At 37.9% G+C, this 144,179-nt stretch overlaps 1 protein-coding gene and 1 pseudogene across 3 annotated transcripts; one reads left to right on the top strand and one right to left on the bottom strand.

Annotated features, from left to right (window-relative positions):
• Positions 1-47,715: 47,715 nt before the first annotated feature.
• TNPO1 (transportin 1) lies at positions 47,716-137,739 on the top strand. 2 transcript variants are annotated; one of them, XM_079788035.1, is made up of 25 exons: positions 47,716-47,871; positions 84,170-84,283; positions 86,966-87,041; positions 91,426-91,575; positions 93,661-93,767; positions 95,808-95,941; positions 99,460-99,541; positions 104,621-104,743; positions 106,581-106,699; positions 109,063-109,123; positions 109,898-110,066; positions 114,437-114,589; positions 115,322-115,547; positions 116,007-116,178; positions 117,561-117,647; positions 119,431-119,538; positions 119,675-119,833; positions 119,914-120,001; positions 122,408-122,506; positions 122,707-122,802; positions 125,618-125,693; positions 126,554-126,653; positions 128,457-128,531; positions 129,351-129,493; positions 132,074-137,739. In XM_079788035.1, exons 1-24 carry the CDS (start codon positions 47,857-47,859, stop codon positions 129,456-129,458), a joined length of 2,697 nt encoding a protein of 898 aa, XP_079644161.1. In that variant the 5' UTR covers positions 47,716-47,856; the 3' UTR covers positions 129,459-129,493; positions 132,074-137,739. The 2 variants fall into 2 exon arrangements, with proteins under 2 accessions (XP_079644161.1, XP_079644162.1); XM_079788036.1 differs by lacking the exon at positions 47,716-47,871 and adding an exon at positions 83,699-84,033.
• Positions 137,740-142,684: 4,945 nt separating this feature from the next.
• Positions 142,685-143,243, bottom strand: LOC307105112 (small ribosomal subunit protein uS8-like; annotated as a pseudogene). Its single transcript has one exon. The product of its transcript is annotated as a small ribosomal subunit protein uS8-like (transcript).
• Between the last annotated feature and the right edge of the window lie 936 nt (positions 143,244-144,179).

Below are 144,179 nucleotides of genomic sequence, written 5' to 3'. Positions count from 1 at the left end.
GTCCAATTCCTCCTTTATTATTGTATAATAGGTGGAGATTTCTTAGAGGCCTTTCCTATTTTCTGAGTTTGCTGTCCTGAATCGGCTTCTTAAGTTTACTTCATCTTCCTGACCAGCATCTTGAATTCTCCTTAAAAGTATTTTCCATAGTCCTAACCAGTTTGGCTCAGTGGATAGAGCATTGGCCTGTGGACTGAAAGGTCCCAGGTTCAATTCCGGTCAAGTGCATGTACCTTGGTTGCGGGCACATCCCCAGTAGGAGGTGTGCAGGAGGCAGCTGATCGATGCTTCTCTCTCATTGATGTTTCTAACTCTCTATCCCTCTCCCTTCCTCTGTGTAAAAAAAAAAATCAATAAAAATATATTTTTTAAATGTTTTCCATAGATTTTTAAGGAGAAGAGCCTGTCATTTCTCTCTGTATCCCAGGTCAGCACTGTGCCTGGCACACAGATAGTGTTAGGCAAACAGTCCCTGAACAACTTCCAACTTTTAGAAGTAAAAGAAAAAACACTGCAGTAAAATAAAATAAGGGTCATGGAAACCTTAACAACATCAAAGAAAAATAAATTGTTTCCTGCTTCTTCCACAGACAGTCAGTTGATAAAGAGTCCTTGACTTTCACCCATAAAAGGGTCACAAATCAGAGAGCCACTAATTCTGTCTGAGTATTTAAGACTGCCAAAATATATGGGAGAGAAGTGATATATCAGGGTCCTGTTGTCTGACTCAGGTTCAGTTTTATTCCATTCATGAGCACTCCAATCTGGAGGAACTAAAGTCACAAGACAATGCCTAGGGTCCTAGAAGGTGAGTGAGTGCCGATCCAACAAAAATTGACACAGACCAGCATTCACCTCTGACCTGACCTCCAGACCTCAGGCAAGGCAGAGACCCTATTTCCCAAATGTCAGTAGCTCACATATTATCTTCAAGATTTTTTCATATCCTCATACTACTTTTTCATATTCATTACTTAATGTTTGTCTTTAAATGAATCACCCCTGGTTTTTTGCTTACACTTGTCTTAAATAATAACATCTAAGAAAGTATGGCTTTATTATAATGGTCATATTTTTTTCAAATGAAACTTAAACACCTAATTTTAAAAATAAAAATATGTATGAATGTGCTACCCAATATTAGGTTGGAAATTCTACCCAAGGTTACATTTCAAGCTATACCCTACCCACTCTCAATTTATTCCCACCAAGAAATACATAGATGCCATTCACTTGGCCAGTATATATATAAAATAATAAAGGCCTCACTTTATTATTTTCTCATTGGAGGAAGTATATCAGAATGCAAATGAGTGAACGTAATTGTAAAGATAACCATGAAATCACTACTTTAAGGATAATAATACCTTCCTCACAGAGCTGTTGAGAGGCTAAAATGAAACAATTCAGCATTTAGCATGATATTTAAGCACAGAGTGGGTACTCAATAATTTGCTGCTATTTTGTTTACATGAATCAATTACTCAACAACTTTAGTGGGGTTTTTTCCCCTTAATTAAAATAGCACAAGCTTATTACTGATGGTCACTGTGCCAGAGGACCCTGACCACCAACAGGAGCCGCTCCAGAAATATTGTGGTCAACTCGCTCAAAAAGCACTTTCTCCTGCCCTAGCCAGTTTGGATCAATGGCTAGAGCGTTGGCCTGTGGACCAAAGGGTCCCCGGTTTGATTATATTCAAGGGCACATACCTCGGTTGCAGGCTTAATCCGCAACCCTGGTTGGAGCGTGTGTGGGAGGCAACCAATCGATGCGCCTCTCTCACATTAATGTTTCTCTCTCTGTGTCTCTCTCCCTTCCTTCCACTCTCTCTAAAAATCAATGGAAATAAATAAATAAAAATTTAAAAAATCAATGGAAAAATATACATGGATGAGGATTAACAACAAAGACACTACAAAGAAAGAAAAGTACAGGCCAATATCCCTGATGAACATAGATGCCAAAGTCCTCAAGAAAATATTTTTTTGATCCATAGGAAATTATTTTTCTATTAATTCATGGGCATTTTGAGTTCATATTTATTTTCTATCTGCTGAGAAAACTGAGATTCTTATAGAACTCTTCCTTCTAGAATTTTATCTTATTTATTTACTAGAGGCCCGGTGCACTGATTTGTGCACCAGTGGGGTCCCTCCGCCTGGCCTGCAGGCATCAGCTGAAACCAGCTCTCTGACATTCCCCAAGGGGTCCCAGATTGCGAGAAGGTGGTTCTTGGGTGATGCACCCTGAAATTGGGCTCCCTCCTCTCTGGTTCCCAGTGCGTCACCTGAGAACCACAGCTGCCAAGTCACCACAGCTCGGCAGCTCCTGCGTAGAGCGTCTGCCCTCTGGTAGTCAGTGCATGTCATAGAAACTGGTCAGATGGTCAGATGGTTGGATGGTCGCTTAGGCTTTTATATATATATGTAAAATTACATAGACTCTTACATGCTAGTGGTTTCTAAAGAAATCAATAATCATTTCATTAAGAAAAATATGAGTTTATGTTGGAGATTTATAAGACATAAAATAGTTATCTAATTTTCTATTGCACCTCTGTAAAATAAAAAATAGGAAAAAGAAACCCCCAAATTTTATTGTAAATAAAACCACTGTTGGATATAAACAAAGTGTGACCATTTTACAATATTAAAATATTGATTCTGAACAGTCCAGAGATGGAAGACGTTGACCATACCTTGCCATACTAGCAGTCAGCAGATGTGCGTCACTGCAGATTGCCCAGGACCAAACCAGAGAGGGTCGGACCTGCATTACCACCATTTGTCCACCATCCAGAACTGAAATATCATTGCTGTTATGTACACATAAACAACTGTTGGACATAGAAATCGGGACTCAAAAGAACTGTTGGCCCAGAAAGAAACTCACTATAGACTGATTCATTTGCCTCTCAGCATAACCATTATTACTTGTCTCATTTTCAGTTCCTATAAGTGTATTCCTAGTATCACATGAGCTCACTCATCTAGGGGAAATGATGAACAACACAGACTGAAAAACAAGAACAGCATTGATCAGACTGTCAGACCTCAGAGGGAAGGTAGGGGAGGGTGGGGACAAGGGAGATAGATCAACCAAAGGACTTGTGTGCTTGCATATGAGCCTAACCAGTGACCACGGACAACAGGGGGATGGGGGCATGCGTATGGGGGCGTTTAGGATGGGAATGGGGGGGGGGTTGATGACAAATATGTGATACCTTAATCAATAAAGTAATTTAAAAAAAATAAAGTACACACACACAAAAAAAAATTGATTCTGGGGAAAAGGGCAAATGGGTTTTAGTTAATTGATGTTTTACTATAATACATAAACCAGAACTCAAAACAAACTTTGTTCTCTCTCTTGTCCCAATACATTTTCTATTTTCTGCTAAAGAACAACAGACTCATCAGAAACTTCATCAGGAATTGACAACCTTCTACTTTCTTTCCAGGCTAATCCTTTATTATGTTCTTAATGTGCTCAAAACTAATCTCTTGGGTCACTTGAGGACAATGACCCAGCTTTCAGATTAACCAAGGCAAGACACAGGCGATTCTGTCATGTGAGGGAGAGGCCTCTGAACTGGTGAGGTTAGGGCTGTCCACCTCAGGAATCCAGCAAAAGAAGGTAGACTAATATCAAAGAGAAATAACTTAGGCCAGTGAATTGTCAATAAATCGAGAAAGGAGAATAGGGGAAATTGTTTGTTTGTTTGTTTGTTTGTTTTACTCCCCCTCAAATGTGGAAGTGTAAGACAGGTGAGACTCCAAAGTAAAGTGGGTCCCAGCCTGACTTACCCTCCTTCACTGTCCCTCCTCAGTTTTTTCAGCTCTGTTCCTTGCTAACCACTGAAAGAACTTTTGGGCAAAGCTAGTCTCAATTTACATGCACAGAAACAAGTTTACATCAAAGTCTGCACCTCTTTATGTCTCTGTACCTGGAGTCCCGTGACCAGAGAGCATGGATCACCCTCAGGAGCCACTCTTGCCACCACCCATCTTCTCATCTACTTGCCTCTTATCACTACCCTCTTCCTCCTCTAACTCCCCTTCTTACTTCTCCCCTCCCTCTTAACTCTTTCCCTTACAACTCCCATTCCAGTGTGTGTGTGTTTTTCCAGGGAGTTTATAAAAACTCCCCAATACCTTCAAATATTTTGCTCTCTCTTAGCTCAACCAGTGACTTTCAACCCTGCCTGCATATTAAAAGAACTTAAAAAGAAAAAGTGCCTTAGCCATGCCCCTACAGAACCTAGGGTCTAGCCCTGTTGTGGTGAAAGACCCAGGAAAAGCAACAGCCAGCACCAGAGGAATCAGGAAAGTAAAACCTTTATTACGCAGCGCTGCTAATCCAGGGGACTTTGATCCCAAGCCTGAACGGCCAATGTGGGGAGGTTCTGATATATATCTTGTTGTGGCCGGCCCCTCGGGGTGGCCTTTGTAGCTCCGCCCAAGTCAGTTAGAATGGGGAAGTAAGATTGCTGTTTAACTAGATACTGAACTAGGCTGTAAGCCCCCTACTTCCTTCTCAGCCCTTGCATGGTTGGCTTGGCTGTTTTACTCTCCCTAAGTGACTTCAATGTGGGTCCAAGCTTGAGAACCACAGCCATAACTGAAACCCGGATTCCTCCCTGGCAAACACTCTTCCTTTGCCTCTTTCTGGAGATCACTGTCTTCCACACCTCAATACCACCAGACCAGAAAGGGCAATGAAGCTCAAGCTCTTCCAGACCAAATTATATATATTTCCCTGGAGGCACTTCATTGACATACCCATGTCTCCTCTACCCCCACCACCACCCTAATCTGCCTGAATAACTTCTATATTCATCAAAATTCCACTAAAACATTACCTCCTCCATAAAAATCTAAGACAGCTCTCCATTTTTAGTGTGTGTGTGTGGGGTGGGGGGGAGCAAATCATAAGAAAGTTTGCCCATACATAGAAAGTATTTTATATATATTTCTGGTCATCTACTAAGGATAGTATTATTTATCTCCAACTTCTATATGATTGGTGACCCAGATCTTGCCTGACAATCCCATTCTGTTCACAGTGGTTGAGGTAAGCAAAGTAATACACTCAAAGGTGTCCATATCCCAAACTCCTGTAGCTGTGACTGTTAACTTACATGGCAAAATGGAATTTGCAGGTGTGATTACGGTAAGGCTCTTGAGATGTGGAGGTTATCCTGAATCATCTAGGTGGACCCAATGTAATCACCGGGGTCCTTATAAGTGAAAGAAGCAGGCAGGAGACTCAGTGTCCGAGTGATGCAGCATGAGAAAGACCTGGCCATCGGTTACTGATGGAGGAAAAGCCAAGGAATACAGGCAATCCCTAGAAGTTGGAAAAGGCAAGATTCTCCCCTAAAGCTTCCAGAGGAATACAGCCCTGCTGACCCCTTGATTTTAGCCCAGTGAAGTCCACCAGGACTGTAAGATAATAAATTTGTACTGTTTTAAGTCACTTGTGGCGATTTGTTAAAGCAGCAACAAATCTGCTTAACCAGATACTGAACTAGGCTGTATCTAGGAAACTAATACAGGAAACTTATACAGTGGCTGTGAAAATGTTTCCAGAGTACACTCATAACTGTCAATACATGCTCTCAGTGTTGAGTTAATGTCACCTCTGCTGCAGTTATTGTAGAATAATCCCTGAGAGACTCGATGATGACCTTGAGTCATAACAAGACCCTCGATCATCAGTGAAAGAATAAGCAGTTAGAACCCCAGTACTATCCATATTTGATTACGAAAGACATATAACCCATGCCCCAAATAGACATAGTGTTGTCAAGCACAAAACAAAAGCCTGGAATGATGCATGGTTCTTAACTTTGGACCCCAGCTACACTTGAGCAGCTTGGAGATCCTGGGCTTCTGGTCCACTCATCATCAGTCCTTTCACTCTCTTGTGTCTCCTGCTGAAGGACACTAGGCTTTGTTCTAAGGCTAGGACCTTGAGGGTGAGAACAGATGGAAAAAGGAGAGAGGATAGAAGGCTTCCCAGTGTCCATTCTCAGGGTATGGTAGATGCAAAATCATGAGATTTGCTGCATTGCCCAGATTGCAGCCGGCATCTCCTGACGCTCATTATGTTAAAAGGTGTCTGTCCTTTGTTCCCGACTGTCTGGAGGAGGAGAAAGGGAGAAGAAAAAGAAAAACCAGCATATCAGTGGTGAACTCATACATATTTTAGAACGACTTATTAAATTTTAAAAGGGAATTCCGGTTAACCCTAAAGTAGCCAGACATTTTACAGAATCAGTATTCCTCACTTTCTGAACTTTCTGATCAATCAGTACTTTAGCATACAGCTAGTTTATCATTTCGGCTTTAAAGCCATTTTCTTTTCACTACTGCAAAATATTGTACCCTTCCTTCTCCCTACCCAAGCACGCAACCGATTGAGAGAGTCATAGCGATCAGAAAAATAGGTATCAAAATGTTAGCTTTATTACTGCAAACTGTTTAGAGAATAGTCCTTAGGTGTAGAGCAACAACAAGCTTCCTAATGCAGCAACTCAGTACTAAGCAGAATGACCTACTCACTTACTGTCATCTAGCAAAAGCGATCCAGCCCCGGGAGCAGAGCTGCCCATAGTCAGATCTCAATAAAACTCCCCAATAGGCATGCCTGCCATCTCCCCACCTCACCTGTCCCAGGGAGGACTGACACCTGAAAGCCTCTTCTAAGTGACAGTAAATGAAGCTTTGCTATTATTAAGCTAAATAATGATAGCTAGAGAAAGCTGAAGGCAAACTCAGCAAGAGCTAACTAGAGATCCGTCGCTCCAAAGCATGCCTGGAAGCAGTAGCCTCCGTCTCAGTGTGATGGCGCACTGTCCGAGGTGTGTTCCTGTCAATAAAGTGCGCACATTTATTACTGATAGCCGCCGTCTTTAGAAATTAGGGCTTGTTCAATGTTTTCACTATACCAGCATTATTCTTACTTCAGATTTACTTTCTTGAGTGGGAGATAAAGGGAAAGAATTACATACAGGATTTGAGAAATTACACATGGCCCCGTCCAGCAGCTCGCAATGAAGGACCTTCCGTGGTAGCATTAATAGTTGTGGCAATTGTGAATTATTGAAATGCTTGTGAGTTGTGATTTTTACAGTTGCTTTTATTTCTTTTTTATTTTCCTCAGGGATAAATTTGATTGAGAAGGCAAACGGAGATTTTTTAAATATCAGCATGACACATGAGCAAGAATTACTACACACTTTTAGTTAATCATGGTGAAGAACTACAGTGTCAAGGAAAAAACAGAGCATGTAATGAAATTTGTGATTTTTTTCAAGAATGATATTAATAGCATTATAAAAAGTTAATGAACATAGTCCATGTATCATAATTTAAACAGTAACATAGGGGAGTTTTTGTTTTATTCTGCAGTTATATATAGTGGTTCCTTAAGGAGTTGGGTTCCAGAAAAAAATTAGAATTCATTTTTTAAATAATAGTCACAATTTTTAAAAGCAATTTAGCTATACATATTTACTTTTATTATAACATAATCATTTTGAGATTTATTTAATGTGCTTATAAAATGAGTTTATGAATACTTTTATAAACAGAGATTCCCCCAGGCTAATGGCACTTTTTCTTGTATTTTCCCACCACTAACCTCCCAGTTTGATGGGGTTTGTTCAATTCTGAAACTATTGTATATTATGCTTGCAAATTGCTAAGAAATAAAATAGGAAACAAGAGCACTCTTTTCTACCGTGACGTCTTCTTAGGAAAGCTTTAAGAGGGAGGGGGTGGGGGAGGCAAGAACAAGATTTCCCCTGACCAACAAATCAGTGCCCTTGCTAGGTGATTGTGACATAGGAAGAGTAACCTCCAATCAAAGAGAAGCCCCAAGTCTGATTGTTAGTTGGCAGTATAAATGTGAGCGCTCCCCCCACTCCTGGACCCTTCTCCTCTCCACTCCTAACTGTTAAGGAGAACAACATCTACAATGGCCAGATCCACCACCAAAAAGACTAAGTGCTCCCGAGGACATCGAAACCGAAGCTCCAGAAAGAAATCACATTCCTGCACTGATTTTAACCGAAATTATTCACTCTACATCCGGAGGGTCCTGAAAGAAGTGGATCCCCAGAGGAGCATATCATCTGGCACCTTGGACATCATGAACTCCGTGATCAACGACATCTTTGAGCGCATTTCTACGCAAGCCTACAATTTGATGTGTTTCAGAAATCGTTGTACCCTCACCCATGAAGATATCCAGAAGGCAATGTATATGCTGTTTCCTGGGAAACGAGCTAAGTACGCAGTGACTTTTGGAAGTGAAGCTGTCCAAAGATATGTCCACTCCAAAAACAATTTACCAGCTTAATTAAATCTTGGGGAAAGTAAACCAAACTTACCCAAAAGATCACTTCAATATTGAATTCACTCTTTCTTCTTTTTTGTTTTTAGAACATAGTTGTAGTTCCTGGTATTTCCCCTATTTCTCTTCTCTCTAGAATACAATTACTCTCTTGCTGTTTTACTTTTTAACAATTTGACTATTTAGGTTTTCCTAACACTGCTCCCAACCAGAACTCTTGTGTTTCCTATGAATGTGTAGATCTTGTTGTGTGATTTCAATGCTTGTTCTATTGTTAAGGTATTGTTAACTATGTAAAGGATGATTTAGTCCAGCTAATTTGACCCTCAAGGCACACTGACTTTGTATTTATGAAGATAAATGTTTTAATCAGAAGTATACCAGCATTGGTAAATTTTCATCAAACTGCATTCAAACAATTTAGTTCCTTAATGAAGTCTATCGAGCACGTTAACTATTCCCTTTTTGTTTTAATTCTTATTTTCTGAATTTCAACAAGCTCAGTTCATATCCATGTAAATTTCTCTCCCATTCCTTTGCTTTTCATTGTACTTTTGCTATATATATATATATATATATATATATATATATATATACACACACACACACACATTATAGGTTTAATTTTGCTTATTTTATAACACCGAAGCCATACTACGCATGTTGTTCTGCGCCTGCCTTTTCATCAACATTATTTCTAAGATTATATAGCTCTAGTTCATTCTTTTCACTCCGATACTATGTAGTATTTTGTAATGTGAACATACCACAGCTTATTTATCCATCCTCTGTTGGTGGAGGTTTGGGTTGTTTTCAATCTTTTTGCTATTATGAACAATGCTGCTATAATAATGAGTTGTAACAAAAGCTAAGGTTTATATAGCATTTGCTATGTACCCAGGATTTTACATAAATTAATTTATTTAATTCCTGTAACAACCTTACAAGAATTACATAAGTATCCCCTCCTACAGATGAAAATGCGCACAGAGAAATAAGTGATTCGTCTGAGATCACACAGCTGTGTAAGTAGCAGAGCTGGGATTTGAGCTGGTTAACACAGCCCACTGTGGATACACATTACATGCTGTGAACATTCTTAGACATGTATTTTCTGGTATGAATGTACAAAAGATTTCTCTAGGTAAAATAGCTAATGGTAGGCTTGCTGGATCATTGATATGCCCATATTCAATTTTACTAGATACTACCAGACTGTCTTCCAAAGTGTTTGTAGCTCTTTACATTTGTAGTAGATGAGTAATTTAGACCCTTCTATTTACCAGGAACACATCACTTAAGTTTCCTCAAGAAAGGGGGGTTTCCCTAGGCAGTGTTGCTCAGCAGTTGAGCATCAGTCCATGAACCAGGAGGCCACGGTTCGATTCCCAGTCAGGGCACATGCCTGGGTTACACAGCTTGATCCCCAGTAGGAAGCTTGCAGGAGACAGCCAATCGATGTTTCCTTCTCATGGATGTTTTTATCTCTCTATTCTTCTCCATCTCTCTAAAATTAATAAAAGTATATTTAAAAAAGAAAAAAGAAAGGGTGTTTCTTGTATGTATATACTAGGATTGGATCTGAGACTATTCTAGGTGTCTCTCACTTAGGGCCTACACTCTAGTTTTCCTGGGGTTGCTCCCTTCTAAATCCCTCCTTCTCAGAGTCCCAAGAAATAGACCTGACAAACAGACCTATTGGAATCCACTTACATGAAAGACCACAATAAAATTTTACCACAACAAAACATGGTTAAAAGGTTTTTAGGTGGGTATTTTTATACACATGTATGTATTTAATCTGACGTGAAGCCATCCCATTTCAGTTAGGCCCAGGGATCAGCAAATTAGAACCCCTGGGCCAAATCTAGAAGCAGCCCTTTTTTTCTGTAGCCCCACAAGCTAAGAAGTTTTCTTACAATCTTACAGGGATATTTTAAAAGAAAATGAACACAAGAACATTCAACAAGCCTAGTGTGTCCCATAAAGCCTAAAATGTTTACTATCTGGCTTTTTACAGGAAAGTTTCCAAACTCTGGAGCATTCACAAAAAAAGTTTTATTATAAATAGAGGTATTAAAGTTGGGTGAAGGGAACTCTAGAGAAATCTTCATATGTTAGTCTCTTTACTTTTGTGTATGTTTTGAAATATTTTAATAGAATTTCAAAATAAGATCTAGATTCTTGGAAATAAAAACTCAAGTCTGATTATATAAATGCATGTGTGTAAAAATACCCACATCTATGATAATTTAGGCATATTAGTATGCTAAAATATATATAACATAAAACTTACCATTTTAACCATTTTAAGTGTACAGTTCAGTCATATGAAGTACATTCACATTGTTATGCAACCATCACCACCATCCATCTCTAGAAGTTTTTCATCTTCTCAAACTAAAACTCCATAAACAATAACTAGACATTTCCCCCCCTCTCTGCATATTAAGGATGGTAGAGCAGAAAAATGATTGAACTTCCATCCAGCCCAAGACTACCTATGTTTGCATAAGAGAGTAATATATTTCTAACTTGTGTAAGCCAGTTACTGTTATTTCGGGTTTCCATCATTCATAGTCAAATCTAATTCTAATGTAGACATCCAGAAGATTATTGACTGCTAAGAAATTCAGTTAGTCTGAAAATGATTGTATGCTTATTAAATAAAGACATATTAATCTAGAGATGGAGGATGATAAGTGTCTTGTATATTTACCAGATGTTGCTATAAAATGAAATCTCATGCCATTTAGCAACCCTTTCTCAGAGCTGTATTAATACAGATAGCAAGAGCTTGCCTGTTATTAGTCCAGTGGACAAATGATGTGATTTTGAAACACTACTTAAAATACAAATATATGTGAGAGATTCAAAGAAAACAAAAGAAAAGTTCCAACTAAGCCAACAATATGACCAACGTGGATTCTGTGATAATTTGAAAATAGAAGTATAAAGTAACATAAAAGATGTTTCACACCAACAAGAAAGAATAGTGCTGATTTTGTAATATAAATCACCCAAATAATAAAATTCTAGCAAACTTAGATTATTCTCTAAATTTAGAAATCTTGTTTTAGAAATGAATCATGTAATCTCACATAAATATATGCTATCACGTACCATAACTTTTTAAAGACTTGCTATGCACACTGTTAGCTTGTTCTTGTATGGACTGAATGCGTCAGAAAGTATTGGGTAATAGGAAAGTACCATTAAGTATATAATACCTTACATATGGTACTTATAGTTCATTTATGCATTCATAGAAATGCCTTCTTTGTGATAAGATGCTGAGAAAACAAAGACAAGGTCTATTCTTTTAAAAGCTTAGAATCTAATGGAACAAAAACTGAAAATAAAGTAAATTATTGGGAACAGCTGACATACACTGGGTCTAGGCTCTGAAGTAGGTATTATTCTAAGTGTTCCATTTATGTCAACTTAATATAAAGCCCAAGATAACACATGAGAAAAGGACTATTATCATTTTACAGTCAGGCACAAAAGGCTAAGAAACTTGCCAGAGGTCACAAAGTCGTAATAAAGGAAATGTGACTGAACCTACATACTCTGACCCCAGAGCCCATAACTTAAAGCACAGTGCATGCTGCATCTCCTAGAAAGAGAGAAATGTAGAATACATGGTGGAACATCTAACCCAGAAGGGAATTGTGTCTTATAGGAGATGACACTTCATCTATGTCTTGAAGGAAATGTAGATAGAAGAAATAATATTTGCAAAATCATAGGACAGTAAACAATATAAATATAAAATAATTCCAAGTTGAATGGCTGCCAACAAGCACAGGAAGAGGGAGGGTGGAAATGAGTTCAGAGAGGTAGGCAAAAATATGTGGGCCGTCTTATAACTTGAATTTGATCCCAGTACCTATGAGAGATCCATGCTGGGACTTTAAGCAGGAGAAAGTTGTGATTTCATTTGTATTTAGAAAGATTATTCCAGCAGCAGAAATGAGGATGAATTAAAACAGAAAGACACCAGTTTATATGTCATTAGAGTGATCCAGGAAAGACCTGATGAGGGCCTGAACCAAGTCATTTCCAGTGGAAATGAGGAGACAGAGATGGATGTGAAAGATACTTAGGAGGCAGAATCACCAGGAGACATGTGCAATGTGTACAGTACCCGAGAAACAGCCAACTAGGAATGCCCAGCTCTAGCTCGCGAGGCTTCATGGATAGAGTCAAGACATGAGGCTCAGATTATTTATCACTTCCACATAAAATATCTAGACAGTGTGCAAGAGACAACTGTAAATGGTGCCCTAAGTGGGCACCAGAGCACACATGAGTGCTCCAAGTGCAGAGGATCTGGCAAATGTCAAATGACCTGGGGGCAGATGATTAGCACTTATCTAAAGCTTAGACAGAAGAGGACTGCTTGAATTTTTAATACTTGAGATCAATCTTTATCACAACCTTGTGCTATGTCACACATCATGTGTTGGCAGATTTCCTTAGCTCTGACAGCTGATGGTTTTGGAAGACATTTGGCAATGTGGAGAGAAACCAAGAGCCTATGTAAATATATGGGAGAAAGTAGCTGCCTATAAATAGTATAGTATAGCCCTGGCGGGTTTTGCTCAGTGGATAGAGCATCAGCCTGCGGACCAAAGGGTCCCGGGTTCAATTCTGGTCAAGGGCACCTACCTCGGTTGTAGGCTCCTCCCCGCCCCGGGCCCTGGTTAGGGCTCATGCAGGAGGCAACCAATGGATGTGTTTCTCTCACATTGATGTTTCTGTCTTTCCCTCTCTCTTCCTCTCTCTCTAAAAATCAATGGAAAAATATCCTTGGGTGAGGATTAACAACAAAAAAATTTTCAAAAAAATAGTATAGTATAAGTCAAGATGGAAGGTTAGTCAGTTACATTCAAAAAGAGTCCTAAAAAATAAAATGCTGCTTGTCTGGATGCGTTCTTCATGGAGAGTTACTCAGAGGCAAAAATAAAAACAAAACCTGTTTTCATGAAAGACGTTGCAATGGTCTGGGCACAGGCTCTGCAGCTTCAGGGCCCTGGCAATGAAGTGAGACGTGAGAGTTGGAGAAAGGGCTGGTTTCCCACCAGAATCCCAAAGTGGAAGCTGCAGGGAGGGCTCCTGCAAAGCTGGTGGGAAGAGGGAGAAAAAAGCAGTGTCCTGTGATGATTGCTCCCAATAGACTGGTCATGGGCACGTGTGAAGCCAGATCCCCTTGAGAGAATCACAGAAACTTCTGTGGGAACTTTGCCAGAAAAGTGAGTTAAGGAAACTTTAAGTTACTAATATTTTAACTGAAAAGAACCTAAGGTTTAACCCTACCTTCAAAAGTCCCTTCCATGGGCATCTCATTTTTTGGTCCTCACTTCCTCTTGTGGTTTCTCCAAGCAGAGGAGCCAGAAAAATCACTTGACGTCAAATTAATTTCTACAGAGTTGCATGCTGACCCCCAATCAAGTCAGTCTTTTTAAATATTATTATTAAAACATCCCTTACCACCTGGCAGGCTGGCTCAATGGTTGAGCATCAACTTATGACCCAGGAGGTCACTGTTTGATCCGGGTCAGGGCACATGCCTGAGTTGTGGGCTTGATCCCCAGTGTGGGGTGTGCAGGAGGCAGCCGATTAATGATTCTCTCTCATCATTGATGTTTCTATCTCTCTCTCCCTCTCCCTTTCTCTCCAAAGTCAATAAAAATATATTTTAAAAAATTTTTTTAAAACATCCCTTATCCCAGATATATTTGTATTTGAGTTACTCCATAGTTAAAAGGCTTTCAAGAAAAGAAGAAAAAAAGTACTACTTAATGTGGTAGTCAGTCTCCAAGATGGTTCCCTAATGATTCTCTTCTCCAGTGTTCATGCCTCTGTGTAGACCCCTCCCACGATGTATCAGGGTCGGTCTGGATAGCCAGTAGAATCCAGTGGAGGGGACAGTGTGTAACTTTCAAGGCTAGGTAGTAAAAAAACACTGCCACTTCCTCATTTCTTCTTGGATTACTCACTCTGGGGAGATTAGCCACCCAGACAGGAGTATATCAAAGGAGCCCAAACAGTCAAGCAGTGAGGAACTCAGGTCTCCTGCCAATAGCCAGCATCAACTTGCCAGCCACAGGAGTGAGCCACAGTGGAAGTGGATCTTCCAGCCACAGGCAGGCCTTCTGAAGACAGCGGCCTGGCAACATCTTAACTGCAAACTCACGAGACTCCAAGCCAGAGCCGCCCAGCTCAGCTGTGCCTGAATTCCTGACCCTCAAAAATGTCATAAAATGATAAATTAGTGTTGTTGCAAAATTGGGGATAATTTGTTAAGCAGCAATATGTAACTCATATATTTAATTTATGTCCACATGAACAAGACAACTCACCAAAGTTATCCTCCCAAAACAAAGAAACTGCCCCCACATCAGGCTTTATCTTCCACCTTTGGTCAACTAAAGCAAATTTCTGGCACTTTTCAAATTGCCACATTTTTGTTCCCACTTACAGATAATAATGTTCAGAAATATTAAAGTCTAAGTCCAAAACATCCATTATAGTAGCATCTAGGTAGCTTGATAGGCCACAGAGCCTGTTGAAATAATTTCAAAAAGCAGGCCAAAAATTAATTTACACAGTATCTGTGTATAAACAACATCATTACATTCAATTATCTGACTGGAGAAAGTGGGGGGGGTGGGGGATGGAATATAACAGTAATTTGAGTTTAGAAAAAGAGACTATGATTAAAATGCTATTATTAAAGAAAAACTGAATAGTGCATTTTCCAAAGCAAAATGAACACATGAACACCATTAAAAATACCTTATTGAAACCACAAGGGAAATGTTGGCCTCTACATAAGGTAAGAACCTTGAATAAATTTCAGAGGACTAACTGCAATGTTAGAAGCAAATCAAGATATTTCAATGAACACTCAAAAAAATAAGCAGTACTAGAGATAACTACCCAAGTTTTGGAGGATCTCAAAGATGAAATTGTGAGTTATCATTGTGCATGGCTTTGTGCTGTGGTTCATGTTTCATGTATCTGTCTCTTGGTCTAAATTGTAAGCTCCTAGAAGGTGGGGACTCAGTACCTAGCTCTCAAATTCACTGCCAATAGCTAATGAGTTAGTTTGAGTTCCCGGAGGTGGCAGGGGCGGGGGGGGGGGGGGGGGGGGGGGGGCGAGGGGGGGCGGTTGGAAGCAGATATCCACATCAGGAAATTCTGATGCCATAAATAAACTGGCGCCATAGTATAATATTCTATTTACAAAAATTTTAAGTGAAGTCAATTTAGATACTTTTTCACAAGAATAATGGGAATAGGTTGACTATAAAGCCGAAAATGAGAAAACTTGAGTTTTATATCAGTATACTAAAATCACAATATTCCTCTAATCTGGTGGTTGGCTTTTGTCCGCAGGCTGTGGTGGCTGGAAGCATATGATAAGAAACTCTTTTACATTAAATGTCATCTGTATTTTCACATTGTTACACTGCAGGTTGCTTAACTTGAACCTGTAGCAAGCAGCCCTCTTTTCTACTTAACTATATTCATTTTTCAAGCAACCATTTCTCCCATTTCAAGGGAAAGCTTTTAAAATTCATATTTAACTCCTACATATTCAAAATATTGCATAGAAACTAAATGTTTACCTCTTTCTAAAGTTGCATAGCCCTGGCCACTGTAGCTCAGTTGCTTGCAGCATCGTCCTATGTTGCAGGTTCAATCCCTCGTTGGGGCACATAAGGAGGCAACTGATCAATGTTTCTCTCTCACATCGATATTCCTCTCTTTCCCTCTTTCTCTCTCCCTTCCTCTCTCTAAAAATCAATAAAAACATATCCTTGAGTGAGGATTAATTTTAAAAGTAAAATAAAAAACTAAATAAAATTGTATAAAAATTTTGCAAGGTAAAGGAATTTTGAAAAAAATTAAGGTATATGATGAATTCCTATGCAAAGATAAGTGTTCTTTTAAGTGTATTTTTATTTCCAATAATGATAATAAGAGCTGACAATTAGTGCATGATTATGTGCTGAGAGCAGAGCTGAGCACATTATTTCATTCATTCATAAACTGTAAGAAGGTCTTCAGTGTGTTTTCTTAAATATTTGCTCCTTAGGCTTTGTCATTCAATCATCCTTTCCATAAACATTTGCCAAACATTTATTTTGTACCCACCACTATGCTAAAAGATAGGAATACAGAGATAAAAAACAGATCGTATCTTTTTTGAAAATATATTTTTATTGATTTCAGAGAGGAAGGAAGAGAGAGGAGGGGAGAGAGAGAGAGAGAGAGAGAGAGAGAGAGAGAGAGAGAGAGAGAGAGAGAAACATCAATGATGAGAAGGAATCATTGATCAGCTGCCTCCTGCATGCCCCCTACTGGGAATTGAGCCCACAACCCGGGCATGTGCCCTTGACCAGAATCGAACCCTGACCTCCTGGTTCATAGGTCAATGCTCAACCACTGAGCCATGCTGGCCAGGCAAAAACAGATAGTATCTTAAAGGAACTCACAGGTTGTTGTTGCTGTTTTAAGTGAACAAATGGAGAAATAAAATGAGTACATTCTAATTCCTATGTGCATGGCTTCTAAGACAGACCATGGGGGTTCAAATCTTGACTCTGAGAATGCCTAGCAGTGGGACTTGAGGCAAATCATTCTCAGTTTCCTCATCTGAAAAATAGGGATACCAAGTACTGAATGAGATAAGCCGTATAAAGCACCTAATTCACTGTTTGTCACAATGTAAGCACTTAATAAATCGTATTATTATTCATTTGTATAAGTACTAGCAGTAAAACACCTGAGGATCGATGACCTGTTCCACAGATCCTCAGGCTCCCCTGCTGGGTGCTCTTGCTGGATTATTGCTCTACTTTGTGTGCAACATATGTGCTCCACCTAACCAGCTGCCCCATGCTTTCTGTTTTCCCAGGGTCAGGTGATGAATGTGGGCTCTTCTTTATCCAGCCCTCCTGGTTCTGTCTCAGCACTGAGACCACCCGAGCAGGATTTTTTACTATGTCAGTTCTGAATTACTTGCTTCAGCTTATGGATGATACCTGTTGGTTCCTGGCCAACTGTGCCCTTCCTTTCCCCCTCCCCAGGCAAGTCTCAATGGGCCTCATGGCCAAGCCCATGTGAGTTAGGGCAGGTTGAGGCTTTGCCTCACCATGAAGGCCCTGTAAGGGGTTCCATACATGAAAAGTGCCCAAACTGAAAACAGACCACCTGCTGCAAATACTCAGGAGTGGCACAATTTGTCAAGACATAGCTTGACTAGAGAGTCGCAGATTAGGATCCAGAAGTTTGAGAAGAAGGTATGAGAAACTTGTTCCTCTTACTAGTTCTTTGATATTTTTTTAATATATTTTTATTGATTTCAGAGAGGAAGGGAGAGGGATAGAGAGACAGAAACATCCATGATGAGACAAAATCATTGACCTTCTGCACACCCCCCACTGAGGATCGAACCTGCAACCCCAGCAAATACCCTGACAGGAATTGAACCACAACCTCCACCAGTGAGTCATGCCGGCTCAGTGGTTCTTAGCCAGTGTCTTTAGCTACACTCTGCCTCACTTTCCTCATCTGCAAATGTCACTAGGTTTTTATAAGAATTAATTGACATAATGTTTGTCACATCAGGAACAGAACTTGGTATATAGTATTTAGTATGTTTATATAGTATATAGTATATATACACAACAGAGCCATATATCGTCATTTCTAAAATACACATTCATTTTCACTTTTAACATTTCTAAAATTGGAATGAATCTTATATTGTGTCACAGTTTAATCAATAGGGTTTTTTATCCTTTCTTCATAGCACACAAAAAATAACTATATATCTTATAGTCAATGGCATCTTAAGTGCAATGAAATGCAGTAATATCTTTCTCCTACCATAGTATCCAAGAACATATTTCATTCCCTTCCAAACCTGACAGGTCACATAGCAAAAGTAAAGGCAGAACTATAATGGATGGTGCCCTTTAGCCATTTAGAACAACTGAGAACAATTTTTCCCCATTTCACCCAACAATTCCAATTTTAGGGCTGTGAAAGGAGCAACTGAGATTTTTGCGAAATAACAGAATCTTTAAAGAGGGCTCTTTTTTTTTTTTCCTTTTTCACAGACAGGACCTGTTTTTCCAAAAATAAATAATAGTTAGCAACTAGATATTGCAACTCTAGGAGAGAAAATATGTTCTCTTTGTTTCAAAATGTTCTACATAGAACATACTGATTGGTTCTACCAAATCATTAAACATTTCTAAACATGCTAAGTTGTTTTGGTCCAAGTCCAAGTCCTGGTTTTAGTAGTAAAACTGATTCATATGAGAAAAGCCATGAACAAATGAGTCCCACAGACACACCTACACTCTCACTGGTCACCTGTGCCTTTCTTTCGGGGATTACCCTTTCTCCTTGCCTCTCCATCTATTGAATTTTTACCCAAGAGCCATCTAATGACACAAGAAACCACAGGGCTTTAGAGCTGGACTGAAACATTCGTGATATCCCTAACTCAAAACCAACTTTTCTTCTACTGGGTATCCATGATCCTTTGACCTTTTTTCCATACTGGAACTTATTTGCCACAACTATATTTTTTAGAAAATTTGTCTATCTCTTTTCACTTCTCCTCATCATTTTTTTAATTTATTTAATTTATTGGGGTGACATTGGTTAATAAAATTTATAGGTTTCAAGTGTACAATTCTATAATACATCATCTATATATTTATTGTGTGATCACCACCCAAAGTCAAGTGTCCTTCTGATATAATTTATCCCCCTTTACCCTCTTAATTAAACTGTGACACACACACAGAGACACACACACCCTCCATTTCCCTTTGGTAATCACCATACCGTTGTCTGTGTCTATGAGAAGGCACTCATACTATACTCCCATTTCTTCAAGGTGGTCAGATATTTCTAGATAAAGGTCATTATAGCCTAGACAGAGTAAGTACACATTTAAGTCAACACAAACACATTCATCTCTACTTTTTACCCAAAAATGCACCTTTGGATAGATTTTGCTCCAAACACACTCATGCATTGTCACTTCTGGAAGATTCTCAGTCACCTATAATACTAATAATTATGTCGTTGGAACATCTTGGAAACAATTATGCTTATTCCCATGGGTCCCCTAACTCTGTAAGGTTTTTCATGGCCTCTGTAGCACTGTGTCTGGTCCCCTTGATGTTAGACTTACCAGTGTAAACAAGTCTCAACTACCAAGGCCCCTCACATTTGAGGCTGTAAACATTTCTTACATAATTTTATAAGGAAGATAAACAACCCTAGCTCCTTTTCTCCAGGATTTTCTCTTTTTTTTTCAAGGCCTTAGGCATACTAAAGTATTATATCTACCTAGCCACAGCTGCTGGGCAAGGGTCTAGGCCCACATTGGCAGCAGTGATGACAACAGCAGTGCAAAAGCAGCAGCCACTGCCGCAGTGGCCACCACCATGAGAGGAAGGAGTGCTTCTGCGGGTGGCACCACTGGGACCCACGTGGGTGCCCATCAGAACCTGGAGCCTGACTGTGGCATCTGCATAAATACTAACTCTGGCCAGGCCGGCACAGAAACTGCCAGGACACTGGAAGTAAACACTGTCAGTGAGTTATCCTATCTAATAATAGAGTAACATGTAAATTACCATCACTCCGCTACGCCCACGATTGGGCGGCGGGAGGCTGGGGGGCGGGACTCAGGGTGGCCTATCCAGCCATTGAGAGGCACGGATCCACTGCCAGTGAGGGGGGCTACCCTGCTGTTGAGAGGCGCAGGGGGCGGGATTCCCGCCCCCTGTGCCTCTCAACGGCCAGATCCACGGCCGCTGAGGGGGCCTGCTGCGGACACCCAGCTGTGCCGCTCAACAGCAGGGTAGCCAGGTGTCCGTGGCAGCCGCCCTCAGCGGCCGTTGAGAGGCGCAGGGGGCGGGAGTCCCACCCCCTGTGCCTCTCAACAGCAGGGTAGCCCCCCTCAGTGGCCGCAGACCATCAAAAGTGGGGAGCTGGGTGCCTGTCTGCTCCGGCACCAGCGGACAGGCACCCAGCTCCACCGCGAAAAGCGAAAGCGTGTAGGGGACCCTACACATGCATGATTCAATCATGCACTGGGCCTCTAGTTACAAAATAAAAGTGTACACATGGACACAGCAAAAAAGCGTGTCAGGGAGTGAGCATAATCCCTTAAAGAGTTTAGAAACTCAGGTTTTGAAAACTGCTTCAACATTGCAAAGCACATATCCACAGACTTAGAAATAAAAAATAAATTTAAAGATCGTGACCTTTGACAAAAAAATTACACTACTTTCATATGATGCTTTCAATAAACCAATTATTAATGAGGAAGATAATTTTAAAATTATTATTTTTCCTTGTAGTTAAAGATGCATTGACAGAATGCATAAACCAGCTTTTTGAATTTTATACAAATCATGAAGCCACATTTGGTCTCTTGTGCAACCTCCATAAGTTACAGGAAATGTCAAAGGAAGCATTAAAATGCCATTGTATAAATTTACATTTAAAATTAAATTTTGACTTACACAAAACTGATTTGTATGAAGAATGTTCCATGAGAACCATCAGCTCTATGTGTACTAAAATTTTTAGTTCAGAACAACTTATCAGAAATTTATCCCAAATGTTGTCACAGCCTATAAAGTACTTTTAACTGCTTCAATAACAATTGCATCAGCAGAATGATTCTGGTCACAATTTAAAATTATAAAAAGTTACGTGCAATCTTTCACTTCCCAAGAGCAACTATTGTCTCTTTCAATTATATCAATTGAAAAATGATTGCTAAAATTATATATTTATTTTAATGGTCTATTAAATAAATTTTCAGAAAAGCAAACCATGAAATTATGATTAATCAAGATATCACATTAATAAGTACTATATTATATAAAATAATGACACCAAAATATTTTTGCACTTTGTAAGTTATATTATTACTCACATTGCTATTACCTCAGTTATATTTTATAAGTAACAAAATATTTTTAAAGGAAAAATTTTGTTTGTAATATTTTTAATGGCACTTTTTTCCTGCTTTTGCAACAAGGGCCCTGCATTTGCATTTTGCACTGAGCCCCTCAAATTATGTAGTTTGCTCTGATTATAAAAAAGGGTGTTTTCATGTTTCATCGGGTTAAGAGAACAGCTATGTACAAGGCCTTTATGTAATGTAATCAAGAACTTGAATAACACTGTTACATGGGAGAAGGGAAAAGTTATCCTATATAATAAAGAGGTAAAATGCAAATTGACCCTCACACCCTCACATCACAAGAGGGCCGCACCCACGTTGTCACAAGATGGGCGCCCCCATGTCGTCACAAGATGGCCACCCCCACGTCATCACAAGATGGCCACCACAAGATGGCCACCCCTACATCGTCACAAGATGGCCGCCCCCACATTGTCACAAGATGGCCGGCAGGGGAGGGCAGTTGGGGGGGACCAGGCCTGCAGGGGAGGGCAGTTGGGGGTGATCGGGCTGGCAGGGGAGCCGTTAGGTGTCAATCATGCTGGCAGGGGAATGGTTAGGTGTCAATCAGGCTGGCAGAGGAACAGTTAGGGAGCTATCAGGCTGTCAGGCAGAGTGGTTGGGGGCAATCAGGCAGCCAGGCAGGCGAGTGGTTAGGAGCCAGCAGTCCCAGATTGTGAGAGGGATGTCCGACTGCTGGTTTAGAAATCTTCCGGCAGTTAGACATCTTCCGAGGGATCCCAGATTAGAGAGGGTGCAGGCTGGGCTGAGGGGACCCCCCCCCCCATGCATGAATTTCATGCACCGGGCCTCTAGTACCTCTTATAAATGTTCAACCAATTCTTCCAAGCCCAGTGTTATATAGAAGGTTCTAGTTGGGGGGAAAGGGAAAACCTTAAAGATCTTACAATCCTATTAAATAGACAGCAAAAGTGAGGCTCCAAATTGTGATTGTTTCCAGTTAACAAGTGATTTAGAAGCAGGCTTGGGACTATATCTCAAGTCTCTCAAGTCTGTCTGGTACAATTTCTACCACTGTTTCTTCATGATTGTATCAATAAGGGTCCAGGAAATCAGAAAGTGCTCTAGGTATTTCAAACAGAATAATATAAGTGATGACCACCAAGAAGGAAGGCGTGTTCAAAGGGGCTGGAATAAGGGAAGGAAACGTAACTATTGCCAGAGCCATCCCCAGAAGCAGAAAGGGGAAAGATACCCTGCCTTCTCCCTCCCTCCCTGCCTTTCATCTTTCACTACTAATTTCCACTAGCAGAAATGAGCTGGAAGCCAGCTGACAAAAGAGTGTAGAAACAGTCTGTAGGTGTCAGCCCCCCTGTGATACTGAGTGGATCAGGAAAAGGGTGAGAAGTGGATTTGAAAACAAACAAGCAAATAACTGGCACACTGTTAAGCCAGGGCTAATAACTTCTTCCGGTCTGAGTGCTACCTGAAAAATCTAAAAAGTCCTGGTGGCCAGATATTACTGATAGTCCTCAATTATTGAGATAATGCATTTAAAGCCCTTAGCACAGTGCACAGTATGGTAAATGGAGATTAAAATTATCATTATCATAATTACAATCACTATTAACACTATTAAACAAGAAGAGGTGAAAAATAATAAAATAATCAGTGGGGTTTGTCAAAGGATGATTAAACTACCACTCAGTGACATAGCTGAATTTGCTCCTTACTATAGTGTGGGAGAGTGGGGGTGGGATGGGAAGACTATGCAGAACAAACTATTGACCTAATATGGGGTCTTTGGGGGAAGCATGCAGTGCCAGGAGTTAGGGTTGTAAGTAGGTTGGCATCATCTGTAGTCCATGGTTACGCAGGTGAAACTGTTGTTGGTTAGCTGGTACTCAGAGGTGTGTAAATTGGAGTGAGTCTACCCCAGTTGGGTGACTTTCATGAGGAGCTTCCTGGGGCAAGTTATTCTTTATCAATTTGATGGGTTTAAAACTGGTTCTTATGGTTACTTGTTAACTTTGCTAAGCGAAAATCAGTCTTTTCCTAAGATTCCATGGATGTTGGCAGGTTGATTAGAACAGAGCTCTTGAAAGTCTTCCTGGATTATATAAACTTTTCTTTTTTGTGTGTGCAAACATGAGAAAGTTAGGCCGTGTTGGAAAGGTCTTAATTCATCAACATGGCACATAGTTAAGACCTACAGCCTATTAAAGCTGATCCTTTTATTCAGTAGCCAAAGCTTAGCTTTGTTGCCTCAGAACAATTATGTGTCTTAACTAAATAAGTTAAAACATCTTCAGATCTTGTACTATAATCACCTTTAAATCTGATTTTATCATATATAGTAACTACTTATTGTTAATGAAAAACACTCAGCACATTTTTACTAGTCATTTAACTAATTATAAAGTACTGATATTTTCTGCTCATATTATAATTCATTGGTGAAACACTCTTATTCCAGCAACTCTATTACCCTTACCCAATAGAGGAGACTATCTTGAATTAGAATTTTTTTTTGAGGCCTTAGCATATCAATTACATCAGCTGACTAATAGCTGAAATATCAATTGAAGAAGCTGCCAGGCTGGTGTTGCTCAGTGATTGAGCATCAACCTATGAAATAGGAGGTCAAGGTTCCATTCCCAGTCGGCACATGCCCTGGGTTGTGGGCTCGATCTCCAGTGGGGTTGCGGGGGGTGGGGGGGGGGAGGGTGCAGGAGGCAGCCGATCAATGATTCTCTCTCATCATTGATGTTTCTGTCTCTCTCTCCCTCTCCCTTCCTCTCTGAAATAAATTTTAAAATCTACATATGTAAAAGCATAATATGCAAATCAATCGGACAGCAGAACAACCAGTTGCTATGACACACACTGACGACCAGGGGGCAGATGCTCAACACAGGGAACGGGGAACTGGGGGTGGGTGGTGGCAGACTCGGGTGGTACCAGGGTTAGGGTTAGGGTTAGGGTTAGGGTTAGGGTTAGGGTTAGGGTTAGGGTTAGGGTTCGCCCCACATACAGAAGGCAACCAGTGGCGGGAGTAGGGGCTGGCGAGCAGGCGGGAATGGCCAACCTCTCAGTCCCTCTCCCCCAGCCAGTGGGCTCCAATCACCTGATGGGGAACAGGGAACTGGAGGTGGGTGGCAGCAGGGGGTGGGGCCAGCTGCCGGCAGCCAGGGAAGATGGCCCTGATCACAGGCCAGGCCTAGGGACTGTACCTGTGCATGAATTTCATGCGCTGGGCCTCTACTATAAATATAACAAAAGAAGCTGACTGTTCATGATTTGGTATTTTGTCTCTTGATATTTTTGGAGTTCCTCTAATGATAGTATTAACTTAAAGATTTGGACATTTCAAACATGACATTGTGAAAAAAATTATTTTGCCATTTATCACAAAAAGTGCAAAGGTTATTATGACGGTGCTTCTTAAAGGAAATGGAAGCTGTTCTAGGAGGAAGAGGAGGCTTTGGCATAGACAAACCCATAACACACAAGCATGAGAGGCCACTACAGTCAGTCTGTATATGGGATTTTGAAGGGATCTCTGTATTCCCCAACCAAGCAGAGACAAGAAAGGGGCCATACAGTCAACAACCTGGCAGTCCTTGACACTTGAGTATAGACAAAGAACAAAATGAGGTGTTTTTTTCACAAATTAACAAGAAAGAGGTTATCTTCATGAAGGTTTTATAGAGGACTTTATAAAAGACAAAGTTTGACAAACTTTTTTTTTTTTTCATAAACTAATTGCTGATCTAACAGACCTCCAGCCATTAGTCCTCAAGGCTGTCTTGCATTGAGTTGAAAATTTGTCAGGCTATGCTTTCATTTGTTCCCCACACAACACTCTCTTATATATTCAAAAGAAACAGAACAACCCCGGACAAAACAAAACTCATGAAATAGACTTTCAACATATAGACAAACAGCAGCAAAAGCAAGGCAAGCAGCAGGAGAATAAACAAGTTAATTGTAAAAAACATTTCTAAATGGCATACCTCCAAAACAAAAGGTCTAATGATCTTATACAAAGACATAAGTCTAATTATTTACCAACTGGTGCACCTCTCAACCGAAAGAAAATGGTCGCTCTAGACAAAGATCTAGGCCAAAACAAAGTCCTATTGGTTACAAATCCCAAAATAACAAAATAAATTCAGCAATATGAACTCAGTGAAACTAGTCAGAGATCAGATTATTGTTATGATCATCTCGATGACATATCAAAGGAGTAAATAGAATTTTGGCACAAGGTGCCCACTGAATGTACCTGTTGGTCTGAGGGTCCCCAGGAATGCTGCCAAATGAGGATCTTCAAAACACTCTCAGTGGAACTTCCAAAATTGTTCAATGAGACCATCATTCAACATCTGAAATAAAAAGACAAAACTAACTTGTTGCTTGTTATAGTAAGAGTTGCTGGTCAGACACAATCTTTTCAAGCAGAACAAATTGCCAATCTACACTAATAAAAGAGAAACATGCAAATTGACTGTCCCTCCGCTACACCCACCAGCCAATTCAAATTAACCCAACAAAGATGGCAGCGGCCACGGAGCTGGAACGAGCAGGAGGCTTGGGTTGTCCCCAGCGACAGAGGAGGCCAAGCTTCCCACCCGCCCTGGCCGCCACTCAAGGAGTGGCTAGAGAAAAAAAAAAAAAAGGAGGGGCTGGGAGCCTGGGTCTCCGGGGGTGTGGCCAGCCTGAAAATGGCCCTCAGCCCCTTACCCAGGCTGGCCAGGCACCCCAGCAGGGACCCCCACCCTGAAGGGTGTGTGGCCAGCCTGAAAACAGCCCTCAGCCCCTCACCCAGGCTGGCCACGCCCCCATGAGGTGAGGGTCCCCACTGGGGGGCTTGGCCCGCCTGCAAACATCCATCAGCCCCTCACCCAGGCTGGCCAGGCACCCCAGTGGGGACCCTCACCCCATGGGGACGTGGTCAGCCTGCAAACCACCACAGGCCTCTTGTCCAGGCTGCCCCACACCCCAAGGGAACCCCCACCCTGATCCAGGACACCCTTCAAACCAGCCGGCCCCCACCCATGCACCAGGCCTCTATCTATACTAATAAAAGGGTAATATGCTAATTAGACTGGGAGACCTTCCAGGAGACCTTCCAGGAGACCTTCCGGACGTTCTTCTGGACAAAGCCATGGTGGCGGGGCCAAGGTAGAGGCAGTTAGAGGCCAAGAGGGGAGGGTAGTTGTGGGTGATTAGGCTGGTGGGGGGGTGCTGTTGAGGGTGATCAGGCCGGCGGGGGGGGGGGGGGGCAGTTGGGGATGAGCAGACTGTCAGTGGAGGTCAGTTGGGGGTGATCAGGACAGCGGGGGGGGGGGGGGCAGTTTGGATTGATCAGGCCAGCAGGGGGGCAGTTGGGGGTGAGCAGACCAGTGGGGAGGGAAGGCGGGGGCAAGCAGGCCAGCAGGGGGGGCAGTTGGGGGTGAGCACACTGGCATGGGGGGCAGTTGGGGGTGATCAGGCTGGCGGGGGGGCATTTGGGGGCGAGCAGGCCAGCGGCGGGGGGCAGTTGGGGGCGAGTAGGCCGGCAGGCAGAGTGGTTAGGGGCAATCAGGCAGGCAGACAGGTGAGCAGTTAGGAGCCAGCAGTCTCGAATTGCGAGAGGGATGTCTGACTGCCAGTTTAGGCTCGTTCCCTGTAAACCGGCAGTAGGACATCCTTCGAGGGGTCCCAGATTGGAGAGGGTGCAGGCCAGGCTGAGGGACACCCCCCACCCCTGTGCATGAATTTCGTGCACCGGGCCACTAGTCTTATATAAGGTTTTGAGGAAGCATGAGGTTTAGAAACTGGTGGACTCTCAGAGGCATAGTGGGCCTACATCTTCTAGGGAAGCATGATCACTCAGGTGAGACTATTTTTGGTTGGATACCATTCAGAGGCATGATATTGGAGTGAGTCTAGCACTGATTGGTGACTTTCAGAAGTGAGAAACTAAAAGAGTAATTGGCTTGTAAAAGTGTTTACCAAGGCAAGTTACTGCTTGACAGAACAGGTTTAAAACCAGTTATGGAGGCTACTTGTTACATGGCTTCAGAATAATCATTTTCCTACATGTGTAAGAAACTTTTTTATTCTTAAGTTAAAAAATAATATTAGAAATGACAAAAAAGTAAGAGAAATATTGGAAGCTACTCATGGTATCAAAGAATATTAAATTTACCACTCCAGAACAGCCTTTGAGTTAGATGGCGAAGTCTTTGGTGTCAGTGAGATTTCTGTGTATACAGCTGTACTTTATATGTTGATCAATAGAAGAAAGAAAAAGGATGCTTCTGGAAGAAGAGCTGCAGTTGAAATCAGGACATATTTAGATCGTTTCAAATTTTCATTCCCTACTGGCATTTATACTTATTGTACACAACATTCCATTTTAGGAAATATATTTATAAAACATGTGTAAATTTGTGGCGAGGGTTTTCCAAATTCCATTTTTACATTTCCTTACTTGTTTTTTCTTCCTTATTGCATCAACAAAACAAGACTTTTTTCAAAGAACTTCATAACTTGACCTTTTTTCTTAGCCAATAGTGTAAGCCTTTTCTAGTTTTAAGATACTCCCTTCATTTCCAAGACAATTAGTCATAATGTTATTTGTAACTGCAGAGTTAGAACTTCATCATAGAACTAAACATTAGAGAAAGTAACTCTAAATGTATTTTTGGCAAAGATAGTATCAGTATGATTAATAGCTTGATTTCTGGGTTCAGACAAATCTGAGTTTAAGTCCTGACTCCTCCATTTATGAATTGTGTGACCTGAGGCAATTTACTCAACTTCTCCAAGCTTCTGTACTCTCATCTGTGAAATGGTAATAATAAATAATACCTACTTTGCATGGCTACTGAGATGATTAAAAGCAATAAATTATGCAGAGAGCTTAGCATATGTTCTTGGCACATAGTAGACATCTAATAAATTGGAATATTTTTTGTAATTAATAAAAGTATAAAAAGAAAAAAATAATAATATCACTCACTCATTGCAATCCAATATGCTTTCTTGTGTGGGAGAAAAGAAGGGAGTTATTGGTAGTTCATTGGAAATTGTTCATAATCCTGACTTAACCATGAAACTTTGACTTATAAGTGTATCCATCAGTCATGTGTGAGACATGGGGGGGGGGGGGGGGATCTCTTTTTTAGACATTAAATCCAATAAATTTTCATAGACTGAGGAAAAAAATAAATAAATAAAAAGTCTTCTTGTAAAAAAAAATAAATATGAAGAAACATGCCAAAATATATAATTTTTCTTATTTCAACTTGTTTATGCATAAATAAATATTGCTTTTTAAAAAATACATATTTTTATTGATTAGAGAAAGGGAGAGGGAGAGAGAGATAGAAATATCAATGATGAGAGAGAATCATTGATCAGCTGCCTCTTGCACGCCCCACACTGGGACCGAACCCACAACCTGGGCATGTGTCCTGACCAAGAATCAAACCTTGACCTCCTGGTTCATAGGCTGACGCTCAACCACTGAGCCATGCCGGCTGGGCAATGTTGCTTTCTTATATTTTGAAATTCTTTTCCTGACATTTACAACACAAAACTCTACTTAGATCTTAACAACTATTTAAAGTAAGACATATGTTGAAAACTATATTAACAAACTTATGATAAGAAACAGCTTTCCTTGGGTAAGGTAATAACAGTGAGAATATGAGGCCAGAGAAATATATGAGTTCATTAAATGTGGCTAAAGTATCCAGGAAAGGTGGTAATTTATACTAAAGACCTCTCACTCCAGCTCTACTCAGTCCACTTAATGACATAATATATGTATCTAGACTACTGCAGCAGAAAATAATGACGTGCCCAATTGGAACAGGGCACTCTGATCCTTACAAGTGGCTCAAAAGGAGAGAAGGCTTGCAAAAGGACAAGTAATATTTGTGAAGTTAGTGGCCCATACCATTGCACCCTGGGAAGACAAAAGTTCTGAACAACTCTGGATGAATAATTATTTATTGAATAAATGTACTATATTTAATCATTCCCTTTGTAGAACATGTCATTCCCACCCCCCACCCCCAATCTTTTATGTTACGAGTGATGATACTACAAGCATAATTGTATAATTTTCTTTCTTCCATTGAAGCAGCATGATGCAGAGATTATGAATCCAGACCCAGGAGCTTCAAATCTCAGCTCTGCCATTAGCTAACTATGTGATCTTAAGCAATTTATTTAACCTTGGTGTCCCTCAGTTTCCTCCTCTGTAAAATGGGGATAATAACAGTACCTACTTCATATAGCTGCTTAAATGAGTTAATTGTATGTAAAGCGCTTAGAAAAATGCCTGGCATGAGATAGGTATTCTAGGTGATAATTACTATTAATAGTGAAATATTGTCTTAGGATGAATCTTCAATTGTAAAAAGCATATATATATATATATATATATATATATAATTGTTTAAAGTATTACATATGTCTCCTTTTTCCCCAATTGAACCCCCCTCCCACCACTCCCGCCCTCCAGAACAAGCCCCCACCACCCAGTGTCTGTATCCATTGATTATGCTAATATGCATGCATACAAGTTCTTTGGTTGATCTCTTATCCCCCTCCCCTCCTCTGCCTTCTCTCTGAGGTTGGACAGTCTGATCAGTTTCTTAGCCTCTGGATCTATTTTTGTTCATCAGTTTATGTTGTTCATTATATACCACAAATGACTGAGATCATGTGATATTTATCTTTCTCTGATTGGCTTATTTCACTTAGCATAATGCTCTCCAGGTCCATCCATGCTGTTGCAAATGGTAAAAGTTCATTCTTTTTTATAGCAGTGTAGTATTCCATCGTGTAGATGTACCACAGTTTTCTAATCCACTCATCTGCTGATGGGCCCTTAGGCCATTTCCAAATCTTTGCTATTATAAATTGTGCTGCTGTGAACATAGGGGTGCATATGTCCTTTCTGACTGGTGTTTCTGGTTTCTTGGGATATACTAGTATTCCCAGAAGTGGGATTACTGGGGCAAATGGGAGTTCCATTTTTAATTTTTTGAGGAACCTCCATACTGTTCTCCACAATTGCTGTACCAGTCTGCATTCCCACCAGCAGTGCAGGAGGGTTCCTTTTTCTCCACATCCTCTCCAGCACTTGTCCTTTGTTGATTTGTTAATGATAGCCATTCTGACAGGTGTGAGATGGTACCTCACTGTTGTTTTGATTTGCATCTCTCAGATAGTGACTTTGAGCATGTTTTCATATGTCTCTCGGCCTTCTGTAGGTCCTCTTTCGAAAAGTGTCTACTAACTAGTAGGTCCTTTGCCCATTTTTTAAATTTATCTTCCTTTTGTTAAGTTGTATGAGTTTCCTGTAAATTTTGGAGATTAAACCCTTATCTAAAATATCATTGGCAAATATGTTCTCCCATGCAGTGGGCTTTCTTGTTGTTTTGTTGATGGTTTCTTTTGCTGTACAGAAGTTTTTTATTTTGATGTAGTACCATTTGTTTATTTTCTCCTTACTTTCCATTGCCCTAGGAGCTGTATCAGTAAAGATATTGCTACAACATATGTCGATATTTTGCTGCCTATTGAGTTTTCTAAGATTTTTATTGTTTCCCGTCTTATATTTAAGTCCTTTTTGAGTTTATTATGTGTATGTTGTAAGTTGGTGATCTAGTTTCATTTTTTTGCATGTATCTGACCAATTTTCCCAGCACCATTTATTGAAGAGACTGTCTTGACTCCATTGTATGCTCTTGTCTCCTTTGTCAAATATTAATTGAGGATAATGGCTTGGGTCGATATCTGGGTTCTCTGTTCTGTTCCACTGGTCTATATGTTCTTGTGCCAGTACCAGGCAGTTTTGAGAACAGTGGCTTTGTAATACAGCTTGATATCTGGTATTGTGATCCCTCCAACTTTGTTCTTCTTTCTCAGGATTGCTGTGGCTATTCGTGGTCTTTTTTTATTCCAGATGAATTTTTGGAGAGTTTGTCCTAGGTCTGTGAAATATGCTGTTGGTATGTTAATGGGGATTGCATTGAATCTATAAATTGCTTTGGGTAGTATGGACATTTTAATGATGTTGATTCTACCAATCCATGAACACGGTATGTTCTTCCATTTATGTCTTCCTCTATCTCTTTTTTCAATGTCCTGTAATTTTCCGAGTGGCATTTATATTTTTATGTTCTCAACAGTAAATGCTAAGTCACTTTTTAAAAGAATTATTCTATTCCATCAATTTATACCAACAAGAGTAACACTTATTTTTCAACAGCATTGTTTATAGTTTTATGATTTTTCTTATGCTTTTAAATTTATTAAGTGGAGAAGATTACCTCATTGTTTTTTTTTGTTTGTTTGTTTTTTCTTAACTATATATTTTTATTGATTTCAGAGAGGAAGGGAGAGGGAGAGATAGAAACATCAATGATGAGAGAGACTCATTGATTGGCTGCCTCCTGCATGCCCCACACTGGGGATCAAGCCCAAAACCCAGGCATGTGCCCCCGACTTGGAATCAAACCTGGGACCCCTCAGTCCGGAGGCCTACGCTCTATCTACTGAGCCAAACCAGCCAGGACTACGTTATTGTTTTAATGCAAATTTATTTGCTATTGAAAGGATATCTTTAAGTTTCCTCTTGTTTGAATGCTGTTAGTGTCCTTTTATTCTTTGTGGGTTTGGTGTTAGGCTTTAGCTTTGACTAAAGGCTGACGTTTTATAATTTTATTAGCTCATCTGTCATATATAGTACAGGTAAGTCCTTCAATCTGTTTTCTTTTTTCGCTTTGTTTATTGATTTTCATTTTATAGATATATAACATTTTATACCGTCATATATATCCATCTTCTATTTTTTTCCCATTTCTCTGTTTCCTCTTCTATTTTTCTGTGCCTTACAATTTGATTTGTTGATATTTAACTTACCAGAGTTCTCTCCTAAAAGGCAGAGTCTGTTAGTCATCATTGTATCTACATGCCTAGCCCAGTCCCAGTACATAGTGGACAACCAATAAATAGTTGTGGAATAGATGAAGAAACAAGTGAATTGGCCTCAGTAGTATACAGACCACACAAACCTAGAATTACATAATAAGGTCCCATTTCCTTTAGTAGCCAAATTAAGAAAACCATGAACCTGCATTCCACAGGCTGTAAGAAAGCCATTCTTCCTCAGAATTTCCCTCCCACAGACCTATTACACACTCCTGTAAATCATTCCTAATGATCATATACCACCACTATCAGAGTCCAGCTGGTCACTCCCATTATCTGCTAAACAGCTTTTCCAGATTACTACTCTACCCAACCAATTTCTTCCCAGCATAGACAATGATTTCTCCCTAATTCTCCAAGGCACAGAGAAGACAAGAATAAAAGAGTTAACAAAAATGTACTGCAGTTTTGAAGATGAAATAATAATACAGTGTAGGCTACAACTACTGTTAGAAGGATACTCAATGTTGCAGTGGCCAGCTTACCCCCACCAACAGAAAAATCTGCAGGCATCTCCACACTCTGGAATACTGGCCCTAATAACACTTAAGAGCCCCTGTGGTAAGAGTGGGAGTGAAAATGTGTATGTGCTCGTGTGTGTGTGTGTGTGTGTGTGTGTGTGTGTGTATTTAGATGCATACATAGGAGAAAGAGATGGAGAGAGGCAGAGACATTCAGAGAGAGATCTTTCCTCTCCAAGTCCATGCCCTGTCTCATATGGCTGTTGTGAAGATTGAGTTAAACAAATTAAACAAACAACTGACAGTGGGAATACCTACCCACACAGAATGTAACTAGCTCCCATGGCTCAATCAAGTCAATGATAAAGGTACATTTCCCAGGTATGAGTTATTCTGTGTTAAATAGCACCGTGTGAAAGGCACCAATGGTTCCACCCAGAGATTACTATACCAAGTCCAGTCCTACTGTTTCCTTTCACACTTATTTTTTTTCCCAATATATTTTATTGATCTTTTACAGAGAGGAAAGGAGAGGGATAGAGAGTTAGAAACATCAATGAGAGAGAAACATCGATCAGCCGCCTCCTGCACACTTCCTACTGAGGATGTGCCTGCAACCAAGGTACATGCCCTTGACCGGAATTGAACCTAGGACCTTTCAGTCCGCAGGCTGACACTCTATCCACTGAGCCAAACTGGTTAGGGCACCTTTCACACTTTTTATCTCCAGCATAAAGAGATCAGGCATATACAACCCTCTTGGCATGATTCAGTATGACAATCTCCCATAAGCAATTAGTTGGATAAAAACACACTCCCGCCCCCCCCCCCCCCAAAAAAAATATATAAATAAGCATGACTTTGCAAGGACAGTTCAGCCCAGCTCATATTTTCTGGCATGCTCCTGAAATTCCTGTGTTGAAATCCTGGTGCCCAATGTGATGCTGTGAGAAAGTGGGGCCTTTGAGAAGGTGCTTAAGCTATGAAGGTGGAGCCCTCGTGAATGGGATCAGTGCCTTACAAAAGAGGCTCTAAAGATATTGCCAGCCCCTTCCATTCTGAAGATACAGTGAGAAGTCTGGCACCCAGAACAGGGTCTTCACTGGGTCATGTTGGCACCCTGATCTTGGACTCCCAGCTTCCAGAACTGTGAGAAATTTTTGTTTATAAGCTATGCAGTCTGGCTGTTGTTTGTTATAAGAACCTGAACAAACCAAGACACAGGGACATATGCTAGACAATAAACCCAATTTACTAGAATACTTCTAAACCAAGCTTGTCAGCTTACTGGAGACTTCCACTTCCTCCAAAAGCAACAAGTGCAATTAAAAAGATCTATTCTGGTGATTTTCCCAAAACAAAAGGAAGTCTTCTCCAAAGATGAATTGATGACTTCACCTCTATAAAAAACAAACAGCTGGCAACGTTTAACTGATTTAATGCCAGCTTTCAAAAATAGTAAGTCTTGATGGTCAGCCTCTTGCAGAGGGATAACAATGTAATGTGAGGTGAAATTCAAAGCTGATTTTTCTTCATATTAGTATCTGGTTTTCTTATTATTTCTTACATCATGACTCTTTTCTCTGTCATTTGGGTGAACTGAGTTCATATATTAAAATTACATGTTAACTAGGTTTTCTATTCCTTTTGATTATCTTCATTTTTGAACTAAGGCCAGGTCATTTCTATTCATTTTTTTTAATTCTTTATGATTAAGGTATTACATATGTCTCCTTTTCCCCTCTCACCCGCCCCCCATGTCTGTGTTCATTGGTTATGCTTATATGCATGCATACAAGTCCTTTTGTTGATCTCTACCCCCTCCCACCACCCTCCGTGCCTTTCCTCTGAGATTTGACAGTCTGTTCAATGCTTCCCTGTCCCTGGATCTATTTTTGTTCATCAGTTTATGTTGTTCATTATATTCCACAAATGAGTGAGATCATGTGATATTTATCTTTCCCCGACAGGCTTATTTTGCTTAGCATAATGCTCTCCAGTTCCATCCATGCTGTTGCAAATGGTAGGAGTTCCTTCTTTTTTACAGCAGTGTAGTATTCCATTGTGTAGATGTACCACAGTTTTTAATCCACTCATCTGCTTGTTTTGATTTGCATCTCTCAGATGTTTAGAGACTTTGAGCATATTTTTATATGTATCTTAAAGACCCCAAATAGCCTCAGCAATCCTGAGAAAGAACAAAGTAGGAGGGATCTAAATACCAGATATCAAGCTATGTTACAAAGCCACTGTTCTCAAAACTAGTACTGACACAAGAACAGACATATTGACCAATGGAACAGAACAGAGAACTTAGAAATCTACCCAAGCCACTATGCTCAATTAATATTTGACAAAGGAGACAAGAGCATACAATGGAGTCAAGACAGTCTCTTCAATAAATGGTGTTGGGAAAATTGGACAGATACATGCAAAAAACTGAAACTAGACCACCAACTTATACCACACACAAAAATAAACTCAAAATGGTTAAAGGACTTAAATGTAAGACGGGAAACAATAAAAATCTTAGAGGAATCCACAGGCAGCAAAATATCAGACATATGTCATAGCAATAGCTTTACCGATACAGCTCCTAGGGCAATGGAAAGTAAGGAGAAAATAAACAAATGGGACTACATCAAAATAAAAAGCTTTTGCACAGCAAAAGAAACTATCAACAAAACAACAAAAAGCTCACTGCATGAGAGAATATATTTGCCAAAGATATTTCAGATAAGGGTTTCATCTCCAAAATTTACAGGAAACTCATACAACTTAACAAAAGGAAGATAAACAATCCAATCAAAAAAATGGGCAACGGACCTAAACACTTTCAAAAGAGGACAAACAGAAGGCCAAGAGACATATGAAAACATGCTCTATTCATTTCTTTAAAATTCTAGTATCTAGCAAAGATAGTTCCTCCTCACTGTTCTTTTTCTTTTCCATAGAGTACAATCGTATAATTATGCCAAAACAGTTTTTGAATCATTATTTTGAGCTCTATAAAGTATTCTCTGGTTTTCAATGGGAATATGCTAAAATTATATATTAATTTGGGAAATATCTTTACTATTCACAATCATACTACATCTCTGCATTCACTTTTACTAATTCTTTCATTAAAATTTCTTATAGTTTACTTTGTGTGCCTTGAACATTCCAAATTTCTATATATTTATTAATTTATTGACATTGTGAATAAGATCTTTTTAGTTAACTTTCCTAGCTGATTTTTACTGATATTTAGGAAAGCTTTGCATGTTCACAGATTTATCTTGTATTTTCTCATTTCACTGAATGCTTTTAACATCCCAAATAGGTTTGTTAAGAGTAGAAATTACTTAATTTGGGTCTTCTATTTCTCCAAATATTTAGTATTTAGTTCTCATTTTGGGAGAGAGTCTACTGAGATAAAAATAATTTTCAGCATTATATTGGAAAATAATGGTGACAAAGACCACATTTACTTTCTTCATTTTTTAAAGAGAAATGTTGTTAAATTAGTCCTACCACTTACAAAATCAACTTTCAACTTTAAATTCTAATTTTTCCATTTTTTATTGAATTTATTGGGCTAACATTGGATCACAAAACCATACAGGTTTCAAGTGTACAACTCAACAAAACATCATCTGCATACTACATGGAACAGACTGACAGGTGTCAGAGGGGAGGAAGGTTGGGGGATTGGATGAAAGAAGATGAAGGGATTAAGCAAACATACACATATGCACGCACGCGCACGCACACACACACATATATATTTATATATAAAAGGCTAAGTGTCCGTCCGTCTGACCAGTAGCTATGATGCGCACTGACCACCAGGGGGCAGACGGTCAATGCAGGAACTGCCATGACACGCACTGGCCATTTAAAAATAAATGACCTGGTGCTGACAAACCAACACTTGGCTTCCCCCAAGTGGGACACAGGCCTCGCCACCACCCCAGAGCGACACCCACCAAATTGCAGCCAACACTGCCAAGACCCAGTGGCATAAAATGTGGCCCACAGCCCAACCCAGCCCGGAAACGGTGGCTGTGGGCACCGGGTAATGATGTCATTAGCAGCACCCAGCTTCCTCTCCCTAGCGACAACTAGCCTTCTTGCAGTTTCTTCAGCCCAGGAACACAGCTTGCTTTATAGCCAGGTGCAAACATTTTTACAGTTCAACCAAATGTTTGTGAAGCATTTTCACATGCCTCATCTGCTTTAATCCTCACAGAAATCCTGGAGTAGGTAGATAGCAGACTTGGTAGAATTCTATTTTCTTTTCATTAGCCGGAAAACAGAGATTTAGAAAGTTTAGAAACTCTACCCGACTGGAAAGAAGTAAGAAATGGTGGAACTTGAAAATGACTTTAGGTTTTCTCACTGCACAGAATATAGTCAAACACTGCTGCAGTTAAATATTTTACCCTTTGTTCTCCCTGTATGATCTACAATAATAATCTGCTTTGTGTTGATATTTATTGTTGTGTTGCTAACAATTATCTGAAAGAGAAGTTGGGGTGCTTCACTGGGCTGGAAAAAGTTTAGCTAAATCAGAAAGCAGGTCTAATTAAGCAAGTTTATTCTATATATATAAAAGGCTAAGTTAACTTGCACATGTGCATTACATATAAAGCTCTTGCTGGCGCCAATAGCAAGCGTGTGTTTCGATCTGTCATTGTCGATCGTGAATTTGGTGGACACTTCTATTATAGAGAAAGGGCTAATAGTGATATTAAAATATTTCTTCTAATTAATTTCCTTTCAATGTGCACAAATCCGTGCACCAGGACACTAGTGTGTGTGTGTGTGTGTGTGTGTGTGTGTGTGTGTGTGTGTGTATATATATATATATATATATATATATATATATATATATATATATATAACATATAGACACAGACAACAGTGTGGTGAGAGCCCGAGAGAAAGGGGGTGTGGGGGTGAGGTGAAGATGGGCAAAGGGGTGATAAAATGGACAGAAAGAGACTTTGCTTTGGACAATGGGCATGCGATGCAGTGTGCAGATAATGTTTTTGTTGAGTTGTACACTTGAAACCAGTATGGTTTTGTGAACCAATGTCACCCCATTAAATTCAAGTTTAAATTCTTAGTTTTTCCTTTTAGATGTCAAGAGAGAGCAATCTTGCATCTCGCCTTTAAGGTATTTCAGATTGGATGCTCAATTTTATCAAATAAAATTTGGGGCTTTTATTGATATTACTATTTGGTTTTATTATTGAAGTTATTGATACGTGGTTATTTTATAGTTTTCCATTGATTATCAGAGAATTTCCTTGATTCCCAATCTTGAGTAGTTTCCCATCACCCTTTATCACATCTCTCATCTTATACTGTTCATGGCAGTTATCACTATCTGACATTTTCTTGTTTATTTGTTTACATGTTTATTGTCTGTCCCCTATGCATGGGGCTCTTGCTTGCTGCTTTGAAATCCTTACTGGTTGGATCATCATTGTGATATTAAATTGTGATCTAGAGTTACAGTACTATCTTGGAGCTGATGGAATCCAAAGTTGCATCCTAAATCCTGGCTTTTCCTACAGATCTATTTGCAAGTCATCTCTGTTGCAGAAGTGGCCTTTCACTAAGGAGAGTGCACTGTGTGGAACTGACATTTCTCAATTTCTGAGCTAAAGTTCTGGCCTGCTGTTAAGTATTGCCACTGGACACAGTGAGATCAGGGATTAATATATACTTGTATTAAGATACTGTACAAATAAAAACCCATAATCCTTAAACTGTTTTAGCAAAATATAAACTATTTCTAAGAAAATAATAAAATCAAGATATTAGCACTAGCTAAGAAGTAACACTTGGCCTCCAGCCCAGATGTTTTTCACTTATTTATACCATGTGACCTTGGTCAAGTTTTTACCCTCTTATGTTCCTCTTCAGTAAAATGAGGAAACTGCATTAGACTTATCAATGCTTTCTAGCTGCAATTCAAAATGAATAATTTATTAGAAAATATATATAAAATTTATGTTAATAAAGGACTCTTTTTATATCTAAGTAGTTAGAATAAACCTAGGTAAACATTCAGGTATGGCTATCATATGAGAATATAAGGGTAGCTTATGGGATTTTGCACTTGAACATCAAATAATCTCTTCTAATTAAATCCCAAGAATAAAATGAGTTAGAGATGAACAGTGGGAATCTCTGAGGTAGTCTCTCTAGCCTTCTGCTTATTCTAGAAATCGCTCCTCCCTCTCTCTTTCCTCCTCCCAATACCATGCACTCACAGCAGGCCAGTCCTATCCAAATGTGACCCTTCCTTCCAGCCACAGTTAACCACTTGTGTTCCAAGCTGGGCACCTCACTCAAGCAGGGCCAATAACATCCATTCCCAGGAATTTGGGTCTTAGATAGGAAAGAAGGTGGAGAGTTGGCCCCTAATGCTTGAAGGCATAAAATGTAAACCTTGGGTATACCTGATAGCCGTGTTCTCTATGGGAAAGATGGTCTATAGATACAAGAGGCAAGCAGATAATCTGACATTGCTGGTCCATAGATAGGCTGTTCTTTGAGAAATATGCCAGTCTACCTTCAATAAGTTATTATTATTATTTTTGCCTTAGCTGGTCAGGATCTGGTTTTCTTCCCTTCTTCTCCACCCACCACCCCCACCCCCACCCCCGACTCTGTAACCTCCTGCCCCTGCTGCAAAATTTAAAGTAACACAACTTTTGCCTAACTGGGATGGCTCAGTGGTTAAGCGCCAACCTATGCACTGGGAGGTCATGGTTCAATTCCCCATCAGGGCACGTGCCCGGATTGCAGGCTTAATCCCCAGTGTGGGATGTGCAGGAGGCGGCCGATCAATGATACTCTCTCATCATTGATGTTTCCGTCTCTCTATCCCTCTCCCTTCATCTCTGAAATCACTAAAAATATATATTTAAATAAATAAATAAATAAACACAACTTTTATCCAAATAAATTTAAATCTTTCATCTCTCTAGCTCTGTCCATCTCTATGGTTTCAATAATACAACTTTGAGTTATCTGCTCACTTACTCCTTTCTTTTAAATTGAAAATTTCCCATTAACTTAACTAGTAAAATATGTAGTTTCTTTAGCTAAAATTGACCTGTAAGGCTTAGAGATAGTTTCACCTTGTTTCTTTCACCCCATGCCCTTCTATTTTAAAGTCTGTTGCAAAGAGTATTATAGTTTCCTATAGAAGAAAATTCTATGGACACAGGTCAGTAAACTATATACCTATATCTATAACTATATCTATATATATTTCTGTTGCACTTGTAATATGGGCTTTTATTTCATCTACTCAAATCTTGAGGTGAGAGAAAAAAATAAAAGATGTGTGATACTTTATAAGAACTAATCCTTTGAACCAAAACAACTTAAGATATACCAGAATCATGGTAAATTATCAATATAGCAATGTGATGGCATCCTGCCCCTCAGCAATCCAAATTCCAGTATTATACCCATCTGTAACAATGTAATTATGCACTCCATATACTGCAACGTATTTCTAAGGAAGAAACACAAATTATTTGAGCAAAAATATTAACAACCAGCATAGGACAAATGGGTTAGTGATGAAATAATAAAGGTGTTAAGGGATAAAAATTAATAGTTCATCTACAGCTATTGCTGAAATTTTCCTTTGTATTGATTTTTTAGCTGTCTTTATTAACTTACATGTTCTTCATAATAAAATTCCCTAGTGTATTTTTTTTCTAATTTATATGAATATGCATCCTCTCAGAAAAATCCGATTCCAAGACTAGAAAGCTTCCCTTCTGTTTAGTCCTCAGGGACCATGAGCTGTTTTTCCCCACAAGCAACACAAGTCCTGTGAAATGGACACAGCGCTTTCATGCCTTAAAATTAACTTCTCTGACTGTACAATCATTACCAGTCTAGGCAAAGCAAACCCAATTTTCCACTTCCACTTCAGACCAACTAGAGGAGAGACAGCCCTCATTTTAGAATTCTTTACATCTTCCCTAACAGGAGTGCTAGGAAAAGCATAACATACAAAATCACAAATTGGTCTTTTGACAAACTGCCAACCTTGCGGCTCTTAAAGGAAGAACAACAATGAACACAAAGGACAAAATAAAGTAACAGCTGAGAAACAGTTGAAAATGGAACTAAAAATGCAAAGGAAGGGAGGGGAAAAAGGAGGTAGTCCAGCATACACGTAACTTCAGAGGCCCAAGGGAAAACTCCATAAGAAAATCTTTGCTTTAAAATTTATGGATAAATACCTTAATAGCAGAAAACCCTGTTGATTAAGTGGGATGCACTGGATACTTGAATATTATAATCCGAGAATTTCTGGTGTCAAAATTAAAAGTTAGAAAAACCTTTCGTACTTTCTGTCTCCAGGGATGATTTATTTTAAAAGATACATGTATATATTTAATCTGTAAGTTTTGCTGTTACAGAATGTGTTTAAAAATATAAATCTTTCTTAACACAATGTCTTTGTTCCATAAAAGCTGTGGATTCATTTGTAAATTAATTTTCTAAGGAATTTTCATGACATACAAAACATGAAAAATTATATGAAAGTTTACTTGAATCAATTTCATGTAATTCCCCATGGGTTACAATAAAATCAGAACACTGACTCCTAATAGGTAAGTGGAATGAAACCTAAATTTAATTTTTATTATTTTTCATTTTTATCAAAGGTATTGTGGTGACATTGGTTAGTAAAATTAAATAGTTTTGAGGTCTACAATTATATAATAAATCATCTGTATATTATATTATGTGTTCACCACTCCAAGTCAAATCTTCCATCACCATTTATCACCTCTATACCTTTTTACCTCCCCCCAGCCCCCTTCCCTCTTGTTAATCACCAAACTGTTGTCTCTGTCTATGAATTGTTGTTTGCTTGTGTTTTTTTCTGCTTAATCCCTTCACCATTTTTACCGTCCAGCAACCCCCTACCCTCTGACAGCTGTCTGCCTCCTCTCTTTTCTATGACTCTATTTTGTTTGTTAGTTTATCTTATTCAGTAAATTGCACATATGAGTGAAATCATATGGTACTTGTCTTTCTCTGACTGGCTTATTTCACATAGCATAATGCTTTTTAGGTCCATACATGTGACAAAGGGTAAGATTTCCTTCCTTTTCATGGCTGAGTAGTATTCCACTGTGTAAATATACAACTGCTTTTTTATCCACTCACCTACTGATGGACATATGGGCTACTGCCAAATCTTGGCTATTGTAAGTAACACTGCAATGAACACAGAGGTGCATATGTTCTTTCAAATTAGTGTTTCGGGTTTCTTCGGATATATTCCCAGAAGTGTAATCACTGGGTCATAAGGCAGTTCCATTTTTAATTTTTTGAGCTAACTCCATACTGCTTTCCACAGTGGCTGCAACAAACATCCTGCATTCCCACCAGCAGTTCAAGAGGGTTCCCTTTTCTCCACATCTTCATCAGTACTTATTGTTTGTTGTTTTATTGATGACTAGTAGCCCGGTGCACGAAATTCGTGCGTCATATGTACCGGTTGGTCGGACGGATGGACAAATGTCGGGAATTGAAAGGGAATTAATTAGATGAAATATTTTAATATTGCTATTTGCCCTTTCTCTATAATAAAAGTGTGAGAGATAAAAGGAAATGAGTACAATGTATATGAAAATAATACATAATTTTATTAATAACTAAACAATAACAAAATGATACAACAACAATAACAAACTCATAATATAAAAACAACATTGATGCAAATAATGACTGATAAAGTGATTAAACTTATTCTAATATCTTCCTGTATACCACATTAAGAGTAAAAACACTTTCAGAGTGCTTAACTAATTTCCCTTGAGATAAAGTATTTACAACTTTAACTTTAACGTAACATGCTCTTTGAAATCAAGAGAAAGCAACAGCCTAACTGGTTTGGCTCAGTGGATAGAGCATTGCCCTGTGGACTGAAAGGTCCCAGGTTCGATTCCGGTCAAGGGCATGTACCTTGGTTGTGGGCACATCCCCCATAGGAGGTGTGCAGGAGGCAGCTGATCGATGTTTCTAACTCTCTATCCCTCTCCCTTCTTCTCTGTAAAAAAATTAAATATTTTTTTAAATACTTAAAAAAAAAAAAGAGAGAGAGAGAGAGAGAAAGCAACATATAACTGACCATGTCCAAAAACGGGTTCAGGTAGGAATATTCCTACTCTGTCTAGAGTTTGTCCTTGTGATTTATTAATAGTCATCACAAATGTTGGCATAACGGGAAACTATCTTCAAATTAATTTAAATGGGTGGCCAGTGTCAGATGGGGACAAATCAATTCTTGGAATCAGAACAATCTCTCCCTCTGCAGATCCTGTTAATATTTCAGCTTTGATAATGTTAGGTCGCAAACTCGTTTGTACTATGGCCAATCGTATAGCATGGTGACACAAATATCCCATCTGAAAAGAACTTTCCCACCAAATGCAACATTCAAATTAGCGCCAGCGAGAGCTTTATATGTATGGCATGTGTGCGAGTCAAAGTTTATTTTTAAATTTCCAGTGTGCGTCATATGTACCGGTTGGTCGGACGGATGGACAAATGTCGGTCACTTAGCCTTTTTTTTTTTAATATATTTTATTGATTTTTTACAGAGAGGAAGGGAGAGGGATAGAGAGCTAGAAACATCGATGAGAAAGAAACATCGACCAGCTGCCTCCTGCACACCCCCCACTGGGAATGTGCCCGAAACCAATGTACATGCCCCCGACCGGAATCGAACCTGGGACCTTTCAGTCCGCAGACCGACGCTCTATCCACTGAGCCAAACCGGTTTCGGCAGTCACTTATCCTTTTATCTATACAGATTATGAGTCATGATTTTACCTTTTTTTAAAAAAAATTATCCTTTAATACCTCCAAAGCACAATGAGTAAGAATCTGAAGGTTTATGTGGCTTCTATTTGGTTTCTAGGACAAAGTTCTTTCCTTCACCCACCACTCACTTCTCTCCATTTACTCTTGAATGTTAATTCCAACATAATTTTTGTAACACCTCTTGAAAAGGATCCCACCAAGTTTTTGATAGTCCACATGATAAAACTTACAGAAAAATACAGCATGAGACTTTCATTCTCTCACTAACTTCTTCATATAACTGTAATTCATCAGTCTCTATAGAATGAAAAAGGAAAATAAAAGTGCCTTCTCTCATTCCAAGGCCTTTCTCAGTCAGGCAACCACAAAAAGAATGAGCCTACAATTCATGCCATGTAATCTCTATCAGGCATAATTCAAATCAAATCCCATCAGAAAAGTCTGGGATAATTAAAATGTATAAGAGAACAGTGGTGACCTGGGGGAGAACTTATAAAACCTTGTCTCCTGCTTTTGCTGAATATTCTTTTTGTTATGCTAGATTCCAAGTCCCTATCCGGGACCTGGTCAGCCGGCTGCCGGCGCTAACCGCCTGCCCCAGTCCACCATCATTGCTTGGATCCCAACCCCCAGCCATCTTTGTTGGTTTAATGTGTATATTTGCTCCTGATTGGCTGGTGGGCGTGGCTGGTGGGCGTGGCTTATGGGTGTAGCAAAGGTACGGTCAATTTGTATATTACTGTTTTATTAGGCAGGATAGCCATTCTGATAGGTGTGAAGTGACATCTCATTGTGGTTTTAATTTGCATTTCTCTGATGATTAGTGACGTTGAGCATCCTTTCATACATCTATTGGCCATCTGTATGTCCTCTTTGAAGAAGTGTCTATTAAGGTCCTTTGCCCATTTTTTAATCTGATTGGGTTGTTGTTGTTTTTGTGGTTTGTGTGTGTGTGTGTGTTGAGTTTTATAAGTTCTTTATAAATTTTGGGTATTGCCCTAACCGGTTTGGTTCAGTGGATAGAGCGTCGGCCTGCGGACTGAAGGGTCCCAGATTCGATTCTGATCAAGGGCATGTACCTTGGTTGCAGGCACATCCCTAGGGGGGATGTGCAGGAGGCAGCTGATCGATGTTTCTCTCTCATTGATGTTTCTAACTCTCTATCCCTCACCCTTCCTCTCTGTAAAAAAATCAATAAAATATATGTAAAATAAATGAATAAATTTGGGTATTAACAACTTATCAGATGTACCATTTAGGAATGTAAAGTATTCTCCCATTCAGTGGGTTGTCTTTTCACTTTGTTGATGGTTTCCTTTGATGTGCAAAGACGTTTTAGTCTGATATAGACCCTTTATTTTTTCTTTTGTTTCACTTGCCTCAGAAAAAAATGTTCTATGACAAATGTGCAAGATTTTACTGCCTATGTTTTCTTCTAGGACTTTCATGGTTTTAAGTCTAACATTTAAGTCTTTCATCCATTTTGAGTTTATTCTTGTGTATGGTGTAAGAAGATGGTCTAGTTTCATTATTTTCCATGTTATCTATCCAATTTTCCCAAAAAACCATTTATTAACTACACTATCTTTACCCCATTGTATATTTTTGCCTCTTTTGTCAAATACTAATTGACCAAAATGTTTTTTTCCTTGATGCCAATCTGAAGATGTTTGATGGAAGGCAATTCCTTAAACTGTCTAATGTTAAAGAATATAACAAGAATTCCCACATTTTTTCCAGAAGTATAAATGGAAACACTTCTCAGAAATATTCTATTTGAGAAGTTTGCCTGTATCTAAAAGATTGTTTCACTTCTCTTACTGAATTTCTATATACTCATCAATTGCCTTTAAAGATATTTACTTAACAATTTTTGGATTATCATTGCCCTCTATCTCCAGGTGCTCTCCTACTGAGCTTTTAATATACTTTATTGTACTTAATCCTGTTTAAAATAAGAAAGGTGTTCATAAGTAGAAAAGACAGCATCTGCATATAAGTCCTCTGTCCTCTAACTCCATACTTGTTTTGACAATGTTACATCTGACAGAGCAAGCATATTTTCCTTCCAAGGTGAAAACTTATAGGTATATCTTCTCCCTTAATGCTATTTCATAATTTCTAGCATTCTTTAATTTGTATCTTGGTCAATTTTTTCACCTAAGAAAAAATATTTAATACAGAAATTCAAAATATAGGGTATCTGTAATAAGTTTTGAGATGAAAATCAAAGTTTATTTACTATTTTTAATTTCAGTGCATATCATTTAAAAATACCAGCAATTCTTCAAAGCTTTACCATATGAGCATTACTGTATTATATATGTGTATAAAGGGAAAACTTTCCTGGGTGGCTGTTATTTTATGTGCAAACTGTGCAAAGAGAAAACAAGTAACAGGAAAAGGAAAATTGAAAAGCTGCTGTGTTAATAAATCCTTATTATTGGTAAGAAGATTTACTGTTTAAAATATGTATTTTTAATTTAACTGAGAGTATGGAGACAAACAGGCTACATGCCTAAGCATCTCTTTATTTAATGCATAACTATTTTATATTAAAATTTCAATTCACTTATTTAAGTTTTATAAAAGAATGGATATTTGATTTGACTAATCTCAATTTCACATCTGATAATTAATGGTTTTTTTCTTTCAAAAGATTTTGGCCAATAAATCTTCTTACATATTCAAAATAAGACTTTACTTGTTTTCAATTCATTTCAATTATTTCCAAACTATTAATCAGGTGAATTCCTTATTAATATGCTTAGTCAATAGTTCCTTACATTTGTCATCATTTGCTAATCCTTTACATTTGGAAAGTATTCGTATTATTTTTCTTTAGCAAAGTAGAACGCAGACACCATACATCCCCTGATTTGTACAGATCAAGGCTCCCTATTCCAAGATGAACTTTTCAAATGTAGAAATAATGCTATCAAATTAACATTAGAAAATGTTGAATTCATGAGTATTTTAGTTATTTGAAATACTTTTTCTTGCTATGTTCAGTTTCCTTATGATAAAAATGACCCTTTTATACTTAAATTTTACATTAAATAAATTACTTGGTTGTTTTTTTAAATCTTTATATTCAAGATGCCGTGACTCGGGATGTGAGCCCTAAATTAGTTGTATTTTAAAATAACTGCTGTTGCAAATAAAAATTAACAACTTTATTAACAAATAGGCTATCTCAGTATAAATTTTTTAAAAAGTTTCTAGTATTGGTACTATAATTTTATCTAAAATATGCCCGGAAGGCAAGAACAGCTACACAGTTTCATAACATGTATACAGCACCCGCAAGTAGGACAGTCAAAACTGCTGGGAAGGAAATTATCACAGGCATCATCGCCTTAGGAAATAATTATTATCTATGGAAATTTAAAATATTCATATTTAGTAAATTTATATATGGGTAACGTGGGGGAAGGAAACTGATATTTATTTACTTCCATTATTATGGTTATAAAAAGTCTACCTCTCCCTTTTTGAATTATTTTCTGGAGATATTTTCATTTCTCCTGGTGACTGGTTACGGGGAAAGGGGCTTGTGATTTCTAAGAGCAAGAAACTACAGTTTTATATGAATACACACCTGGAGACGTAAAACTTCCTTTTATAAATCCTCTGGTGTCACTTACACAGCAGTGGACATGCCAGCTACAGCCTACCAGGCAGTATCAGCAGGCAGCAGTCCGCCCACCTACTGAGGCCGCTTCTGCTTTGGACTAGCGCTTGTTGGGACTGATCCCCGCGGCGTGCAATAGGCTCCAGGGCAGGCCGTCACTCAGGAGGGGGTGCTGGGGCGGAAGTTAGGGAGGACGAGGGTCAGGGTGCGAGGAGGGCCCCTGGCAGCCTCGTCAACTACGCTCACGGGGCCTTTGAGTCGCGGCCTCACAGGGCACAGCAGCGCCCGCGGGGACCCAAGCCCGAGGCGGCGGCGCGGGTTCAGAAACCGCTGCCGCGCGCCCCCGGGTGCGCGTCGCAGGCCGTCAGGCCGGGGCCCCGCCGCCGTTGCCAAGGCGACCGCCGCCGAAAGTTCCCGCGGTGGCCCCGCCCCTCGGCCAATCGGACGGCGCTCGCCGGAGCCAGGCTCCCTTTGTTCCGCAGCCATTTCTGGCCCCGGGCGGGAGCTGCGCCGCTGCGGTGAGGGCCCGAGCGCCGGAGGCCTCTGGGATGGTGTGGGACCGGGTAGGTGACGCGGAGCGCGGCGGACCGAGGGAGGGCGGGAGCGGAGGCTGCAGTTCCGAGGCTGGCGGACGGCCGCGGGGAGAGGGCCGGCTCGCCGCCCCCAGCCCCCGCCCGCCCGGCCGTTTGGAGCCGGCAGCGGCGGCTGCGCGGTTCCAAGCCCAACAGCTGCCGCCCGGGCGCCCTGCGGGGACCGGGCGGGGCGGCTGCGGCTCCTCAGGTGTCCAAGGTCGCGGCCCGGGGCCTCTTGGGGCGGTGGGCTGGAGAGGGTCTGCTCCGTGGAGTGTTGGCCGCCACCAATGAAAGGTGGAGGACCCCGAGTGCCGCAGGCGCTGCCCCGGGACGGCCACTTCCCGCCGGTCCTGGACGCCGCCCAGCGCTGCCCTGTGGCCGGTCTTTGTCCCCTCCCGGCCCTCTGCCCGGGAGTCCGGCCCACAGACACCGGCGCCTCCACGCTCAGCCAGCTGATCGCTTTCTGCAGGCGGGCCTTTCCCCTGGGGCCTCTGGCTTCTCGACGTGTGCACATCATGTTCCTGTTTATAACTGTGTGGGGTTTGCGTGGGTTTGCTGTTTGCCCTTCTCCCCTTTTGTACTTCTCCCACGCGAACACGCAACAGGGGACAGCTGCCGAGGAGCAGACCGGCCACCACAACCAACCAGTGTGGGGCATGGCTTTCTTGCTTTAAACTTGAGCGCCTGTTGTTTGTTTACAGATTTTAAAAACCGACGGGATGTTGCAGGGATTGCTTACATTTTGTCCGTTATCTTAATTACTAGTCATTGGATCCATCAGCAGATATAAATGTAAAAATTTAAAGTGGGAGGCTACCCACAAATTGATTTTGACAGTTGTATTAAGAAGCTTAATACCAATCCTGCTTTGAAACAGTGATGACTTCAAAGGTGAATGCATAAATGGTACTTCTTTTTTTTTCACCCTAAAGAAAAGATGTTTTTAAGATACAAGTTGTATCGTGTAATAGGTATTCTGAAATGTAAGGTTGCAAAATGGCTGGCCCGATATGCTCATTTTTAGGATAAGTTCCTTTTGGATTTTAAGTTTTCCTATTATTATATCAAAGCTTTCATATCAGAATGGTAAATAAGTTATACTTAGTGAAGCAGGGGAGATACTTTGGGAATCGATTCTCTTTTCCACTTTTACTCTGCCCTGCACCCCATTCTTAGAGAATGACTCCACCAAGTTGAAAACTTGCAAATGCAAAAGGGAAATAATAGTTTGAACGTGCAGATTTTCTTTTTAACTCCTTGGCATATGTAATGCATAAGTACATAACAGTTTGGCAGTATGGTTTTTACTTCATCTCATTTAATGTGAGCCTAATGAACTATTAGTGCTCTATTTGCTTTTTCCTAAAAGCCCCCATTAGGCTGATCAGGTTTGATGTGTTTTCATCACATCTTCGTCCTATGTATTCAGGGAATTACTAAATTCTGCCCACTGATATTTCAACCTATAAAAATCCTTTAAAGTAATCAAACTTATTGCCATTATATATTGTGAACAGAATAAGATTTTGGTAAAAATACATGACATTCCAGTTGTAAATATTCTCATTGTAAGACTTGTTATTGTGTTCATTGTTTTATGACATATATATATATATATATATATAAAATGTTAAAGCCAATACATGAACTTAACTTTTCTAAATACTGTAAATGAACTGCATTGAAATGTAAACGTACTATATGTAGAAGAATTGCTTGCATTTAACCATGCTGGATTCTGCAAAAACTATTTTTAAGAAAAGAAATGTGGTTGTAAAGGCAGCTGAACCAAATGACATATGTAATGAAAAAAAAAATTATCAAATGTAAACTGCAGAGGAGCACAGCAGTGAGTTATTTTTATTGCCCAGGATATAAATTATGAATATTTCTTCCTGGAATTGATATTTGAATATATATTGTTGCCAAAAAGATCTTGTAACCCCCCTCCCTCCAAATTTTGGTTTATCAGCAAAAGGGTAAGAAAGCTGAGAGAATCAAAGGGAATTTAATAATAGGCTTAAAATAATTTGAGGAGCACAGCATTTATTGCTCTTATTGCTTGAGATGGGAGGGAGGAGGGAGTGAATTAACATTTTTTCCATGTAATATACTGGGCATTATTTGTAGGCATTTAGCATATATATATTATGCTTATATCATAGCCCTGTGTTACCCTATGCGCAGTGGTCGGCAAACTCATTAGTCAACAGAGCCAAATATCAACAGTACAACGATTGAAATTTCTTTTGAGAGCCAAATTTTTTAAACTTCAACTTTTTCTAACACCACTTCTTCAAAATAGACTCGCCCAGGCCTGGTATTTTGTGGAAGAGCCACACTTAAGGGGCCAAAGAGCCGCATGTGGCTCGCGAGCCGCAGTTTGCCAACCACAGCCCTATGGGAATTACTTCCATTTTACTGATGATGGAATAACTGAAGTATAGATAGGTAAGTACTTTGCCCAGGGTCTTAGAGTGTTCAAGGCTGGATCTGAATCTAGACTTGCCTAATTACAAAGCTCATACTCTTTTATTTATAAAATTTTATGTAAATATGTAATTACGTATTCAGATTCTTATAATGAATACATATACATTGAATGAATACAGAATCTTATAATGAATATTGTAATTCATTATAACAGTGATCTATTAGTAACTATAGATCATAGACCACATTACTAAAATAGTGAAAATGAGCTGAAGTAATGAATGGGTAAATTAGTTAAACCAGACAGGACTTAATTATCCATATACATTTTAGAAAAGGAAAGAAAAGATCTACCTGGATGAGATGTAATTGGTAACAAATTTATAAAGCTGGTTTCTAAAATGCATGCAGCAAGCATTTGTGGATGAAACACTCTTAGTAATGACCTTAATACAAATAGGGGAGAAAAAAAGAAATCCATCAAATTTGGAAGTTAAGAGGAATGACCAAGATCCATTAAATAACTAAACTGAAAAATACTTAGTAAGACCCCTGACAAGGTAAACTAAAGTCTTTATAATAGAGATAAACAAATAGACAAAAAAATAGAGATGTCCCAGATAAGGAGAATAAGGCTACCCACAAGGTGTGGAAGATTAATTTTATACTGAAAACTAAAGCAAAAAAAAATTTGAGTTGCATTTTTATAATTGGCTTTGAAGTACTCAGAATCCTTTAGTAAAATAATTATCAGCGGAACCCCTTAAACCTCAGGTGCAGAAGTTACTGCCATAGATGAAAAGGTTGATTCCCAGAAGGGCCAAGATTCCATTGCTTTTTGTCTTTACTAAAGAAGGAATTAGGGAGGAAAATTTTTCAGCAAATCATGAACGTACTAAATAGATGCATATAAATTATTAGGAATAGGTCATTATGCTGCCATTATTAATAACTAGAGGCCCGACGCACAAAATTTGTGCAAGAGTAGGCCTTCCTTCCCCAGCTGCCGGCACCTGCTTCCCTCTGGCACCCGGGACCCAGGCTTCCCTCGCAGTCCCAGCTTCGTCCGGAAGGACATCTGGTCTAATTAGCATACTATGCTTTTATTATTATAAATGTTTTTGAAACATACTTAATAAAGTAAAAATAGAGTTTATTTTGGTTGGATAACAGAAAAATAATGAGAAAGCAAATTATGAAGGACTTCGTGTGTCATTTATTCATTCACTAACCATTTATTAGTGCTGGGATTGTCCCTTGTCCTCAAGAGAGTTAAATACTAATGGAGAGAATGAATTGTAAACAAAAAAGTATAGTTATAGCTTTTATTATATAAATCTGTTGGGACACCCAGGAGGGCTAGTGATAGATTTCATGCAGAGTAGGAGAAATGGTGCAGGCATTTCAGGGGCTAGGGTAGCACTTCAGAGTATGTCAGTAAAGCTAAGGACCTATTGTGTTGTTGAAGCTCAAAGCAGTTGAGAGGCCCTAAAAGGTATAGAGAAGTCTGCAAGCTTCTTCTGTACAGGACCAAACAGTGTTTTCTGTTTTGTGGGCCCTTCTGGCTCCGCCATTTTAGTGCAGAAGCAGTCCAGTCATAGACCTTACGGAAACTAATGGAATGACCAGATTTGACTTGTGTTGCCCTAGTACAAGCCATTGAAAGATTTGAAAGGAATTTACCACATTAATTTGTGTAAACCAGTAAGAGCAGAATAAAAATAGAAAATAGATTATTTTTAAGCACTGTAAAGCAATAAGAACAGAAAACACAATTCAGTTTTATAAATGGGCAAATTCACAGAAGAGGAAATAGCCAATAAACATGAAATATTGTTCTATACCATTAATAGGGAAATACAAGGTTGTAGGGAAATTCATACATTGACTAAATCAGTACAGCCATTTCAATTTTACAGTAAAAATATTTTGACCCTGCAATTTCCGTTTCTTAGAAAACGGATATATCCGGAGTCAGTTGTGTTCAATATGTCTTTGTCAGTAGCAACAGAAGCTCCAGACTTACAGTCACCTTTCATCTCCTGCACTCCAGTTCATGAATGGGTCTATATTTGTCTGCCTTTTTTTGTTGTTGTTGTTAACCCCTTCCCAACTCTTCATAATTCTTTTACTGGAATTTACAGTCCATCGTCTGCAAAATCCAGTCTCAACCTATGCTTAAACATCCCCTTCTCTTTCTTGCTCTTAAAGAAACCTGATGTTTTGCACTGTGCAGTTTGGCTGTTTTATTTATTTTTTCCATACTTCTCCTTGTCACTGTTCCTACAGTGGGAAAGGTGTCTATCATCCTTCTCCCTAAAAATCTTTCCCCTAACAATCCTCAGTTTTGTGTTATGTCAGCAGATTACCCCTCAAGATTGCTATTAACTATTAACCTCGTTTCTCAAAACTTTTTTTAGCTACAGGCTCATTGCATCTCTTTCCAATACCACCTCAGTCTTTATATTACAGTTGAAAAGAGTATACATAACTGGTATTTCCAGTATCCATCCTGGTCTCTCATTTCCTATACCTTTTCTTCAGTGTTCTTCCCATCTACCTATCTCTTCCCATCACTCCCATAGTGTTACCCTCTTGCATTGCTAATAACTGCAGTCCCTCCATAGTTACCATTTCATGAGTTCTACTTTGTGACCCTACTTCCTATTTTTGTGGTTCACTCCTTCTAGTCAGTATCTCAGCCCCAACCATCTTTTGACCCCAATGGAATCTCCAGTCTATTCATCCTATTACTAGTTTCCTGGCATTCATCTCTTGATGTTTTCACTCCCTTTCTTATTTCTCTTAAATTCCATGATTAATCATTTTTAGCTCTTCTTTGGATCTATTCCCATGCTCTTTGCTTCTTTAATAAGATCCACAGCCCTGGTTAAACCAATTCTGCCTTCTTTGCACCTGCCCCTATGTAACTCAATGTGGCAGGAAGCAAGCACACACCACACATGACCACTTACCTCAAGTGGGTCCTTAATGCTGCTCTTGATTGTACTTTATTTTCCTACTCTGTTCACTCTCCTAACTGACCATTTTATATCTTCTTCAAATATCTAGTATCTCTTTTCCCATCCTCACTTTAAGCTCATGACATTGGTTCCTACTTTGCTAAGAAAATTGAAGCAATCAGAAAATTTCCACAAACTCCCATTACCCTGTGTACTACCAGAATCTGGTCAATGCATGTTATCTTCCTGCTTGTTACCTTAGATTAACTGTTCATATCCCCGAGTCTGCTTTTGTAATAGATCCCATCCTTTCTCATTTGCTTAAGAACATTTTTTCAGCTTCTGTCCTTCCACACCATTTTTTTAATTTATTAGATTTCTGGCAGCAACAGACATGCTATTATTTTTCCCACCCTTTAAAAAAAACAAAAACAAAAAATACCCGATTCACTCTTTACCATCAGTTTCCCAATATTTTGTTTGTTTGTTTCCTTTTCCAGCATTATTCCTCAAAAGAGATGTCTATACTTCTTATTGCCAAATTTTCTCTTTCCATGTTTTATTAAATCCACTTCCAATCAGGCCTTTGTCTGCACCATTCTCACTGAAACAGGTCCTCAGGTTCTCCAGGAACTACTATGTTGCCAAATACCATACACCATTGATTCTATTCATCTTACTTGATCTATCCACAACATTTGACACCTATTTGTTCCCTTATCTTTGCAACACTTTCTTCTTTGCTTTCCAGGTTAACACACAACCTTGATTATCTACTACTTCACTGCTGGTTCCTTATAGTTCTCTTTTGCCTTCCTTCTCACAAACCTCTTAATGTTGGAAGGCCCCAGGGTCAGTCCTGTTTGTTTAATCCTCACCTGAGGTCATGATTTTTAAGAGAGAGGAAGGGAGAGGGAGAGAGAGAGAGAGAAACATAAATGTGAGAGTGAAACATTGATCAGTTGCCTCCGGCATAAGCTCCAACCAGGGATCAAACTGGCAACCTAGATAAGTGCCCTGACCAGGAATCAAACGCGCCACCTTTCGGTGAACTGGACCATGCTCCAACCAATTGAGCCACATGGGCCAGGGCTGTTTGTATTTTATTTTCCTATCTATACTCACTCCATTGGTAATCTCATTCAGCCGCATGGCGTTAAATACCAGATGGTTGGAGCATTGTCCAGTCTCTTACACTGAAAAGTGGTGGGTTTCATTCCTGGTCAGGGCACATACCCTGGTTGTGGATTCAATCCCCTGTTGAGGTTTGTGTAGGAGGCAGCCAATTGATGTTTCTCTCTCACATCGATATTTCTCTTCCTCTTCCTCTCTGTAAAATCAATAATAATTTTTAAAAATTTAAATACCATTTAAATACCAGCAATGCCCAATTTAGATTTTTAGCCCCTCTCCCTAACTTCGGTCTCATATGTTTAACTGCCTATTCAACATCTCTACCTAATCCTACCTAATAATAGACAAATATGCAAATTGACCGTACCTTCGCTATGCCCATGATTGGCCAGGAGGTGCAGGGGTGCGGGACTTGGGGTGGCCGGGGTAGCTGATTGGGCCAGCGGGACGCTGAGCTGCGTCGCCAGCAGCGGCATGAGCTCAGCGTCTGCGCCATGGCTGTGCTGCGGCACAGAAGGGGCCTCTGGGGCAGCGAGCTGACGACCCGCCGCGCGGACCATCAAAAGCAGAGGAGCTGAGTGCCTGAGCGGACAGGCACTCAGCTCCCCCGCAATCAAAAGCAAAAGTGTGGGAGCTAGGTGCCTGTCCGCTCAGGCAGCAGGCCTTTCAGAAGGGGAGGCTTCTGAAAGGCCTGGTGCACCAGCGATCGAAAGGAAAGCGTGGGAGCTGGGTGTCCACTCAGGCAGCGTGGGAGGAAAGCATGGGAGCTGCCTGTCCACTCAGCAGCTAGAAAGGAAAGCGTGGGAGCTGCCTGTCCACTCAGGCAGCAGGCCTCTCAGTAGCCTCCACCACGCCAGAGGCTTCTGAAAGGCCTGGTGCACCAGCGATCGAAAGCAAAAGCGTAGGAGCTGGATGCCTTTCCCCTCAGGCACAAGGCCTTTCAGAAGCCTCCGGCGCCTGGTGCACCAGCGGACAGACACCCAGCTCCCCGTGATCGAAAGCGAAAGCGTGTAGGGGACCCTACACGTGCATGATTCAGTCATGCACTGGGCCTCTAGTGCATTTAAATACCAGCAATGCCCAATTTAGATTTTTAGCCCCTCTCCCTAACTTCAGTCTCATATGTTTAACTGCCTATTCAACATCTCTACCTAATCTATATATATAAAAGCCTAACATGCAAAGTGTCCCCTTGGGAGTTTGACAGATCGAGAGTTCAATTGCTCACTATGACGTGTGCTGACCACCAGGGGTAACGAAGGTAGGCCCCGGCCGGCAGCTGCTAGGGACCCTACCCGTGCACGAATTTTGTGCCCTGGGCTTCTAGTGTGTAATAATTGACATCAAACTCAGCATGTCCAAAACTCAACTCCTAAACTTCCTCCCCATAGATTTCCCCATTTCTGTATGTTAGTGGCAACTCTATCCTCCCAATAGCTCAGGCTGAAATCTTAGAGTTATTCTTGATTTTGCTTTTTCTTCAAATCCATTCTTTCAGGACAACATGTGTTTTTTTATATATCATCATAATCCAGAATTTTACTATGTCTCACTCCACTATGCCACCCTGGTTCAAACCACTACTGTCATCTCCTTGGATTACTTAAATAGGTTACTACTTGGTGTCTCCATGCTACCCTAACCCCTCCCGACAGTCTTTTCTCAATATAGTAGCCAGACCAAGTCTTTTACAAGTAAGACAGTCTCTGTCGCTTCTCTATTCAAAGTCCTGCAATCACTCCCCCTTTCAGAGAAAATCTAGTCCTTACAGTGGCCTACAAGGCTCTCCATAATGTGCCCAATACACTCCCCTTTCACCTTATCTCCCTGACCTCATTTTCTGCTACTACTTTCCCTCCTTGCCCACAGGCCTCCTTGTTAGATCATAAACATATCAGTCATGCTCCTACTTTAGGGCCTTTGCTTTAGGTGGTTCAGCTGTTGGGAATATATTTCTCCCAAATATCTACTTGGCTCACTGGTCTTTGCTGAGATTTCACCTTCTCTAAATACCCAATCTAATACTGCATCTTACCCTCTCCCATCCTCCTCATTCTGGATTCTTTATTTTTACATAGCACATACTGCCTTCTAACATACTTATAGTCAAGTCATCAGTCTAGTGCTCCATTGCCCTGTGACCTGTTTTGAGCTAAGAATGGTTTTTACATTTTTAAAGGGTTATAAAACAAAAAGAATATATGCCACATCTGCAAAGCCTAGAATATTTACTGTCTGTCACTTTGCAGAGCAGTCTGCCCTATATATTCTGTTTATTGTCTTTCTCCACGAATGTGTGCTCCCAAGAGGGCAAAGATATTTGTTTCATTTATTGCTGTATCTGCAGCAACTAGAACATAGTGCCTGTAAATATTTGTCCTATGAATGAATTACTTGTAATGGTGCAAAATTGTAAAAAGGGTAAGTGTTCATCAATAACCTGTACTGCAGTTAGTAATGAAATAGAGGTATATATAATGAGTAGCAAAGCTAAGACATATTTTGAATGAGTTTTTATAGAACAGAAAGAAAACGTTTTATTTCTACAGAGACATGTATTTAAATACACACACAAAAACAGCTCTATATGGCTATTCATTGAATGGATATTAGAATACCTCCAGGGAGGAGTCTAGGATTAGGAGAGGTACTTGAAGGGAGCTTATATTCACATGATAATTTTGAAGGGGGAAAAAAGAAATAGGTTCTAAATAAAGCAATGAGAAGAAGTAGAGAGTAATTGGGGTGGGGAGGGCGGAAGAGAACCATTGCCTTTCTGAAATACCATTATTTGGCTAGAAATCTGAATGTAGAGAAGGCGTGAACAATATGAATATCTGAAAAAAGAATATGCAAAAGTAAAGTCTCTTAGGTGGGAACAAGCATTACATTACAAGAGAACTACCAAGGAGGGAGGGAGGGGAAGGGCAGGGAGGGAGGGAGAGAGGGAGGGGAAGGAAAGGGAGGGAGGGAGGGAGGAAGGGAGGGAGGGCGGGAGAAACAGAGTGGAACATAGTGAAAAGGGGGCCAGAGACTGCTAGGAGATTTGTTTAGAGATAGGCAGAAGCCCAGACTATGGGCAGCTTTGTAGGCTGTGATTTAAGTGTGAAGAGAAACCATTGGAAGTTTTTGATAGAAGATGTAATTTAATTGAAGCTTTAACAGGATTATCTCAGAAATTGTGCTGAAGGAACAAAAGAGAAGGCGGGGAAACCTATTGTAGTAGACTATGCTCTTGTAGAACATGGTATCTGGACTAGGGTAGACAGTGGAGGGAAAGAGAAGTGGTCAGAAGGTATATTTTGACAATACTGACTAATGGTTTTGATGTGGGATATGAGGAAAATCAAGGATGATCTCTTGGTATTTTGGCTTGGACAACTGAATGAACACTAGTAGCATTTAGTGATATTAGGCAACTAGAGGAGGAACAGGTTTGAATGGGGTTAGGGAAGAGAATCAAGAGTTCTCTGTTAGCCAGCAAAGATTGAGATGCCCATTTAACCAACAAGTGAGTATGTCTTATAAGATGTTGGATACTTGAGTCTGGGATTCAGAGCGCTATTTAATGGCACAGGCTGGATGAGATTATGTAGATAAATAAAAGAAGGGGCCTAGGATATTTAGAGGTGGGGAGCCAGCAAAGGAGACTGGCCAAGAGCAGCCAGTGAAATAAAAGGCAAAACAGGGAGATGTGATGCCACAGGCAAAGAGGCAGAAGAGAGGTTGCCTGTGTTCAGCACTGTGGAGAAATAAGATGAGACCAAGAAGAAATCATTGGCTTTATCAGCAAGAAAACCTCGTCTCAGTGGAGTGGGGTAAAGAAAGGGAGATGGTGACTGTCCACAATTTCAACATGTTTCTGTAAATGGAACTAAGTGGAGAAATTAAGTAGTAGTGGATGGTGAATAGAGTCAAAGCTAGTTTTTTAAAGATATCTTAAATAATTTTATTGTTAGTTTTTAAATTCTTACCAAAGAATATGTTTATTGTTTTTTAGGGGCAGGGGGGACATCGATGTGAGAGAGAAATACCAATCGTTGCCTCCCAAAATAGCCCCAGTGGGAATCAAACCCGCAACCTTTCAGTGTTAAGGACGATGCTCCAGCCAATTGAGCCACACCAACCAGGGCAATATATCCTAAATAATTTTAAACTTAGAAAAAAATTCTGAGAGTAATTCAGAGAACTGCGATTTACAGTTTACATGGATTCACCAACTTTTAACATTTTGCCACATTCTTCCCCCCCCACACACACACAAAATTTTTTGATCATTTGATAGTAGGTTGCATATATTTTGCCCCTTTACCCTTTAATACTTTAATGCGTGTATCTTAAGAGCCAGGATATTCTTTTCTGAAATCACATGTAGTTGTCAAATTCAGGAAATACAGTTTTTCACCATTTATATTACAGTTTTGTCACTTGTCCCAGTTACATTATTTATAACATTTTTTCCTCCAGTGCAGGGTTTTATATTCAATTTAGTTGTCTTTTTCGACAGAGAAAGTAATTTTTTATTAGTGGAATCTTTGCAATTTTATCCTCAGAACAACCCCATGAGATAGAGATACCATTTACCTCATTTTATACATCATAGGTTAATTATTCTTTCCATGACTAATAAATGGCATAGGAAGAACTCAAAGTCAAGCACAGTAACTTCACAGTTTACACTCTTAAACTCTATACTATAGTGCCACCCATGTAGTGCATGGGAAAATCTGAAATTCCTTGTTTGAAGAGGACAAATAAGTCAAATTTATAGATCAGAGACAATGATACTAACATCAAAAAGATGGCTTTAAATGTCTAGTGCTGGATTATAGCTCTTTGTAATGATGAATCAGGGTTTAATATGTCACCTGATGGGCATCAGGACAGAAGGAAGAGCAAAAAAGTGTAAATATTTAAACTTTATATGTAGAATTTACTAGACTTTGGCTTTAAAGATATGTGTTCAGAGTTATTGGTGCTAATTGTTTAGGAAGGTAAAATAAAATACTTGGATTAATTCTCTTGTGGTAGAATTTAGTTGGCAGTATATGGATGGTAATCTAAAGAGTCCTGATCTGTTTCAAAAAGAGTTTGTTTCATAAAATGCTGCTTGTCAAATCTTTATAATAAAATATTGTGAAATATCAGAAATAAGCTTAATTTAGGAAAAGAACATTAAACAGCGAATCATTGAAACCACAACTGCTCCAGAGCAAGAATTAGAATTTTTAGTTCAATGATATTTTACAGTTTTCTGTTAAACACAGTTTTAAGGGGATAATGGGTAAAGACTTCTTTTGGATAGAAACCCAAGTTATGATGAAAATGTTTCTTACATTTTCAATTAAAGATTGTTCTTAATATTGAATGTGACTTCTGTAAGAAGTGACCTAAGCCTGGCACAGTGCTGTGCCTTTTAACAGGAGCCCAAGTATTTGCTAAAAGATCAAGTGACATGTAGCTTTCACTTAGGTAACTTAGTAGTCCCAGAACTACAGGTGAACAATGGAATTGGATACAAGTTTTCCTGAAGGCTTGGAGAATTTCAGTAGCAAGTATAAAGGGGGAAAAAGTAAGGCTGGCTTTTATGGAATATGACCAGATTTCGTTATTTACAGTTAAGTAAATGTTTTATTTCTAGAAGCTGAAAGGACCATGGTCTTTAGTTGCTTTATAGATGAGGAAAAGAACCAAATGAGTATAAGGGATTTGTACAGATTGTCCAGCTAGCTATTCTTCGTGCAGAGAACTAAGAAAAAGAGTCCCAGATCTCTGACACTTCTTTTATACTGATTTTATTTTGACTCTTCATGGCACAGGAGACTTAAAGATTTGTGGTCAGAGGCATTTTGTCCTAAAGCCCTATGAAGTTACAATGCCATGACTTCAAATGTCTGCATTGCCTCCCCAGATAACATCCTTCCCCTGGCTGCCGGCACCCCTCCCCCCTCCCCCCCCCCCCCCCATTAATCAAAAATGAAACATTGGAGCAACTGTAGAGGTAAGAGGTTTTTCTGCAGTCTTGTAAGTTCAGAATCGAGAGTGGTATAGTTGTTTAAGATTTAATGTAGAAATTTGATGGGGAAGCTTAGTAAACAATTGAGGCATATAAAGGAAAAGACTAAAAAACTCTAGCTTTATTTTAACCTTATATCTTAGGGGGTTAAAGGCTTTTGATGTTGGTACTTACTGATCAGGTGCACAGAAAGCAATTTTTATTTATAAAACAGAATCTACACATTCACACATCAGTTAGATTCTAGTAGAACTTAAAAATTGCTCAGCAGTCCTGGCTGGTGAGACTCAGCGGTTAGAGTGTGGGCCCAGTCAGCGAGTTTGGGAGACAACCAATCAATGTGTCTCTCTTACATCGATGTTGCTCTCTCTCCTCTCTCTCTTTCTCTTCCTCCCCCCTAGTATATGATAAATAAGAAATTATTTGTAGTATGTGCATTTATTTTTACAGTCAGAATTTTCTTATACATTAGTAATTTTTGCTTTAAATATTTATAGTTATGATTATTAAATCTATATAACTTCTTACTACAGAGAACCGTTGTAGAATAATTATAGACCCTCTTTTCTAAGCTAAAATTTATTTTAATATGGTGTTGGCTGTTACGTTTTTGTGAGATTATTTTTTCTAGTTCAACATGTAATTTAACTGAGCTATTTAATGATTTTTTTTCCTTAAATTATATTTCTGGACTAATGTATCCATGTTTTGAAAAATTAGGAAGTTAATAGGAGATGCTTGAAAAATTTTTAAGGTTATATGTTTAGTTATATAATAGATGTTTCCAAACAATTTTTCAAAATAGTTGTACTAATTTAAAAATATTTTTTATATTAAAGAAAATTGTGGTATTATTTTAAATTTTGTAATAGTCTTACTGTGTCTGTATGTCTGTACTTGGTATTTTGTTTAAACATTTAAATGTCTTAACAGTAATTTGTTATGATAACATTATTAAAAATTATTTCCAATGTGTGTCTGTGTCTCTGTCTCTCTCTGTCTCTGTCTGTCTGTCTCTCTCTCTCCTGCATGACCTCACCTTTCCCTACCCTTTCCCCCAGGCATGGTTTCCTTGCTTCTCTCTTTCTCCTAAGCTCCAAGGGCCCTTCTTTTGCTTCTGTAAATTGTTTCCTGAGCCCATTTCTTCTGTGGCTCACTTCTTCTACCTCTATGACTTTCCAAATAAACTTGCTTGTTTTTTTAAAAAAAAATTTATTTTCATACTTAACAGAGTATTAAAATCATAATGAAGAAAATTAATCATAAGTGTAGAACCTAATAATTCCCATTATCTGAGCAAAAGTGAAACTTCTTTAATTTTTAGGACCGCCTTTCTCGTGACACTAGGTCCTTGGGATTATAAAATAACTTCTCTGGCATAATTCTTCTGCTTTGAGTCAGTTTTTTTTTTTACTATAAAGATTTTTCTTTATTTTCAAAATTATCTTCATATCATTGTCCACTCATTTTCATGGTATTATCTGGGCAGAAGTTGCAACAAGTACATCAGTTTTCTATAATTAAAACTTAAACCTTTAAGTATATAACCTGTAAGCACTTTGACCAAAAAACACCCCACAGTTAACTATATTTCATATCTTCTTACTGTCTGTAAAAGTACAGTAAAAAGTACAGTAATTTAAACTTTTTGATGATTCTGTCATTATTATGAATAGCAAGCATTGTACCATAATATAATAAATTCTCTACCCTACTTATGACTTCAAACAATTATACTATTGAAGATGATTATCATTTCTTTTTCTTACAAAGGTAACATATTTGCAATATTAAAAACAAAAGGACCCATAATCCTAACATTCTAATACACTGCTAGCTTTTTATTAATTCCTTCCAGTCTTTTTCATTTAATAACTCTGTCTTTATCTTATACATAATTTTTACTTATTTGTAGTTGTTATCTCACATATAACTTTCTAAATAATTTTTTTCACTTTCTAATCATAAACATTTTCCATGTCATTATAAATTAATTGTTTTTTTAATGGTTGCATTGTAATAGCCCAATAGTTGAATGTTGTGTTATTTACACTTATGTTTATTGTTGTATTAGAAATAATCTTGGGATAAAATCTTTGAGATAACACTTTTTTTCTTTATTTAGGACTCTTAGGATACAGTTTAAGAAGTGTAATCATTAGAATAAAGGATATAGAAATGCATATGTCAATATAGATTGCTGGTTGATTTTCAATAGGTTGTATTAGTTTATATTACTATCAGTAATTTGTTAAAGTTGATTCATCATATCTTTAGCAGTGTAGTGTATTACTGTTATAAAATTATCTTTGCTAATTAGTCTGACAATATTACTTCATTATTACATTTATTACTAGTAAGTTTCAGCATTTTTTCATTTGTTTACTGTTGTATTTCCTCTTGTGAATTTTTTTTCATGTGTTATCTACTGGTTCTAAAATAGTTTTCCAGATAAAGTTATTAATGTATTATATCTTGTTTTATTATCTAACTTTGTATTGCCATAATATGCTGGGAACTCCCTTTTATATTTATTCAAATAAAGAATATGTTTGTCCACCATATACGTAAATAGTGGTGCCACCTGCATATGAATGATATGAGATGTTGTAGGTCTTTTGAGATGTGGACTGAGTCTTGGGGAAATAATATTACCTGAAAGCTGGCACCGTAGTGAGGATAAATTGCCAATGTTCCTACATCTCCCGCTGTTATAAAGGATTAATAAAATGAATATTGTGAGTATTTTTTCCCTTGGTGGCAGCAGGGGCAGAGACTGCAAATGCTTAGAACCAAAATAGTAAAATTTGGAAAGGGGAAGGGAGAGGAGCAGTAGAAATAGATGAGTAAAGAATTCTGTTGTCTGTAAAGAGGGTGCCACCTGAACTGGCAACTGGCTTTATTCTTGGTTTTTCTCTATTCTTCCTACTCAGTTTATTCTCTATTCATCTGGGTATATTCATTATATACTTAGTATCTCTGAGAGACTTCTATGTCAGCTCTCAAATTTACTCTGCTGTTCAATTTAAGGAAATTAATTTCCACGATATTTATCAGTCTCCATTGTACCAACCCCACAGTTTCTAGAGAACTCCCTAAACGTTCTGTTCCTTTCACTTAAAGCAAATACATTTTGGGAATCTACACTAATAAAAGAGTAACATACTAATTGACTGTACCTTCGTGATGCCCACCAGCCAATCGGGAGTGAGTATGCAAATTAACATGCCATCTTTGTTGGGTTAATTTGCATACACCGGAGCTGAGAGGCCGGGGTGGGGCGGGACACTTGCGTTGTCGCCATGGTTATGACACAGGCATTCCGCACCACCCCAGCCGCTCTGGGCCTCTGGGCAGCATGGGAAGGTGGAAAGGCGGCTCCGGGCTGGAGCGAAAAGGCGGCTCTGGCTAGAGCGAAGGTGGTGCTGGCAGCCAGGGGAAGGAAGGCCCATTCTTGCACGAATCTTTGTGCATCAGGCCTCTAGTCCTATATAATAAAGATGTAATATGCAAATGGTCGTTATGCCGTGAAGCGTAACGACCGACCACATAATGACTAGATCACGGATCAGCAGGAGGGTGGGGTGGCAGAGAGCTACAGGAGGGGGCAGGGCAGCAAGCTATGAGGGGGTGGCGGGGGGCGGAGGGAGCTACAGGAGGGCGGGGCAGTGGGTGGAGCTACAGGAGGGCAGGGCAGTGGGCGGAGAGCTACAGGAGGGCGGGGCAGCAAGCTATGAGAGGGGGCAAGGGAAGGTGGGTGGGGGAGCAACAGGAGGGTGGGGCAGCGGGCGGAGAGCTACTGGCTCACAGATTCGTGCGCAGGGCTACTAGTTTTGTTGTAATATATATATAATCACATGTTATATATTTAAGTAGTTTTAATATTTCTATTCCAATTTAGCTTTTTTGGTACCAAGGAACAGCAACTCATTCAGTTTGTCTTAAAAGAAATAGGTAGGTTTATTTTAAGTCACTTGTGGAAATAGCTATCAGGAAGCAAGGCAGCACCCAGGAGCCGTTACTCTAATTCTGGTGGACCATGTAATCTTAGAGCTTCCTTGCTTTTCTCTGTGCTGATCCATTCTCCTCTCTGTTTGCTTAGAATTTCTGCCCTTTTAAATTTTGTCTTGTGCATGTAATCTAATGATGGCCACCTGCCTACTACATCATGACTTTTTAGCTTCTGCTTTGATGACTGGTAAGTGGTAAATGATCCTAATACATCCTGTTCATATTTCCTAGAAAGGAAATCTAATTGATTTAGCTAATCTTTTTGTGCCAGGATTCGTCATATGGAGGGTCCGGTATATAATCCTGGTTTAATCAGTTGTGTTTAGGAAATGTGGTCCTGAAGCAGCTACCTTGCCTTTAGACCCATCACTTACACATGAGCTGTAGGCTACCCAGTTCCTTTTAGAAAAGGCATTTGTGTTTACTGCTAGATAACTATCAGAAAATCAGTGCACTATACAAAAAAAGCGGGGGGGGGGGGGGGGGGGGAGAAGGAGGGAGAACCTCATAATATAGAACTGGATGTTCTATGTTTTTAAACATGGAAATCAGATTCTTCTCCTTAGTTATTTTGTAATGTTGATTTCTAGGTCTTGATTTCCCCATTTATTTCATTTTTTAATTTATTTTTTACTGAATTTATGGCATGGTACTGTCATAAAAACAGATATATAGATCAATGGAACAGAATAGAGAGCCCAGAAATAAACCCACACCTTTATAGTCAATTAATATTTGACAAAGGAGGCAAAAACATACAATAGGATAAAGATAGTCTATTATTGGTTTGGGAAAATTGGGTAGGTACACACACAAAATAAAACTAGACTACCCTCTTACACAACACAAAAATAGACTCAAAATGGATTAAAGATTTAAATGTTAGAATCAAAACCATAGAAATCCTAGAAGAAAACATAGGCAGTAAAATCTTACACATTTCTTATAATCTTTTTTATGATATATCTTCTCGGGCAAGGAAAACAAAGGAAAAAATAAACAAATGGGACTACATCAAGCTAAGTTTTTGCACAGCAAAGGAAACTATCAACAAAATGAAAAGATTACCCACTGAATGAGAGCACGTATTCAGCAATACATCTGATAAGGGCTCAATATCCAAAATTTATAAGGAGCTTATAAAACTCAGCATCAAAAAAACAATCCAATTAAAAAATGGGCAAAGGACCTGAATAGACACTTTTCCAAAGAGGACATACAGATAGCCAATAGACAGATGAACGGATGCTCAACATCACTAATCATCAAAGAAATGCAAATTAACACCACAATGAGCTATCACCTCATACCTGTTAGAATGGCTATCATCAATAAATCAACAAATGTTGGTGTGGTTGTGGAGAAAAGGGAAACTTCATGCACTGTTGTGGGCATGCAGATTGGTACAGCCACTGTAGAAATCAGTATAGAGTTACCTTAAAAAATTAAACATGGCCAAAACTTCGGTTTGGCTCAGTGGATAGAGCGTCGGCCTGCGGACTCAAGGGTCCCGGGTTCAATTCCGGTCAAGAGCATGTACCTTGGTTGCGGGCACATCCCCAGTGGGGGGTGTGCAGGAGGCAGCTGATCGATGTTTCTCTCTCATCGATGTTTCTAACTCTCTATCCCTCTCTCTTCCTCTCTGTAAAAAATCAATAAAATATATATATATTTTAAAAATTAAACATGGAACTGCCTTATGACCCAGCAGCTCCACTTATGGGAATATAGTCAAAGAAACACAAAACTAATTGGAAAGTATATATGCATTTGCAGTGTTATTTACAATAGTCATGATCTAGAAACAGTCCAAGTGCCCATCAGTAGATGAGTGGATAAAAAAGCTGTGGTACAGCTGGCCAGTGTGGCTCAATAGTTGAGCATCAACCTATGAACCAGGAGATCACCATTCGGTTTGATTCTTAATCAGGGAATCCTGGGTTGCGGGCTCAATTCCCAGTGTGAGGCGTGTAGGAGGCAGCCAATCTATGATTCTCTCTCATCACTGATGTTTCTCTCCTCCCTTCCCCTTCCTCTCTAAAATCAATAAAAACATACATTTAAAAAAATAGCTGTGGTACATTTACACAGTGGAATACTACGTAGCTGTTAGAAAGATGGAAATCCCCATTTACTTTAAGAGGATTGGATTGATGTTGTCTAATTCTATTTTCATTCTGAATGTGAGGTATTATGATTGCTATTTTCTAAATGCAGTTATAGTTTAAATTGATAAATTCTAATTTTACAGGATGGGGGGATGGATGATGATAAGGACATAGTCAATTGGCTGATAACTCAGTATCTTTGTTTGTGTTTTTAAAGGATTTTTTATTGATTTTTAGAGAGAGAGCCAGGGAGAGGGAGAGAGAGAGAAACATTGATGTGAGAGCAGAACATTCATCAGCTGCCTCCTGCACTCCCTCACCGGGGATCAAGCCCACAATCTGGGCATGTGCCCTGACCAGGAATCGAACCCTGACCTTCTGGTTCATAGATTGATACTCAACCACTGAAACACACTTGCTGGTAAAGAGACGTATTCTTATAAACTGAACACTTTCTTAGTGTGTATAGTAGATTAGTATTATCCTTCAGGTCCAGCATAATCTCAGATTTCGTTACCATCTCACATTTCATTTTAGGTTTTTGTTAATTTTTTTATGTCTTGATCTTGGTTGAGTCTCATTGTTTCTTTGTCATAGTAATAGAAAAACAGACTTGAACATGGACAGAATATATGCTGTTTTTATACTAAATTGTTAGTTGTATAGTATCATTTGTCAAAGAACATTATTTCCTGCTTTTTCCCATTTGTGGACTATAGGGAATTTACTTTATGGTATTCTTTTCCTATCTTTTTGTACATTATGAGGACTACCCTCAGTCAACTACTTAGTTTTCACACTCATAAAATGTTTACAGATTGTTACATTCATACCTGATTTAATATTTACCACTTGATTTCTGATTATTTTCTTTGTTCCTCCTATTTGTTCCTCTTTTAATCTATTCCTTTAGAACAGTGGTCGGCAAACTGCGACTCGCGAGCCACATGTGGCTCTTTGGCCCCTTGAGTGTTCTAACGCCACTTCTTCAAAATAGACTCGCCCAGGCCGAAAACCAACTTCTGCACATGGGCCACGAAGTTTCAATTGCACTGTACATGCGCGCCCGCACGTGGTATTTTGTGGAAGAGCCACACTCAAGGGGCCAAAGAGCCACATGTGGCTCGTGAGCCGCGGTTTGCCGACCACTGCTTTAGAATATCACCTTATTTAAATGACAGATCAAACAGCCCATTTTGTTGCATACTCTTTGATTATGCACTGGATTCGTGCACTGGTGGGTTCCCTTGGCCTAGCCTGTGGGGATCGGGCTGAAACTGACTTTCCGACATCCCCCAAGGGGTCCCGGATTGCAAGAGGGTGCAGGCCAGGCGGAGGGACCCCAGCGGTACACGAATCCATGCACCGGGCCTCTAGTATGCATATAAGATCTTTGGTTAATCTCTTCCCGCCCTCCCTCCTCCCTCCCTTCCCTCTAAGATTCATCATGCCTGTTCCATGTTTCCATGCCTGTGGTTCCCGCTCCTGCATTGAGCGTCTGCCCCCTGGTGGTCATTGTGCATCATAGCTACCAGATGGTCGAATAGTCGGTCAATCGCTTAGGCTTTTATATATATACTAGAGGCCCGGTGCACGACATTCATGTACTGGGGGCAAGGGAGTACCTCAGCCCAGCCTGCGCCCTATAGCAGTCTGGGAGCTCTCGGGGGATGTCTGACTGACGGCTTAGGGAGCGGGCCTAAGCCACAGCCGGACATCCTTAGCACTGCCGCAGAGGTGGGAGAGGCTCCTGCCACTGCTGCCTGTGGGAGCACACTGACCACCAGGGGGCAGCTCCTGCATTGAGCGACTGCCCCCTGATGGTTAGTGCGCGTCATAGCAACCAGTCATTCAGCCGGTCGATTTGCATATTACCCTTTTATTATATAGGATAGATAATTTATTCTTCATCTTAACTCTATCTGATTGTACAAACTGTCATCAGTAAATCTGGGTTTTAATGATAATTTCATTGGTGGGAAGGGAATAAACATTAATTACCTATTATTGCAGCACTCTATATTCTGATTTAATCTTTTCATCAACCCCATTTCACAAATGACTAAATTGTGGTGCAGAATGTTAAGCTACTTTCCTAAAATATAAATGAAGAGAACTGGAATTTGAACCCATGTATATATAACATTGGAACCCATGCTTCCTCTATTGTGTTTTCCTGCTTACCAGCAATAAGTAGTGTAATAAATATTAAGCTCAGGATCTAAAATTATAAAACTTGATTTTCTTTTGTAAGTTTCTTCTGCTTTCTGTCTTCCCGCAACAGAAATCTGAAGATGTACCCCTGTTATGTGTGGGTGAGATTTCAATGCACAAAGGAAAGATTAGATAAAAGCTAATGTTGATCAGCCTACTGACCACTTAACCATTTATCCCCTTTCTACTTTACTGTCTAAGCTGCTCTGACCCTTTTCCAATTCCTCCCTTGCCAGTGAACATAGTACTATGTTTCTTATCTTTTTACACTTGAAAATGTGAAGTATTGAATCACTACATTACACTAACAATGAAGGAGAATGTGGGACATGAATTAGAAATTCCTAGGGCTTTTGCACTTCAGAACTTTAGGTGCAATCTAACTGCAATGAAACAGTATACTTGTTAGTTATCAAAATGATCTGTAATGGTTATTCCCATGTATTATCTAATTTTTCAAAAAATTATCAGTTTAGCACCCTGTCAACTTTACAGGCATGTCTCACTTTATCAACATGTAGATTCTAAGATATTCAGTCATGTCCTTTATTGACTTACTTTATAATTTTAAATGTGTTACACAGGAAAATATTTGGCTACAGGCAGTCCTCGGGTTACGTCGGACTCGACATATGTCGTTTCGTGGTTACATTGCCATCTCCCATTTATTTATTAAAAAAAAAAGTTCCGTCATTTCGACGTATGTACATATGTGCTTTATGGTTTTTTATTTATTTACCGCAAATAAAGGTCAGGAATTGTTATCCTTCTTTTAATTTTTTTTTTACTGTGTCACTTCATTACTGCTGTGTATGTGCTCCATGTGAGTGCGTGACATAGGTGCTTATGTAGGTGGGTTCCGACTTACGGCAAAAATAGCGTTACGGCCAAAACCAGTTTGGCTCAGTGGATAGAGCGTCGGCCTGCGGACTGAAAGGTCCCAGGTTCGATTCCGGTCAAGGGCATGTACCTTGGTTGCGGGCACATCCCCAGTAGGGTGTGCAAGAGGCAGCTGATCGATGTTTCTCTCTCATCGATGTTTCTAACTCTCTATCCCTCTCTGTAAAAAAAAAAATCAATAAACTATATATTTTTTTTAAATATATTTTATTGATTTTTTACAGAGAGGAAGAGAGAGAGATAGAGAGTTAGAAACATCGATGAGAGAGAAACACCGATCAGCTGCCTCTTGCACACCCCCTACTGGGGATGTGCCCGCAACCAAGGTACATGCCCTTGACCGGGATCGAACCTGGGACCCTTGAGTCCACAGGCCGACGCTCTATCCACTGAGCCAAACCGGTTTCGGCAATAAACTATATTTTTTTAAAAAATGGTTTAAAAATAAAATCGCGTTATGTACCTCTGTAGGAACGGATCTCCGATGTAACCCGAGGGCCTACTGTATTTGTTTCATGACCATTTTTACCAGCTCGTAAATATAGTAAGTACAGTTACAATCAGTAGTTTGCCTGGTGCTGATATATTTTTAATCATTCTATACCAGTATTTTACCAAGAGCTATCATACTCTTGCTAAAGAACATACAGATTTGTCTTCATCTTGCATTTATGTCCACACGTAAACCATCAAGTAAATAATAAAACAGTGTAGAGTAATGTTATTTTAAGAGAAGCTACTCTTTTAATCGATCTGTGAATTAAAGAAACAGTTTGGAGTAGAAGAAATATTGGACCAGGAATAGAAAGACATACATTGCAACTCAACTTTTTTTTTTTTTTGAGAAGTGATAGTAAAACTTCCTTTTATCTTTATTTTTAAAATGTCTTTTCACCTTTGAGATAAAATTGATATGTGTATCAATTGGTGCTGGGAAATAGTGCTGGGAAAATTGGTATGATACATGTAAAAAAATGAAACTAGATTACCAAATTACACCATACATAAAAATAAACTCAAAATGGTTAAAGGACTTAAACGTAAGATGGGAAACCATAAAAATCTTAGAAGACTCCACAGGCAGCAAAATATCAGACATATGTCGTAGCAATAGCTTTACTGATACAGCTCCTAGGGCAATGGAAAGTAAGGAGAAAATAAACAAATGGGACTACATCAAAATTAAAAGCTTCTGCACAGCAAAAGAAACCATCAACAAAACACCAAGAAAGCCCACTGCATGGGAGAACATATTTGCCAATGCTATCTCAGATAAGAGTTTAATCTCCAAAATTTACAGAGAACTCATACAACTTACCAAAGGGAAAATAAACAACCCAATCAAAAAATGGGCAAAAGACCTAAATAGACACTTTTCGAAAGAGGACATACAGAAGGCCTAGAGACATATGAAAACATGCTCAAAGTCACTAATCATCCGAGAGGTGCAAATCAAAACAATGAGGTACCATCTCACACCTGTCAGAACAGCTATCGCAACAAAAAAACAACAGGTGCTGGCGAGGATATGGAGAAAAAGGAACCCTCGTGCACTGCTGGTGGGAATGCAGACTGGTGCAGCCACTGTGGAAAACAGTATGGATATTCCTCAAAAAATTAAAAATGGAACTCCCATTCGCCCCAGTAATCCCACTTCTGGGAATATGTCCCAAGAAATCAGAAACACCAATCAGAAAGGATATATGCACCCCCATGTTCATAGCAGCACAATTTATAATAGCAAAGATTTGGAAACAGCCTAAGTGTCCATCAGCAGGTGAGTGGATTAGAGAACTGTGGTACATCTACACAGTGGAATACTACACTGCTGTAAAAAAGAAGGAACTTTTACCATTTGCAACAGCATGGATGGAACTGGAGAGCATTATGCTAAGGCCCAGTGGTCGGCAAACTCATTAGTCAACAGAGCCAAATATCAACAGTACAACAATTGAAATTTCTTTTGAGAGGCAAATTTTTTAAACTTAAACTTCTTCTAACGCCACTTCTTCAAAATAGACTCGCCCAGGCCGTGGTATTTTGTGGGAGAGCCACACTCAAGGGGCCAAAGAGCCGCATGTGGCTCGCAAGCCGCAGTTTGCCAACCATGCTGCTAAGTGAAATAAGCCAGTCAGAGAAAGATAAATATCACATGATCTCAGTCATTTGTGGGATATAATGGTCAACATAAACTGATGAACAAAAACAGATTCAGAGACGGGGCAGGGGAGGGGGGGTTAAGAGATCAACCAAAGGACTTGTATGCATGCATATTAGCATAACCAGTGGACACACACTGGGGTGGTGGGGGCATGCCCTCAGGGGTGGGAGAGGCTTTGGGGAGAGTCAATTGGGGAGAAAAGGAGACATATGTAATACTTTAAACAAGAAAAATAAAAAGGGGTCCAGTATCATTCTTTTGCATGTGAAGATCCAGTTTTTCCAGCACCATTTATTGAAGAGACTGTCTTTTTCCCATTGAGTATTCTTATCTCCTTTGTAAAATATTAGTTGACTGTATATGCAGGGGTTTGTTTCTGGGCTCTCAACTCTGTTCCATTGTCTATGTGTCTTTTTTTTTTTATTCCAGTACCATACTGTTTTTATTGCTGTAGTTTTATAATATAGTTTGAAAACAGGAAGTGTGAGTCCTCTGCCTTTGTTCTTCTTTTTCAGGATTGCTTATGTATTCAGGGTCTTTTGCATCCCATGCAAATTTTAGAAAATTTTTTTTCTATTTTTGTAAAAAAATGCGATTGGAATCATTTAAAGGGGTTACATTATCAAGATGGCTTTGGGTAATAAAGATATTTTAATAATATTAATCTATCTTTCTATTTGTGTCTTCTTTAATTTCTTTCATCAATGTCTTACAGTTTTTAGTTTTCAGATCTTTCATCTCCATAGTTAAATTTATTCCTATGTATTGTATTCTTTTTGATGCTATTGTAAATGTGATTGTGTTATTTTTTTTTTTTTCAGGTAGGTTGTTGTTAGTGTATAGAAACACAACTGGTTTTTGTATCCTGCAACTTTACTGAATTCATTTATTAGTATTATGGAAGAGTATTTAGGATTTTCTGAGTATCATGTCATTTGCAAATAGAGACAATTTTACTTATTCATTTCTGAGGTGGATGCCTTTTATTTATTTTTCCTTGCTTTAATGCTTTAGTTAGGAGTTGTAGTGCTTGAGTAGGAGTGGTGAGAATGGGCACCCGTATCTTGTTCCTGATTTAGAGGAAAAGGTTTCAATCTTTCACTATTGAGTATGATACTACTTAGGGGTTTGTCATGTAGCCTTTATTGTATTAAGATGTGTTCCTTCTATACCAATTTGTTGAGAGGTTTTATCATGAATGAATAGAGTTTTGTCAGATACTTTTTCTGCATCTATTGAGATGACCATATGATTTGTATCTTTCATTCTATTAATGTGATATTCTTGCATTCCAGAGATTAATCCCACTTGGTCATGGTTTGTGATCTTTATAATGTGCTGCTGAATTTGGTTTTCTAGTAATTTGTTGAGAAATTTTGCATCTATATCAAGGATTCTAGTCTGTGGTGTTCTTCTAGTGTCCATTGTATCAGGGAAATGCTGGCCTCACAAATGAATTTGGATGTGTGACTCTTCAATTTTTTGTAAGAGTTTGAAAAAAATGACGTTGCCCTGGCTGGTGTGGCTCAGTTGCTTAAACATCAGCCCGAGTACAGAAGGGTTGCCTGTGTGATTCCTGGTCAGAGACATGCCCAGGTTCTCCCGTATTTTGACTTTTTCCAAGTTTCCATTTGTAAGAACATACGTGAAACTCCTTACTCAGCCTCTGTAAATTACAAAGTAAATGAACATTGCACTTAATAGCTCCTAATACATGCAGTCCTTACCAAAGTAGTACAAATTATGATGTGACTTTAAACAGTATGTCCTAATGTTTTGGTTTTCATCAAAGACATTTTTCTAGTGTTTCCATATTAGTCAGTACAATCTGCATTGTATTCCTCTTTCTCCTATTTTCTGTCATTTCCAGAGCAGCCAGAACACTGCTGCTCATTAGAGTAAGGAACTAGTGAAAATTTCTAGAACCAGATTTATTAAGTATAATGGATCTCAGGCTGGCTTTATATTATAACTACTAGTAGCCCATTTGCAGGAAGAATCCTGCAAGCGGCTGCTGCCGCCGCCGCGGCTGCTGCCGCCTGCCCTGCCGGAGCTTTCCCTCTGGCAGCCACCTTGCTTTCCGCTTTTCCTCCCTCTTCCTTATCAGTTGTCTTCAGTCTTCACTCCTCCCTCCCTCAGCGTATGCAAATTAACCGCCATATTTGTTGGGTAATTTGCATACTCGCCCTGATTGGCTGGTGGGCGTGGCTTTGGCATAGCAAAGGTGCGGTCAATTTGCATATTACTGTTTTATTAGGTAGGATGTGGGAGTTGTTTAAAGCTATCCATGCTTAGGTGCATAGGTCCCACTCCTATATTGAATCAGTGGGGGACATAGGGAACAGGCATCCTTTTTCTTCCCAGTGAGTATAGTGTGCAGTCAGGGTTGAGAACCAGTGGTTTAAGTAGCTTGACATACATGGAGAGTAAAATCAATTCTGATAGTTAAAAATGTAGAAATCAACAGAATTGATGTTTTGATGATTAAAATGATGTGATCAAAAGTTAAATATAGGAAGAATTGCTCTATGAGTCTTGTACTTTAATTGAAAATGAAAAGCTTAGCCTGACTGGCCGGGCTTAATGGTTGAGCATCGACCTATGAACCAGGAGGTCACAGGTTTGATTCCTGGTTAGGGAACATGCCTGGGTTGCAGGCTTTATTCCCAGTGGGGGGGTGTGCAGGAGGCAGCTAATCAATGATTCTCTCTCACCAGTGATGTTTCTATCTCTCTCCCTCTTCCTTCCTCTCTGAAATCAATAAAAATATATTTTTTTAAAATGAAAAGCTTAAACTCTGAAAGGTAAAGTGCAATTTTTATACCTGAACTTAAGAAAACAGACACCAAGAGAGCTGTTGAATTCTTGATAATGCATGGCATAGAAAGGGAAAAAGTATAGGAAAAATAGGAAAGTCTACCCAAGAAGTCTACCCAAGAGTTCTGTTAAAGCTTTCTCATGTGGAGATAGCAGAATGAGAATAATGGCAGCACAGGTGCATCTGGAGTCAGGTGCATCATAACTTGAGTCCTGCCTTTGTCCATTACTATCTCTGTGACCTTGGACACATTACTTAACTTTTTTAAAGCTTGTTTCTTTCTGTAAAATGGAGATGATAATAGTTCCTACTCATGGAATTAAATGAGTTTGTGCATTTAGAGCAATTAGTTAGCACATAGAAGCACTTCATAAATGATAACAGGGTTGCTGTTACTACTAGGCTCATTCCAGACTTTGGAATCACACAGATTTGGTTTTGAATGCCCAATCTGCCATAAACTGGCTAAGCAAGCTACTTCACCTCTCTGAACCTCAGTTAATATAAAATAGAGTTAATATCTACCTCCTAGTGCCGTTGTAAATATTAAATGAGCTGAAGTGTTTAGGAAGTACCTGCTTGTAGATTGGGTTGACCTTTGAGATGAACTTTTTCTTAACATCTGCTGACTTTGATACAAGTCTCTTTTTTTAATGTTTGTTTGTAAATTGTAGCATTTGAGTCACATGTCTAGTCATCATCTTCAACAGTCTTCCTGAAAGGGCATTCTGAGAATACATTTATTTAAATTTTTCTTAGTACCGATATTCCTTTTTTTTCTTTCTGTTAATCTCTCAGCTCTTAGATGACAATAAATTGTAATGCTAGAGGATTATAATTTTAGCTCTTAGTGGTGATCTAGATAATTCACCCTAATAAATCAATCAAGGACAATTTAAAAACTCCTTTGTTCCCAGCATCGTATAACATCAGGGAGTCTGTATACTATGTAGTCTCTGCCCCTTAATCTAGTAGAGTTCATTTTCTCAAGTAGCCTGGGCTCAACAGTTGGTTTTGCTTTTTTCACTTTTCTTTTTTATCCTTTTCCTCTGATTACTTCATAGAACCTCTTAAAGGACTTTCTAGTTCCACTGAAAGCTATAATTTAACAAGTCTGTCAACATTTTGATTCTTTGACATTAAAAACCTCATATTTTAAAAGTAAGTAATCATTTGCCTTTAGACTTTCCCTTCTTTCCTAAACTTTGATTTAAATTCTCATAAATCTTTTCTAAATAACTTTAAAAATGTATATATGTTTTTATTGATTTCAGAAAGAGCATGGGAGAGGGAGAGATAGAAACATCAATGATGAGGATCATTGATCAGCTGCCTCCTGCACGCCCCCTACTGGGGATTGAGCCCAAAACCCGGGCATGTGCCCTGACCAGGAATCAAACCGTGACCTGGTTAATGGGTCAGTGCTCAACTATTGAGCCACACTAGCTGGGCTACTAAATAATTTTAAATATATACCATATTCTTTTTAGCCCTTTGGATGTCTCTGATTTTTTTTTCTTTCTTGTTTATTATAGCATCTTTTTGTACTTTGGAAGTCTACAGATCTGATTTATAGTCAACAAATGATTCAGCAAATCACTTAGGCTGTATTTTGATTTGTCTGCTTGTCAAATGAAGATAATACTTGCCTCTACTTACAACAAAGGGATGTTGTGAAGATTAGGTTTAGAATATTTAAACTCATTTACTCAGTGCTCTTGAAATATCCTCTCTAATAAAATGGTAATATGCAAATTAACCATCACTCCGCTACATAAGCCACGCCCACCAGCCAAGCCACACCCACCAGCCAATCAGGGCGAGTATGCAAATTAACCCTAATCCAAGATGGCTACAGCCACAGAGAGCAAGGTTTCCCAGGTAACAGAGGAAGCCAAGCTTTCCATAGCCGTTGCAGGCCTAAGCCTCCACTCAAGCTACAAAGTTTCAATTATAGAAGGTAAACAAATTCAAACAAATGGCGGCAGAATGGAGCTTGAGAGAGCAGGCCAGGGTTGCCGGTGGCAACGGGAAGCAAAGCTTTCCGCACACCCTGTCCGGGCCCAGCCTCCGCTTAAGGCTACAAAGTTTCAATTATAGAAGGTGAATTAACTGCCACAGAAATGGCTGCCACCCTGGAGGGAACAGCAGGCTTGGCTCTGCTCCAGGCTACAAAGTTTCAATTGTAGAAGGAAAATAAATTCCAGGTACCAGGGCCTCTGCTTGGGTTGCCAGGGGGCGTGGCTGGCCTGCAAACCACCACAGGCCCCTCACTCAGGCCGCCCCACGCCCCAAGGCAACCCCCACTCTGATCCGGGACACCCTTCAGGGCAAACCAGCTGGCCCCCACCCCTGTACCGGGCCTCTATCCTATCTAATAAAAGAGTAATATGCAGACTGATCATCACTGCAACACACAATATAGCTGCCCCCATGTGGTCAAAGATCCTGCCCCCATGTGGACACAAGATGGCCACCACAAGATGGCCAGCAGGATAGGGCAGTTGGGAGGCACGCGGCCTGCAAGGGAGGGCAGTTGTGAGGGACCAGGCCTGCAAGGGAGGGCAGTTGGAGGTGATCAACCCTGCAGGAGAGGGCAGTTAGGGGTGACCAGGCTGGCAGAGGAGGAAAGTTGGGGGCAAACAGGCTGGCAGGGGGGCAGTTAAGCATCAACCAGGCTGGCAGCGGAGTGGTTAGGGGGTGATCAGGCTGGCAGGCAGAAGCGGTTAGGGGCAATCAGGAAGGCAGGCAGGCAAGCATTTGGGAGCCAGCAGTCCTGGATTGTGAGAGGGATGTCCGACTGCCCATTTAGGCCCGATCCCGTGAGGATTGGGCCTAAATGGGCAGTCGGACATCCCTTGAGGGGTCCCAGATTGGAGAGGGTACAGGCTGGGCTGAGGGACAACCCCCCGCTGTGCACGAATTTCGTGCACCGGGCTTCTAGTCTCATTATATTTTCACATTGTATACATACTGCTTTTAAGATCTATTATAATTTTTACAACAGTGAAATGTGATTTTTTTTACTTTTCTTTTTTACCTTACTACAAAGGTGTCAAATATTTATTTATTTAGCATACAAATGGTTTTATTTATTATTAGTTTACCAGTTTACAGAAATTGAAAGGCAATATGTCAGGAGCTTAGAGACTGGACTCTAGTGCCAGATTAGTTGGATTTTTGAATCATGACTCTGTCACTATCTGTGGTAATGCTGAGCAAGTAATTTTTCTGTGCCTCAATTTACTTATCTGTAAAATGTAGCTAATATTAATTAGTTAACTTGTAACTAATTAATAAATTAGTTAAATTACTAATTTAACTAAGAAATAGATAACATATCTAAATACTTAGGAATACTTTAAAGAATAAATTAGTTAACATATCTAAGTACTTAGGATATTGCCTAGTACTCAAAAATATTAGCTATCATTATAATTGACAAAATAGTAGATATATTTAAGTCCCTAATATTTAAATATCTAAACTTTTTGGTTGTATTTTGGCTCTGAAACATGATAGCCTTTTCCCTACCTAACAAACGAAAACTCTATTTTAAATGTATATTGGACAGTTAGATCGTCCTGTGGCTCCTCCTGCCCTTCCAGTGATTTCCTACATTGCAGCCTGATGGGTTTTTTTAAAACCATTTTTATTATAAAAAAACTTTTGCTCATTATGAAAATTAACACAATACAGACCAGAATTAGATGAACCTCTTCTTTTTTGAAAACAATTTTTATTATAAAAATATTTTGCTCATTATGAAAATTAACATAATGCAGAACAAAATTAGATGAACCTCTTCTTCCCCATGTCTACTTCCTAGGAGGAATAATTATTTTCCTTATTTTTTTTAACCCTCACCTTATTGATTTGAGAGAGAGAGAGAAATATCAATGTGAGAGATAAACATTGATTGGTTGTCTCCCATATGTACCCCAATTGGTAATAGAACCCGAAACCTTTTTCATGTACAGATGTTGCTCCAACCAACTGAGCAGTTGGTTGGGGCTTATTTTCCTTATTTTTATTTGATTATATATTTTACCAGTTTATAACCCCCTTCACAACTTTTCTGTTAGCCTTAGGATAAAGTCTCATCCTCCTAGCATGGCCTATGAGGTCTCCCTGGCCCCTGCCTTCCTCTCACTTTCACATTTTGGTAATTCCTGTTAGATTGCAGGTAAAAAGTCACTTTCTCGAGAAATTCTTTCCTGACCTCCTAACTGGGTTAGCATAATGTCCCCACAGCCTCTTGTGCTTTCCCTACCATACTCCTTCTGCACTGAGGCAGTGTTTCTCTGGGTGTTGTCCTACTAACTGGAGGTGCTATTTTCATTTAGTGTGTGGGGCTGAAGGGTGTTAGATGTTCACCAGTAATAATTGTCTTAAGTACTGCATGACTTTTCAGTGTCCCACTAGATGGTCACATGGGTGAAAAAATAAAACCTATTTATAACTATAGTCAGAACCTAGAGCTTAACACAATTTTACATATGCACATGGAATTTTTTTTTAGGATTTTTAATTAAATGCTGAATTTTCTAGGCACAAAATTATTGAAGGAAGACTGTACCTTATTTTGTTTGGAACCTATCAAGAGTTGTTCACCATTATGGGAAATCACGTCACTGATGGCAACATTTATCACATTGATAGTGATTCACCATATAGATGAAAGCATCTGACTTCTCAGTAAATACTTGTTTGAATTTAGTTGAAATTAGAAAAAAAAAAAAAAGCTCTGAACCAGATGAGGGAAAAGCACTTTTCTCTTTCCTGGTCAAATATATTTGCTTTCTTCTCTCTTCCTATTGCACTTCATTCGCATACTTCATTCATAGAGAGCGCATCTGTCTCTCTCACTAAAATGAGAACTTAGTGAGGGCAAGAATGATATTTTACAGATCTTAGAATCTTCAGTGCTCACTAAGCAGATGGTAGTTGCTCAACTTAATATTTACTTAGTTCAATTCATGGCAGTAACAATAGTATTTATTCAACAACTATTTATTGAGTCAGACTTTGCCAGGCAAAGAAGGCAAAAGGACACTGTCACTGCTTTCAAGGAACACATAATCTATTGCTAAAACACACCTAGAAATAATTATAAGCCAATATGACAGTTTCTAAGATGGGAAAAGCTATAAAGTATAGATCTGTAATGAAAAAAACACTTTAGTCTTCTGGGGAGGTCCTGGAACAATGTCAGGGAAGATAAATAGTATCTAGTATCAATCATAGTGCCAAGGAAGACTCCTAATAAATAGTTGGAAATTGAATAGATGAGCATAACTCTGAACAGTAAGAAGGAGTTTGCCAACTGGTCAAATTTAAAGAGGAAATTCCAGATCAGCAATCCCTATTCAGATGCTTAGAGGTATAGAAGGTACAGTTGATGTTGCTGCTGGAGCATAAAGTTGGAGGTTGAGTGGTAAGAGACTAAAGTTGTCCCTAAAGGGGACAACTCTTTATGCACCAGATCATAAAGAGCCTCTTTCATGAATAGAAGTTAGATTTTATCTTGTAGGCATTAGAACCCATTGATGTAACAATTAAAACTGCTGTATTTTAAATCATACTGTATGCCAAGCAGGTACCTATAATCCTATTACAGAGTTGGTATATTATCATTTTATAGTTGGGGGACTGGGCTCAGGGGGATTACCTGTCTAGGTTTTCACAGCTACTAGGTGGGAGAACTAGGATTTAAACTTAGTGGGTTGAATCCAGACCTCCTGCCTGCTTTTTAAACTATATTTTACCACCCCTTCAACAGGGAAGAAACTAGATGTTTTTACTTTTATCAGCCAGTCTGGCATTGTTACCTCATATCATTCTCAGCTATAATTTAGGTTTTTTATGTACATTTAAATTCTTAAATAGTTTGGGACTCTTAAGATTTAGTCTTCTGAAAGCCCAAAATGATATCTTACAATAACTTACCTCTTGCAGGATACTTTTTATTCTAGTACCATCTTCTATTTAGATAGTTCAAAAACTGTCTTGGCTTATTGAAATACCTTTTTTTGGGGGGGGAGGGGGGTCACCATTGAATGTTATGTACCTATCAGCATAATTTAAATACTCTAAAAGAGAAAAATTTGAAGTACTACTCCCCTTTTTTGGGAACATTTAGACCTGTCTTCAACATGCAGAAAGAATAATTATTTAAAGAAAATCTAGTATTAATCTTGATATTCTAGTTAATTAATATAGATACAGGTTACTATTTAAATTATTTCTGCCTCATAGTTCTGGTGTGCTTAGTTAGCTTGAAGTACTTCAGACATTATTTAAATAACCCTGTGATCTCCTAATTTTAAAGGTTGTTAAAATGTGGTAAGTTCCACAGATAGAGGTGATAATAGTTGCACAACAATGAGAATGTACTAAATACCACTGAACTGTACAATTAAAATGGTTAAAATGCAAAATTTTATAAATAAGTATATTTTACCACAATAAAAAAAAAAGTATGGCCGAAACCGGTTTGGCTCAGTGGATAGAGCGTCGGCCTGCGGACTCAAGGGTCCCAGGTTCGATTCTGGTCAAGGGCATGTACTTTGGTTGCGGGCACGTCCCCAGTAGGGGGTGTGCAGGAGGCAGCTGATCGATGTTTCTCTCTCATCGATGTTTCTGACTCTCTGTCCCTCTCCCTTCCTCTCTGTAAAAAACTCAATAAGATATATATATTTTTTTAAAAAAGTATGGAAGTGCAAAGTGGCCTGAGATCTCTTATCAAGATATTACCAATCAAGTATTTTTGAGAGACTTTATTCCAGATAACTTTGAGTAAGGTGTGAGGGAACAGTTTATCTCAGTCCCCCTATCCCATCATCATAGGCTGATCATATTAAATGTTCTTAATACTAAGTTGTTTAAAAAGAAAAAGACTTCTGTTTATTTGAGTGCAAGGACAAAGAAGGAAGGGCGGTAATGATATTATGGGGCAGTTATCCTCAGGATGGATATGGTGAAGATGCCTTTCGGGCTTGGCTGGTATTGAGCCCCGCTTTAGTTTCTTGTTCAGAAGGGAAACTAAGGAGTTAAATAAGCTATCCAAATGTCACCTCCACAGGTTGATGTGCATATAGCAGCTCCAACAACTCATAACGGTGGCTCTGACTTTTAGGTTCCCCATCCACCCCCATTCCAGTATCAGGAGAGAGTAAATTTTTAGCCATTAGATTCACACACAAAATTAGAAGAATGTGCTGATGAATATATGGGAAACATTTATTACTGGTAAGTATGAATTGCATAACTGTTTTTAGAAAGTAATCTGTAAATAACTTCGAAATTTTTAAGTACACTTACTTTTGGCCTAATACTTCCACTGGGTTGCCACTACTTTGTAGGGACATTAGTACAAAAATGTTTTTTGCTGTGTTCTTCATAGTGGCAAAAAAGTAGAAGCAACCCGGAGGCCATTCAACAAACGATTGAACAAATTATTTTCTATTGATTCCAAAGACCAATGTGATCTATTAAAATGTGAGTTAAATCTGTATGCAATGACTTGTAATGATGGCCTTGCTATATTATGTGTTAAAAAAATTATAGAGTTAATAGTGTAGTATGTAATATGTTCTTTAAAAAAAAACTACAACTGTATGTGTGAAACTAGAGAAAGGTGTGAAAATATTTTTAAAGTTTCTGAAGTATAAAAGAAAAAAGGGAAGGGGAAAGCTCTATAATGATAGAAATTAATAGAGATTACTTTGGGGTGGGTTGATGACAGAATGGGTACAAAGAGAAACCTTGATACAGATAATCATCTATATATCTTGATGTGGGCATTGGTTACACAGGTATGTTCATAAAAATGCATCTAGTATGCTTAAGATACAGGTTTATATACATATTATACCAATCAAAAGTTTATTAAAATAATGGCACAGCAATACAATGGAATGCTATTAATGCTATTTTTTTATAATACTTTAAATACTTAATATTATAAGGTTGGGCAAGAAACAGGACGATCTCATTCTAAAATATAACGTACATATAAACATAAAAAGTGAAGACTGGAATAAAATCACTACAATATTATTAATAGATATTATGTTCCGATGATCCTTTTTTTGTTTTAAATACGGCAGTTTTGGGGGGTTGGGTTGTTTAGGAAGTCTGTAGAAGGTGGTGAGCAAAGCTGGATTACAGGATAGTAAGCAGAAAATAAGGGTGAAGAAGGAGAGAGGAAAAGGTTAAAAGAAAAGAAAATAATGCTAATGAGAGATGCCGTAAAGTCTGTTTTTTTAACCCCTACTAGGAAGGTACTCGTAGGAAGGGACTAATTTCAGCTGTCAAACCATCAAGTAGTGGTAGGACCAAATGAAAAATCCTCTCCTTCAGCAGACTCAATTTGTTTTTTTTACAAATAATTCATGCTTTATACTTAAGTTTTGTTTTTAAGCATTTACTTTTAATGGAACTTTCATTGATACAATAGTTTCAATTGATTATCACAGATGCAACTTGTATAAGAAACCTATATTCTCCTCCTAATCTTTTGGTTAATTTGCTCAGATCTTTTTTGTCCCATGGTTGCCACATGAGGCAAATAATACCTCCCCAATGAGAGAATCAAATAAGAAAATATAAGAAAACACTTTAATAAAATTAAACACTATCAATTGTAAATTTCAGTATTTTCTTGTTTTTCCTTCAGCCCAAAACCCTTAGTTGTGAAAAGTGATTATTTCAGATGGAATTTATTTCACGTAATAAGACTTCAAAACTTGAACTTTAGGGATGAGGACAAATATGTGATACCTTAATCAATAAAGAAATTAAAAAAAAACTTGAACTTTATTTTAGGAAATAATATATTTAAAAAATCAAGTTCTGCAAATGTAAATGCAACATTTAGTGTTTATTGAGGTGTGAGTTGTGATTGCAATGCATTTTTAATATTTGAGACTATTAGTATTTGGTTTTGTATATCAAATTGAAATGTAAACATTTTTATTTCTGCTCAGTACTGTTGAGCTGTCAGGGGAATTAGCTCGTTTTTTTTTTTTGTTTTTTCCTGTTTCAGTCATCCATTTTGCACCATGTTAACTTAAAATGACTAATAACCAAATTTAGATCTCTTAGTGTTTTCGCGGGTTGATAAGGATTTGACTTCTAATTATCCCGTAAATCATTAATAATCTGACGGAACTCTAGTTGGATAGGGTTGAAGAAAACTGCGTGGCATTAGGACCCAGGGGCTCCCGTGAGCGGATCTGGGGCCAGATTGCAAATTCGCGGTGACTCAGTCTGGTCGGCTCCTTGCGCTCGGCGGCCGCGGCGGCTGGAGCAGCAGATATTGGCGGCCGGACTGCCAGGATCAGTTCCCCCGGGTTTCGCGGTCGGAGACTTCCTTCAGGGCACCCAGACAGGTCCGCGGCGTCTGGGGAGCGCAGGGGTCGTTCGGGCGGGGAGGAAGGGGTTGCTCGGCGCGGGAAGCCCTCGGGCCTGTGCATGGGGAGTAGTAACATTTGCTCCGTCTCTTCCTGTCTCTGGCTTTATTTGCAGCAAACCAAAATGGAGTATGAGTGGAAACCTGACGAGCAAGGACTTCAGCAAATCCTGCAGCTGCTGAAGGAGTCCCAGTCCCCAGACACCACCATCCAGAGAACCGTGCAACAAGTATCCTTCCCGAGGCCTCGCCGCCGCCCGCGCAGCTGGCCCCGCCGGGCCCGCTCCCGGCGCGGGGTGGCTCCCGCCGCCCCTCCCCCTCCTCCCGCTCCCCGGATCCCTCCGCCCTCCGCCCGCCTGCGGGAGGAGGCCCGCCCGCCACCGCCGCTGCCCGGCCCGAGCCCCGCGCACGCGGCCCTTGTGCTCGATTCCGGGCCGCCGACTTCCGGGCCGCGCGAGGCAGGGGCTCCGGGCCGCCGCCCACGATTGCGACCGGTGCGCCTATCGGGCCGCCACGTCCCGGCCCGCCCACCGCTGGCCTGCGGAGGGGGTGGGGAGCAGCGCGGCGGCATGGCCCAGTGCGGACCCCGGCGGCCCGGCCCTCACCACGCGCCTGGCCCGGTTGGGCCTGCGGGCTGAGAGAGGCCAGGTGGTGGGCGCTGCTGGAGCGGCGGGGCTCCCGCCGAGCGTCCGGCCAGAAATGGGGTGGAGCTGGCGCGGGGTTTGAACTGCCGCCGTTTGGGGCCTGGGGTTACTTGCAGGCCCTTTCCCTAAAAGGGTTGGAGACGTAGAGGTGGGGGCTTTCAGACCTCGTCCCTGGGCTGTTCGTACTAACACCTGTTGCTGGCTCCCAAATGAGATTTTCTTTTTAAATCTTTGGCTCAAGGATGTCTGTTCAATTATCCAAGCTTTTATGGAGTTAGCTGGTGTAGCGGTCCTATTGCTACGATTTTAGAGACAGAAAGGATTAGAGAAGAAGCAAAACCTGCTGTGTGTGCTTTCAGTAGTGCCCTAAACTGTGGACAACGGGTGAATTCTAATTGGAGCCAATAAAGGAAACAAATTCACTCACCTGATCGTAAATAACCTTTTATCTCTGTTAAGACCAAAGAAGTTAATTCAGAAAAACTTGTCTATTTTTGCAAAAACGTCTCTTGGTGTTTATTGTTAATAGGCAGCAAAATTTACTAAATATGGAATTTGGTAAGTAAGCTACTTTAGTGTAGTTTGGGCTTAATTAAATTTAAGACGGTAAAGGAAATTGTGTGTGTGTGTGTGTACATCAAAAAGAAAGCACCATAAGTTTCAAAGAAGTACTGCATTGCTGTAACTTCAAATCTTAGCTTCTTGGTTAATGTGCTGTGCTCATTTAAAAATGGAAGTCTGCTTGAATTTTTTTTTAAGCCATTTTGTTTGAATACTGTTAATACCAAGGGAAGAATAGTAGTTTTGGGGTTTGTTGGAGCTTGTATCCTAAACCCTATTATGGCTCAGTCAATTTGTGTTATAACTCTGAGAATGATAGAAGATATTTAATGAATTGAACATTAAATGACAATTTTTTAAGTTAGCCAAGCCCTAAACCACATTGTAATTTTTAATATAGCACTGAATATCATACTTTCTTGTTTTAATACGTATTTACTAAATACCTTTTATATGCCTGGTACTGTACTTGGGCTAACAATCAAATTTAAAGTTTATTCTGTGTACCTGGAGCATTGTTTGCCATCTATCCATCTTCGTAAGGAACAAGTTAAATTTCAGTAGATAGAGGCGACCAGTTTTAAAAATCCACACTACTCTGTATTTTCAAAGTGCCTAATGATGAATTTGTTCTTTTGTGTCTCTTTAGGAAAGAATGTATCAATGTTTTTGTTTTTATTTTTTTGTATAGGCTTGAGAGCTTTTTGAAAGATCATTGTAATAATAGTATGTATAGATAGTGGCAGTTGTAAGAAAGTAAACCTTGTCAGGAAATATTTATGAAAAATTACTAGTCTATCAATATGATCTTAGTCTTGGCCATTCACTAAAAAACGAAGTCAATGGGTTTTTCTTGGACAAATAAAGTAGTCAATCACACGTTGGAATTTTTCTAGATAGTGATTTTGCTAGTTAGTTTACATTTTTGACCACTAAATATTGAGGGTATCCCAGTATGTAATAAATAGATAATACAGTGTACCTTGAGTTTGTATCATGTATTTAATTTTTTAATAAAGTTAGGTCCAGTGAGTAAAGACATAAATATTTCTGTCTATTAAAACACAATTAAGGGTGTTAGTAAAAAGCATAATAGAGATTAAGAGGGCTTGAAGACAAAACAGTATTATGTCATTGTTGACTGCAAACAGGATAAAATACCTGCATATTTGTACCACTGAAAATGTTAAATCCTGGGGGTGGTAAACAATTATAGCACTATTGCAGTGTAGTAATTTCATAATACTGACTTTATGTAATAAAATTGGATATGTAGGCTTGTGCATAAATGACATTTAATCTTAATGTTTGAACTCTGAAGAACAAATGAGTAATAAAAGCCCTTTTTAAGTTAAAAATATTTTTGGTTGGGGTTTTTAAAGTTCAAAGAAATTCTATTTTGAAAAATAATTTTGCGATTTTGAGCATGCCGAAGATGGAACTTGGCTTATGTTGTATTGGGTATAATTTACATAAAATATTAAGTTTAATATTTCAGCCAAAAACACCTAAGAGATTTGTTTAACACAACCACTAGTGTGTTCTTAGAGTAGCATATTGGTGGTTTTAATAAGATAACTTGATTCTTTAAAAAAACATGCAAAGCTAAAAATACCACAAAAAGGAATTCTTGATTTTACATTAAAAATATTCAATTTTTTTTCTTAGATTACATTGAGAAGTTTCCTTAACTACTGTTTGTTCTAGAAACTGGAACAACTCAATCAATATCCAGATTTTAACAACTACCTGATTTTTGTTCTGACAAAATTAAAATCTGAAGGTAAGTAGGGTCTATGTTAATAACTACGAAAAATGTCTGTAGGGCCTGTTAAAATATACTGGGAATTATTAATTTCAAAGGATTTCCTTTTGTAGTAACCACCTGCTTTAGAGATGTGAAATAAGCAAAGAGATTTGAGTTACTATACTACTCTAAGCATTTAGATGCTTATTAGTAAGCATTCATTTGTTAATTGAATCGTTTTTTGATAAATTCCCTCATTCTTTGCAAATGAAAAGAGTGTTGCAAAGTCTGCTTTGGGATTTTGCTTCAATCCTTGTACAAGAATGGCATAAAGATTTATTCTTTATTCCTTTTAATACACAGAATGAATACAGGATTTACTAATATATGTGTGTTTGTAGAAAACAGTTGAAAGTACATAAAACCAAAATGAAAAATCACTTATAATTCCATCACCAGAGATAAGTAATTAATCGCTTGATTAATTCTGCCCTCTCTACCCTCTTTTAGATGGCTATACACTATTTTAAAGTTTAATGGAAAAAATGGGAACATCTTACTTATAGATACTTGTAACTTTTTAAAAACTTTTAACATTATACATTAGCTTACTAACTATTCTTCTATAAATCTTAAATTTAAATTACTTCTGTGACAATTTAAAGCCTGAAAATTTGTATGATTTTTAAATAACAGTCGTTGGATTTTTTTTTTCTTTAATACACTTCTTTGCCAGGTATTTTGTAGGCTCAGAGGCAATAGAAGTGAGCAAAATAAACAAGAATCTTTGCCCTTATGGAGCTTACCTTGTAGTGAGAGGTATTCATAGAGTTCTTTGAATTGAATATTCCCTTCTTGGAACATTGTCAGATACAGAAAGCACTCAGATATTTATTGCCCTGTAAATGAAAGTACTGTAATATCCTGTTCAGTGATTAGTGTTTCAGAAGCCATAGTGCAATTAGTAAAAACACTGCATTTGGAGTTAGGAAATAAGTCTCAGGCTCGGACACATTTACCTCTTTTTTTCAGCTATAAAATGCCTGTGTTAGACTACTAGACCAAGGTTTGAGCTCCAAGCTCTAGTCGGTCAATGGCCTTAGTGCGTAGTAAAATCTCCCTAATAAATTGTATCAGATTTTAATAATCCACATACAGTAGAGTGAATTATTTTGAATTATTTTTGAATAATATTCTAAATTGTAGGGGTTTTAATTTGTGATTGAGGAATGTAATAGAAGCTTCAAATTTTCTAACCCTACTTTTTAAGAAACTAGAAATTCCATCAGCATATCTTTAACGTAAATTAATATTCCTAGTTTGATAAGTGTACTTATTTTTTTTTTTTTTTTTGGTTAATCCTTACCTGAGGATATTTTTACCATTGATTTTTAGAGAGAGTAGAAGGGAGGGGGAGAGAGAGAGAGAGAGAGAGAGAGAGAGAGAGAGAGAGAGAGAGACACCTAGACGTGAGACACATCAGGCCTGCAACCCAGGTACATGCCCTTGACTGGGAATCAAACCCTGTTTGGTCTGCAAGCTAACGCTCTAACCACTGAGCACAACTGGCCAGGGTGATACATTGTTGTTGTTTTTTAATTTCTTTATTGTTTAAAGTATTAGATAGGTCTCCTTTTCCCCCCATTGGATACATGTTTCTTAATAAAGTATATTTTCCCTGTATATTACAATAGTTGGTAGTTAAATCAATGCTATTTGTTTTTGTTACTGTATGTTTTTTCCTAAGCCTTTATATCAGGCTTTTTTTTCTTTCTTTTTTTTATTGATTTCAGAGAGAGGGAGAGATAGAATCATCAATGATGAGAGAGAATCATTGATCAGCTGCCTCCTGCATGCCCCCCACCGGAGATCGAGCTGCAACCTAGGCATATTTATTCCCTTTACCGGAATCAAACCCAGGACCCTTCAATCCTCAGGCCGACACTCTTATCCATTGAACCAAACCAGCTAGGGCAATGCTATTTGTTTTTAAAAGAACTTACTTAGTAAATGAATATTTCTATTATGATTCACTTGAAAATTTTAAGCTTATTTCACCAAGCTTTCTACTCTGTCATGTCCTCATCCTAAATTCCAAATATTAAGATGGTTAAAATATTATACTCTTTCTCAAAGCTTTCTTGGTGTATAAAGGTACATCAGAAGTATTTGAAAAAGCAGACAAAAGCAAGAGAAGTTGGTGTAACTGCCTTCAAAAAGACCTATTAGTTACAAAACCACAAAATGTTGGAAAGGATTTTATTCAGGTTTTCCAGACACTAACTAAAATGTATTTCTTGCCCTGGCGGTGTAGCTCAATTGGTTAGAGCATCATCCCAATACGCCAAAGTGCGGGTTTTGATTCCCGGTCAGGGCACATACAGAGTCAAACAATGAATGCATGGAAGAACAAATCGATGTAGTTGATGTTTCTGTGTGTGTGTGTGTGTGTGTGTGTGTGTGTGTGTGTGTGTGTGTTTACACTGAATGGTGGAGTAAAAGTTTAAATCTGGAAGAGACCTCAGAAATGAGCTCATCTACTAGTAATTCCCTCACTTTACAAATGAGCAAAATGAAGCCCAGTGAAGTAAAGTCTTACTTTTTTTTTTTTTTTTATAAAAGACAATGGTTACTTGGTGGCTTTATTAAATGGATTTTGGACAGAGGATATTTTTCATTTTAATTAAAAATATTTTAATATAAAATATTTAAAATAAAAATTTTAAATCATTTCACTTTATGTTGTATATTGAAACCCTTCATCTTGTAACCTTTATTGTAAAAGTAATGTAGTGGTCCTAGTCATTTTGGTTCAGTGGGCAAAGCATCGGGCTGTGGATTGAAGGGTCCCGGGTTCGATTTCGGTCAAGAGCACATACCTCAGCTGCAGGCTTGAATCCCCAGCCTTGGTTGGGGCGTGTGCAGGAGGCAACCAATCAATGTCTCTCACACTGAAGTTTCTCTCCCTCCCTCCCTTCCACTCTTTCTAAAAATCAATAGAAAAATATCCATGGGTGAGGATTAACAACAAAACAAAACAACATAGTGTATTTCTTGTAAATAAATACACATGCCATTTAAAATAAAATCATGTGACTTAACTAATGGGCTAACCCAGTGGTCGGCAAACCACGGCTCGGAAAGGAGATTTTAAATGGTGATATAAAATCTCTGGCTATATTGCTGTGGTGGCCTGAATGGGGTTTACGTGCAAAGAAACTTGGCTATCTTTTGCCTCTCTATGTGTTTTGCCCTTGACGATTTCAGTGCCAGTCAGATTTTAGGAGCGTACTACTAATTGGAACAAGCTTGGGTATTTTATTTTTTAATAAGGTATGTGAAATAATAGTGCTGTAAAGCATATTCTGTTCAACATACCAGCTCTTTGTGTCTTCTAGCCCTTTGAGGAGGGTGAAACTATGCAATGCATCAAGTGTAGGCTCTGGAGCCAGACCCCTGAGGTTGATATTTTGGCTTCCCCACTTAGCTCTGTGTGACTTTGGCAAAGGCCTCAGTTTCTTCAGTTGTGCAGTGGGAATAATTACCATCTCATGAGGTTGTGAGGATTAAATGCAAACTACTTGCAAAGCACTTAGCAGTGGTTAGTACCTGATAAACATTCAGAAGATGTTAACTATTGCTAATATTGTTGATGGTGATGCTAATTGGTAAGATCAGTTATAGTCTACAGGTATTAAATTACTTCTTGAACATTTAAACCTATGGATTAAATGATTTTTAAAAAGTAAATTCTGTTTTTAAGATACTTTTGGAAATTTTAAACTTGTTTTACTCCCCTCCCTTTTTTTTTTTTAGCTCAGAGGCAAGTGAAAAACTTGGTATAAATGAACGGCAGTTATTTGTATGTGAAGGTGACCCCATATATTCTTTGTCCACTTGATTTTTAATGGGATATTTTTAGTAACTAATACTTTCAGATCTGTAATTTGATGTTTATATCAGGTTTCAACAAAGCTTTAGTACAGTGGTCATATATAAAGTAAATTAACTCTTAAACTAAATTAATGGTTCTCAACCCAGTGCAATTCCTCTCCCTCAATTTCCCCCAGAATTTGACATTAACTGGAAACATTTTCAGTTGTCACAACTTGGAGAAATGATACTGGCATCTATGGCCAGTGATAATGCTGACGATCTTACAGTGCACAGAACAGCACCCCACAACAAAGAATTATTTGGCCCAAAATGTCAATAGTGCCAAGGTTGAGAAACCCTGAACTATAAAATCATGGAGCTAATCTTTTGAAATCATTTATTATATTTTTTTTCCTGGTTATAGCAAAATTATGAAATATTATAATCAGTTGTTGAATGCAAATATTTTTAAAGTTACTGTTCTTGATAACATTTTAAAATGAAAATGACTTTAAAACTCAGTACTGTTGTCATTTTACTACAGATGAACCCACACGATCATTGAGTGGTCTCATTTTGAAGAATAATGTGAAAGCTCATTTTCAGAACTTCCCAAATGGCGTAACAGACTTTATTAAAAGCGAATGTCTAAACAATATTGGTGACTCCTCTCCTCTGATTAGAGCCACCGTAGGTAAGTTATGTTGTTAAAATTTTGCTTATCTTGTTTGTAACGGGGTTGTTTTTTTATATGATACACCATTTTCATAGGAATTTCATCCATTTCAAGTTAAATTGTGATGGGGAAATTTTTCATTGCTACTCTTAAATGCTTTGTATATGTTTACGATTACAGTAAAAGTTCTCTTGTCCAGTGAGACCCAAGGGTCCCTGGTAGTTGCTTAGTCAAAGTTGGTGAAAATGCATTAATAAGTGGTAATAATTTAGGACCACTGCCTTTTCTTTGAGTTGGTTTGTGATTTTATTATTTCAGTCATCAGCCTTTAATGTGTTTATACACTTGTGGGAAATTTTCTATAGAATTAGTGCATAGAAGTGGCATTTACTGGGTCAAAGTGTGTTTTTTAAACATTTAAAATTTAATAGGTATTGCTGAGCATACCAATTTTTACTCCCATCTTTTTGTACACAGAAAATTAAAATTTCTCACTTTTTGCAACTATATTAGTCATTAGAAGACTTTTCAGTAGTAGATAAGATTATATGGAGCCAGATAAATTTGAATTTATTAGTCTGTCAACATTCTTCAATCTCTCCTAGCAGAAATAATGAATGTTAGCGGTCTATTAGTGCCAGGGTGTTACTTAAGTTTATTTTTATTATTGCTTGTTTTAAGACCGCTTGGTTTCATTTAGGCAGATCTAGAGCTTTCTCTTTTTCTCAGTTCTTTTATATTTTAACTTCGGGAAAGAATAATTGGCAGAAGGTACAGACCTACTATTTAAGTCTTGCTGCTTTTTTGTCTTACTACACATCTATTACAGTAAGGCTGATATCTTTAAAATGCTATCCATATATTAACCCTTACCACATAATTTAAAAATTTTTAGCTAAGAATAAATATTGACCAACAACTTTACATTTTGTAGCTCTTTACCATTGGGAACAGCCTTCTCAAGACTAATGGTAGAAAAATTCAAAGAGAATTCATACACAAAAACAGTGGAATTTGCTATTTAGTAGTAATCATTAAGCATTTACTGTATAACAAGCATTTTGTGTGCATATCTCACTGAATTCTCAAAATAACTATTAAAAAGAGCACTATTAAAAAATGTTTTACAAATTAGTATTTTGAAGCTTAGAGTACCTATAATTTGCCTATCAGAGTTTATACTCTTATTAGATAAAAGGATCTATAATTGGCAAGTGTATAACTTTGTTACTAATATAAAATTTACTAAGGCAGAGAAAAAGATTAACACAAACTTTTTGTTTGTGTTAACACAAAACTTTGTTACATATGTGTGTAACTATCACAACTAAGCTGCACTACACAGTTGAAATAATCTCCTCACAATGTCATTGTCAGTGTGTGCCACTCAGTTCTCCCAGATAACCTTGCCAATGATTCATCCTTGATCCAGTAAGTGGGAAACTTTCCATTTTCTCTCTCCATACCTACCGTATTTTCCGGCGTATAAGACGACTTTTTAACCCAGGAAAATCTTCTCAAAAGTCGGGGGTCATCTTATACGCCGGGTGTCATCTTATAGGGCGGGTATATCCCAAACTCTATATTTTAACTGGAAAAGTTGGGGGTCGTCTTATATGCCGGAAAATACGGTACGTCCCTCGATGGCTATGATCCTAGGTTAAGCTGGGGAGTTGTTATTAACTTCTTGATGTATTTTTATTTGAATGTAGCAGACTCATACTCCTCACCCAGTAATACATGATACTAAAATTTTTGTACATGTTTTATTCTTTTGTAATTTCTATAAAACAGGAGTGATTTTAATTAGTGGAACTATTCTTGGAGAGAGGAACAAGTTGTAGTCTTCTGTACAGATACTTGTTAAAAATAAAAAAGGGTAAAGTGTTTAAAAAAAAAACAGGTTAGAAACAGATCTGATTTATGCTGTGGTGGTATGGGGATCCTTGATGAATGTTATTTAGATGGTTTGCAAGTCTTAGGCTGATTTGGGGCATTTAGTAAGTGGGGGATGGTGTTGCACATGTTTGTGTGCAGTTATTCACATGACGATACCTAACATAATGCAGTCAGATTTCTTAAAAGTGTGTGTTTTCTTTCAAGGTATTTTGATTACAACCATAGCCTCCAAGGGAGAATTGCAGAATTGGCCTGACCTCTTACCAAAACTCTGTAGCTTATTGGATTCTGAAGATTACAACACTTGTGAGGTAAAAATATTTGCTTCATCATACAATTTTTCTTGTGCTATTGTGTACTAAGAAACCTTTGAAGTTTTTTCTCTGGAAATATTTCAAAACTCAAAAACCTAAAGTTACCTTTGTGTTTTACATTAGTGATCATTTCTTACTGTTTTCTGTAAAGACTAAGTTTTAAAACATCTTTACTATATTTCCTACAAAGAAATATCTCCCGTTTTTGTATTTGAAAACTTTCCTTGGTTATCTGTATATATCTATAATAAATACCTATTGTCTAGCTTAATCAGTTGAGGTGGTATTTTTTGAAGATTGACTAAATTCCCAGACCATGAGTATTTTTTCAGCTTCTCTAAATTGTTTTTGTGCCTCTTATTATATGGCATGTCTAATCTAGTTTTAATCATGCATTGATTGTAATATCTCATTGTTCACCACTGATCAGATCAGTAGCAACCTTTTCATTTGGGAAGGTGAGTCTGAATTTCCTCTACAGTTTCTCACTGTTAATGAGTACTTTAAGACTCTCTCATTAACTGGGCTCCGGTTTAGGTAGCAATCTGTTTTAAATGGAAACCATTATAGGTGTTTTGCATAAGGCAGTGACCCCTCTTCCTCTCAAATAAGAGCATGGCTTGGAGGCAGGGCAGGGAAGGCACAGGAATAACCTAACATTAAAAATCAGGAGGTCTTGCGATGGGGCACTTTGTTGCCAGATCTGACTTGGGAAACGGAGAAGGTTAGCAAACAGTCTTTATAAAAGACTCTAAGAAAAAAAAAAAACTTGCATTCTCATATATATATATATATATATATATATATATATATATGCACGTATGTGTGTATGTATGTATGTATTTTCAAGTAATGCCTTAGAAATACACTGATAACATTACAGGAAAACTGAATAATATTTAGCCATCAGGTAACAGTTTTTTAAAAGTTAAATAGTACACCCAGCTGGTAGCTCAGTTGGTTGAGTGTTGTCCCATATGCCAAAAGGTTGTGGGTTAGATTCCCAGTCAGAGCATGTATGGGAGGCAACTGATCTTTCTCTCTCTCTCTCTCTCTCTCTCTCTCTCTCTCTCTCTCTATCTCCCTCCCTCCCTCCCTCCCTCCCTCCCTCCCCCCCACCCCGCTTCCTCTCTCTCTCTCTCTCTCTCTCTCTCTCTCTCTCAAGTCATTAAAAAATATATCCTCAGGTGAAGATTAAAAAAAAGGCAATTGTATTTTTAAACAGGTTAAATAGTGCTTTGGTATAACAGTAATATTAAAAAGAGATCAAAATTTTAAGCAAGCACTTTCCAAGAATAAAAAAAATGTTTTAGCTGCAATAGTCTAGAAATTGTGGAGTAGCTACTACATAAGTCATACTTTAAAGAGACAGTATTCGTAAATTAATTGTACTGTGGAGAATAAGTTCCTGGGAGCTGCTAATGGAATTAAAAGCAGTAAAGCATGTAAGTGGATGGACTAATAGGTTACATATTGTGTGCAAGAGCTCTAAGTTAGCCCATTTGGTGTAAAAATGACTAGAGAGAAATAGTTGCCAATTTGAATTGCCTACCCTTCTAACAGATTTTGTCACCATTACCCAATAAATGTCTTACATGTAAGTAACTTTTTAGCGATATTAAGACCTCTTTTATGCTTCAAAAAAGAGAAGTGGTATAATGGTTAGATATATTTATATGTAAGTATAGAGTTTTACAAACTGATAGTACTTAAAAGAGAAAAGGTAATTACTTAAATTAAGAATATTTCAGAAATTAGGGTTTTGAATTAGTACAATCTCTGCCAACCAAAATATCTTCTCATTCTAAGTTATTTAATGGTAAAATAAAAATGTATCATTGTTTTTAAACCGAGATTTTTTTAAATAACTTAATGGTATAATAATTTGTCATAAAATTGATTAAATTTACAGATTTTTTTGAGGAAGCATTTATGTGAACTGAAAACAATTCATACAAATTAGTCAATATTCCTCAATTTACTTTTGAAATGACTTCAATTTTTAATTAATTCTAATAATTTAAATGTCTTTTATAGGGAGCATTTGGTGCCCTTCAGAAGATATGTGAAGATTCTGCTGAGATTTTAGATAGTGATGTTTTAGATCGTCCTCTTAACATCATGATTCCAAAATTTTTACAGTTCTTCAAGCACAGTAGTCCAAAAATAAGGTATATAGCTAATACTAAATTAATTTATAAACTCTGGTATAATTCTTACCACTTTCTTGTTTTTGCATTATTTATTATTTTTGTAACTAGCAAAATATATTAGATATTCCACAAAGGTGAATTTTGATAACTGAAGTTTATTCCTTTAAAAACAAAGCCCATAAAATACTGACTTTTTCTGATGAAATTGTTATTGAATATGACAGTTCTACGTGTTTAATTACATTTGTAATGGTTAACAGTTATGCTTTTAAGGTTCCTTGTGAAAGGTTAAAACTCAGTGTGTTTGGGCAGTGTTTGTTTGTTGTTGGGTTGTTTTTGTATTTTTTAATTTATGAGTCTTGCCAAGTACAAGTACCTTTATTTGCAGCTGTGTAATAAAAGTTTTTCAAGTATGACATCTAAATTATTAAGTAACTAGAGGCCCGGTGCACGAAATTCGTGCACAGGTAGGGTCCCTAGCAGCTGCCTGCTGCCAGGCGGGGCCTTCCTTCATTCCACACCACCCCCTGGTGGTCAGCAAGCGATTGAACTCCCAAGGGGACACTATGCATATTAGGCTTTTTATATATATAGATTTTAGTTTAAGGGGCTTACAACCTACTTATTTAAAAACACACCACATTTTAATCCTGATGATGGAAAGATTTTTTAGTGCACTCTGAAATCACATAGTGGACATGGTTGGCTGGTTCTGAAGTTAACCTGGTCTGTTTTGTTTTTTTCTCTATATCTGTAATTCCTTGAAACTGCCTAGCATCTAGTTTTGAAATACCATTATATTTAGGATATTAAGTAGGCCTTTGATTTTGTTATCAGTTGTCCTATCATGCTATAATTATCATGATGCCTTTATTACATTGAAGTGTGTAAGACTCTGTAATTTCACCAAAAGTTCTCCAGCCTGCTGTACTTTTTTCCCCTTCAATTACATATGCTTTTTCTAACTTGAACTTTGCTTATTGTTTCTCTGGAAAAGTCATTGCTCTTCTGATTGTCATTTGATTTTTGTGTTGTTTTTTTTTACAGTTGGCAGTCCATCATGCTTTTATGTAGAATAGTCAAATATATTACTATGTAAAGTAGAAATTGCATAGTTTCTAGAGGATTCAGGGATATACAACTGAATGAACGTTAGTGTATAGGCTTTTAACTATTGGTTCAGATGCCCATTGGGGCTTACTTCAAGATTCCAAGCTGTGTTTCAAAGGATTGTGGTTTCAACAGTGTGACCAGAGGGTAAATTGGGAATCTTTTTCTTGCTTAAATTCTTTATTTAGTTCTTACGTTTTTACCTCGATTTAATTTCACTTGTCCTCTTAAGCAGTACTTAGTGTTAAACTCATAGTGGAAACTTAATAGATGCTTATTTGTGGGTAATGTCATGCAAATAAATATTTTCAAAATAAAATTTTACTCTTCCTGGCATAGGAAATTAGATAGAAGAGTTCATATTCCCTAGGAAGTATCCCCCATTTAACATTTCCACTGAGGTGTGAAAGTGTGGTGATTTGCATACTTCTAAGAAATTTACTTTTTTGTGACCAGTTCTCAGCAATTAAAACAGAAATACCAAAAAAACATATTCCTGATAATAGCTACACCATTACTGGATATAAAAATTTATTTTGTAATTATAATACATGTGTTTAAAACTTAACAAGGTACAGTTTAGCAATACAGAAATGTTTCCATTCAGTCAATGTTCATTACTGCCCATTGGAGATTCTGTTGAATATACTGTTAAAATATTTTATTTTAATGTATATTTGAGTAAATGATGATATCTGTTGTGTATTTTATCTGTGCACTGAATGTATCTTTCATCTTTATGTAGTTTTATTCCACAAAATTATTTAATACATTATCAATACAGTTTAACTGGTATTTACTGTGCATGTATTTCCTTCTCACAGTAACTATTAGACTTTGAGAATATGGAATGAGGCAAACAAATACAGTTTTATCCATCACATGACTAAGCAATTTAAAAATCAGAGTCATTTTATTTTTTTAATCATACTTTTAATCAAGAGGTGCACAAATTGGGTTACGTTTCGTAGCTTATGACACATTCTCATCATTTCCCACTTCCATTCGGTCTTTAGTTACTTCCTATTTTTAATAATCACTCAAACCCAACTATAATAAAAGCAAAGACCTTGAAAACAACCTATATTTAATCCCAACTTGACCCTATTAGAATTTTTAGAAAATAATTTTATTGATCTTGGTTTTCAATTTTATAAAAGGTATTATATGAATTTAATCTTTGGCACCTTAAATTTAATATGTTGCTAAGATTCATCCATATTGTGTCACTATAGATCATTTGTTTTGACTACTGTATGTTACTCCTTTGCATGACAATTAAACAGTTTATTCATGTATACGCACACCCAGTGGCCTTTGGGTGCTTCCAGGTTCTTGCTTTTGTGGGTAGTGCTACTGAAACATTTATATGCTTGTCTCCTTTTGTCTATTTGCAAGAGTTTCTCTTAGGGAAGACATAAAATCTTGGGAAGGAATTTCTGAGAGACAGGGATTTCCTGGGTATACATATTCGTATTGTCACACATTTTAATTTTTGCCAATCAAATAGATATAAAATGGCATTTCAAAATGGCTTACTTTTCTGTCACTAATGTTGAACCTCTTATGTTTGTGGCTGTATGTGGTGATTTTCTCTAATGTCTTTTTTCTGTTGGGTTATTAGAAGAGGCCTACAGGACGGTAATAATTGATAAATAATACAATTTCACGATAAATACTATGGACAGTGATTCGGAAGTATTTTGTATAGAAGGTTTTCTGAAAAGGTAACATTTGTACAGGCCTTGCACCAAGTAAAGTAGTAAATTTTTGCAAAATCAAGGGAAAGATGGAACAGCAAGTACAAAGGCTCTGGAGTTGGGAAGAGGCCTTTTAGAGTGACAAGAGAAAAAAAATTGTAGCATAATAGGAAATGAAGTTAGGGGTAGGGAGTAGCCACATTATGGAGTAATATCTAGGCCAGTTCACAAACTGACTTGGGGGCCAAATCCAACCATGACCATGACCTGTGAGCTAAGAATGATTTTAGATAGTGCCATTAAGAATTGCTGTGGCATTGAATTGGTTATGTCAGAACAAATAGGCTGTAGACTGTTCCAAGTTTTTTATTTCAAAGGAATGCTTATTTTTAAGTCGGTAGGTAAATAAAATTCCCATTATGCACCCATCCAGCCTTCCATTTTTCAGTTATCTACTATTAAAAATGTGCACATGTTCTTTCAGACACTTTTCACTTTTATAGGAGCAATAATATATTTCTCTGCAACCTGCATTTTTTACTTAATACATATATTATTCATATTCTTTCTGTGTTAATAACAGAAATTTTACTCATTCTTTTTAGGGTGTGTGTATGTGTATTGCTGTACATACATTGTTATATTTTTATATAGGAATGTTTAAGATTTTGGCAAATAGAAAAATGATGCAATGAGCATATGCTAAATCTTAAATTTTGTTTCTAGATCTCATGCTGTTGCTTGTGTCAATCAGTTTATCATCAGTAGAACTCAAGCTCTGATGCTGCATATTGATTCTTTTATTGAGGTAAGATTTATCCTCCCCTTTGTTTTTGAGAAGGTTAGATAATGTTTATTGCATATAGTTTTTATAATTATAAACTTTTCCTCTGTTACTGATTTTTCCACTTGTATCATGATGTAAATACTGATTATGGTATGTTTAATATCTTCAGCATAAAAATTTCTGCTTCAACATACTGTTCAGTTGCATATGGAAATTAAATTTCCCAAGTCATTTGCAATATGGTGAGGTTGAATAAACTTAACTTGATAAAGAATCTGAAGGCACAAGCTTAAAGAACAGTACACGAAGTCTTCACTTTACGTCATCAATACGTTCTGTGGCTTTAAGCCAAGCAAGTATTATGAAACCAATTTCACCATAGGGATGATTGATATAAATAAGAGTTAAATTCCTACCATGTCTCATCAATGTTATAATGAAATGTTATTTGAGGACCTGCTGTACTTCTGTTTTCTATTGGTTTCCATTGTGAAAGGATTGTTTAAGTTCCCTACATGCTTAACTTTTATTTTCAACAAATAAATTATTTATTTTTTCTGAGCTTTTTTTTTTTTTTAATCTTTCAGAGGCCACATTTTTGTTGGAAAATTATTGGAGAGGGAAAATCTTGTTTTGCTTTTCTCATTTCCTTAGTACTTACTATGAATCAGGCACTGTGCTTGGTTCTAGGGATATAGAAATAAATTTTATGCCTCAAGGTATTTTCAGTCTAGTTTGATATAGAGGTTAGTGGATAATATTAGAAGTCTGGAGTAAGACTACCTGGGTTCAACTCACAGCTCTACAGTTTAATAGTGGTTAACCTTGGACACCATAATGAATTGGTGTTTTCCATTTCATCATCTGTAAAATGAGGCTAATAATAGACCTACCCTGTTGGATTATTATATATATACTAGAGGCCTGGTGCACGAAATTCGTGCACGGAGCGGGGGTGTCCCTCAGCCCAGCCTGCACCCTCTCCAATCTGGGACTCCTCGAGGGATGTCTGACTGCCCGTTTAGGCCCGATCCCAGATAAACGGGCAGTTGGACATCCCTCTCACAATCCAGGACTGCTGGCTCCCAACTGATCGCCTGCCTGCCTTCCTGATTGCCCCTAACCGCTTCTGCCTGCCAGCCTGATCACCCCCTAACCACTCCCTTGCCAGCCTGATTGATGCCTAACTGCTCCCCTGCCAGCCTGTTTGCCCCCAACTTTCCTCCTCTGCCGGCCTGGTGCCTCCCAACTGCCCTCCCCTGCTGGCCATCTTGTGTCCACATGGGGGCAGGATCTTTAACCACATGGGGGCAGCTATATTGTGTGTTGCAGTTATGGTCAATCTGCATATTGCTCTTTTATTAGGTAGGATGCTGTAAATAGGAACAGTGCCTGCCACAGAGTAAGCACTCTACTTATTAACTACTACTGTTACTATTTTTAGAAATTGTAGTTACAATGGTATTTCCTCTTAGTACTCTTGAACAACTTAAGGGAACTGTGATAGACATACCAGCATCTTATACAGAAATAGAATTTAGAATAAAAGGAATTAAATTCTCTCTAAAAATAAAAATTCAAGAACATTTCCCAACATTTTAAATATTTTCCATTCGTGTTTATGCCATATTAACACTTCTCTGCTACTTGATAGCTATAGAAGAGTCAACTGGTTTTCCATCCTACATGAGCAGTAACCCTCCAGAGGAGGTGCCTGGCACATAGTGGTCCCTCAGTAACAATTTACTAAATGAATAAATGCATTGTTTTCTTCCATTATCAGTGTTTTCATCAGGGGCTGATTTCATTCTGCTAAGTTTGACATTATTGATGGAAAGTTATTGGTTAGTAATATGCGCCTATAACCTACCTTGGCAAAGCTGTGTATTCATATTAAGTAAGACAACATCAAATTTAATGAAGGATGCAATCTAACATACTAGTAGCCCTGTGCACGAATCCGTGCGCCACTAGGTCACTGCCGCCCTCCTGTAGCTCTCCACCCGCTGCCCCGCCCTCCTGTAGCTCTCCCCAAACCCCCCCCCTCCCCGCATAGCTCCCTCAGCCCCCTCCCTCATAGCTTGCTGCCCTGCCCCCTCTTGTAGCTCTCTGCCACCCGCTTGTACTTCGCTGCCCCACCCTCCTGCAGATCCATGATCCGGTCATTACATGGTCAGTCCTTACACCTCACGGCGTAACGGGTAATTAGCATATTCCTCCCCTCTCTTATTATATGGGATAGGATAAAGGAGGATCTGATGGAAAAACAGTATTCTTCTCTGACCTTATCCTCTCTAATAAAATGGTAATATGCAAATTAACCATCACTCTGCTACATAAGCCACGCCCACCAGCCAATCAGGGCGAGTATGCAAATTAACCCCAATCCAAGATGGCTGCAGCCACAGAGAGCAAGGTTTCCCAGGTAACAGAGGAAGCCAAGCTTTCCATAGCCGTTGCAGGCCTAAGCCTCCACTCAAGCTACAAAGTTTCAATTATAGAAGGTAAACAAATTCAAACAAATGGCGGCAGAATGGAGCTTGAGAGAGCAGGCCAGGGTTGCCAGCGGCAACAGGGGAAGCAAAGCTTTCCGCACACCCTGGCCGGGCTCACCCGCTTAAGGCTACAAAGTTTCAATTGTAGAAGGTGAATTAACTGCCACATAAATGGCTGCCGCCACAGGCTACAAAGTTTCAATTGTAGAAGGAAAATAAATTCCAGATATCAGGGCCTCCCCTAGGGTTGCCAGGGGGCGTGGCCGGCCTGCAAACCACCATAGGCCCCTCGCTCAGGCCGCCCCACACCCCAAGGGAACCCCCACCCTGATCTGGGACACCCTTCAGGGCAAACCAGCTGGCCCCCACCCGTGCACCAGGCCTCTATCCTATCTAATAAAAGAGTAATATACAGATTGATCATCACTGCAACACACAATATAGCTGCCCCCATGTGGTCAAAGATCCTGCCCCCATGTGGACACAAGATGGCCACTACAAGATGGCCAGCAGGAGAGGGCAGTTGGGAGGCACCCGGCCTGCAAGGGAGGGCAGTTGTGAGGGACCAGGCTTGCAAGGGAGGGCAGTTGAGAGGGACCAGGCTTGCAAGGGAGGGCAGTTGGAGGTGATCAACCCTGCAGGAGAGGGCAGTTAGGGGTGACCAGGCTGGCAGAGGAGGGAAGTTGGGGGCAAACAGGCTGGCAGGGGAGCAGTTAAGCATCAACCAGGCTGGCAGCGGAGTGGTTAGGGGGTGATCAGGCTGGCAGGCAGAAGCGGTTAGGGGCAATCAGGAAGGCAGACAGGCAACAGTTGGGAGCCAGCAGTCCTGGATTGTGAGAGGGATGTCCGACTGCCCGTTTAGGCCCGATCCTGGTGGGCAGTCGGACATCCCTCCAGGAGTCCCAGATTGGAGAGGGTACAGGCTGGGCTGAGGGACAACCCCCCGCCGTGCACGAATTTCGTGCACCGGGCTTCTAGTAAAATATATACAATTAAAAAAGGAGCTACAGAGTTTTGGAAGCATCAGGGTCTTTGGGAAAGCAAAGTTTTTTAAATGCTAGAAACAGTACTTCATGTACTGCCATATTTGATATTTGAACTTCTCCATTGTCTTACCCCTTGAAATGAGGTTTTAGGTTCATCTATTTGGAGATGTTTTTGTGATTTCCTGGGAAAAGACAATGGGGCACATTGGATTTTACTTATTTATTTTAATGATCTTTTTAGTGCTTTTAAAGTATGTGTGTGTTTGTACATAAAGTAGAATCTCAGAAGTGAGATAGGAAAAATTTATTATTTTTTCTTTTCACATCCCTGCTTGCACCCTCTTAAGAGACAACTTGTTCTAGTGGAGGCTGTTGGTGTAGTATAATGAGTGTGGACTTACTCATGATTTCATGAAAAACAAATTCTTATCACCCCACTGGCTAGCAAGTAACTTAACTTCTAAACTTCTGTATCTTTATCTGTAAAGTTACATAAACATCCTGGAGTTGCGATGACTAAACAGTCTTTATTCAGACTTTTTTTTTTAACCTTGTAGAGAAACTTGTTAAGAACAGTATGAGATTGATTGCTTTTATTATTTTTTCAGTACTTGACCTGGTGAACAATGGCAGTTTAGGATTAATTTTTAGAAACTTGGTGTGTGTGTGTGTGTGTGTGTGTTTACATATATGTATATATATATGTGTGTGTGTGTGTATAAATTTTATTCCCAAATTACTGATGCTTTTATAGAACCTGTACCTGTTAACCACCAATTACTGATGCTTTTATAGAACCTGTACCTGTTAACCACCTTAAGAATCAGAGTTGGTAGGACTAAATCTCTTGACAGACAGTAATTTTCAAGGGTAAATCTAATTCTATTTTAATGCTTATTTCTGGATCAACTGGATGAGTGTCCCCGTGTTCTAATGACATCGTTTTATTCTCACAAATTAAAACTTACCTCAAAACACAACCAATCATACTCTCTCAGAAAGAATGGTTTTTAGATCATTTTCCAAAATTAGGATTTTTGGCAATTATCATTCTACATTTGTATTATTTTATAATCTAACTAGAGGCCCGGTGCATGAAATTCGTGCACAGGTAGGGTCCCTAGGCCTGGCCTGCGATCCAGGCCGATCTTCCCTGGCTGCCAGGGAAGATTGGCTCTGTGTGGGGCAACCAGTGGGGCAATCGGGGCCCCGCTCGCACCTGCCTTGGCCTGGTGCCGCCTGTGTTTGCCGCCACCCACCCCCAGTTCCCTGTTCTCCATTGGGCGATCGGAGCCTGCCGGCTGAGGGGAGGGACTGAGAGGTTGGCCGGCAGGCCCCAATCAGGCAATCGGGGCCTGCAGGCTGGGTGCAGCTCCTGAGTTGAGTGCCCCCTGGTGGTCAGTGTGCATCATAGCAACTGGTCGTTCCACCGTCGGGTCGATTTGCATATTACGCTTTTATTATATAGATATTGTAGGCCAACTAATTCAGTCTTTATTAGTACTATATTTTCTTAGGGTTTTTAAATGTTACCAACTTGTAGATTACTGGTTATTATTTATAAACCTTTCTAATGTATTGGAATACTTAATTAGAAAAAAATATTTCTTGTGTAATAGAACCTCTTTGCACTGGCTGAGGATGAAGAACCAGAGGTACGGAAAAACGTGTGCCGGGCACTTGTGATGTTGCTTGAAGTTCGAATGGATCGCCTGCTTCCTCACATGCATAATATAGTTGAGGTAACACAGGCAATTTAAAGGTTCTTTCATCATCTTTCCCTCAAGAAAAATCTTGGGCACAAAATATATAATGTGAAACCACTGTTTTATAATATTATTTAATACATTTTGGAGGGAGACTACAAAATTAGTAAATGATTTTCTTAAAATTGCAAATTATCTTGATGGTGATTTTTCTTTCATGAGATTTAAGATGTTTTAAGATTGATTGCTATTATTTTACTGATTTCTTTTATTAAGATGTTTCAAAGAGAAAATAATTATTTATATTAGTAGATAGCTTTTAACCAGGATAACTAGGAAATATTTAGATTATTTGTGTTTACTAGGTATGACTTAGGCTAAATGCTCAATAAAATGTGGTAGATTAAGTGGTGTATTCTTTTGTCATTAAGAGTTTTCTACCCATTACTGGTAAAGTTGATCTGTTCAACTTGTGATTTATGTTAACAGATTTCTGAGTAGAAAATACATCACCATTATAGTTCCAGCAAACTATTTAAATTTTAAAATGTGATTTAAATAATTTTACTAGGAAATTTATTGATCACAGTTGAGCCATATTTAAAGGAAGAAATAAATAATAAGATGCAATTATTTCTAAAACAAAATAATTTGCAAATGGATTAAATATTGTGCATCTTGTTCCTCCCTTTTCACTTTCAGAGATCCATATGGTACAGAGAGAGAAGATCTCTTTTTAAAGGATGAGGTCTAAGACTTGTTAGAAGGCTAGCACCCATGATGTGCAGCAACTCCTTTTCTAAAACATTAAGAAAGATAATTATAGAGATAAGCAGATGTAGTAGTATAATATGGAAATAAATGACAGTTTCGTAGAGGAGCCTGTTCCTCCATAAAGTGTTTAGAAGAATCAGGTGGAGTTAGTTGAAAGTTTAAGGAGAGAGTTTGGAGTTAACCAGAAAGTTAAGAAAGACATTTTATCATTTGCTAGGACCATATCAGGGCTGGGAGTCTAATTTATAATGCTACAGTTGTTTCTTCAGCAATACTCTGCATAGTAGTAGGATATGATATGGAATGTAATAGGGGTTGGCCTGCCACAACTGTTGTATTGCCATATTTTGCCATGTGAGATGTTTCAATCAGGCAGAGGATGTATATGAAGAATTCATCACTTAATCCCAATTCCAAGTCCCAGGTACATTGGGAAATAATGTGTGACTCTTATGTTTATTTTGTTTTTTCATATAAGGATTTTTTAAAGAAATTTAGACAGTATGCCTTTGGATAGATTTGGGAGCAGTGTTCTTCCAAGTAAGAGTGAATTTGGCTTGATATATTCAAAGCACATGATAAACCTATTTTGTTGGAAACTACAAATTATAGTTGCACTAAGAAATGTCACTTTCCAAATTTAAAATTACTTTTGTAATTGTATTACATATACATATATATATATATCTTTAAATACATGAAGTATATACTTACAAGAGACAAATTGAATAGATATGTTATAAAAAGATTCTTCATTTTAAGAAAGGTTTAATGGAGGTTTTTATTTTACTATTTCTACAAAGACTTAATGTTTGATTATTAATACTCACATTTTTAAAAATCTCAGTGGTTTCATAAAACAAAATACATTCATACAGAAGCAGCTAGATAATACATGCATTGAACACTTTTCATTAGGCAATGTGCAAAAGCAGCAGTTCTTAAGTTTGGTTGCATTTTAAAATTAGGAAGCTTTTTTAAAAAATGTAAACCCTAGATTGAAATGGGCCATAGCAAAGGACTATTAACTTGCTGTAATAGAGGTTTATTTTAATTGTATGGTTTTAACTGATTAATATTAAGGCTCCTTTGTTTACAGTACATGCTACAGAGGACCCAAGATCAAGATGAAAATGTGGCTTTAGAAGCCTGTGAGTTTTGGCTAACTTTGGCTGAGCAACCAATATGCAAAGATGTACTTGTAAGACACCTTCCTAAGTAAGTGTTCCTTCTTAGGAATTTTACCTTGTTCTTAAATTATACAGTGATTCCTCACTTTTGTATTTTTGGTTGAATTCTTCTATCATTGGGGAGTTAAGTTCTAAAGAAGTCAAACTTAACTTTATTGTTGGTATTAGTAAAGAGATTTTTCAAAAAGCCACTACATTTCTTTAAAATCATGTGAGCATGGTTTATTCTAAGTCATACTTAATTTTGGGTAATTCATGGCACAGTTGTCTTTTTTTTTATATAATCCTTGTAATTTGACCATAGACTCTGGTGGGGTTTCTACCAAAGAAAATGATTTCCCACTAGTTGTGATGTTTTGAAATTTTTGGTTAACCTATTGTTAAGGCTGTTTTAACCCAATGAATGCTGTTCGATCAGGGTTGAGTTTGTATATTTTTTTCCAGTTTTATTGAGATATAGTTAACAAAATATGTATTGGTTATAGATGTACCATACAGTGACTTAATCTGCATTAAAATCAGATATTTACAAGTATTGCTTGCTATCTTTTGAAAAGTAAGCAAGCAATACAGTCTCATGGAACAAAATTAAAATGCAGAAAACTTAAAATGTTTTGGATTTTCACCACCCTGAGTAATCACTGTTAGTATTTTTGATGTGTTGTTACCATATACCAAATATCATATATTCATGCTAGTTCAAGACAAATTACATTTGATAATGTGTAAAACACTTAATGTAGCATCTCGCTGTAGTTAGTGCTTAAAATTCTGATTTTACTGTTTTGTGGTTTGCTCATTTCAGTTCTTGAATATTGTGTACTTTTCCTCCAGGTCATTAGTCTTTAAACTTTGAGAACTACTCCATCATAGTGTGCATACCACATATATATGATTGACTTTTCTTCAGTTGTTGACTATTTGTTTGCTCCTTTCTTTTTTTTAACCAAATAATCCTGTAGTAAGCATCTTTCTTTGTTCATAAGTGGTTATTTCTTTCACATAGAATTCCTAGAAATGATTTTTGCCAAGATCAAAGGACTGAACATTTCGGGATTCTTCATAAATATTCCAAATTGTTCTCTAGTGAAGTTACACGGATTTACATCCCACTAGAGTGTCCCATCGTATCACAACTTTTATCAGCCATTAATTATAATTTTTCTAATCTTAGCCATCTGGATGAGCAAAGAACAAAATCATTTGTTTTAATTTGTGGTAGTATTATCAGAGTTATGTATTTTTAGGTATTTACAGTATTTGAATGTTCTCGTTTTCATATAGTCAGTAAACTTCTCTTTCTTTTCCAATAAATTCTTTCCCCACCAAGAAAGCAATAATTTCACCAATATTTTATTCTAGTGTCTGGAATTTATTTGGAAATAAAGTACAACATCATATGCTAAACGGATTTTTTTCTTCTTCAAGAAATCCGTTTATTACTTTTCTCCCTAATGTGTGGTACCACTTTTATGATTTGCTGTTTCTTAACATAGGATCATCTAATTCTAAGAGTTATATAAATCAATATTACTTTTTATAAAAACTGAAGAGCTATTAGTGAAAGCCCAAGCTCTATAACATTAGAAGATTGTGGTAAAAACATAATTATAGCAAGGTGCTCTAACTCTCATTACATTATTAAAACCTAGACATTCTTAAAGCAACCAGGACTTGAGTAGTGGCAGGCTAAAAAGTCATCACTTCAAACATTAAACAACTCAAGCCAGTCATAAATATGTTTGACTTCTATGGCTGCTTTTAATTTTACTTGAAATAATGCATTGTGAGCCCCACCAGGTGGCTCAGTTGGTTGGAGCATTGTGTATACCAAACGGTTTCAGGTTCGATCAATCCCCGCTCGGGGTGTGTATAGGAGGCAACGGATCAATGTTGCCCCCCCGCCCCCCATCTCTAAAAAAATTAATGGAAACATCCTCAGGTGAAGATTATTTTTTTTAAGGGAATGTTTGTTGGTATATTTGGGATAAATTCTTAGGGAAGAAATTGCTATTGTTTTTATATTTATTTCTAAGCACTATTAATCTTATCTCCTCTAAGATTCTATTTAATGGATCCTGCACATGAATTGTAAAAGGACTACAACATATATTAGGAATACTCATTTGAGAAGGGCAGACAGCACAAAATATGCTCTAAGACAAAAGCATGGATTTATTGTTCCACTTATGCATTCTTTGGTTGCTTCTTGTATGTGCCCTGACCAGGGATTGAACTTGCAACCTTGGCATATCAGGACGACGAGCTAATGAACTGAGCTACCCAGCCAGGGCTTATCATTGGTATTATTGGCATGCAAAAGTTTATTAAGACTTCTTCATAATTTTATTCATCTTTAGTTCTTTGTTTCATGAATTTGTTTTCTTATAGGTTGATTCCTGTGTTAGTGAATGGCATGAAGTACTCAGATATAGATATTATACTACTTAAGGTAAGAAAACTGTTTTCTGGTGAATGGGGAATATTATTTTTATTGACTTAGTAAATCTTTGAATTCAACTAATAGAACATTTATTTAGAATAAACTCTATGTAAATAGGCTTCTGTTATATATATATTATGCTACAGAATTCAAAGATAGAAGCATAAAAATGCCTTAAATATTATCTGCATGGGATTCGGGTACTCTAGAGTATACCAGCCTGATGGGAGGCAATATAATGTGGTTGAAAGTACCTGATACCTAACAAGTGTTATGTAATGGTCTATTCCTCCCTTCACAAGGAAGGGATGCACTTCAGAATCCTACGCATGACCCATCTCTGGGTATTCTGGTTCTTTCACTCATGTGCATATTATTAATCTACTAGAGGCCCAGTGCACGAAATTCGTGCACAGGGGTGGGGGGTCCCTTCAGCCCAGCCTGTATACCCTCTCCAATCCGGGACCCCTCAGGGGATGTCCGACTGCCAGTTTAGGCCTGAGCCCCAGCAGTTGGACATCCCTCTCACAATCCTGGGCCGCTGGCTCCTGATCGCTCACCTCCCTGGTGGCCCTTACCTGCCCCTCACTGCCCTTCCCCCCCTGCTGGCCTGGTCGCCCCTCGCAGCCTGCTTGTTTGGTCATTTGGTTGTCCCTCACTAACCCCCCTGCTGCCCTGGTCGTAGGCAGACATCTTGTGAGGGTGTGATGGTCAATTTGCATATTACCTTTTTATTATATAGGATAATGATTATCACCAAAATTTTCCCTTTAAAAAACACAGGGTGATGTTGAAGAAGATGAAACGATTCCTGACAGTGAACAGGATATAAGGCCACGTTTTCATCGATCAAGGACAGTGGCCCAGCAGCATGATGAAGATGGCATTGAAGAGGAAGACGATGATGACGATGAAATTGATGATGACGATACAATTTCTGACTGGAATCTAAGTAAGTTGGAGAGGGAAAAGCACAGTTGCCTGCTTTGGTAACAACTTTATTGAGGTATAGTTTACATACCATGCAATTCACCCATTAAACAGTGCAATTCAGTTTTTAATGTATTCAGACTTTTGCAACCATCACCACAGTAAATTTGGGGACATTTTCATCACTCCAGAAAGAAACTCCATTCTCATTAGCAGTCATTTCCATTTTCTCCGAGTCCCTCAGCCCTAAGCAACTACTAGTCTATATTCTGTATATATGAATTTGCCTGTTCTGGACATTTTCTATAAATGGAACCACACAATATGTGGTGGTGTATGATTCATCCATGTTGTAGCATGCAGAAAAATAACTCATTATATGGATTTACTACATGTTATTTATCCATTTCTCAGTTGATGGACATTTGGTTGTTTCCCCCTTTTGGCTGTTGTAGTGATGCTGTGAATGCTTCTGTAAAGTGTATATGTGGACATATGTTTTCAGTTCTCTTAGATATATACTCAGGAGTGGGATTACTAGGTCATTTGTTAACTGCTTAACCTTTTGAGAAGCTACGAGGCTGTTTTCCAAAATGGCTCCACCACTAACTTTCCCACCATCAGTGTCTTAAAATTGCAGTTTCTTGCTTGCCAACAGTTAACTTTTTTTCATAGCTGTCCTAGTATATGTGAAGTAGATATGGTTTTGGTTTGCGTTTTTCTGATGGACCTGTTCTTACATTTATTTATTCTTTAAATATAATTCAATCTATCATTTCTTAAGTTGTTTGATATTCTAAAATAAGGCCGAGCCAGTGTGGCTCAGTGGTTGAGCGTCAACCTATGAACCAGGAGTTCACGGTTCAATTCCCGGTCAGGTTACATGCCTGGGTTGCGGGTTCTATCCCCATTGTGGGTTGTGCAGGAGGCAGCCAATCAATGGTTTTCTCATCATTGATGTTTCTATCTCTCTCTTCCTCTCCCTTCCTTTAAATATATTTTTTTAAAAAATAGGAACCATAAACTTTGGCCATAAACTTTCTGTTTTCCTTACATAAACTTATTTTTGTACTAATTTGCATGAGAATTGGCTGATTATCATGGATAATTCTAAAATATAAATTGCTTTGTCATAGTCAAACCTACAAAATATCTTTTTTAAATCTGTTTCTTTTCATCCTTAGCTGCAAATCCACATCTTTTGTGGGCATTCTAGACCACACTCTAATTAAAAACTGTTGGGAGGAACCTAGATACCTGTGTTTTGCTTGCTTGCTTGCTTGCTTACTGGTTTTTAAAACTACACTGCTTTAGTTCAGGATTACTCAACCTCAGCACTAATGACATTTTGGGTCATGTGACTTTGTTGTGGGGGCTTTCTGCGCATTATAGGATGTTTACCAGCATCCCTGACCTCTACTCAGTAGATGCCAGCAGCACACACGCACACACGCGCGCGCGCACTCACACACACACACACACACACACACACAATTGTGATAACCAACAAATGTCTCCAGGCATTGCCATATTTCCTCTGGGAAATAAAACTGCCCCAGGTGAGAACCACTGCTATAATTCAGAGTGTTTACATTTCTAGTAACTATGAAGTGGTTAAGGACATGAATCATCAGCCTGGACTGTGTAATTCATTTGGTGAAATAATGCTAATTCCTCTGTTGCCCATTTAGTTTCCTATAGCTACCAGTTAGAATGCCTAACTTACCTAGCACTAGGCCAAGGACTTAGCATGCATATCACATTTAATCTTTCTGGCAGCCTTCCATAGGTAAGCAAACTGCAAAAAGAGAAACTTGTGCCGGAAGCCAGTTCCAGCATGTCATAATTGCAGGAGTTTCATCAAAAGGTTGATGGAACTTGGGGACTCAACAAGGGCTGAGTCACATTTGTAGTCACCTGTTTGAATGGCTAAAGGCATTTCCCCCAACCTGAATAGGATGATTGTTTGCTGCCAGACAGCTCAGGGCATCTTAATCTACATGTTATTGCCTCCTGTTGGCCAAACACCCGAACAGCCTAGGCTATTCCCCATTCTGACAATGGACTCTGCAGACAGAAACCCTATCCTTTGAAGTGTATCTCCACCTCGCCTTAGGACAATTTGTGTTAATAAAAAGCAAGGGGTCCTGAGACAAGGAGAACTTAGCTCCTTCAGCTAGGCTCCTCTGACGCCCCCCCCCCCCCCAATTCCTTTCAAAATTATCTTTCGTCTCTGGACTTCTACTTAATCTACGCACAGCCTTTTTCCAGATTGCTGAACCCTTCTTAATGCTGGAACAAGAACCCCGGCATTAATGGCATCCCGAACTGGGGCTTCCTGAACCCTTGCAGCACCAACAAACTTGCCCATGGGCAACATAGTTAGTACTGATGACATTCTAGTATTAGAACCCAAATCTCACTTTCACAAGTTACCTCCCACTGTATCCTTGCTTTTATGTTGAGGGCGGGGTAGATTAACATTATAATATAGATAACTCTTCAAAAGTAATAATGTACAGTTGATGGGGGGACACTTCCTCTTTACATCTCTCCCATCTCTATATCCTTCCAGAAGTTTTTCTGTGCACAGAAAAACATGTATATCTCTTTTTGGAGAGAAGGCTAACTTTACAAAAGTGAAATCAGATTATGTGTACTCTGCTGGTTCTTTTCCATATCTATATATATATATAAGCCAATATGCTAAGTGTCCCTCCTACCGTCTGACTGTTCGCTATGACGCACACTGACCACCAGGGGGCAGATGCTCAACGCAACAGCTGCCAAGCTGCAGTGACTTGGCAGCGGCAGTTTTCAGTTGACGCACTGTGAAACCAGAGAGGAGGGAGCCCAATTCCTCCTGGGGCTGCGCAATTCCACCTTCAGCCGTGGGTTATGTTGTTACTGGAGCACTGTTGGCCCCGGATCTGGTTTACTGCACACTTGCATTTGTGTTCCAGACCCTGTATGACAGCAACTTTGCAGAGTGCCCTCTCACATTCCGGGACCGCTCGGGAGATGTCAGTGAGCTGGTTTCAGCCCGATCCCCTCAGGCCAGGCTGAGGGACCCCACTCACTCCGCAGACACCTTTTTTATTTTAATATATATTTTATTGATTTTTTTACAGAGAGGAAGGGAGAGGGATAGAGAGTTAGAAACATCGATGTGAGAGAAACATTGATCAGCTGCCTCCTGCACACCCCCTACTGGTGATGTGCCCACAACCAAGGTACATGCCCTTGACTGGAATCGAACCTGGGACCTTTCGGTCTACAGGCTGACGCTCTATCCACTGAGCCAAACCGGTTAGGGCCGCAGACGCCTTTTGAGCTACGGTGCCAACCCAGTTGCAGCCGGCCCAAGAGGGACCACAGGAGGTTGGCTCCAGGGCATGTCTGGCTCATCTCGCCCAGTCCCACCCTGCTGGCCACCTTCTAATTAATTTCCTTTCAATGTGCGTGAATCCGTGCACCAGGTCACTAGTATCCTATATAATAAAAGGCTAATAAGCAAATCTACCGAACGGCAGAACAACTGGTCACTATGGCGCGCATTGACTACCAGGCGCTCAATGCAGGAGCCACCCCCTGGTGGTCAGTGCACTCCCACCAGGGGAGCGGTGCTCAGCCAGAAGCCAGGCTCACGGCTGGTGAGCACAGTAGCGGTGGTGGGAGCCTCTCCCACCTCCGCGGCAGCACAAGGGTACAAGGGGATCCAACTGACGGCCATCCCCGAGGGCTCCTGGACTGCAGAAGGGCACAGGCCAGGCTGAGGGACCTTCCAAGTGCACGAATGTCATGTACCAGGCCTCTAGCATCATATAACATTCTATACCTTTAGATTTCCTCTGTTTCATGGCAGCACAATCATTTGTATGGGTCTACCATACAGTATAACTTAAGACCTTTATTGATGAGTAAGTTATTGCTTCTTGTCAATATAACAGCTTTTTTTTAAAAATGGATATTACCATTGTTTAATACTTTGTAATTAACCATTTTGCCTAGTTCACATTGGGGAAAATTTGGATGCTTAATTATATTTTTGTTCTTTTCTAAATGATTGTGTTAAATGAAATCTGCGTTGTTATATAGTCTGATAGTCAATATTTTTTTCTTAGCCTGTAAAGAATGTTTTCTAGCATATTTTATATATCATGTGGGCAACTTTTGTTCCAATTTATAGTTAGTTTGCTGATTCTTGGTCATAAAAACATATTCTTGTTAAAGAATTTTTTCATGTGACAGACTGCCTCCAATTTAACTGAAATCTTTGAAACTCTGTAAAGGTATGAATAAAGTGTATAGCAACAAATACTCATTTTACATATGTATGACTAAACAATAATAGAGGTTAATGTAACATTTTTGAATTAAATATTTCCTCAGGGAAATGTTCTGCTGCTGCCCTAGATGTTCTTGCAAATGTGTATCGTGATGAGCTTTTGCCACATATTTTGCCCCTTTTGAAAGAATTACTTTTTCATCATGAATGGGTTGTTAAAGAATCAGGCATCTTGGTTTTAGGAGCAATTGCTGAAGGTAAGTCTTAAGTCACATTTGAAATATCAAGCGCCAATGCACTCAGCTACTTTAAGAAATTGTTACTCTATAAGCAAAGACTATTTATTGACTCAAATTTATATGCTTTGCTCTTGTTTTCCTGATGTTTGGGGTAGAGAATACTATGATCCACATTAACCTTGAATAGGATATTTGAATCCAAAAGCCATCTTAGAAAGTGTTTACTTTGGACTGGTTAACAATTATTAACTAAACAGCCATCGGCTTGCTTCTAACCCCAGCCAAATATTTTGCAAATGCTTTTGTTATCATAAAGGAAATAGAGAGGACAAGGACTCTGATGTCAGAAGCCTTCCCATTGCTAGAAAAACAACTTTGTTCCATAAATAAGTGTAAAAAATATTGTAAGTCAAGAGTGTCATCATTCTCTATAAAGGGTTATTATTCTGTCCTTACCTGTAAACATCTATTTAGAAGAAATTGAAGCATTTTAAAGGCAGTTCTAAAAGTCATAATTTGTGTAGCAGAAGTAAAATGAGCTTTCTTTACCCTGTTGGAAGATACTTAGGAGCAGTTAGATCTCATTTCAGTATTTAATAATTTTAGAGCAGATTATTACAGTATATTTATTATAGTGGAGGTGATCTGAATATTTTTCATGGATGCGTGTGTCAGTTTAATATTTACTGAAAGGGCTTTTTAACCATATTTTAAGCATTTTCTGAAAGTTTTGGTGGTTTTTTTTTCTAGGTTGTATGCAAGGCATGATTCCATACTTGCCTGAGCTCATTCCTCACCTTATTCAGTGCCTCTCTGATAAAAAGGCTCTTGTACGTTCCATAACGTGCTGGACTCTGAGCCGCTATGCACATTGGGTAGTCAGCCAGCCCCCAGACACGTACCTGAAGCCATTAATGACAGAATTGCTAAAACGTATCCTGGATAGCAACAAGAGAGTACAAGAAGCTGCCTGCAGGTAGGACAGATTCATAACAAAATGTCCATTGTGTGGGAAAGGAGTGAGTATGTCAATGAGAAACTAATTTTCAACCTTGTATGAAATGTTGGTATTAAACCATTAATGTTTTTATTATTATCTGTAGCTTACACCTTATGATTTTGTAAATACAAATGTGACTGACTAGACATTAGCCTTTGCTGTTTCTTAAACTTTATTTTCCCCCTCACTGGCTATGACAACAGTAGAATTATCTTACAGACTAATTCCCATGGGTATCGAGTGGTGCTGGCAAGGTTTGTACTCTTGAAGCAATAGCAAAGTTAGAGCAGATTCACATTAGTCTATAGGTCAACTACCGTAACGCCTCAGAAAGTCCCACAGCAACCTGTCATCTGTCACTTAGTGTACCTACTTGAGTAGCTGTTAAACTATTCCTTTTCCCAACACTAATATTCTCTTTCTCTCTAATTACAGTGCCTTTGCTACCCTAGAAGAGGAGGCTTGCACAGAACTTGTTCCTTACCTTGCTTATATACTTGATACCTTGGTCTTTGCATTTAGCAAATACCAGCATAAGAACTTGCTCATTCTTTATGATGCCATAGGAACATTAGCAGATTCAGTTGGACATCATTTAAACAAACCAGTAAGTGTCTGTGATTAACTATTATTATTAATCGTAATGTAAATATCTGTGTTTTCCGATGGTCTTAGGCTCTACAGCAGCAGTTCTCAACCTGTGGGTCGCGACCCACAGGTTGAGAACTGCTGGCAGGGTCGCCTAAGACCATCAGAAAATACAGATATTTACATTATGATTCATAACAGTAGCAAAATTACAGTTATGAAGTAACAATGAAAATAATTTTATGGTTGGGAGTCACCACAACATGAGGAACTGTATTAAAGGGTCGCAGCATTAGAAAGTTTGAGAACCACTGCTTTAGAGTATCACGTCTAGACATTTTTGTTTTCTCGTCAGAACTTACAAGTATGGGGAATACACTAGATAAAACAATTAGAAATTGGGGTGATAGGTTAAAAATGCTAAATAGTGATTGATACAGAAGAAACATGGCTAAGGAGCCAAACTGTCTCCAGTAGTGTTCAGAGTAGAAGAAGAGTATGGGATTGGATTTGTAGTATTAGAATTTTAATACAGCTCAAAATTCCCTGCTGAGGAATAGACTTGGTTTATGATTGCTATATGCCAATTCTTAAGAAATTGTCTGTGTTTATAAGTTATACTTAAAACTGATGCAAGACACTTGATTTGTGGGTTTACTTTTATATTGGTTGGTTTTGTTCTGTTTGAAGGGGTGTTTTTCTGAATGTCTTAGATCAGAACCTATAGAATCGGGGCCCCTTGTTTATATTATTACTACATTTATTTACTTGGTTTTATGGATTCTTCAGTTTAAGTAAAGATACTTAAATGCTTACGAATCTTTTTCTGCAAATGCCCCAATAAGGTAGACCTGTCATTTCTAATATACTGTACAACTAGAGCCATATTACATGTCACAAGCGCCAGAATTAACCCTTTGCACTCGCTTGCTTTTTTCTCGATTTCTTTATTCTACTCGGGATTTAATTTTTTTAATACCCCAGATTTTACAAAGCGCGGCAGTAGAATAAAAAACTGGAGTTTCTTTTCATACAAACTTATTTATTTGGATTTTTTTATATTTCAAATTATTGATACATTCAAAGAGTATAAAAAGAGCTGCTACCGATGCTAACCGTGTCAAGTCACACTCGACATCCGAGTGCAAAAGGTTCAAAAATTCAGTCACTAAAGAGTAAAACTTACATGAATCATTCCTGATTGTGATCAAGTAATTTTTGTGTATGGTATATTTCTATATATTTTATTTCAAAAAGGATAAAAGATGACTTAAAACTAGAACAAAGTCATATAAATTAAAAAGATAGGCAAGAAAAGTGGATTTTAATTTTCATAGACTCAAAATGGACTTGTTAACTTATGACAGTGGAGCTTTATGTGTTTTTCATTATTGTAAATAGGAATATATTCAGATGTTAATGCCTCCACTGATCCAGAAATGGAACATGTTAAAGGATGAAGATAAAGATCTCTTCCCTTTACTTGAGGTATGCTAAACTGGTAACATTTAGTTAATCTGTGTTTTATAAAAAAAAAAAAAATGTCCAAATCTAAATAGGTATATGTGGTGATGGTGTTTAAAAATTTTACAGCCTTAACTATTTCTGTTAAAATGCTGGATAAATATGTAACTTTTCATTACTTTAATTATGGTGCATCTATACTAAGAAATATTGTTAAATTTTATGTTTTCTAACCTGCTCTTCTTTTGTTGTTGTTAATTCTCACCCGATATTTTTTCCATTGATTTTCAGAGAGTAGAAGGGAAAGAGAGGGAGAGAGAAATATCAATGTGACATTGATTGGTTGCCTCCTACATGTGCCCCAACTGGGGCTAGGGATCAAACCTGCAACCCAGGTACGTGCCCTTGACTGGGAATCAAGCCCGCAACCCTTTGGTTTCCAGGAGATGCTCTAACCACTGAGCCATGCCAACCAGGGCTCTAACCTGCTCTTCTTAATTAATAATAAATTTTCATGGAGATCTTCCCATATCATATACATCTATCTAATCATTTCTTGATATAGATATATAGCTATACCATAATTAATACACAGATGATACTTGAGTAATGCCAGTTTGAACTGCATAGGTCTGGTTATATGCATATTTTCCCCCATAAAAGCCTGTACTGTTTTTTATCTCCTTTTGGGAGTCCGTGGATGTGGAGGACTGACTAGATGCATTGATCTACCTTGTTTTATATGGGATTTTGGTGTCCAAGGGGGTATCCTGGAACCAATATCCTGAGGATACCAAGGGACAACTTAAGTTTGGAGGGAGTCAAAAGTTGAGGTTGGCGCCCCTAAACCCTGCATAGTTCAAAGGTCAACTACAGTTTAATTTTTTTATACTATTATATTAGACGCATATACTCACATGTATATATGACATAGCATTGGTACTTGATGCTAATAAAGAGAGACTTCACTTTCTACCCTTTCTGTCTAGTTTGAAGTTTTACTCTATGTATACTAAATACTTTTTAATTGAAAAGAAATTTTATATATTTAAATAACTCGGCACACTATCAAATGTGGTAACTTAAACCTAAATGACTTGATATTGGTAGAGCCAATTCAGTCATTGTCATTCTTGTTCCCCCTATCATTTCACGGGTCACACTTCTTCCATGGATTGTCCCTAGCCAAGAAGTATAAAATTCTGGGACCAAGAGCAATAACTAATTCTGGGTCCAGCAACACAAGAAGAGTTATTATGGCTAAATAAATATATATATTTATTTTCAAGCGTGGGCTCAGAATGTGCCCAGTAAAGTCCATCTACATCATTGACAAGAATGGGAGGATAAGTAAATATATCTCTAATATTTGAGAAAAAAAATAGGAATACATAAACTTAATCTGTTCTTGACAGATGACATTCATTATAGAAACTTTGTTTTATAATTGATTTTGAGAGAGAGCAAGGGGGAGAGAGAAACATTTATGTGAGAGTGTAACATTGATCTGCTGCCACCTGCATGGCCACATGTGCCCTGACCAGAATCAAAGGTGCACAGGACAACACCCAACCAATTGAGCCACAAAGGCCAGGGCTAGGAACTTTTTTACATTTTTTTTTTTTTTTTCTGAGGAAAACTCCGGCTGGCAAACTTAACAAAAATGAGTGGCATCCAGGTGAGAGGTTTGAAAAGACTAGTAGAGCAAGCTCAGAAATAACCTGGATCTGAATTGGTATATTTTTAAACATTTATCATAATGTTAACTATACCCATAAATTTTACACTCATACTTTATTTTTTCTAGTGCCTATCTTCAGTTGCCACAGCCCTGCAGTCTGGCTTCCTTCCATACTGTGAACCTGTGTATCAGCGTTGTGTAAACCTAGTACAGAAGACTCTTGCACAAGCCATGGTATTTAAAAAAAAAAAAATTGTATCTTCTTCTTGGCATCATAAACATTTTTCTAAGGATAGGTATAATGTATACAAATGAAATTTTTCAATAATTGATTCAAACTAAGTTTTCAAAAAATTGTGTCTAATTTCAGTTGAACAATGCTCAACCAGATCAATATGAGGCTCCAGATAAAGATTTTATGATAGTGGCTCTTGATTTACTCAGTGGCCTGGCTGAAGGACTAGGAGGCAACATTGAACAGCTAGTGGCCCGAAGTAACATTCTAACACTAATGTATCAGTGCATGCAGGTGAGACCTATTAAATTAAAATGAATTGAAACTTGGTTCTCTGTATCACATTTGGGTTAATTTCTGCTTATTTCTTACAGGATAAAATGCCAGAAGTTCGACAGAGTTCCTTCGCCCTGTTAGGTGATCTGACAAAAGCTTGCTTTCAGCATGTTAAGCCTTGTATAGGTAGGAATATTTTCTACTGCTATGATGTGATTTTAACGTCAGCTATGTTTTTTATTATTAAAATGTAACTTCATGGAGTCACAACATTTCTAAATGTACGTTTGACTGGTTAAAGCTTCTCTGATTGAAGCAGGAAAGACAGGAACTCCTGTTCTTTGTTCCCTTGAACTCACCATTACATCAGCAGCCTGTTACTAGGTTTTCTCATGACAAAGCAGTATACTTCTTCAGATATCATAGGGTACTTTTCAAGCAATTTACTTAAAAAGTAAATAATGATTTGCTTCTGTTTTAATACCATAGCATTTGTCTTAGTCTTCTGTGAAGATAAGGGATTTATTGAATAATGTAACCTGAAAAAAAGGAAAAAAAAGAAAAATGTAACCTGAATTGCTGTCAACTCCATGAGTTAAATGGGATTTTGGTTACTTTTTTTTTTTCTTCATTTCTATATCCCATCCTTCTGGATGATAGTTGTTTATGCATGATTTAATAAACCTTGGTTTAAAACATTGACCAAAAGGTTTTTTCATGTCATACAGTTGTGCTTTGGGTTTTTTTCTTTTCCAGTTTTTTTGAGATATAGTTGTTACCTAACATTCTATAAGTTTAGGGTATACAACATGATTTGATATGTTGCACACCTTATGTATATATTACAAAATGATTACCACAACAAGTTTAGTTAAAGTTCGTCACCTTGCATAGTTAAAAAGATTGTTTTTCCTTGTGATAAGAACTTTTAAAATCTGCTCTCTTAGCAACTTTAAGAGAGCAGATTTTAAAAGTTTAAAGATTTTAAACTTTAAAATATACACTACAGAATTGTTCACTATAGTTATCATGTCATACATTACATCCCCAGAACTTATTTCTTATAGACTGGAAGTTTCTTCACCCAATTCCCAGTTGTACTTTTGTGAAAAATAACTGTATTCTGGACTTTGAGTAATAACATCAATTATGATATATTTTTTAAAATCGTAAAGTTTAAGCCGAACTAAATGAAAGTGTATTGAATTCTTGTTTTGTGTGAAGCTTGTTCTTACAAATATTAACCATCTAACTTATTTTTTATGAGTTTAAACTTGTATGAAAGGATTTTGTTTCTTTGTAAGACTTTTACAGATCATGTGTCCCTTCTTTAGGGGGTACAATGTCTAGTTCTCTCTTTATGTTACCAATAATGATGATTATTTTTTAGATTACTGATTCTCAACCAGGGCAATTCTGTGTGCTGCCCCGCTCCTGCAGAACTTCTTTTTTTTTTTTTTTTTTGATAAAAATATTTTTTTATTGATTTCAGAGAAGGAGGGAAAGGGAGAGAAACATCAATGATGAGAATCATTGATTGGCTGCCTCCTGCATGCCCCATACTAGGGATTGAGCCTGCAACTCGGGCATGTGCCCTTGACCAGAATCTAATCTGGGACCCTTCATTCCACAGGTTAGGGCTCCCGCAGAACATTTTGTTTAACCCTGGGGGTGTGTTGCTGGTCTAGTATATAGGGCAAAGGATGTTGCCCAAAGTCCTACAAGGCACGCGACAGACCCACATACAACAGAATATCTGGCCCAAATTATCAGTATTGTTAAAATTGAGAAACCCTGGTTTTAAATCCACTGATTTTTAAAAATTATATTCTAATTCTTCATTTAATAGTGAGAATACATATGCAGAGACATTTTCTATATCAATAAATTATTTCCCTGAAGTACACATTCTATAGGAAAGGCAGGATCATTGCTTGATTCTCTTTATTTGCTAGTTTTCAAAATAATGAATTGATTCCCAGCATCCTCCACAGGTATCTATGTTATGTTTCAGAGTTTTGTTTGTGTTTGTTTTTTGAGTGTACCCAAATTGTCCTACCTGTAAGCATTGGTAGCTTAAGTTGGCTCCTACGTTCTTTGTGGTATAATAAACTAGTATAGTTTGTTTGGTACATTTCCTGCACTTAACCTGCAGTGAAACATTTCTCCGAGACCCTCATTCCTTTTAAGTGCAAAATGAGATTGAGAGACCACAATCTGAGCACTAGGGTAAAAGTTATTTTAAAAACCAAAGTCACTGATTTTTTTTTAAATTGTGCATGTGATAAACTAGCTTTGAAAAAAGTTCTAATGTATCATGCTTCCCTTCCCTTTGAGTTTTCTCAGTCTGATGACAAGAGTACTATACCAACTCTTTTTAGTGAAACCTGAGATATTCCAAATCTTATGTTTCCTAATCTACTTCATATGAAAGTTCTGATATTGCTTCTTTCAGTTTCTTAAGATAAGTATTTACCAACACCTTTAAAATATTGCTATTTATTGCCTGCATTTCAGTTTCTATCTAGTAGGTTTTCTTTAAAGCATCATACACTGCTGTTAAGTATACATTTTAAAACATTTTTTTTCTAGCTGATTTCATGCCAATATTGGGAACCAACCTAAATCCAGAGTTCATTTCAGTCTGCAATAATGCCACATGGGCAATTGGAGAAATCTCCATTCAAATGGGTAAGATTTTTTTCTTCTTTAAAAGTGAAAATTTTTAGATGCCTTAATATTTTTGTAATTGCCTTTTTCATGTTTTGTTTTTAAATTTAAATTAGTTTTACATATTAATAATAGCTTATGTCACAGTTAAAAAGGGGAGCAAAGTTGGTATTTTAACATTGAAATTTTTCTTTTGTTTTTCTCTTTTGGGGATGATCTAGGTATAGAGATGCAGCCTTATATTCCTATGGTGTTGCACCAGCTTGTAGAAATCATTAACAGACCCAACACACCAAAGACGTTGTTAGAGAATACAGGTACCATATGACTGAACTGTTTTTGGTGAAGAGAAAATTACTTGCCTTTTAACTTTAAATTAAGATGCATAGAGAAACCAAAGTTAGCTTTAGAAACCCAGCTTATTATTAACAGCTATTTTGGATTCTCAGTAATGGAATGTACTGTTTTTAGCTGCATTCCATAACCAATCTTCAGAAACTTAAAAAAAAAATCACCTTTCCCCCTATTCCAGTGTCTTAATACTTCCCAAAATGGACCCAGCTAAAATAACGATGGAACAATATAAATTTTACTTTTATATTAATTCAGAGAGTAACTGGGAGCTGGAAGTAATGATTTTTTTTTTTAATCTGTAAAAATATGGCCAAAGCTAAATTGCAATGTAGTGGCTAATTGGTTTATAATGGTGTATATACGTATGTATTTTCTATTTTGTATATACTTTTCCTTCAAATTGAAAACTTAGGCAGTACTTTGTGGGATTTTTATTCAGGAGGCTTGTTTCTCTTTTGCATTTAGAGAGCATGTTTATATTAAAGAGTACCTTCCATACCATACTATAGAACACATTTCAGGGTGATTTCCTTCCACCGTCTTCGATTTTTGCTAATGATACAAGATATAAATTTTGCTTTCAATCAGGCACATCTCTTTCTTTATATACTAAGGTAATTCCAGTAATATATTCATAGTCGATGAAGGTCTTACCAAAATACTGGACAAAGATTAAAATAAGGCTTTCTAAATAATAATTGTTTTCAAGGCCATTTTAATTTTATGTTTTTTGATTATAGAAAGTTTATTTTGGCCTAATGTAATTAAAATTGATATGTTTATTGGTATGGAAGGAAATCTTTTAATTATGAAACAGTTATATGGCTGTTTGGCTGTATGGGTACTGTTTATATCATAAAGCAAATCAGATTTTCTTGCTAAAAAGTGAAAGTCTTTGTGTAGGATGGTTATGAAATCTGTCTGGTTTTTGTCTCTTTAGAATGCAGTACCTATACATGACATTCAGATTTAGAACACTTGCCATTATAAAATTATTATTAAACTTAAAGAAACTTTATTTTTAAATGTGAATGCGTAACTGCAAATAAATGTTGAGTGTAATGTATGTTAAAGTTTCTTGTGGGATATCAGCTGGTGAATTCCTTTAACAAATTGGCTTTATCTATAAGATTATATTCTAAGTATGATTCTACCCTAAGTAAATCAAAAGGTAGTCGGTAATACTTTGCAAATTGATGTGATTAAGAAACACACTTGGCATTCACTGGATTACTCTTAATACAAGTGGCTGCAGAAAATGTTTTATTTCCTTACCCAAAAAAGGAAGTAATTATTAAGAAAAATCATTGTCAATGTATAATGTCTATAGATTTTAGCAACTTAATTATCATTATCTTAATACTTTGTAAAGCCAATTCCTTAGTGTATGCAGTTATTTGCTTTTTTTCCAAATTAGTATATCCTACACTGAACTTTCTCAATGGACCATCATCTGCTTTATCGCATGTTTCATTGGATTGTTCATACTTGCCTGTTTAATGAGAATGTTGCATAGTTTGTGTCTTTTGAACATAGGTTTTCTTTCTCTTGCTTCATATGAATCTGCTGGATTTTAGTATTATCTGTGTAGTTTGCTTCAAGTAATCCTTAAACATTTTTCTTTACCCCTCACCCTTTTTTTATGAAAGGTTAACCTGTAAGTTTTTGAGAGAACACCATTAAAGCACTTCATGGTTTGTTTTCTGTTTGTGTGTGTTTTTTTTTCACGTTGTGTATAAATGTATTTATATGTATGTATCTTTGAATTGCAGAATACAGTTCTGAGTTGCACTTGTTTTATTTAGCCCTTTTAAGTATAAGAACTTCCTGAATTTTGATGGTGAATATGTTTGATTAATTCCCATTTTGCATAGAATATTAGCATGTAATCAGTACAGTGTTTATCTACTTTGTGCTATGCCTTTTATAGCAAAGACAGAATATTTGTTCCGTTGGTCCACATATCACATGTCATTACAGTGGACTGTCTGAATTTCCTTTATGTCAATATGGTATGAAATTAGTGGACTATTACTTGAGTTGTTAATCACCATTAGAGAGTTTTCAGAATGGGATTTGACATAACACAGCAATTTTTCAATCCATTCAGTGTGTACCATAATATCTAAACTTTGACAGTTGATTTTGATAGGCAACAAATGGTCCACTGGTTTGTTTTGGAAATGTTAACAAACAAAAAATTTTACCAAAATTTGGATTAAATTCCTAGATAATTTTCAAAAATGGAAATCACTTATAAAAAGAGATGTGGAGAAGTGAGAAGGAAATTTTAACTGTTTTAACTGAGAAGTGTGTTTGAGTAGACAATTCAGAAATGTAATCATTCGCATTTACTAATTATTGGGAAAAAAAACATAGATTTCATTATTAAATTCTGAAATTTCAACTGGCTTTAACTGAAGAATTTCTAAATCAAATAATCGCTCATCTTTTTATTAACAGAAAGTATGATATATTGACACTTCATTGAGCGAGAAAAGCAATTCATCATGGTTTTTGGTGTTCTCTCAATCTTTAAAGTTTTTTCCTTTCGTTTTTCCTTTTTTAAGAGTATGCCATATATGTTGCTGCCCCTTATTTTAGGGGGTGGTAGTAAACAGCACTGGTGAAATCTTATGTTTATTATCATACACAAATTCTGTTGGTTTCTGTTTCTGAGTTATTTGTTGTTTTTTCTTTATTTTTTCTCCTTCCCCCTCATTTGCTCATGTCTTGGTTGGCGTTTGGTGGTGTATAACCGTGATTGCGTTACCTTAGCAATAACAATTGGTCGTCTTGGTTACGTTTGTCCTCAAGAGGTGGCCCCCATGCTACAGCAGTTTATAAGACCCTGGTGTGTATTATTCAATCTTTTTTTTTTAATTCATTTTTCTTCACTCTTTCTTTCTATCTCACTTTTAGATATATTTTCAGTTGGTTACAAAAATCACAATCCTTAATCATTGCCAACCATGTGACTAATCTTGTCCTATCAGGTTTGTGAGGTTTTTCAGCAGCATCGTCATGTATATTTATTTTATGTTGTGGCTAACGACTAATTGATGCATGGGATAAGATTGTCACATGCTTGCTGTGTTAAGCTTGATTACACATGAAAAGCATTTAAATATCCACCAGTAAAATAAAGATGCATGCAAATTCTATAAATTTAGGTTTTTGCATTATGTTTTTTTTATAATTAATTTGAAAACTTGGATTGCATTAAGAAATACATGTTTAAATTTATGTATAAAATCTTATTTGCTTATTAATGTAAAAGTTAAACATCTACACCATAAGTTCTAAAATAATAGTTTATATTGTGGCAGTATATCCTATGTTCTGCTTCTTTCAATTGATAATCTTTCGATTCAGTCATTTTAGTGTTTAATGGAATACAAGTCATAACGCACTCTTTTTTAAATTGGTAATTTACTCTTGGCTCAAGCTCATTAATAATTTAAATGAGAGATTAAAATCAATTGTCCATTTTATAGATATAATCTATTAATAGGAACATTTGAATTTTATGGCTTTTATTATTTGAAATTAGATGGGCCCACATACAGTAAGTGTGAGAAACTTAAGCTTTATGAAAATTCTTTTAATATAAACATTATATGGTGTTGCTTATTCCATTAAATACTGTTCATTAGTATTGTAATTGAACCTGCTTCTTACTTAAATGCTAAACTCAATTCTATAATTTAATAGGTGCACCTCTCTGAGAAACATAAGGGACAATGAGGAAAAGGATTCAGCATTTCGTGGAATTTGTACTATGATCAGTGTGAATCCCAGTGGAGTAATTCAAGTAAGACATTCCAAGAATTTGTATATGTCTCCCATCCCTGAATATCAATTTGTTGAGTGATATTTATACTTAAGAGAGTGACCTAATAGTGGAATACTCTTTCTGTTAATTAGAATCAAACTGACAAACTCAGTAGTGAGTAAAAATAGAATAGTGAATCAGCCATTGAAACTACTTTAATTTTGAGAACTTATGGTTTATTTATCCTTATTTTGTTTCCTGTCTTAATTCTTATTATGTTTAGACAGTTTTAGTATTTTAAAAAAATTATTTGGCAATAGTATCAAGCATGAATCTGACCAGATCTCTGAATCCAACTGCAAATTTGCAAGACACACAAAATAGAAACGTGTTGATTGACACCATGTATAGGAAATCAATAAAATGCAAGTCGTGGCACTCACAGTTAAAAGTCCCAGGTTCCAAAAAAAGTCCCAGGTTCCTCAACAGATAAATTGTAAAGGGTAAAAGGATAAGCAGGGTTTTCAAGAAAATGACCATTCTCTTCCAAGAGATGGGTATTTTAAACATTTTTTAATATTTTCTGTCTTGTATTAAGTACTCTGTTGTTTAATTCAGGTTTATAAACATGCATTACATTACCAGCTTATAAAATCCAGATTAAGGTGGGTGACAGGCATTGAAAACTTACAAACTAGAACTGGAAAAAATCTTGACTAATTTCACATTTGTAAAACAATAACATACTATCTTTAGAGATGGTTTCTACTTGCAAAATAACCTCCTGGCAGTAAGTTGGGGGTTTTTTTGTTCATTATTTAAGAACTTTGTGTCACCTTAAATGTGCTTTAGAGGTATCATATGACGTCTACTATGCTTAAAAGGAACATTTTCCCATTGGAATTTTAGCTACTTTTTTTTTTTAATTAACACATGAAGTAACATGTATATGGTCATGAATCACTACCAACTTAAGAATTGGTAAAAATTTCTACTTTTTACATAAGTATTTGGATATAGTTAAAAGAAAAAAATCTTATGTTTTTTTATGTTTAATCACAAATTCTAGATATGTGTATATATATTTAAGTTTCTAACATCACACTTTGATCATTTAAAGTAGTGAACATGTCAGGACACCAGCTACATCTTGAATGTTGTATCGAGTGTTTTCAGTTTGATAATCTATATTTTAAAAAACTTTAGTTAAATATTTAAAGGCTTTGCTTGTTGTCACCTTGTTCTTATAGTCAGAATAATCTGATTATCTTTTAAATTGTCTAAGCATTGGGTTTTTTTTTTGTTTTGGGTTGGGTTGGGTTAGGTGAGGTGTTATTTGTCGCTATATAATTAGTTTTTTCTAACTTGGTCATTTCAGTTTCTATATGAAGATTAGTCTTAAAATTTAGATCTATTCATTTCTGTGCTTCAAATTAAGCTTATTTGTTGTATGCTTTTAACTAACTTTAAATTATTTTTAGGCTACTTAGAACTATATTATTACTTCATTTATGTAATTCTTTAATGAAGCTTTTTTAATTGATGTTCATTTGGTACTTTCAGTTCATTGCTGATATTAAACATTAGATGTGTTTTGTGATGTAAAATAAAACATAAAAGGGCATTAAATTGCAATATAAACTGAATGAGGAGAGGTTCGTTCATGGTAGAGTAATAAGGACAACCATTAAGCAATTCACTTACAATTTTTATGATTGTAGTTGATTTTCTTTTTTAATTTTGGCTAGGATTATATCATACATATTCTGAAGTTTATATATCTTTTTTCGTGTGTTTGACAAATATAATATCAATCTAAAATGTATTTCTTGCTTGTTACAGGATTTTATATTTTTTTGTGATGCCGTTGCATCATGGATTAACCCAAAAGATGATCTGAGAGACATGTTCTGTAAGGTAACTAAAAAGACTTTACGATACGCATCTTGGAATTGTTACAGTCGTAGTTGGAAAGTTTGAATTATTTTTATATTTCATATAAAACTAAACTCCTCAAATCAATATTGGTAGATTATACAACCTAAACCTTTGTTCTCAATAAAAAGGTTGTTTTCAAGCAGTACCACTGATAGCTGTGGTCCAATTATCCCACCTGTGCAAATTAACATATATTTTCAAGGATGGCTGGCTGAGATTTAGAGTATAATACAAACTTGAATGAAGTAAATCTAAGTGGTCTCCATGGGGATTAAACCCACATAGTTCTTTGTTTTAGTAGTGCCCCCTGTTTGATTAACTCTAGTCAGCATTCAACGATAACAAAACAAAAAAAAAGAAGTGAAATGCTGTTCCATGTTTGAATCACCTAATAATAAAATTAGTGAACTATATAAAGCTTTGGATTCCTTAAAGCCAGGAATCCAAAGCTTTGTATATTTCCAACTTGACAAAACTTAGTATAGCATTGAAATTTTATTCCTTTGAGTGAATTCTATGCTTTTTGTTTTTCATAAGTATTATATCAGAGATTGCTTAGCATCTATTACTGTGACACTTGTTAAATTCTAAACTTCTCAAAAAAAGTTTAGCATGTTCAGTGAGGTGCTTTTAGGCAAGACATAGAATATAGAATCCAACAAAGTTTGAGAATTATTACTTTAAAATGGATAAATTTTTAAAATAATAAAATCACTAGTTTTTTATTTCTGAAGCTATGCAGATCTGAGTTTTATCTTTTGTTATTGATAAATTAATGATTTTTTTCACACTTTGCAGATCCTTCATGGATTTAAAAATCAAGTTGGAGATGAAAATTGGAGGCGTTTCTCTGACCAGTTTCCGCCTCCCTTAAAAGAGCGTCTTGCAGCTTTTTATGGTGTTTAACCTCATGCACTTGAGCTGCAGTCCCATAATTAGGGGTAAGTTGTAAGTAGCTTAGAATTTTTCAGGATGAAGAAACTTAGGACTATTATCTAAAACTACTGAATAGAATAGAGCTATTTGTTTTCTACAGAGGTTGGATAAAACAGTATCATGCTATTTTAAATTACTTAAGTAGAATATTTTAGAGAACCATCAAGCAAGATAAAATGCATGGTTCCACTTTGAATCCTAGATAGAAAGAAATCCAAGCTGGCATGCTAGTTAGAATACTTAACATTGCTTTAACTGTTGTCTTTTTTGCCCTGTAAGAGATCACCAGAATACAAGTGGTTTACTTTTAAAGCATGAATTTCTGATATATCAAGGAGTTATTATGTAGTGAACTTTAGGGAAAACCCAAGTAGACTGGAAGTGGGTTTTGTCTCAGTATCTAAGAATATTTAGTATTCAATCTTCAACATACATTTTTAAAAATAGGTTTTTATTGATTTTTTTTGAGAGAAAGGGAGAGGGATAGAGAGATAGAAACATTGATGAGAGAGAAATACCATCGATCAGCTGCCTCCTGCACACCCTTCTACTAGGGATCAAGCCCACAACCCAGGCATGTGCCCTGACCAGGAATCGAGCTGGTGACTTCCTGGTTCCTGGGTCAACACTTAACTGTTGAGCCACACCGGCCGGGCTCAATGTACATTTTTATTGAACACCTACCAATGGGCCTAGCACTGTTGTTTTTCAATGGGCAATGGAAAATTGTTTTGATTTGGGGTGGTAAAGAGTAAGTCCACTTGGACTCTTGTTCCTTGAGATTTTCCATACTAACAATTCTGGTTTCTTGGCCTCAGTTCCTTCATTGAGTTCTTTTGAGGATTAAATGCTGTTATAATATCTGATGCCAAAATTGGGTATGTTGCCTAACACACTAAGTTGGTTCAACAAAGGTTAGGAACATGGGCCAGTACAGGTACAGTGAACCAGGGTTTATAACTTTAGGTTTTAGATAAAAACCGAGACATGTTTTACTGAAGGCCAGAGAATGTACTCGTGTGTCCAGCAGTTGTGTAGCAAATTGAATTACCTTTAATGTTGGGGTTTTATTTGCTTGCTTGCTTGTTTACTCTGAGCTAGGTTTTAAACCTGGAAAGATTCCAACATCCAGTTTGTCTAATTAACCTAGAAGACAGTAGAAATAGAATTGCAGCCTCTGGAATGTCTCAGAGTCCTTTGTGTGTGTTGTCCCTGGGGGTCTTGGGTCCTAATAGCTGTTTTATGGCCTTAGCATTTTGGAAAAGTGCTTGATTCACTTAATGTTAAATCATGAGAATGCAATAGATGAGAATGACTTTCAGTATCAAGGGCCAAAAGATTCAAATGTGAGCTAAGTCTCAAGCACTTCCAAATTTATTACCTTCTGTTGTCTCTATCATATCACCAATTACGAATTAACTGTGGTGACCATGTTCTAAGACAAGTTATTTTCCGGCGTATAAGACGACTTTTTAACCCAGGAAAATCTCAAAAGTCGGGGGTCTTATACGCCGGAAAATACGGTATTTGGGTTTTAAGCAATCTGATATACATTGTCAGAGATTTTTCTAACCTAGTATGTAGTAATTCTTAGTTTTCTAGTTAGAGATAAAAGTCAATCAGTATATTTCCCTGCCTTTTTTTTGTATTCTACCGTTTTTTCAGAGGCAGAGTAAAGGGGTTGCTTGTACTTCTCCACAGATGGGCTAGTCGCCTTTGTGAATTCACATGAACTTTCATAAATGTCCAAGGTTTGGCATGAGTGGTTCGTAGAGTTTTGTTGTGAAAGTTCCACTGTCAGATACTAGTTACAATTTCCCAGTAATCTATCTATATTTCTTGGTGTCACTTTCATCATTAAAAATGTTACCACTGAAAAAGTCCTTACCAGGAAAATCAAGGGTTCTGAGAGTATAGAAAATGACAGAGTGAAATAGGGTCAGAAGGATTATTAATTAGTAGCATCAAGAAGTCCAGGTTGCCTTAATGGTGTGGCTTAGTGGTTGGGCGTGGACCTATGAACCAGGAGGTCGAGGTTCAATTCCCAGTTGGGGCACATGCCCAAGTGGCAGGCTTGATCCCTAGTGAAAGTGTGAGGGAGGTATCCAATCAATGATTCTCTCTCATCATTGATGTTTCTGTCTCTCCCTCTCTAAAATCTATGAAAATATATTTAAAAAGAGGGGAAAAAAGTGTTAAAATTTACTTTTTTATATTTGCTGAGTGGAGTGGACACCTTTAATACCTCCTATGCGAAAACATCAGACAACCAAAAATAAGTGATGCTCTTTGAGCTTTTGGGTTTTTGTTTGCTTTATATTGGGAATACTGGCAAAAAAAGGATGTTTTGTCTTTATAAAATGCTACGCACCTCTCTATGGTTGTCCCCAGCTTGGTGTCCCTTTTTTGTATCTGATGCAGGTGACAGTTGAGACTATAGAAGGAAGCAACATGGTTATCATTAGGCAATTTGTCCGATTTCTCATTTTCTTTAGGTAGAGATAGCATCATTCCTTGATTAATTTTGTGGTCCACTGACTTCAAAAGAGAAACAATTGTTAAACTGTAAAACTGTTTTCTTACAGGTCCTTCAGTCTTGGAGACTATGAGGGAGCCTCTGCACCCAGGGAAAATGTTACCCTTTACAGGGGGGAAGGGTAAACCAGTAGGGAATACAGTACAATCCCAACCCTACTGGGAGGGGCGGGAGGGAGGTGTTGCCGTCACTGTATTGTCGATGTTGGGAAACGTTTTAACATCTGGAGCCTTTGTGGGTGGAAATCTGTCTTCAATTACAACTCCGCACTGGATGTGAAGAAGCAAAAAAAAACAAAACCTATTCAGTCTACTCACAAAACAGTACATTCTGGAATATTATGGGGAATTGTACCAAAACAAGAACCATATAAATGATGCATAGGGATAAAAGAGGAAAATTTATATAGCGCACAATAAAGGAAACCTAAGAATGGGGGTTACAAACAGTAAAGAAGCTTTTTTTTTTATTATTATTTAAAGGTTTTTATAAATTTTCCCATGCGATGGGGCCTTGTTTTTGCATGCTGATAAAGAACTACACAAATGAAGCTAATAGAATTAAAATCAGCTTGCCGAACCATACTAGAAGCAGGTTCTTGGAAGTTACAATTTAAGGTACCCCAAAAAAAAGTCGGAAATAAAAAATCTAATTTAAACAATGAAGCACCCTGTGAAATGCCAAATGAGTCACTCCTTTTACCTTTGTAGGGTGGGCAGGGAGGGAGAAATAAATGGGGTTGGACATATCAAACAAAAGATAGAACTCTTGATTTTGCATTAAAACATTAATGTAGTGGATATAATTTGATGGTTGTACTTCATTAGATTTAATTTCTAGGCCAAGACGTTAATTTTAAAGTGCAGTTTAAGGTTCAGGCATGCATTCTGGCTCATAGTGATTGAAAGTAAATTAGTGGGAAAGTAAGTAGCATGCTTGCATCACGTAGAGTGAGATTGGTATTCATTTACCTCTGTTGCGCCAGTTTGTGTTGCAGTTTACCAATTCAATATAGCCCTGCATTTAAAATTCCTTTTTAAGATTTGTGGATTTTATTTTTATTAAGAATATAGATATATAAAGTACTGTAGTTTACAGCTAGGCCTTGAAAATACCTTTTTAGGATCTGTTAGGAATAAGATTGATATTGTATTGTGTGTAACCTGCACAATGTGGAAAGCTGATATACCTGTGCAAAATCTTTGCCTCTGTGCTGTCAGTGTGATGTGCTTTCTGCATGGTTATATACTACTAGTGATTTCATCAAATTTCAAAACTTCAATTACATGGTAAAAGATCTGTAAGAGGCTACATAAATGTTAGTTGGCACATAAAGACAATTGTAGAAGTTGAAGACATGATTGCTATATTTCAATGTTTATTCCCACTCAGCATAATGCCTTCTAAGCTTTTTTTTGTTGTTGTTGTTCAAAGCATGATCTTAAGGATATGTTTAAGTTAATGGATGTAATGCAGGGTTCCTACACTGTATTGGCGCATGTTGGTGGCCCTCTGTGCCCTAGATATATGCACACAGGGTGCAAGTAAAAAGCTACAGAGTGAAAGTTGATTTGGATCCTCTTCATTTCATTTGTTTAGCTTTTCTGTTATTTTTCTCTACTTACATGTATTCCTGTGAATAAATCCTTGTTAAGTTAACCCTTTACTTTTCCTTCCATGTGTATTTTCTTATATACTGTGAATGTGAAATCCTAACTGGTACACTTGATCTTGTCTCCATATAAAGTTTCAAGTCTTTATTAATTTGGATTGCCTGAACAGTGTATCCCATGATGATGAAGGAAAATGGAGAGATTTTTCTTTTTACTCTGCTGGTCAGAGATGAAGCCACACCTTTCCATTTTTCAATGCTGCATATTTAATCTGCAACAAAAATGTTAAGCCATAACAACCTTTTTATATTTTAGTTTGTCACCTTTGCATTGCAGAATAAATACTGAATAACCATTTTTATAAGCAGTTGCTCCTCTTTGCATGGTTCTATTCTTCTAAAGGTGTTGAATGATACAGCCATTGCACTGAAGTTTGAGCTGTATGTGTGTGAATTTATAAATACCGTTTTAAAAAATTTCAAATGCATGGTAGCATGCAGAAAGGTTTTTGTTGTGTGTGTGTGTGTGTATGTGTGTGTATTTTTTTTTAACATGTTCTTTCATCTTTCCTGTACTTTGGCTTTGCAAATTTCAGTCTGTAGAGCCTAAAATTAAATGCTATTTCCTTATCCCCCCCAAAAAAAAAAATTTATTTTTTTTTTTTTAATTATAAGTTGGATCCAAATGGGATGTAGCATTTTTTTCTTTCTACTACCATTACTTCACTGGGAGCTCAAAATTTGCTTCCTACCTAGTTAGTCTTTAAAACCTAATTGGGGTAGCTGTTTTATCCTTAAGTTCTAGTGATATTCTCTAGTTTGTTTTTTAAATACTTTTCACAATTTAATATGGGAGATATTTTAATATTCTAGAATAGGTAATATTTTAAATTGAAAGAAAATGGCAAAATTCTTCTAAACGCTTTTAAACACAAAAACAACCTTCAATAAAATTATTTGGACCTGTAATTATATGTTGACTGAAAAAGCAATATTGTCACCTGGTTGATTAAAAATTGATTTCAGTTAGGCAGACATGTCACATAAGAATATGCTCATTTGATAACCACTTAACCTGTTTTTTAATTAAAAAAATTTAATTTAAAAATAGGGAATAAATTACCTAAATATAACTGGCAACCTGAGATTGGGTTGGGGTTTTTTTATTCCCCCCTCCTCCCCATGAGGTATTGTGTTCCTAATTTATATTTCAGATACTTAGTATAGCATAAGAATTTGCAGAAGCCATTTAAGTTCTTTTGAGGTAAGCTCTGATTTAGCATTTATTCTAGTACATCATGGGATATATATATATGTATAAGCAACTTAATTCTTGTGGTATAGTCGTAGTAGTTTTGAATGTTGACTGAGTGTCTCTGAAATTGTGAGTTTGTCTTTGTTACATTCCAGTGTTTCTGCCTCTTGGCATGCTTAAAGCACGGCTTACTTCATCTGCTCCTTACACACTAAAGTGCTGTTGGTGTGCTCAACTACAGACATAGCCGCTGCTAAGTGATGTAGATTTTCTACTTGAATATTTTTATGTTGTAGGAACCTCAGGAGGTCAGTGTTTACTGTTTTATATATGCCTTCTTTTTCCTGTTTGAGCTTCTCTCTTTGAAGGATTCTAACAGAACAAAAGCTGCTGATCAACCTAAGTTGGAAACAGAAAGTGTATTTAATATAATTTAAATGCATATTTGGCAGTTCATTTTTTAGTCCATTAGTAGATAAACTTAGTGCCACAGATACTCATTTATTCAGGAAAGAATTTTGCTTTTTGTATTGTCTAATCTCTTTAATAACTTCATACTATGTAAAAAAAATCACTTTTTTATATTTTTTGGTTATTTCCCAAATAATCAATATGTAAATAATCTTTAAGAGCCAGTTCTGATGCTTTACATTATTGCTACTTGATTTTGTGACGCAAGTTAGATTTCAGAAAAATAGATTTTAAAACACTTAACCAAGCCATTACATCTTTAAAAACAAAATAAGTAGCATACATTTTGTAATTAACATATTGATAAACACTGTGATTTTTTGTTAAGACTTTTTCATTGATCTGAATTGCTTAAATTGCATATATTGTAAAATAGTATCAGATGTATATTTTAAAATAATTTCCGCTGACTTTCCTCTATTGAAATGCTTTGTCTACTCAGTTACAAAATATTCAGATACAAGTTTTATCTCAGGTGAATACTCTTGTATTCTGTTTGCTTTGGTGACATATGCTTATAAAGGATCATTATACTTATAGTCTTTGTTTTTTAGTGTATTTCATGAAGAATCTTCCCATGTAGTCTGGTTTTCCCGTCCTTATTCTAGCTGACTAGGGTGGTATAAATCCCTCCTGTAGGTTTACCTTGAAAGTGAATTTAATTTGGTCCTCCTTTTCTTCAAACCCTCAAGATAGCAAAGTGGACATTTTTCTATTCTGTATTAAATTACCCTGCATAACTGAAATGCCAGAATTTGTCTCAAACACTTTAAATTTAACAAATATTTTGCCATAAAGGAAAAAAAAGTGGAGGTGTGGTTTTTTTTCTTTGTATAATTTATATTATTCATATTGAATGTATTAACAGATAACGGTGCAAAAACATTCTTCCCAGGCGAAGAGTGTATCATGCATAACTGCAATTTAAATCCTTTCTTGAGTAGTACCTTAAAATACAGCTTTGCTTGAATTACTTTTTGCAAATAGTACAAGGAGGAAGCACTAACTTGCTAGTAGTATTGTTATTGAAGTGTAGGCATTAAAATCTTTAAGAAAACTGGTCTTCAGATTGTTAAAGGCCTGGGATAATCTAGATGAAAAATCAGATCAATAAAGAACTGTGTGACATTATCTAGTAGTAATACCATGCAAGAGCATTGTATATCTACTTAGTACCTTTCATACTGTATTAGATATGATGATATTTCTAATGCCTCTTAAAAATTAAATTTTACATAAAAGTTTCATTCACTTGTACACTCTCCAGGTGACTTGTGACTAATTTTTTCAGTCTTATGTAGATCTTTCCCCCATTGGTATTACATGTATAGAGTTCTTTATCTTTATTCCTAATTACTATACATATTAATTTTAAGGTATGCATTTAAATTATAGCAACTGTTTATTCTGATTTGTATCCCAGGATGTATTTTTCAATGTATGCATGATTTTGAGGGAAGTTAAATGATTTTTTCACCTTATGCATGATTTTGAGGGAAGTTAAATGACTTTTTCACCTCTTGTACATTTTTAAGTCAAACTAAATCAATTTGCCAAGCATTATATCACTAATTAGGAAAATGTTGTTTTCCCTTTTATTAGAATTTTTGTTAATCATAGGATCCCCTTATACTATGGCTTGGTATTAAGCCGAATTCGCTATTTTGCAAGTCTTAATTCTGTAACATGGTTAGCCTTCAAGGCAGTGTTGGTCCCCTCCTGCTACCAGCCTAATAAAGGGGTTCCACTGTACCTTCACCATTCATTTCATTATTCTTTTCCTCTGTGGATATATAACAAAATTAAGATTGGATGGTTTTTATGGAGATGATAATTAGACAATACTGTATAATTTTACTTAATAGATTATCTGTGAGAAGAGGTGTTTAAACGTGGTTAATAACTTCACTTCATGTTATAAAAAAGTTTTACACTTAATATTCATGTTAATAATATTGGGTGCAATAATGTAGTAGTTTTAGCTTTAATTATAAATAACTGGATCTTTCTGCTGACAACTTAGGTTGTATGAGTTATGCTTAAAAGCTTTAAATCTGATGTTTCCTGTACCTGCCACACTATGTTAGAATGTGTCCTTCAAACATACCCTCCTGCAACTTCTCAAACTGTACTAAATTGATATTTCTTGAAGTCTAACTCTGTGCTAACAGATCTTCATTTTAAATAGAATACGGTTTTAATTTTTGATAAGCTGCTGAATTTTAAAGAGAGTTTTTTGGGGCCACCAAATATTTTGGATCATGCAGAGAATATATATTGTACTGTAGTAATTTTGTATTTACATTTGTATGATGTGACATAATAGATGTGAATGTTAATCACTGCTTGACTATGTTAATAAAGTTGTTTAACTATAGATGTTTCACTCTGATTTTTAATGAAAGAAATGAGCTTTCTCTCCCTCCCCCTATTTTGGATCCACATAGGTCTTTTGTATTGTTTTTGTTGCTGGGGGGAGGGTTATTTTGTTTGTTTGTTTTTGGGTGTGTTTTTTTCCTCTTAGTTTACACATTGGTGCACTCTTGTTTATTGAATATCTTTTTATCTGTGTAGTAAAAGCTAAGAACTATTTTCCCCACATTTTAGCTTAACTCCTATTGATGTATGTCTCAACAGTTGATTCTACCACCAAATGATAGTGCTCTGCAAAAAATAATTAAAAGGTGAAGTTTTGAATAAAGCATTATAAGGATAGATTGCATGAATGTATGAATGTATTCTATTAAGGCTTGTTTTAGTCTTTAAAAAATACATAATTTTGGAAATGCCCATTTATAAAAGTAGTAGTTTATTCTAAATGTGTTATTGTATTTCAGGGGAAATGTGTGCATAACTGAAGAGTAGTTTGGTTTTTTTGAGATTTACATTTTCCAACAGGGAAGGCCTGAGATTAGATCACTTTAACCAACGAAATTTTAAGGGAAATGGGGTTTGGGGTTTTATACCCTTTATTACCTGCACATGAAAATGTTTGAGATTGAAAGAGCTAAATTGTGCCCTGACAGGTTTGGCTCAGTGGATAGAGCGTCGGCCTACGGACTGAAGGGTCCTGGGTTCGATTCCAGTCAAGGGCATGTACCTGGGTGTGGGCACATCCCCAGTAAGGGGTATGCAGGGGGCAGCTGATCGATGTTTCTCATCGATGTTTCTAGCTCTCTATCCCTCTCCCTTCCTCTATAAAAAATCAATAAAATATATTTTAAAAGGAAGAAAGAAAGAGCTCAATTGTGTTGGATATGGGCTGGGGCTGAAACTTGGGTATCATGTTCTAAAATACATCTTCAAGGAAGAGTTTAAGCCCTGGTTGGTTTTGCTCAGTGGTTAGAGTGTCGGCCCTCGGACTGAAGAGTCTTGGGTTCAATACCCAGTCAAGGGCACATACCTGGGTTGCAGGCTCCATCCCCAGCCGGGGTCAGGGTGTGTGGGAGGCAACCAATCAATGTTTCACTTATCTCTTCCCTCCCTCCCTTCCACTCTCTAAAAATCAATGGAAAAATATCCTCGGGTAAGGATTAAAAAAAGAGTTTTAAGACTCAGAATTTAGGTTGTGGGAGAAGACAATAAAAAGCCTAATAAAGTACAAACTCTAAGTTGTTTTTACTTGATATTATACCTGTTTTTGACACCATTTTAATTTTATAATGAGTTAACCTGACTCCCAATAGTTTACATGTAATGCTTTAGGAATGCTTGAAAAGTAGCATTTGAACTACACAGTTCTGAGTTTGGACTTTCTCATAACTGTGCAGTTGGAATATAGAAACTGCTGAAGCTGTGACTGTCATATTGTAATACTTAATCTCGGTCTTGTGTTAACTTGATATAAAACAGTCTTCTGAGACATCCACATAGATCATTGTTCAGTTCAACATAAATTAAAATTTAAAAACTAATCACAATTTCTTTCTTTTTTTTATAACATTTTATTGCTTTTTTACCGAGAGAAAGGGAGAGGGATAGAGAGTCAGAAACATCGATGGGAGAGAAACATCGATCAGCTGCCTCCTGCACACCCCCCACTGGGGATGTGCCCGCAACCAAGGTACATGCCCTTGACCGGAATCGAACCTGGGACCCTTCAGTCCGCAGGCTGACGCTCTATCCACTGAGCCAAACCGGTTTCGGCACTAATCACAATTTCTAAACCATTGGTAAAAGTGATATGGTAAATACTGTTACACTAAGCTTTAGATTTTTGTGCCAGTCATGAATGAAATTCATTTCTATGCATATAATAGCATTTTTGGTCTGACGATTTAAATTTTATTCTAAAGTATCCCGTTTCAAGCTTATGTTGCTTTTTTAAGAACTTCATTAAACAATTTAAAATAAATGAACTATTGTTAGTGAATTTATACAGTTTTATTTCTAAACTTGCCTGTTAATAAATACACATTGACTTGGTAGCTACACTATATTCTGTGAACAATTTAGACAACCATCTAACTGTTGTTGGACATTCACAAGTTACTTCTTGAGAACATCCAGTGATATAGCTGATAAGGGGTTAATATCCAAAATTTAAAACTCAACACACAAAAAGTGGGCAAAGAACCTGAATAGACACTTCTCCAAAGAGGATAATACAGATGGCCAAAAGAAATAATGAAAAGATGTTCAACATCACTAATAAGAAAAATGCAAATTAAAACCACAATGAGATGTCACCTCACAGCTGTCAGAATAGCTATCCAATAAATCAACAAGTGTTGGTGAGCATGTGGAGAAAAGGGAACCGTTGTGTGCTGTTGATGGGACTACAGATTGATGCAGACATAAAGCAGTATGGAGTTACCTCAGTAAGTTAAAAATGGAACTGCCTTATGACCCAGCGAGTCCACTTCTGTGAATATATCCAAAGAAACCTGAAAGAACTCGGGGGTGGGTAAAAGTACATTTACAGTTGTAATACAATAACTAATACAAGAATAAACTTTAGTATAGTCACAATTATAAACCTTTTTTAAAATCATTTTTGTTTTTCATTTACACTTGACATACATTATATGAGTTTCAGGTGTACACCCCAGTGATTAGACTATTGCATAACTTACTAAGAGATCATCCCAATAAATCCCACACCCATCTGACTACACATAGCTACCAGAACATCATTGACCACATTCCCTGTACTTTACATCCCCATGACTATTCTGTAACAACCCATTTGTACATCTTAATCCCTTCACCTTTCACCAATCCCCTCAACTCCCCATCTCCCACCATGCAACTGTCAAAATGTTCCCTGAATCTGTTTCTGTTCTGCTTGTTGGTTTATTTTGCTTTTTAGATTCAATTGTTGATTGATATGTTTATTGCCATTTTATTCTTGTTTTGTATCTTTTTTCTTTTAATATATTTTTATTGATATCAGAGAGGAAGGGAGAGGGAGAGAGAAACATCAATAATGAGAATCATTAATTGGCTGCCTCCTGCACGCCCCCTACTGGGGACCAAGCCTGCAACCCAGGCATGTGCCCTTGGCCAGAAGAAAAACCTGGGACCCTTGAGTCTGCAGGCCTACGCTCTATCCACTGAGCCACGCCAGCTAGGGCTCTTCTTAAAGAAGACCCTTCAACATGTCATGTAATACTGGTTTGGTGGTATTGAATCCTTTAGCTTTTTTCATATTTGTGGAAACTCTTGAAGACTGGGCAGGCCAAAGTGGCCTAAGAAACATTTCCCTAAAAGATGATCAGTTTGTGGTGTCTACATTTAAAATTAAAAATGTATCCCAAAAAAGATTAGTATAATTTTTTAAATTACAGCTATAGAAATTAAAACTACCGATTCATGAATAGGCAGCTCAAAATAACTACCTGGAGACATCTAAATACCGGTACATGTGAAATCAGTCTAGCAGTACCTCAATGTTTTAACGTTTCATTATAACGTTGAGATTCCTAAGAACTTAACTCTTGTTTATATAAATTAGCCTGTGGTTAAATTGGTTTTGTTATTACTTATTCATTCCCTTAGTACTTAACCTATAGGATCGCCATTAAATAAATGAAAAGATGCTACATATCTTCACATTCACTAACTTCACAAAAATTGGAAATACCAATCCTACATAATAAAATGGTAATATGTAAATTACCATCACTCCGCTACGCCCACGATTGGGCCAGCAGGAGGCGCAGGGGGCGGGACTCAGGGTGGCCGGGGTAGCTGATTGGGCCAGCAGGACGCTGAGCTCGCGGCGCCACTGGCCCACGAGCTCAGCGTCTGTACCATGGCTGCGCCGGAGGCTTTCGGAAGGCCTGGTGCACCAGCGGATAGACAGCCAGCTCCCCCGCGATCAAAAGCCAAAGCGGGGGAGCTGGCTGGCTGTCTGCTCCGGCACAAGGCCTTTCGAAAGCCTCCACCGCGCCGGAGGCTTTCGGAAGGCCTGGTGCACCAGCGGACAGCCAGCCAGCTGGTGCACCAGGTGCATGATTAAATCATGCACTGGGCCTCTAGTTGTTTATAAAGATGCACCGTAGAGGAACAGAACTCTTACAATGCCAACTTAGTATAACTACTTCATTCTTTTTAAAATTAAATCTTCATTGTTGAAACTATTACATATGCCCCCTTTTTCCTCCATTGACCCCTTCTAGCCCACCCTTGTTCCCCACCCCAGGCCTTCACCACCCTATTGTCTATGTTCATAGGTTATGCATATGTGCATACAAGTTCTTTAGTTGATCTCTTCCCACCCATCCACTGTGCCTTCCCTCTGAGAGACTGTGGAATCTTCTGTCTCTGGATCTATTTTGTTCATCAGTTTATTTTGTTCATTAGATTCCACAAATAAGTGAAATCATATGATACTTGTCTTTCTCTGACCGGCTTATTTCACTTAGCATAAAGTACAATTACTTTGGAAACCAGTTTGCCATTACCAAGTCAAATTTGAACATCTGTCTATGCTAAGACTCAGCAGTTCTTGTAGTCATATAACTTAACACTTGATCTTAGCTAAAAGGCCGAGAAGCGATTCGTAGTCATATAACTTAAGAGTAACTCCTTTATGTGCCAGAAGACACAAGAATCTTCATATCAGCATTGTAATAGCAAAAAATAAAAAGGAACAACCCAAATGTCCCACAGGATAGATGACTTTTTAATAGCACTAAAAAATAGAAGCCAGTTTCAGAATACCTACAGAGAAGCCAGTTATGTAAAATTCAAAATTTTTAAATAGGGAATCATAAATGTGTAATACAAAATGAAAGTGGTTGCATCTTGAAGGTGGAGAGCAGAGGGTACAATCATGAAAAGTCTGGGTGGTGGATACATTTTATTGTTACTTAAATGGCACAAAAATATACTCGTATATTTTGCACATAATTTCCTGGCACCAGAGGCCTATCAGGTAACCATCTATAGGCAAACCAACCTTCCTTTATTTTTTAGCAAGTCCATCTTATTTTTTTTCCTTTGAGGCATTTTATTTCCACATATCTATTACATCCCTAGAAAAAGAATCCCAGGATTTTCCCTCCTGTGTGTTTTCGTCTTGCTGCTTCATTGTCCATGATGCCCACTGAGGTTGCCAGTACAATGAAACCAAACTGATGGGACGGAAGCAAGTTGTTCTGCCATTTTTCTAGATCTTTGAGTTGCACATCAAATCTGGGGCTGATTACTCCACACTTGTTCAACCTGCCTGTGAGGTTCACAACAATTTTCCCAGCTCTGTGGTCATCAATAATTTCAAATTCGCCAATCATCATCACAGTCAGAAACCAGACAATGACTTTGGAGCATGGATGAGAACCTGGCGTTGCCTCTCTTTTCGGCATTATTGATACTCTTCAGAGCATCAGCCAGGACATTCGTGCACACCATTGTGGCGGCACAGACCGATGGCAGAAAGAGACGCAAGTCCATCTTTTAAATAAAATCAGGCCTGAGCCCAGCTGGTGTGGCTCCGTGGTTGAGCATCGACCTATGAACCAAAAGGTCATGGATGATTCTTGGTCAGGGCACATGCCTGGGTTGTGGGCTTGATCCCCAGTGGGGGGTGTGCGTGAGACAGCCAGTCAATGATTCTCTCTCATCATTGATGTTTCTTTCTCTCCTTCTCCCTTCCACTCTGAAGTCAATAAAAAAAAATTTTAGGAAAATAAATAAAATCAGGCCTGAATAAAAAGAAAAAACAGACAAGTTGATGGTTATACTTCAGAAGTGTTAATTCGAGGTCATTTCAATTCAGTATACTTACAGTGTACTTAGGAACTAAAGATCCACGAGAACTTTTGTCATTAAACTTCTGAGGTATTAAAATACTTTCTACTAGACCAAATAATCCTACCTAATAAAAAGGTAATATGCAAATTGACCCTAACTCCGATACACCCACAAGCCACGCCCACCAGCCAATCAGGAGCAAATATGCAAATAAACCCCAACCAAGATAGCTGCCACCACAGAGAGCAGGAGGGAGGCTTGGGTTTCCCCAGCAATAGAGGAAGCCAAGCTTTCCACACACCCTGGTGGGCCCAGGCCTCCACTCAAGAGTACAAAGTTTCAATTATAGAAGATAAATCCCAAGAAAAATGGCAGCAGCCACAGAGCTGGAGAGAGCAGGCTAGGGTTGCCCCCGGTGACTGAGGAAGCCAAGCTTTCAACCTGCCCTGGCCAGCCCAGGCCTCCACTTAAGGCTACAAAGATTCAATTATAGAAGGTAAAGAAATCCAAACAGAAATGGCGGCAGCCACAGAGCGAGCAGAAGGCTTGGCTTTGCTCCAGGCTACAAAGTTTTAATTGTAGAAGATAAATATATCCCAGATACCAGGGCCTCCGCTT

Source organism: Cnephaeus nilssonii, assembly GCF_951640355.1.
Source record: "Cnephaeus nilssonii genome assembly, chromosome: 2".
NCBI lineage: Eukaryota > Metazoa > Chordata > Mammalia > Chiroptera > Vespertilionidae > Cnephaeus > Cnephaeus nilssonii.
The sequence above is the reverse complement of the archived record's forward strand: the minus strand, read 5'-3'. Positions and strand labels throughout refer to the sequence as shown.

Excerpts from the sequence above, each read along its gene's own strand:
- TNPO1 (XM_079788035.1), top strand. Across the intron at positions 95,942-99,459 it reads CACAGTAGTCCAAAAATAAG|ATCTCATGCTGTTGCTTGTG; the intron begins GTATATAGCTAA and ends TTTTGTTTCTAG. Across the intron at positions 122,803-125,617 it reads GACGTTGTTAGAGAATACAG|CAATAACAATTGGTCGTCTT; the intron begins GTACCATATGAC and ends GCGTTACCTTAG.